This window comes from Eupeodes corollae, chromosome 2 (genome assembly GCF_945859685.1).
Source record: "Eupeodes corollae chromosome 2, idEupCoro1.1, whole genome shotgun sequence".
In the NCBI taxonomy this organism is placed as follows: Eukaryota; Metazoa; Arthropoda; class Insecta; order Diptera; family Syrphidae; genus Eupeodes; species Eupeodes corollae.
Genome location: NC_079148.1, coordinates 157,110,809 through 157,254,987, shown reverse-complemented (window position 1 = coordinate 157,254,987; position 144,179 = coordinate 157,110,809). Strand labels below are relative to the sequence as shown.

The following is a 144,179-nucleotide window of genomic DNA, read 5'->3' as shown; positions in this document are numbered from 1 at the left end:
AGTTTCCGGTTCTTTTAAGGTTTAAATAAACAATTGAGAGGAATTATTTCCTACAAACGTGTAAGAATTTCCAAAAATGTGTTTTATTGTTTTTCAAAAAAGTTCTATATACGTGACAAGATTTAACCATGCTATAGACTTAACGACCTTAATAATACATACCACATAATCCGGATCCTTTTTATTGATTTTATTTTTTGTTTTTTATCAAAAGGGTTAAGTCTTAATTGAGGTTGTTTTATCTTCATAGGTAGTCATATAAAAGGGAAACCGTTTGCTTTGTGAATGTAGGTGTGTTAAGAATTTATATTCTAATTTCCGTGCAAGGTCAGAATTATCCTTGAGGCATATAGAAATCGTTTTGTAACTTTTGAAGCAATTCCTGTTTTAAAACGTAGAGCAATAAAAAAATAAATATAGACAAGTTAAACAAATAAAGACTGATTTTAGATACATTTTGGTGGGATAATTAAAAAACACGTATCTAGCCAATCTCGATGAATTTTAAACTCTTGAAATATATGCAGAAATATGTAGAATATACCTTAAAAAACCAGTGGTAGATTTTTAATAGAAAAAAAGTAGAATAGATAGCTTCTTCTTACACCTAGATTTCAAAAACTACCTTAAATAAGGCATTTAATACCTTTATTATATTTGGCACTACTTATATTGAAGCTACAAGATGCTGTAGATCTATTTCTAGCTACCATTTTAGCAGTCAATTTGTACAAACATAAAATAAAGGACACCTTATACCACTTTATATTTGGTAATGATAAAGTAGTAAAAACCTATGAGATGTTTCTTAAAAAATGAGTGTGTTTGGTACCTACATTTTTTTGTAATACTAAATAGACTGATATAGTATAGATCTGGTTCCGAAATTTGTCGTAAGGGTTGTGGCTTGATGGATGTTATTTCGACTTCTCACTTGGTGGTTATGATGGCTACTTCTTGAAGATAAATTGGTGTTAGAAAATACTGTTGAATGTGCAATTTGGTGAATGTGGAGCATCATGTTAATTTATGCTTTATCCTTAACAATTAGAATTCGGAGCTGGTTATAAATCCAACGAGTATACCATTCAAATCCGAATAAATTTTGTAATACTTTATTTTGTGCAACTTGTAAACTTTGAATCAAGCTTTGAACTGCTGTACTCCATACATTGATTCCATACGAAAACGCCAGCTAGGGATGAAAGTTTTTTCGATAGTTTTGATATGTGGTTTTTCCAGTTCAGTGATGAATCCACCCAAAGTCCAGATATTCAAACTGACTAACTTGTTCCACAGTTGAGCCTTGGTTAAGTGGTGTATACGATTTGCTGAAGACGACATATTTTTTTTTTGGCGTTAACACAAAGTTTTTGGACATTCATCTAAGATTGAATCTTATCAAGATCATTATTCTTCTGTTCTTCGAGTTCAGTAGCAGATCGTGCATAATACATAAGATTGATGTCATCTGCAAATAATTCTGGACAACCATTTAGATTTGTAAAAACTTAGATGTATAGACAAAAAAGTGTTGGTCCAAGTACACTACCTTGTGGTACCCCCATCTCAACAGGTTGCTTATGGCATGTATATCCGTCCAAACTTACGTACTAATATCAAATTTAGAGGTAAAATTTGAACCAATCAAATGAAATACCTCTTATTCCTAGAGCAAAAAGCTTTCGTAGAAGGGTTTTATAGTTGACGGTGTAGAATGCTTTTGACAAGTCTATGAAAAGTGCGCTGAAAAGGTTGCGATTGCCTTTATTACTTTGAAGGTGTAATATCATGTCTACCAGTGCTGTTTTTGTGTCTGATTTTTATATTATTAATTGTTAATGATAATTCGTTTATTCGATAATCTTCGATAAGATTGCCAAAATTGAGATGGGATGATAATTGTTGTAGTCTTCAACATCACCATTCTTAAAGACAGGGATAACTCGGGCTGTTTTCATCATACTTGGAACGTAGTCAACTTTGAAGGATTTGTTGATAAGTGTTGTAATCGAAACACACAATACTTCTTTGCACTTCTAAATTATTTCGGTATAGAGATTATGAATAATGTCCTTGGTTTTTGGTGGCTTCAATCCAGAAATTACATTTTTGATTTTCCCAGGTGATGTCGGTTCGATAACAAAACTTTCTACTTGCCTTTGAATTGGAAAGATGATATTTTCAGATTTGCATTTTGAGATGATTGTTTTGTCTAGGCTATGGAGAAGAATTTGTGTAGTTCATTGATTTTATCAGGTTTTCCTTTCCCTGAGCAATTTTTCAGAAATGGACAATCCGTATTCTTCTTGCGTTTATTATACAATAAGATATTTATACTCTCCCAGGTTTTTCTGTTGTCAGTTAATGATTTTTGAAATTGATTACCGAAATAATCTTTCTTCATTTGTTGCTTTCGAATAGTCACTTGGCTTCTGAGATATTTGTGCTGTCGCCCACTATAAATATCATTTGGACCCTTTCACAATTTGCTAAACCATGAATGAAATCAAGGATAACAATTCGTTACTTATCCGTCATTCAACGCTGCATTCAGATCTTGGTTTCTTTGTTTTTATTTTTATGGATGTGCTTTTGATGTAAGTATTTATTTTGCTTATTAGGTTTGTGTGCATGTTTTCACATGGTACATTTGCATCTTATATAATTGGATTATCTTTAAGCTTCTGCTTTAGTTTATTAGAATCGGTAACATGATAGTATTTTTGATTTTGATTCGAAGTAAAAGGCTTTCTTTGAGACCTGGTCTAGTTTAATAATAATAATAACATTGTGACCTACTAGATCAAGCTTAGCATGATGCACAACGATGATATAAGTCGGGTTGTTTACAAAAAAGTTGTCGATATTAGAATCTATACGTTTTGGAATCGTCATTAAAATACTTATGCGAACGGAATAGGTTTAGATATTTTAGAGCAAAAGTGTCCTCAGTGAGAATATCAATATTGAAATCGCCTACAATCATTGAGTTCCGTTTAGAAATCTTTGGGATGTTTTTTTCGAGAAAGAAGAGAAATGTATCATTGTTTGATACCATCAGGTTTGGCTTCATGATATCGAACGAATATCCGCGTTATGACTATGTGAGAATAATTTCGTATAAGAGTGTTTTTTTGATACAAATATTATTACTCCTCCTCCCTTGGTCTATTTGCAGTTAATTTGGAAAATTCCTTCAAATTGAAATAAATTTCATTGTAATCTGACAACCAACATTCTGTAACGTGGAGACGCAACAGCCCATGAAGAACCAGGGCCTAGTGACTTACAACTCTTAACCATTCCTGTGTGCGAATAATGTTGTCAGGGTAGAGGGGACCTACAGTTTATATGCCGAATCCGAACGGCTAATTTGTGAAAGCAAAATGCTTTCACAAAATTACTCTCGGAGGATTTGTCAATTCTTAGTTAGTTAGGTGGCACAGGCATGGCAGTCCAACGCACTAACCATCACGCGACGGGTACTACGACGATTTTAGGCAAGTGTTTATTTCATCACCAGCGAACAGTATCACAACACCTCCCATCGGACGTTCATCAGCTTTAAAATCTCTAAGTGTATCATCCAGAGCTTCAGGCCCACCTTTTTTTACCATAGTCAATTCGTCCCACAAAATAAACGTCGTTTCTTAAAGCATTTTAGCTAGTGAGTTTGGACGCTCTTGTATAGGACTTTATTTGCTTGATTTCAGTTTTATATGTATAGATTAAAATTTAATAATCTGCATCACCATTTTATTGCATCAATATATTATTTTAAATCAATATTTTCTCCCGACTCATTAAGTTTTTAAAGGGTTTGTGGGAAGTATTTTCAATGTTCGATATTTTTTCGAGAAACAAAAAGTTGCACCCCTTGCCGGTTTCTATCCACTTTACTTCAATTTGAACGGTAACAATTATTCCTAGCTAACTTAATCTACCAAAAAGCCAATAAAACAAATGCCCAACAATAAAATAAAAAAAAAAAAAACAATTCTTAATCTAATTTATAATTCGAGAATTTTATTTAATCTTTTCAACATTGTTCAATGTTCACATTTTGCCTACAGCCCCAGCCCACAGCACAGCACCAATGATTATTTTATTTTAAATTAACTTAAACTCGCCAGCATCAACATAATCAAAATATAAATCATCTAACCTCCATTCGGCAATATTCTTTCACCGCAGATATAAAATGAAAAGCTATTTCAGAGGATTTTCCAGATAAAAAACCCGAATCGTTTAAAAGGATGTGGTCTACACAATACAAGCCACATCTCTGTATATTTTTTGATATGTATACAAATGTTTACCGAATGCAATTATTTTGTGTTTTGGCGGAAGGTTTTTTGAACATGTTTTTTCTACCATGAATAGTATCATAAAACTATTTTTAATGGACTCTGGAACTGCATATAAAATGCAATATTTTGTCAATAAAAAAGTTCAGCAAACACATACTCAAATATTAATATACTTTAATATTAAAAAATAGGATTTTTAAATCTGCCAGAAGAGTGCTTTCGAGACAAATGTCCAGTGCTCCTATTTTTTAGTCAGAATTTCTAGACAATCAATGTTCGGTTAAGGACTTTCTCACTTATCTTAACCTTCGCGCAGATATTCATAATTAATACTGAGATTTAACTTTATTGACAGTCTTTCATCCTCAGAGATACAATGCCCACTTGAAATCGCTTATCGTTCATCACAACATGATAAGCATGTACTGTGCGAACATCAGGTACCTACTTTAACTGCCTATGATGCCAACTTTTATCGATTTACAGACCCAACTTATTGTTTTCGAGGAATTGACAGTGGCAGTCTTTGATTTCGGCGTCGGTGGCGCTGCGACGCTCGGCGAGAGGGTTTCTAATGGTGATGTCTGTGTTGTGGGTGTCCCCAAAGCCTTGAGTCCCTATAGTAGAAGCACCTACTTATATAATATCTTTGAATTACTGGGCATAAAGTTTTATAGAATCATTTTGTTATATCTCTCGATTTTCGATACTATTTACTTTGCAATCAACACAAAAGTGTAGTGGATGAGAAAATTGTTTGAATTCTGATAGTCAACGACCTTTCAAGAAAAACTGTTGACTTCGATTGCGATAGTCAAGTGGGTAATAATTTTTTTCCTACCGCAAAATTACACAATAATATTATTGATAAGGCATCATCGTCTAAAATGTAGGTGAAAAAATATAACAGAAAATATTTCTATGTGTTACGTAGAAGTTATAACATTAAGGAATGTTTCTTTTAGTTTTTTTTTTTTTTTTTAGAAGAAGTGGCAAAAGAATCTGAACTTAGCCGAGAGGCTGGTAAAGTTTTTGCTCGTTAAGATGAAACCAAAAAACAAAATCCTGATGAGTGCTATGTGGACATTTTGTTTTTGGTTTTATAAATCGTCTAGAAAAGGAAATAAAGCCAAGAAGGTTCTGGTGTTGAGGCTGCATATAGACAGATATTAATATAAAGAATAGAACTTTAAATCTTTCGGGGGATAATTTTTACATGAAAAACTACATACATACATATAGTTACTAAAACATAATTTTTTTTGCAGTAACCTGAATTGCCAATTAAGATAAGAAACTGCGAAAAGAACACAATCAAATCAAAACTTAAGCAGTTTTACTTTCAAAGTCTTCGGGACGATAAAAAAATTAGTTTTACATTCTTGCTGGGATTTCATGTTGTTTTTTGAAGAAAGTATTTTTTTTATAGTCATGCATCTATTTTTGTTTCTTAAATATTTAAATCAAAAACCAACTATACAGATAGTACTAAGTTTAAAAAGTAAATTTATAGACTATTAACAGAATTTTTTATTTGACATAAGAAGTTATGGTAATCGGTAAAATTTTTCGAATTAAACATTCTGACATTTCTCGACGTTTTAAGATCACTAGAATGTAAATACAAGATTTTTGGAGAGATTTCTTTGCGTGCATGGGTACGTTCGTTCACATGTGCTTACGTTCTGGAAGCTTTTTTCATCGTCAATATCTCAAGAACCTGTGCATACATCGACTTCAAATACATTTTTTTTTAAAGATAATAATGCAGAAAGATGCAGAACGGACTCTCAATAAAATTGCCACTAACTCGAAATATCTCACGAACCAATTACAAGCGCGACTTAAATTAAATTGTATTTTATAAATTGTGACCTGATACTCAACTAATATAGTTTTGTTTTTGTTTTTTATATGTAAACAAAAATTTGACCAAAATATTTATCACCTCGAATATATTACAAACAAAATATTTTACCTTAAAAATAATTTAAAGCCATGAAAATAGTGTTTTTATATCTGGTAAAATTTTGAAAAAAAATCGAAATGACAGTTTTTTTTTTTACAAAAACTAAAAACCTAAAAAAACATTACTAAAAGTTGGTAAACATTATTTTCGACTTAAATATATTTTTAAAAATTAGAGAGATACAAATATTGTATTCAACATTCAGCAATTTTTATAAAAATTCCACAGTTAGTTGCTTTCATAAAAATTAAAGTCTAAACAAAAATTATTAATCAAAATTAGCAAAAATTGATGTTCGATTCTCGATATCTCTTGAATAAATAAAATTTCTAAGACAAAATATTTTTAAATTCTTAAGCAAGACAAGCCGAAAGACGGAATGGGATGTTATTAGTGAGTTAGTGTAGAAAGTTTGCTATAAAATAAAACAAGTTTCAAGGCAATGCCTTATTCGTCCCCAAGATATTGGATTTGTAAATCAATTTTAACTATTTTTTGTAATAGTGTTTTTAGGTTTTGTTAATTTTTGAGAAAGGCAATTCCATTCTTTTTTAAATTTAAGTAAATGTCAGAAAAGAGTTGAAGCCGAAATATTGTATTGGTCACAATACTGTTTTTAAAATATAATATTGTCAAACATCTATACGACAATATTCTGTATTTCAAAATACAATGTTTCAAATTACTGTTAATAGTATAAAAAAGAATATACGTATTAATAATGTAAAAAATGTAATATATAGTATTTTTATTGTTTTCAAATACAGAAGTATTTCACAAAAGCATTTGATAGGGTACAACATAATGTTCTTTTCAAAAAGCTTGAGCTTTTAGGCTTTCATTCAAACCACTCAACAGGTACTTAACCAAAAGAACGCAGTCCAAAGTTTTTTAAACTTATTTCTAATTATTCTAGTGTACCGCAGGGAAACCATCTGGGACCTCTTCTCTTTCTCCTATTTACTAACGATATTCCAATTAAAGTTTTATCTTTGTCAAGTTGGCAGCTCGAGCTCTATAGATCTTACGTTTGAAGAGAAAATTCGTAAATTATTGGTAAATTATTGTTCCGTTTTCGTTAGCGTGGTTGTCATCATGAAATCAGTCCATTTTCGAGGCTTGTTGTTGGTCTTGTAATGAAATTTTTTTAAAGGACAGGTTATCAGCCTTTCGACAACCATTAAATAATTCTGGAGGTTATATCCTTTTTATTTGTAAAATATTCGGGGTGACGTATATTTTATTCCAATTTTTTTTTTAAATTTTGAATTTAACTATCTGTTGATTTTTTAAGTTTCTACAAATTTTATTGAAGTTGATATCGTTATTAGCTCGTGAGATATTTGGGGTCAACAAGTTTTTTTTAATTGTTATAATACAAACAAAATACCTACTCTCTTGAATAATTATGGATTATAAAAATAACAATACCTTGGAATCAGAAGTTGATAGGTTATATTTTTTGTCTGCATTTTGGGAACAAACAAATTGGTAAAAATTGATAAGAAGAAAGATGTTTATAAGAAGATAGAATATCATTTAATCTTTGTTTTCGTTAAAATAGAAATTCTAAGTGACAAATCAAAAATTTACATTTAAGATGAGATTTAAAAAAAAAAATTCCCCGAAATATTTGAATAGATAATTTATCAGTTCTCCAAGACCACAGCTCGATCCACTTAATTTGTGTTTTTACATAATATGTGATTAGGTATCCTTTTTTTTTTGAAAAATTCCATGAGAAAATAATTAAAAAAATCAATCATCCCACTGTCAAAGCCGTAGAATAGAGAAAAGTAATTAGTGCCTTCTTGTGAATAATTACGAAAAAACCACAAGAGCGTTTGGTCCTTTAACCTTTGCTCCATTGGATGTATCTTTTTATATGGTTTTCTAGATCACATTAACAATCATGTTAAATTTCAATCAAACTGATTATAGTTCTTAAACGGCACCATAAAATTCCAACCTCCCTTCCTCCTACTCAAACTCTTAGTTCCTCATCGCATACTCGTAGTAATATTGATGATGGCATCTTTTGATTGACTTAATTAGTCTGAAAAATTACATTTTACCTCCATAAATTATGTAGTAAAAAAAAGCTTTATGACATTTAAGTTGCTATGATTACAGCATTATTATGTTAAGATGAATCACAAACTAACCTGTAGTACAGCTTATTTAAACCATTAAAATGTTGTTTTTTTCCCCCAGAACAAAAAGCACATACAACTCATACTCCTATGTCCTAAGTTGTATTTATACAGTCGGGTAAAAGATAATAAAAGTCCCGCTTCCGGACTTAATTAGCTTTGGTAAATATTTATTTTGAAATAAGTCCACACACGAGTAGTTGAAATGGACTTGAATAAACATATCATATATCTCATAAGATACTTTACGTGGAAACGCAACTTATACGAATGTCATAGTTTAGTTAGCTAGCTGATTTATTTCTCCTTGAAATAGATATTCCCACATAAATGGACTTCATAAAGAATATGGTTTGAGGTGTTGATGGTTTATTTCCTCCGAGACATAAATTCATTATGATATCCCTTGAAAAATAATTCAGATTCATTTCATAGTATACTTTGCCTTAGGTAAATAAAAGAATCCTTTTTCTTTTATAATCAAAAATCATTTTATTTTTTTCGATAGAAAGTGAATAAAAAAAACTCCCAAGGCAATCTTTATCTGATTATAATTTCCATATCATCCATCATGTTTAAATCAAATTTCAAATTCAAAAATATAAAGATGCAAAGATACCAACAAAAAAAAAAGTAAGTACACAAAAGATAAAAGTGGGGTTTATAATCCTTTAAGATGAAAAATATAAAAAGTTCATCTTTTGATATTTTTGAAAAGATATCCGCCTTGCCGTTGCGGATGGCTGTTTTGGGTCGGGATCAGGATATATTACAGCCAAACTTCCCAGTCCCACAAGAAGTACTTTCTATCAACACAGATAGACACCGTTCCTTGCGAAGAAATGATATATACATTCTTGAGTAATGCAAAGTATTTCTCATTCTCACCTAAACCGTTCAGATTTGGGAAAAAGTTGTATAGAGGCTTTGAAATCCTATAAAATGGAACTATTCAAGGTATCTCTCGCCAAATAAAAACCCCTACCGTCTCTTCGAGATCGAACGTCCAACTGACGTCCGTATGTTCGGGATACCTTTTGTTGACCTCCAATAAATTATGTTTGACAGATAACATAATCAAGGTGTACAGAAAGGACTTTAAAAAAAATAAGAGAGTGTTTTTTTTTAATGCAGCAATTCAAAAAATGGCCCCAAAGCATCTAACGAACCGAACATAATTGATTTAAAATAAATCTTTTATTACACATTTTAAGTATTAATTAAAACAATATTAAATTTTAAAAATACAAATCAAATTCAAATATTTTGTAAAATTAAACAAATATAGTTTTTGCATAACAAGAACTTATAACGGTGTTTCCAGAGCAAAGAAACATTTTCGAAACTTTTTAGAAAACTAAAACAAAAAACATACCAGGAACAGAGAAAAATATCGGGAATTTTCGGAATTGTTTCTAAAGTGTTTCAGAAACGTTTTCTGAACGTTATATATTGAAATATTTTTCAAGTGCTTTTGAAATGTTTTTCTGTTTTCCTAATCTGAAATGTTTTTTACAAATTTCTTAAACAAAAAGGAAATATTTTAAAAACATTATTAATATTTTCTGGATTGTTTGAATGGCGGGCGTGGGCACGCCTTAAAATGTTTGGAGCAACGACAATTGATAAAAATGATAGATAGAAAGAAAGATAATTCGATTTATTAACATTCGTTTAAATAAACGGTGATTTTTTAAGAGCTTGAGAACTTTAAAAAAAAACGCATAAAATTTGCAAAATCTCATCGATTCTTTATTTGAAACGTTATTGGTCCATGACATTTATTTTTTGAAGATAATTTAATTTAAATGTTGACCGCGGCTGGGTCTTAGGTGGTCCATTCGGAAAGTCCAATTTTGGGTAACTTTTTCGAGCATTTCGGCCGGAATAGCCCGAATTTCTTCGGAAATGTTGTCTTCCAAAGCTGGAATAGTTGCTGGCTTATTTGTGTAGACTTTAGACTTGACGTAGCCCCACAAAAAATAGTCTAAAGGCGTCAAATCGCATGATCTTGGTGGCCAACTTACCGGTGTGGCATGTAGCGCCATCTTGTTGAAACCACATGTCAACCAAGTTCAGTTCTTCCATTTTTGGCAACAAAAAGTTTGTTAGCATTGAACGATAGCGATCGCCATTCACCGTAACGTTGCGTCCAACAGCATCTTTGAAAAAATACGGTCCAATGATTCCACCAGCGTACAAACCACACCAAACAGTGCATTTTTCGGGATGCATGGGCAGTTCTTGAACGGCTTCTGGTTGCTCTTCACTCCAAATGCGGCAATTTTGCTTATTTACGTAGCCATTCAACCAGAAATGAGCCTCATCGCTGAACAAAATTTGTCGATAAACACATTTCGAACCGAACACTGATTTTGGTAATAAAATTCAATGATTTACAAGCGTTGCTCGTTAGTAAGTCTATTCATGATGAAATGTCAAAGCATACTGAGCATCTTTCTCTTTGACACCATGTCTGAAATCCCGCGTGATCTGTCAAATACTAATGCATGAAAATCCTAACCTCAAAAAAATCACCCTTTACCTACATATGTATATTGTTTACAAAAATAATTTAGTAAAATCTTTAAAGCTTGGCTATGCCGTCTGCCTACTGACTTCTGTTTGAAAATTAACAATTTTTATCTAATTAAAGTTTTTTTTTTAATTAGCATTTGAGATATAAATTAAATAAATTACTGTTTAAGAGGATTAGTTTTTGACTTGACTGCGGTAAGACATTGCAGTTCGAAAATAATTGATTTACGTTTCCTTCACAGTTGAGGAGGGCGACTCTTCTTTTGGTGACTTCACATTGCTGCCGAGCAAATTTCTGTGTATTTCACATAAATCGTGAAAAAAGATTTTCGAATGATGAAGAACTCAAGTCGGCAATAAATGGGTATTTTGCAGGGAAAGAGGAAACTTATTTTTTTGAGGGTTTAAAAAAGCTTATCTCAAGATGTAACAAATGCATTGATGTTAGGGGAGATTATATTGAAAAATAAAAACAATTTAAATTGAATTAGCATTTTCCTTCATATCGACACCGAGAATATTAAATATGCCCCTCGTAGCTTCATTAAACGAGTCGGCTCTCCGTTTTTCATCTTAATTTGAAATAATGAACCTACAAGTTTGAGGTACCTGTCTTGACCACATCTTCGGTCGGTTTTCAAAAATTGATCTTAACGATTGTGCCGGAGTAGTCTTGAACATGGTATTACTGATCATTGCATGACGGGTATTGTCTTCAACGTTTAAAAAAATCCAAAAGAAATTGCAAATTTATTCAAAAATTATTTTACTAATGTTGGTAAAACTTCCTCGTGATATTACAAACTCTTGTGAATGTTGTAATAGCTTCAGCTCTTCAAATGTGGTACATAGTGAAAATACAATGAATAAATCAACCTCAGTTGGCGTTGATGGCGTTTCTAATATATTGTTAAAAAAAACTGCTTTATATTTAGTGGACGTTTTGACGCATATTTTTAATAAAAGTGTTTTTTTTTTAGGTGTCTTCCCAAATGACTTAAAATCTGCTTGTGTTATACCCATTTTCAAAAAAGTTAGCAACAAGGATGTAACGAACTATAGACCTATTTTATTATTACCACCAATTTGAAAAAATTTGGAAAAAAAATATAAAAAGTAGAATTTTACGATATATCACAAGCAAGAATTACTTTAGCCCCTCACAGTTTGGATTTAGATCGGGAAAGTCAACAGAAGATGCTTTATTAAATTTCTGCTGTTCAATACAAAAAGAAGTTTAGAAAAAAATGAAATGTGCTGCGCTTTTTGTTGACATTACAAAAGCCTTAGATATGGTCAGTCACTCTATCCTTTTGAAAAAATTGCATGATGTTGGTTTCCGAGGATTCATCTACAATTGGTTTGAATCCTACCTGTGTAAAAGGTCTCAGATAGTCAAAGTAGGTAATGTTCTAAGTGATTTCATGGATATCAACTTGGGTGTCCCACAAGGGTTAGTTCTTGGGCCCATTCTTTTCTTGGTTTATATAAATTCCATCTTCAATCTGCCATTTTTAGGGAAAGTTAACGCATTTGCTGATGATATAGCAATTGGATACAATTCACTTAGTCCATTAAATTTGGTTTCAGATATAAACCATGATGTACATTTATTAAGGCTATGGTTTGTGGACCATAAACTTTAAGTCAGTAACAAATCCAAACTTATGATGTTCAGCAATGGACTAAATGACATACAATTATTGTTCCATGCTTAGTCTTGTTCTAGTTTCAAACTCTTCAATAGCAAATGTCTAGTATCTCATATTTAAACAAAATCCAACAATTAAAAGTTCTTCAAAAAAGTACAAACAAGTATTCTACCAGTAAGACATTTGTTTTATTTTAAGGTTTTGAAGATATTTTTTATGAGGAGGGGTTATTTGGAAAGCCCTATGAGCCCTATAAGCACTATCGTGTTTCGCAAATTATACAACAGTCTTCCAGCTGAATTACGAAGCATTAGAAACCGTCCACAGTTCTTAAAATCGGTTAAATTATGGCTTCTTAATTTCGATACTTATAACATTGAATCTTTGTTAAACTACGTCATTTGATATGATATTAATAAATAAATACAAATAAATAAGATTCCGAAGGTCATCATCGCAGTATTTACCATTTTCATCAACTATTCAAAATTCCGTTCTACAGTAGGCAGCATGGTCTTCTAGCTTCTTATACCACAGATTTTTCTTCTTAATTGTTTTTTAATGCCAGAAATTTTAGGAGTCTTTCATATGGAATATTAAAAAGTTTTTTGATATAATCAACATGTCATTTAAAAGTTTTAATGAAGAACGGTGATAGTCATGTCTCAATTGAGATTATAAATTTTGGGGTGTTTTTCGGTAAACGAAAGCATCTTTTAATGAAGTACCTCTGAAGTTTTTCAACCGTTTCAAACCATGTTGCGGATATTATAATTAAAGATTTAATCAGCTTTTCTTTAAGGTGTTGTGTTATCAGGATTGCCGGTTATGGTAAATCCTAGATATTTGTAGGCTCTAATAATCTCGATTGGTAGTCTGTCATAGTGCCATTTATCATTCCTGGCTGTTCTACCAGAACCATTCCGAAATATCATCACTTTGGATTTGCTTAAATTGAATTTCAGATTCCATAACCGGCAATACACATTTATCGGTTAGTTATCAACTGTAGGCTTTCGGGCGAGTAAGCAAACAGTATGACGTCATTTGCAAAAAGCAAGGCTTTGATGAGTTTCCTCGATATTTCAATTTCATCAGAAAGAAAATCAATCAGGTCCTCTATGAACAAGGCAAAAAGATTTGGACTTAAATTGCATCGAGGAATCAAAGCTTGACTCCCACCTTCGATTCGAAATTCTCCGACTTTTCGCCGCCATTCCATACCGCTGCTTTATTTTCGTCACAGATGGTTTCTAGTACCTGTCCAAGTTTGTTTGACATAAAATTGATAAAAATGTATGAATTGAAATAAGTTTTGTGGGAAAATTTTGTTTTAGAAAGAAATTGCTTTTTAAAAAAGTGTTAAACTTTGTTTATAAAAAAGCAATTCATATTTTGTTTTGAAAATAAAACTGCCTAAAATACTAGATTTTATTTTTAAAGGTCACCAATGGGGAGTTAAAAGTGTGGGTCGCATTTCAGCCTCTTTTTTCAACATGAACCACCTATCATGACTTATCTAATCAATGTTGCTCAAAAACATGTTTTTCCAAAAGTCTAAACTCCCTCACATAATATTCTAAGTCGAAACATTTAAAAACAGGAACAACATTTAATTTGTAAATGATGACGAATTGTTTCCTGTGCCTACTTATTTTATTCTATTTTCGGACGGTAGCTAGGTAACTTGAGAATAAAACGAGACAAATACGAATTTTTAGCATAAACAAAATTCAAATATATAATAAATCTCATTCCACCACCACACTCACCTCAAAGGACACAAGATTCCACATATAAAAGCAAATATATTTTTGAATATAAAAATAAATATCTTTGTTTAATTAAAACTTCTATTTCAGTTCAAGTAGGTATTTTTTTAGGTAGTTTGTCGACATAAAAACTTTTCGGTTTAACTCTCGAAACTTTGAAATATCTTCAGAGAGTCCCATCTCTTCGCAATATCCATCAGCTGCGGAATTTTGCGGTCGTTTTACTAAAATTATGATGGTCGAAGGACCTTTTTGTATATGGAATGGATGATCAGTCCTATCACAACTTCGGCATTTAAAAAAAGCACATTTGCGACTCAAAGTAAGTTCTAAGTGATTCTCCTCCCAGAGGCTCATAAACTCAAGAGAATGACAATTCAATATCTATAAACGAGAAATAAGGTATATTCAGATTCAGACAAAATAAAAAGAAACAAATAAAATTGCGTACGATTTTATCTCGACGACGTCCAAATAAATAAAAAAATATAAACCTTAAATAAAAAAAAGGATCCTTTGGGATGATACCAGGCTTTGGAAACTATGTAATGTAATTCATAATAAAAACATATTTAATGCTCAACCCGAACATGATAACCCACTTAAACGTATATTCGCTTTCGGTTACAGTAATTTTTATATTTTGGTTTTCAAAAACAAAGTACAAACAAATAACCATATCCTTGGCAAAGTTAGATCCTGAACTCGAACTGCAATAAGAAGAGAGTAATAATAATACAAATAAACGACTCAAGTTAACAAACTGAACAAAATCGTGATAGCAGAGCAGCTTCTTTTCACCTAAACCTAAACCTAAACATTAGCACCCAGAAAGTGGGAGTTTTCTGTATTGCCCACAAGACCAAAAGGTGTCTGTGAGTTTTTCAAATAAATGAAAATTCAGTTGAATTCTTTATTTCGTGCCAGTCGGACTGAAGTTGAAATAGTATCATTCAAAGAAAAACCAAACAAATATAATTTCCCACTTGAACTTGTGTGTTTTCATTCAATGACTACGAAGACGAACCTCTATGAACGTACTCCCTTTTTTGAGTTGTTTTAAAGTGCACCGGAAATAGTGCCATTTTAAAAATGCTATAAATTGTCACAAAGCGTTCCGCTGTCATTAAATATCAATTAAATAATATTGTTGTGAGTGACAATATTATGTAAATTTTAATAAATTAACCACCTCTACCACAATTTTATTAACACTACGTGTCGAATATCCCAACGGGTAAAAATAATAATAATAATAATCATATTAATATTTGAATATTTAATTTTGGCGCCATGTGCGAGGATGCGTGCTTTTGCTTATATCTGTTTGAAATGTGCTACTGAAAGTGCTTTATTCAGCAAATCAATTATTTTCACATTCGATTCGATTTGATAAATTCATAACGAATGTGGCACTTGAAATGATCTAGTTTAAATAAAATTTCAGGTAAGTGCATTTTAGTTTGTTTGATGTAAACGTTTTTGACCTTCGCGTTTTTGAAAAATATAGAAAATGTTGCTGCACTGGCCGCGGCCACCCGCTCACAATGATTTGAAGTGAGCAAAGTGATAGGCTACATATGTACAGTGTTTTTGTTTAAATAAGAAATAAGTAGTTTTAGAAAAGTTGTTTGTTTTAAAATTGAAAGTGATTAGAGAATAGAATCAATAAACATGAACTTACTGTTAACATTTTGTGGGGAAAATCTAAGAGTGTAAAAATTAATTTCAAGCTAATATTAAATTGGAAAATGTCTCTGCATCAAAAAACATGGAATCACTTAGAAAATTTAAATGTCAGATGTGTCAATGAGTGGGCGAGTCGTCGAGTTAAGTTACTAGGATGCTTTAAAAAAAATCTACATTGAATTTTAAGAATTGTTTAGTTTATCCATTTATTCATGGGGCTGATAAACTGACATTTCGGAGAAATATCAAAACATTTGAAATAGGGCAGACATTTTATTTGGAAATCATGTGTTTGCAAAGAAAGAACGAATAAGGTGATTTTCTATTTCGATGAGAACTTAAATAGTAAAATAGTAAGAAAGGTAGAATGTAAATCATTTCTAAAATTCTGCTTATTTTCGAAAAAAACTGTATTATTATTAAAAACAAGCTTTATTTTAATTTAGTGTGTAAAAATAGTGACAGTGCATCTTTAAAAAAAGTACTATTTTTAAGATTTCAAATCGCTGTCTTAAGATATTTTCAAAGTTTTTATAAAACAAGTTGCGTCGTGTTGTTGGAACTAATTTTTTTTTTTTTTGTAAAGAAACAATCATGGCTCAACAGAGTTTTCCATTCATCTTAACTGCAGCTTTTTTCTCGTATAGAAAGAAATAAGGGCCCATGAAGCCACTACCGGACAACAAATAGTCAATTTTAATGGATGTAATGGTGACATGTATATTAATGGCTTGAGAATTTTCTTCGCCTTTATAAAAGAATTTCGCTCACTGACGAATCCATTCAACTAAAAATGAACTTCATCACTTAAAGTAGACTAAGTCCACACTTTGAAAGAATAGTTCTGGCGGTGAATGATTTATGATAAACTGGAAAAGCTTTTTCAAACAGAAATATCAATACAATTTAATACTTTCAAGTTTCAAATCATAGAAAACAACTATCGAAAATTTGCATGGAGCTATAAAAAAGTATTCTACATTAATATAATCATCTTTTTTGAATAACAAGTCAAAGTTTTAACTTTAAACCTAAATTTCTTAAAAATAATGACACTATTTTTCGAATGTTTTGCATCATCAGTTTAAAATTAGGGTATCGATATCTAAGCTCACTTAAACGGAAGTTTAAGACTAGAATTTTGTTTAAAAAATTGTCAGACAATAGGCTTTTAAAAGAATGCAATCTCTTAGGAATGGAATCTGTTATGACTTTAATATTAAAATTGCATTCATTGAAGATTGGGACTTCAAAAATTTGAAATTATTTGAATTTGTAAAGGTGACTACAATCAATTAAATGCAATCATTTAAGATTTCATGCATTCTTTTGAAGACCTTGAATTCACTTGAAGTTTTTGCATACTCAAGTAGAATTTCATTACTTACTTACAGGTCCTCAGACCTGTTAAGCCCGTTGGGAACCCCATAGAGGCCTTTTCTATATGCCAACGCGCCAACGTGTACGATTTCCGGAGATGTGTTTCAGCTCCCTGTCCTGCGCCATGTGCTTCTCAGTCGTCTAGCTCTTCTTCCAACTTGTGTGAGCGGATTCCACTGCATTGTCCTTCGTTATCTTTTTGCAGCGTATGTCAAATCCATTGCCACTTACGCCTTCGTATTATAGAGTCTATAGGTTCCTTGCCTGTCTTTCTATGAAGGATCTCATTTGATATACGGTTTGTCCAGAAAATCCTTAGGATGTAATAAATTTCTGCAGCTTTCTTGTAATGGCTGAAGTAACCTTTAAAGATCTGCACCCATAAAGAAGCATAGATTGGATATTGGTGCGAAACAGTCGAAGAGGTATTTCTCCAAATTTTCGACAGCATACCTAACGCCTCTTTTGCTTTGCCGATGCGGCAGATGACGTCTTGTTCGGCCCCGCATTCGATTCAGACGATACTTTCAAGGTACTGAAAGCTCTTCACTATTTCCACCGGTTGGGAGGAAATATTTATTTGAGAGGATGGTCGGGTTATGATGAGGCTGATCATTTTTGTTTTGCCGGAATTAATTATCAGTCCCACAATTTCTGCTTCTCTCTCCACTCTTGCTGTCATTTGATGGAGATCCATGATCCTATGAGAGAGTAGGCACATATCGTCAGCGTAATCCAAGTGCTTTAAATAGGATGTCAAAGTCCATTGGATCCCTCCGCTACCTAACAAAGCTGCACGCAGTACATCGCTTATCATCAAAATCAAGTAAATGCAAAAATTTAAAGTGAATGCAAAGACTTCAAAAAGAACGCAAAGACTTTAAGTATGTTAAGAATGCATGAAATCTTAAATGATTCTAGTGAAATGATTTAAAGAAAAAAAGCATTGCAGTCTTAATAAGGTTAAATTATTGAATGTTGAGAAATCTGAAATCAAAATCTTTATAATGATTGCATTCTTTTACAGGTCCAAGGTTTAAATTTATTAATTTTTTAAATGTTACAAAATAAAGGTGATTTAAACCAATTTTTTAAATGCTAAGAAATCTCACTTGACTCTATAAGGAATGGATTAATTTGTCTATTTGCAACCCTTGTGAAGAATTTTTATTTTCTAACATTTATTGCCACCAGTGAATTACAAATTAAGCCCTTTCCGTCATTAACTTCGATTATTGCAGTATTTTTATTTTTTATTATATTTTAGGTGCTGTAATTACGTAATTCTGTAAATAAATTACTCTAGTATTTATTTGTTTTTCAATATTTGCTAAAGAATCATTTTTAATTATACGGACAAAGTTGTAAGCCCTTCAATTTTGCTTGCGCATTGAAAAACACACCCTACTTTAGTTTAGGTTTCAAAAAAGCAAAAATTGAAAATATATACATATAAATATGTATGTAGGTGTTCATATAAACGGACAAACGCATTATTTTTATCTATACATTTTTCTAACAAAATGTTTGAACAATAAAATCAAAATACAATTTGCTTTTCCAGGATTTATTATTCTGTCTGTTGATATCGTGGTTTATTGTGGGAAATTTATTATATTTCGTGGTCGTGTGTTTTGATTTTGTTACAAAATACAAAAAGATTATAAAAAAGTCCGCATTCAATGTGATTTGATTTATATACGTAAATATGCTCTGCTTCGATCATCAGTTTTTAGTTCATTCAATTTTTTGTTGTTGTTTGTGTAGGTACTTGAATGTTTTTTGTTCAATATTTTTATATTCGATTATTATTTATTAGAGCGATTGTCTTTTTTTTGATGAATTTATTTACCTATAATAAATGTACGAGTTTGAATGTGAATAACGTTGGTATTTTTTTTAGAACAAGTAAATAAAATAAATATGTATTCTAATAAATTGGAAAAATAAATAAAAGTGGAGGTATGCAAATGACCTTACTAAACCCGAATTTTTAAATCTAATCGATTCTGCTTTCTTTTTTCTTCCATAGGCTTTGTCAAAAAAAAATACATATTTAATTAGATAAATAGTAATATTTTATTGGGTGGATTTTGAAAATAATGAAACGTTTTAAACGTTCACTTGAAAATCAATAAATACTCTGACATTATATTGGTCCAAAAAACTACGTTCCTTTATAAGCTGTTATTGCAACAAAAAAACTGTTTTCTTAATTTTTACTATTCCACCTTCGAGCTTAAACATTCTGAAATTTTTTGAACTGATTTAGAACAAATTTAGAATAAATCTATCACAAGTGTGCTTTTTTGATTGATATTTTTGGTGGTATTGTAGGAAATTGAATTTCCTATATGAGTTCTGTCATTTTGGAAGTAAGGGCAGAAAAATGGAAGTATTTTTTTTTGTTCTTAATTTCCAATGAATTTTCAACATGGGGCTGGTGAAAGAAATTTGTCGAATTGAAAATATTGACATTTCTCGACGTTTAAGTGTCCATAGAATATAGAGTGGTCTATGTGGGCGGATGTACGAAGAAAGATCTGCAAACTCTGCTATTTGCCTCAAAGCTTCATCGCATTGGCCACTTCGTTATTCATAAGTATTTAGAATCAATTCCAAAGCACACAGACTAGACCATCCCCCAACTGCAATTCGACAGGAACTTCCAGTTGTCTATATCTTCCTGATCTTTCTGGGAGGAGAGGGCATTCCTGGAAGAAGAGTCAGTCCACTTATATATAGATGGATCAAAAACAAAAGAAGGGGTTGGTAGAAGTGTGTACTCTTAACACCTTCATAATCATTGTAGCATATTCCAGGCCGGACTTTTGGCGATAAATGAAGTCTTGTCCTGACTAAAAGAAAAAGTGATATCAACATCTAATATCCGTATTTTCTCAGATAGTCAAGACGCTATCAAGTCTCTGGACTATATCTCTACAAACTCTATAACAGTCCATAACTGTTGATTATGTCTAATAAAGATGGTACAACAGTTGTGTATTCATCTTTGCTGGGTCCTGGGTCATTAAGACATTCCAAGAAAATGCAAGGCAGATGAACTCACCAGGAATGGTACAATACAACCCATTCTATCAAATTTGACATATACTGGCATACCAATCGCTACATGTAGCTATGAAGAAGGCAAACAACAGGTGGAATAACATCACCACATGTTAGGTCGATAAAAATATCTAGTCTAGATTTAAGGCGATCAAGGTGCTTGCTTTCTCTAAGCAGATCGCAGATAAGCTCGATAATCGGTGTCGTTACCGGGCACTGTCTAATAGGAAAGCGCACCACACGGCGAGCCGTAATCTGATGGCTGCAACACAAACACGCTTCAGCTTCGGCTTCGCCTGCATTACCTTGCGCCTGCTTCGAGTTTGCTTTGAATGACTCTTCCAAAATGACATTTTTAAAATAGCACTTTTATCATTAGCAGCTGTTAATTTTTCTCAAAATAAAAAAAACATGAGTTTTGAAATCGAAAGAATAAAATTTATAGCGGAAGTATGTAGCTTACCCACCTATAATGACCAATGGGAATCCCTCCAAAAGCAAATATATTTTGTTTGTTGACTTTTTTACAGCAGACAAAGCAAATGTTCAGCAAATTTGAATCTGGAGTCGCATTACGTAACATTACGTTCTTATCCTTGTCAATTAAAGGTGAGATCGAAGCTTCATTGTGATAGCAAGCATTGAATTCATATGGCTGAACTCGTAAACGTCAGGCGAAGCCAAAGGGTGTTTGTGTTTCAGTCCTAAATGACTTTCGCAAAAGCTGTATAGATGAGGAAGAGGAGTAAACAGTTCTCCACATCTTCTGTACATGAACTGCTTTAGCTCAGAAATTCAAGAACTAGTTAGGAGAATTCTTCTATAATGATCTAAACGATCTTAACCATATTAACATAATCAGTCTCTCACGTTTCGTAAAGTCTCAAACTGGTTTCATTGAGCTAAGAAGATAACCTCAAGAGTCATATGGTATTGCAATGGCCAAATTTGTTTTCTTATAAAAATACCGTACCACTTGGCTGAAAACTCGGAAAAGTCAAAATTAATGAATATTGATCCTGACTCAGAAACTAATTGGAGAGAAATGTTTTTTTTCACATTCCTGAAAAATCTATTTTTAAGGTTAAAATTCACTTGAATTTTTATTTTGAAGAATTTTGTATTCAATTTCAATTTTAACTTTATATTAATACGTCTTAAAAATTGCTTTGTAGAAACGTCATAGATAAAAAAATTACGATCTTCTATTTTGTTAAGCAGAAACTCAAAAAAAAAAATCAAAATTAATCGCCGTAAATCCTTTTCAACTCAAATAATATTTAAAAATGGAATAAGTTCATTTGAATGGCTTAGAATATTTTAATCATTATTTTCCACTCTCAGATTTAAATCAAACCAAAACAACCCTTGTGAAACCTTTGTACATTTTTACATAAATATTTTCTGGTATTATTACCTTATAATTTATGGAAATAATTTGTTCATCTAACGACATGGTTTGATTTAATCTTTTTTATACTGCTGTTGCAATCTTCAAACATTTTCTTTGGAAAATTTAATATTGTATATTTTACATTTTCCTAGAACTAAGGTAAGGCACAAAAAAATCCACGTGAAAGATAATGAAGAACGCAATCAGAATTTAAGAAAAGACACGCCATCTTCTTTTTTTCTGACAAATTGAAAATGATACAAACGAAATGTAACCACAAGGTTCAAAAATTAAATATATTTCTTAGGAATTGCTAGAATTGCTCAATGCTCAACCAACCTGAAGAAATAATGTTTTTCATCTTTTTCTGGAACGAAAAATTTACATATCTAGATGCGATTTTTTGTTTGAAAAGGACGATGCCATTGTCAGCACAGTGATCTTAAGATGATGGTGGAATGATTGAGGTAAGAACAAAACCTTTTAAAATTTGAATATGAGAAGGGGTTTATTTTTGGAGGAGCTATTATAGTAAAGCTGCTTTTATGTATTGTTTTTGAGATTGAAAAGCTTTTTTATTAGAGATGAAAATTTAAATTTTATCTCTCAGGAAACACTTTAGCGGTAGTTGCTTGTAAGCTGTATAGAGATGTTATGAAGGTATCTATTATTTCTCCTATTAGCCCAATTTACTTACTGTGTCTTGAGTTTTTTGTTGGTCGCACGTGCAAATATTTGCGACCTAGTCGTGCGTATCACTATTTTTTTGTATTCTTCTTTATTGTGATAAGAAAAAATATTGCCTTGAACCTCGAAGTCCGAAGTCAAACACCTTACAGCAGCGTTTTGTCGTTTTGGATAAAAAGGTACATGAGAAGAAGAAGCTGATGGAATTCAGCTTTGATATACAAAAAATGACAATTCTGCTTCAAGAGATTCCAATTTTGTGAATAAATAAATTTGGTAGCCAGACAGATGACAACCACAATGGAAAAATTAGGCTAAATAGAATATTTCAAGTGCTTTGAAAATTTCCATCTACTTTTACTTTGTATAGGTTGGAGGTGTGACACTCAATTCTTAGAAGTTTCTTAATAAGTATCAAGGGTCAAATCGTGACTTTATTCTAAGCATAACACAACAACAAAACGGAGATAGGAATGCTAGTAGACAACAGGGAATAGTTTTTTTTGGGTATACCTCAGTATAAAAATAAGGTCACATTGCTTTTCCTATATCGTTAATGGTTTTTGGGACCTTTTTCAGCTCAGTTAAACTCTGTTAGAGTTGAAACAAAATGTAGGCGTATAGAGAAGGTAAATCCGTGACTTGAAAGACCAAAATTAATATGAAACAGAAAAAGTACTTTTTAGCGTTGGTTATATTTATATTTTTTCGGGTTGGTTTTGGTTTCGGTTTCTGTCCTTATGGGAATTCAAAGGTTATTTTACTAATTCAAGGGAAAATATTGGTTCTTTTTTATATCGAATTCATATTAAAAATGGGTTAATGGACAATGAGTGTATTTTCACTTAATTCAGTCACTCAAGGGATTGAAGACATGAAAAGACTCTAATCTGCAACTCTGACGCTGTCAATATAGTATTGTTAATGACGACTATTTTCTTGTGGGCCTAGACTTAAATATTGATGTGTTGTTTGAATAAATTAAGTAAGGCGTTCTTAATTGATTATTTGACGATTTTTCAGACACATGACGTTTGACATAGAAGCAAAGTTTTTTAAAATTTTGTATAACGATTTAAGAACAAAAGTTCTTGAATTTTCTTCTGATATTGTCCTTCATAATTTCATATTCATGGTATATTGAAGAATTGGACTTTAATGAGTTGGGATCGAAATGCTGTATGAGACATATTACTGTATTTGACATACAGTCAAATGTCTGTAATACAAGTTTCTATACGTTAAAAATTCTGTCGGATACATTTTTGTGTTTCTAAATATTTGTAAAAGAAAAATCGATTTGATAATGTAAAAAGTGCAGACATTTACTTTTATTAAAACAGTTTTTTTTTTGCAAAATTTAAAAGTACAAAATTCATATAACAAAATATTTTCAAAATCATAACAGTTGTTCATCAACTCAACTTTTTAAAACATTTTCTAATAAACCTAAATTTTATGTGTTGCTAAAAAATCGTTAACTTTATATGATTTTAGTTGCATGTGACTTTTATGGAATTCTGATATTACTCGTATTTTTTTGGTTTTTAAAATAAAATAATAAATTAAATCACGTGCTGGCTTTTTTTTCTACGTTAGTTCCGAAACCGGACAATCAAAAATACATTTTGTAAAGATACAGCGTTATAAATTTACAGTGGTTTCAAAAACAGAATTTCAAATATGTAAAATTATGACCAAAAAGTGTGTACAGAATTCTTTTAATACTTTTACTTGAGTTAGGGTCGAAATTTTGCATGAGTCGTAATACTGTAATTCGATATTTTGAATATAAAAACATTGCATGTACAAATATAATACTGTAAGATAAATTGAAAAATATTTTTATTGGTCAAAATTCTGCAGTCAAGAACTCTGAAATAAAACTTAAAAGAAAATCTCTTTTTTCATCCTATTTTGAGCATTTTGAACTTTCAAGTGCAGAACAAATGTTGACAATACTTTACAACATTTTTGATTTGCTATATCTTAATTGCTTTAATTTAAAGTTTACGTTTTTTTTGTTATTAACTTAGGAACTTGTTTGTTTTAAAGTTTCATGTGGTTGACACAGAATTTCGGAAATTCCGTGGAATGTTTTTTTAAAATATTTACATTAGATTTTTGACTTTTTCTAAAAAAGGTTAAAAAATCAAAGCTAGGCAAAAAACAATTTTCAATTTTTTTTAAAATACGAAATTAAAGACATGTAGAGGTTTAATCAAAAAGTATTTTACTTATTTTGAAATACAGTATTTTGAGATACAGTATTTTAAATACTGTATTATTATGCATAAATTGCATTAGAAATTAAAACACTATTATTATGACAATAAGTTTAAGTTGCCTGTTAGGTTTAAAAGGAAGTTTAAAAATATATAAGCTTAGTAAGTAGATTAAGTTACAAACATATGTTATGAAAATTCATTAATAATAAGATTGCGATATTTAATTGACGCTTTTAAGAAGTATTATAAGTTTGAGTAGGAGTAGCTATTTAGAACGTTGAGAAGTTGAGAATGAGAAAGCATGCCGCTGCCAAGAAATGTTCTTCTGTACGATTTGAATGCTGGGAAGGTTCACATGAAGTGCATGGTATTTTCCGATTCATCCATATTACATAATGTACATATTCCATCTGTATCTTTTAGGAAGGCTTTTGATATTAAGGAGCCCGCAGCGAGCTTTAACAATTATAGAAGTCATATCATGTTTTTCTTTCATTTTCAGTAAGATAATGTTATTTAAGCTGGGCCATTCAAGTAGATTTATATCAAAAGAAAAATCCAACGAACATCCACCAAAAAGATCCAACCATTTCTTAGCCCAGAAGATTTTCTTGCTTATAATGGCTTTCGAAAAAATTATTGGGTAATCTATTATTAGGAAGATTTAGGTTTTGAAAGAAAAATGTAGCTGGAGGGACGTTAGGAAACCCTTCGGTAAAAATGTTTTAATATGCTGAGCATAGTTAGGCGTATTATCAGGCAGTCTCGACCACATTGCATTGATTGAATTTTTAGATGTCATTCTAAGAGATGTTGTAATTAAACACTACGCCAAGATTTCGTATGCTGCTCTTCTTATACCGTTGCGAAATATTACTATTTGCGGCTTATGAACATTTATTTCTAGATTCCATTGAATGCTGTAAGTCTTAAAACCCTCAATTAGCTGTTGCAAATTGGAAGGATTAGCTGACAACAGTACAATATTGTCCGCATATAAGAGGGCGTCAATTTGAAGATCGTCTAAAACAGTACCTATTGGAAGTTCCGCATGAAGATCATTAAAAAACAGAACGAAAAGAAGAGAGCTTAGCACACATTCTTGACGAACACCTTTCTTCGTGGGGAAGAAGTCTGACAAACACGAACCATCCCAAACAGCTGCAGTAGTATCCTTATAAAGAGACTTTATAGTAGACAGTATCTTCGAAGATATTCCCAGAGTCGAAAGCTTATAAATAAGACAATTCTGTCAATGCTATCAAAAGCGGCGTTTAAATCGATGAATAAGCGTAGAGTTTCTTTTTTGGTGGAGTTGAAGTTGAGTTATGCATGAAGATTATAAACTTGGTCTACAGTAGAATAGTTGGTTCTACATGCAGCTTAAAATTCATTGATGATGTTGTTTTTTTTTTCTAACCAAGCTGATAGTCTGTTCAAGAGAACTGTAGTAAACAGCTTATCCAGAAAATGAAAGTCCTCTATAGTTTGACACAACATTTGTATCTCCCTTCTTAAACAGCGGGTATATAATGGATTTTCTTTCAAAAATCTCAGTAAATAACTTCTGTATTTCTTAGATTAGGGATGAACATACATTTTTATAAAATACATACGCTATTCCATCAAAACCATTAGTTTTCAGATCTTTTGATGAAGATATAGCAGAATATATCTCGTGCAGCTCAATGGGATAATCAAAACCAATCAATAAGGATGGAACAATTTAAATTTGAAATTGTTAAATAATTAATTTCATAATTTTTTCTCCAATCAATGATTTGTTAATGGACCTTTTTCCAAACGAAATCTTGAACCCGGGCAAAGTTCTCCACATGACTTGTTGTGTTATCTTGAATTTTTAATTTTTAATGTTGAACTTTCGTCCTCAGTCGGTTATAGGATTCCTGTCTAAAATTTGGTGCGTTTGTATAAATATGCTCAGACAAAAAATTCATTAAAAAAGGTATAGTAGAAATACTTACTCAGAATTTTCAAGTTCAACAGGGTTTGTTGTAAAAGTGATTGTGGCTGTATATCATAGGGCTGATTTTATTAGTGTACACCTTATGTTAAATTTTGTTTCTGATGACGTGCTAAGAATATTTCTTCAAAAAGTAATTTTTATTTATTGAATATTTAATGAAATTCTGCACGTTAATAGAACACCATAGATACTTTCTTTTAACAAAAAAAAGTTACACCAGTTTGTACAATCAAACATGTATGATAGTCAAGTCATAGCAAGAAATAATGTTATACGAGTACAATCCAATATGTTTATATTAATATAAGGTACATGGAATCTTTTTAATAATTGAAATTGTTTCTTATTTTTTCGTAAAGAGTGCGAACGAGAAAATTTAAATGTTAGTCTAGGTAAAGCTTTAAGATTTATTATACAACGAACTTTGAGTAGAACTTTGTTTTTAAATATAACATAACTAAAGAACATTCAAGATTTAATTCAAAACCAAACTAAACACAGGATTTAAAGCTATTTATCTTGGATCAACTTGATTATCATAACCTCTGTGCAACAAAGCAGATCTTCTGTAGTTCACATTTCTTTCATAATACACTTTAAGGGTAAATTATCACACCCTTCCATAATTTTTGTATTTAAATAAATCGATATAATTCTTCAAATTTAAAAAGCCTTCAGGTGGGTTATTGCTGTTTTATGTCTCTGAACTAACTATCCAAGGATCATCGTTCTTTAAGGAAGAATATATAAAAAAAAAAACAAAAAATGGTTGTGTGTTCTTTTTTTTACCTTTGGTGGTCACAAAGCTTAAACTCAACAAATGTTTAAGGTCGGTATGATAGACATTTTGTTAGTGCTTCTCAGTTTTTCACTTTATTTTGATCTACCCTTACCGCGTTTTTCTAATCATTAAATTCCTTACTTGACAAAATGCGTAACTCAACCGTAAAAAGGTCGAAGATAAGCCCTTTTGAAAAATAAACGGACAGACACGAAACGCCTAGGGATTTTTTGTTTTGCTATTTTTTAAGTGTTCTTTTAGGTGTGGGCGAAGGTTCGTAACATTTTTGCATTACTATCTGCTTAGGTACTTGCAGAAAGAAAGAAAATACTCTAAAATGGATGGTCTCAATAGGTATGAACCTAAAAAGTCGACCAACACTTAGAAATTATTTATTTTCAAAAATATCTAGAGAATTATTGCAACTTTAGCAATTTAATATATTTGTTTGACTTGGTTCATGACTAAGGTCAAGTAACTTCAATTTTATGCCAAATGCAAACAGTCGACTTTAAAATACACTTTTTTCAATGACCTGAGATATTCTGGCTGGCGCCTTTTTACCCTTCACGCCACAGGGACTAATGGATAAAGAAACTAAAAGTTCTCCTTTCAAGTTACCCTTGACCCTTATCAGTTTTTGATATGACACCAAACCAAAAAAAATTACACAAATATGTCCTGTCCTTGCTTTTGTGTAAGTTATTCTTTAAAGCTTATTTCTTGTTGTTTTTTTAATGCGAAATAAATACCTGTGTGAAAAACCAAACCTGCTTCATTTTGTTTGTCCTGCCTGTGGGGCATTAACGGGTTGAATGGAATTTCATGTTTTTTTTTTATTTGGAAATTAACTTTTATTGGAGCCGAAAAAGCCACTAGACAAGCGACAGGTCTGAGCAACGACAATGTAAGGATAATTTTAAGTAAAAGTGTATGTGTTATTTTCTTGTTTAGAGAACTTTCTTCGTGTAGTTTAATTATCGTAAAACCTTTTGTCAACTTCATTTTCATGTGATTTATTTATTGCCTAAGAGAATATGTGTCTTTTTAAAAGAAGTTAACAATAACTTATTCAGTGTATTGGTTGTTTTTTTTTTAATAGGATAAAGTATGTGTTTAATTTATAGAGACACGTTTTTCAATTCTTTAGATTTTGAAATTTTGAGTGAATATATCGAGCACTTTATAGTAAAGAACAAATCAAAATCTTACTGCTGGTCCTTGAAACCACTTATACCCTAAGTCTGTATTGGAAATTATTAATTATGCTTACGATAAGATATCACAATACCCTTCAAGGCTTTATATGTTGCTAGAAAATTTGAATAATAAAGTTTCCTTTTTTATTGAAATGTTTTTTACGAGAATTGTTTAAGCTCCGAAATGACAACAGTTTTGAAAAGAAATAATGCATTTGTGTCAGAAGTAAAATTTTTGATGACAGCGAATAAATAATTTAGCAAACATTTCAGGAAAAAATTGTTTTGTAACTTTCAACTCGAATTAAAAATGTTGACATTTCTCGACGTTTCAAGTTAACTAGTGTTGAAATAATTTTTTTTAGAGAGAATTCTGTGCGTCCACGAACCTTTTTCGTCGTCCTTAGCTCAAGAACCTGTAGAGATATTGACTTAAAGTAATGCATAAAGGACTCTCAAAAATCGCGTGAGTGGTTTTTTTACCATTTCAATTTAAAAAAGGTACAAATTTTCGTTAACCCTAAATATCTTACGAACCAATAACTCTAGCGACTTGAATAAAATATTTTATTGTAACTCAATACCAAATTAATATATTTTTGGGAAAATTAACGGTTTTTTTTATGAATAAAAAAACTGAAAAAAATGTGTGTCACCTCGAAAATTGTATAAACATAAAGTGATTTTATCTCCAAAACAATTTTGGGCAACGAAGAATAACTTTTTTAAACAACTGGTAAAATTTTGAGAAAAATCCAGTTGACATTTTTTTATAAAAAATAAAAACCTAAAAAACTTTACTCAAAGTTGGTAAAAATTGATAAAAAAAATTTGAGACTATGGCTTTCAATTCATTTTATCTAATAAGAAATATAGTTTTTAACATTCGCAAAAATCGAATTGACACAAATTAAAAACCCAAACAAAAAAATTAACAAAAAATGGTAAAACTTGATTTTCGACTTGAATATCTTTAATATATCAAGAAACAATCAAACGAAAGAAGCTATTGCCTTTAAAATCATTTTTTTTTAAGTATTGTTGTTAAAATTCAGTAAAATTTTGAAAAATTGAATTAACAGTTTTTTAACAAAAAAAAAATACTTTCGTATTAAATATCTTTTCAAAAATTAAAAATATTGTTAGTAATTTTGAAATTTTTAATAATAATTGACAACTTTTTTAACAAATCACGAAAACCTACAAACTTTGGCAAGACAAATTGACAGACGGGACAGGAAGTTATCAGTGTGGGTCGGCAAGACAAATTGACAGACGGGATAGGAAGTTATCAGTGTGGGTCGCATCTCAGCCTCTGTTTTATTATAATAATGTTTAAATTTCGACTTATTTCCGCCGCTAAGAGTAACATATTTTATTTTATGAGTCCAATGTTTCTCTGTCACATGGTGGCTTGAATATTGGTTTACAAAGCTTCAAGAGTTACTTATTTTTCAGCTTAAACCAATTACTTAACATAAATTTGCACAAGGTAATCAAGAGTTAGTTACAGAAACAATGGAGTTAATTATTAGGAGCACGTCTGGGAATAAAGTTGGAATTTCCATAAAAATTAAAGATCTGCCGTAAGTTTTGAACGATGCTGGCAGCGTGTAAACCTTATTAAACAAGAAATTTGTATGGATGCAAAAATGGCGAGAAGATTGCCTTTTTTCATTTGCGTCAATTATGTTGATTTTCAAACCGATTCAACTAAAAATAACATGTATTTCTAAAAACCATAAATTAGACGAAAGGTTCTTTTTATCTTCCCGAAAAGGAGCACATTTCCGTAATAGGGAAGGTTTGTTCTGGCGCTAAACGATGATGAATTGCAATATCTTAACAAACAAAAGTGTCAACATAGTTTGAGATTTTCAGCTGCCAAAACACAGATAACAATAATATGCATCTTAAAAAATACCCTATATTAAAAACTTAAAAACAAAGGAAGCTTCTTACCACAAATAAACGCTTACAGCACATTAAGACTCCTCGTAAAATTGAAACACCATAAAAATTCCTCTTACGCTCTACGAAGCAATAGCCTTTAAGACTTAACACGTCTTTATTTTTATTTCAAAAAGAACACTCAGCACTCTTAAAATCATAATAACATAATCATTATTAAGCTATAAATTTCTCAGCAAAAAAAAAAAAAAAAACACGAACAAGAGCATTCTAAGATCTATACAACCTTTTTATTTTATAGATACAAAAACATTTTTCCTATTTCGGTAACCATTTACAGTGATTGAAAATGAACATTCTTTAAATAGAAAAACATAAAACCACCATCAATCTGAAAACAATACGAAGACACATAACTTCTCCGGAAGAGAAAACATCCTCAGGGAATGTTTGAATTATTTAAAAAAAAAAAGAAAACAGAAAACCGAAGAATAAAATACGATGGAGATTTTATTTTTCTTAGTTTTTCTTTATTGTGATCAGAGAATTGATGGCTCTTAAATAAACTCCTGGGCAAAATAATTTTAACTTGATAAATTTTTTGCAAAACAAGGAAAACAAAATTCATTCTAGAGGACCCCATCACGGTTGTCTTAACGTCGTTCCTATGGCAAGTTTTTGTATTATATCTTTTTTTTTTTAACACCTCTCGAACTCTCACAGAGCATTAAATTTGCCCCCAGAAAGTTAAAAAAAAAACAGATTGGAATCTATTTCACCCTTGGAAATAAATACTCGTATATCGTTTTTGGTGTGTCTATTAAACTCTGCATTAAATCGAACACCTTTAAATTGGTATCGATTCAAAATTAGACATAAAAGGTTAGGTATCTTAATTTATTATACCAACAGATGTTTTTGGGGCGTATAGTACCATTAATTTAAAATTCAATGCAAAATCTAGCAAATTTCTTGTTTTCATTAGCAATTAATAATTTTTATTAATTGAATGGGATCCCCCAAGAGGAAAAAACAAAAATAAAACATTTATTTCGGTCTAATTTTAATCACAATCATAAATGAATTCGTGCAGCTGGAATAGGAATAAAGATTCTTCAGTATTTGAAAGCTTAAATGCTTTAATAAAACATATCAAAGTTGCAATGTGCAAAAAGAATTAGAATCGATTTATATATCTTTTTCACCAAACTTACGGATAAATAAATTCTTGGAAAACAAAACAAACAAAAAATTAGAAATTTTATGAACTGATTAACGAAGCGGATACAACTTACTTTAAGTACGGTAACTTGTAATTTTATTGGTAAGTTCTACTCACACACATCATTATCAATCTGATTGATTTTTGTTCATCAATCAAGATGAAAGACAAAGGGTGTTTCTTCGAGTGTAGAACTTTAAAATGGAATAAAACAATAAATTTGCTATTCGAAAGATAATTATTTAACATATGATTGCCTTGGCTGACTCAAACATAGTATAATTTAGAGATCCTATTTTTTTAACATTTGTGGCCGTATATCGATAGTCGGAGTACAAACATTACTATTCCAACCAGGTTCTCTACAACAGAGCCAACATAAACAGAATAGATAATTTCTTGCTGAAGCTTGGACACATTGCGAGAGCAATGCTGTCGCCTAACAGTCTAATTTTTGGGGCTTACTTCTTCAACAATGAGTACTACGAAAGTGCACGTTTAAGCGGCAATATTCCGCCCGAAGCTTTTCCTCAACAATCAAGGGTTGATACAGGATAAACAGGCGATTCCGCTAATCTACCACGTCAGCCGTAAGACTGTGGATACTCGTAGTTGACTCCCTTGGGAGACTCGCACTGGACGGAGCCGATCGCTTTCGGTTCAGTAGGACACTATTTCCGATAGGGACCAAAGAGACAGGGTGAGGTAGGAGAACCAGTTTTGGTGGCTTCAAATTAAGAATGTTATTTAAAGTTCTTAAGTTTAGGTATTACAATGGATTTCAGTTTTTTTTATTTAGTTTTAAGTTTTATAAAATAAAAAACAATGATAAAGATACCAAGTTATTTTTTTAATTTTCTTGGTTTTAAATTAAGTTATTGTTATTTAGTATTAAAATATTCTTAGGCCGAACTTAGAGCACCCGCATAGGGCCAGTAAAATATTTTTGTAAGTTTTTGAAATTTACGTCTCTTAAGAATTTTTGTCTAGCTTTAAGATAGTTTTAAGATTTTGATAAAAAAAACTGACTGCAATACGGCAAATGTTGTCCTTAAAGTTACGGGTTATCAGAGTAGACAAGCGATTTCACATATTTCCACTAAAAATAGTAAAACTGCGTTAAATAACACGATCTTGAAGGTCAATTGACGGGTTTGTTACGTGAAACTATGCGGCGACCAAAATTTGCTTTCAATAGTGACGTGAGATGTTTTACATGTTGCACATTGTTTTTAAAACTACAGCTTCAGAACATCATATTTGTTCAATTGATGGGCGAAAAAGTCAATTAGCATGACTCTATAGCCGTCACCATTAATGTTATGTCCAGCATCGTTTTGAAGAAGTATTGACTAATTATTCCACCAACCCATAAAGCACTTCAAACAGCCAATGTGGATGAAACAGTGTTACATACACTTAAGGATTTTTACCACTCCAATTACGGCAGTTTTGTTTATTGTAGTAAGCTTCATCGCTTAACAAAATATTGTGCCATACGTTTTTCATTTTCAAAACAATCCATGTTAAAATTACAAACAAAATTAAAAATAAATCACTTGATAACTCACAAAATGACAAAAAGTGATGCCAACCTAAAGGTCTACACCTCTAAGAAAAACGACCGTTACATTTCTTCGTAACTTTGTGTCAGAAGTGAAATTTTTGATGACAGCTAAGGAAATTGTTGGGTAATTTGTTAAGAACTTAAAAATTTTAACTTTGAATTTTTAGAATACAATTTTCATTAACATTCCAGAGGAAGTTATTGTAATTTGTCCGATTTGTCAAAGTGAATATTTTGACATTTCTCGACGTTTCAAGGACCCTAGAGTCAAAATAAAAGATTTTTGTCTTTGTGACGTTTTTTTTTGTCGTCCATAGCTCAAGAACCAGAAGAGATATAGGCTTTAAATAAATTTTGTTTTATAGATAATAATGCAGAAATACGCAGAAAGGGCTCTCAAGAAAATTGCGTGGGTTGTATTTTTACCATAGCAGTTTAAAATAAAATGCACCACTGCGTCTCACGAACTTGCTCCTGTATCCTAAGAATCTGTTTTAAAAAGTACCTATATAAGATTTAAAAATATACCTGTAAAATAAGTTTCTCTTCAAAAATATAAATGCCATTTTATAAATAAAAAAACTCTTGATTTTCAATTTTTTTTTGAAAAACGTTAGAGCATTTTTTTTAATTAATTGTGTATACATACTATTTTTCAATTTTGTTTTAAAAACATTTTTGGTATGTAGTTGTTTAGTGATTGTAAACATACGCAATACATTTGAATTTCGTAAGAAAATGTTGACTCGTTTTTCAGATATAGAATTAAAAAAAAATTCAATAATTTTTGTAAAAATCCAAACAATACAAAATTTAACTTTTGATAATCAAATATTGTTGAAGCAATATAAGAGCTTATTTAAAAAAATTATTTAAATCAGTTCATAAGTTGCTGCGAAAATCAAAAAACAAAAGGTTTGTTTAAACTTCCAAGTTTAAACTCAATCGACCCAATGGTTTAGGCTGTAGGAGCGTGGACAAACATACAAAACAGACTGGACGGAATTGCGGGACCCACTTTCTTCGACTTCTCTACCATCGTAATATCTATTTGATTAAAATCTCGAGTTTGAAATTTTGCACGAATGCAAAACTTGCCATATAGTTCCTATACATAAGTCGCAAGTTAAAAGGTGAACTTTTCGGTTAACCCTTAATATCTCTCGAACCAATGACGCTAGAGTCTTGAATTAAATTGTATATTGATAATTGTAACGTGGTACTCAACCAGTATATTTTTGGAAAAAAAATCCATTTAACGGTTTTCTTAAAAATGAAAAAGAACTGCAAAATTTGTGTCACCTCGAAAATTTTACGAATAAAAAAGATTTCATTTCCAAAGCAATTCTGTGCAACGAAGAAAAAAACGAAAATTTTGAGAAAAATCAAAATGACAGTTTTTTTTTATAAAAAATAAAAACCTACAAGAAACATTACTCAAAGTTGGTAAAAATTAAATTTGGACTCAAATATCTTTTCAAAAACTTGAAATTATGGCTTCAGACTTATTATATTTTATAAAAAATAATGTTTTCAATATTCGGACAAAATTTGAGAAAAATCGAAGTTACAGCTCTTTTACAAAAAATAAAATCCTAAACAAAAAAATGATTAAAAGTTTTTAAACATTGATTTTAATAAAAATATTTTCTTCAAACTTTTTTTTTTTTTCACAGAAAATATTTATTTCGATATTCAGTAGTTTTGATTTTTGAAATCGAACAATCAGTTTTTTCAATAAAAAAAACAAGAAATAGTACTCAAATTTGGTAAAAATTGATGTTCGGTTCTTGATATCTCTCAAATTAATTTCATTCATCCCATTAGTAAAAATGTAAGAAATGCTTCTAAAATTGGTAACAAATTGTTTTCGACTAAAAATCTATTTAACAAATCTAGATTTTCAAACTAAACTGTTTCTTGATATGAAAAATATTGTTGGTAATTTAAAAATTTTTAAGAATAATTTAACTTTTTTAACCCAACACGAAAACTTACAAACTTTTAAGACGGGATGGGGAGTTAGTAGTGTGAGTCGCATCCAAGCCTCTTTATTTTTTATTATTTTATGATATTTTTTTCTTAAACTTTGGCATATTTCCTGCTGTACGAGTAACCAGTTCAAAAAGTGATGACAGCTTAAAGTTCTATACCTCTCAAAAACCATCCATTAAATCTAACCAGCTACGATTTCAAAAATAACTTGCAACAGCAAATATTAAATTGATTGCATCTTGTAAGTAACCAAAAAACTTCTATAAATCAATTATTATTTATTTAACAAAATATGTCTTTGAACAAAATTATTGACTAAGTCCTTTGATGTCATTCAACTGTATACCGGAAGTATTGATGTTATCTACCAATAGTCCTGAATGTCCTATGATTGAATTTTGAGAGTTAATAAGCCCATGGGCTCCTCCGGTGATGGTGGCACCATTCTCAATCAACCCACTGTTGTCGCCAACAATAATACTCTGACCCCCAATTAGTGACCCTTGACTTTGAAGAATTGCTCGTTGATCATTTAAAAGTGTAGCCTCTCCTCCGACTATGGACTCCTGGCCCGTTGTCAAACCCTGTACGACTTGCTCTCCAAGAATTCCCGACGATGATTGAATTTGTGACGAGATGATTGGGGTTTGTTGTTGTAAGATTGTTTGAACAGGCAGAACTGTACGAAGAACTGGTGCCAGAATTGAACTAATCACAGGTTGTTGGTTGTGAATTTCAGTTCTGCTTTGGTGGGTGATAGCTGTGGGGATGTGATTCACAATCGACCCAATTGTAGCAAGGGATGTTTCGGATTGTAGAACTCCAGGTCTAGCTGCAGCAACAGCCATGAGGGTAAAAACTCCAATCTGAATGGGGCAAGAAATAAGTATATTCAATTCATTATAAATTCTATTAAATTGTCACAAATATTTTCTAGTTTAATTCACCAAGGTAAACATTTTGATTTATGTTCGTTCTTCTGTTGACTTGGTATTCAAAAGAAAGATAAATAGATACTGATGCCATTTCATAGTCTTGCCAACTGCTTTTATAGCAAAAAGTGAAAGACAGACGGTTCTCCAGAAGCTGTAGTAGACAGCCCTTTTCCTGGTCTTCTCACACACATTGGCTGCAAGTTGTTTTCTTCTTTTGCGAAACTAAAAGTGAAATTGAAACCAATCTATGAGATACGTACTCTCGTCTACAGCCACCACAAGAAGACGTAAGATATTTTTGTTTGGTTTACTTTTAATGACACAATTTTAACTGAATCAGCGAAATATAGACCGTGAGTCTCGTGCGTAATCGGGTCTGAGGGAAGTCTTAATTTAAATTATGAGTCTTTTTTTTTGTGCGTTGAAAAAAACTTTTTTAAAAATTTAATTTCCAACCAATTAATATAATTAAACAAAATACAAAAACAAAACAGACCTTTCAACATTGGTCTTTTTGGTACAAATTAATTGGGATTTTTTTAATTACATAAAATAACTTGCTACTCTAAACTACATCTTTTCGTATCATGGTTCAAGAATTTTTTAATGTAAACAAAAACAGTAAAAGGTGTTTTTGTTTTGACAAGCATACCCAAAATAATATTTAAAAAGGTCGAAGGGACTTTTCAAACTGATTGCCTTATATTTTATCGTGTTTGCCCTTTTTAAGTTGCCTGATGGTTATGGTTTTGGGGAACGGGTACGGGTATGGGTACAGGTTCAGGATGCCTTGTAAAATCTTAAAGATCCATTAAAATAAAGTATATCCAAGAGTTTTTTGCAAGTAAAACAAAAAAGAACAACAACAAAAAAACATCCAAATGTGGTTTACTCCTTTAAATTTTGAAATTCCACATGGAAGGATTACATCAAACGGAAATGAACAAAATTTTGGTTAAGGGCAGAGTTGGTAGGCATAGGTTCTTTATTGGTTACTTTTTTTTTTTTTTGATTGCTTATTTAAAAATAAGAACGTAATACTGTTAGAACTAATTTACATGTAGAAGCATAACCATTTGAGATTATATAAAAAGGTGAAAATTATGGGTTAAGTTAAATGGAAATTCACTAACCGATGAATAAATGATGTTGTTGGGATTTTTGTTTGGAAAAAAACTTCTAAGAGGGTTTATAAGAACAAGAATGAAAACAAATTGAACAAAGAAATTTAATAAAATGAATTTTCTATACAAAAATTAGCCTTTGCTTCTTTTTCATTGTTTTGCTGAGGTGGAAAATAAATCAAAAATCACTTTAGTTATTTCCATCAAATATTTCTTGACATACGGTTTTTTAATTTTTAAATCATATCTATTTTTGATTTCAGGTTGAAATTTGACATTTTGTGTATTCAATTACTATTTTATATTGAATTAACATACCTTTATGGATCTTAAGCTTAAAAAACTGGCATTAGATCTACAGTGTTATCTTCCCATTAAATTGGGTTAACTATTGAGAACTAGGATCTAGTGAATTACAACTTTCAACCATTCCTGCGTGCGAGTAATGTTGTCAGTGATGGAAGGAACCTACAGTTTTAAGCCGAATCCGAACGGCTAATTTGAGAAAGCACTTTTTATGACAAGAATTACTCATGTAGAATTTGTCAATTTACCGCAAGACGCAGTAACCGTGAAAAAAATTTATATGGCAAAGGCAGTGACCAAACCCAAGACCTCTTACATGACAGCCCAACACACTGTGTGTTGTAAATTTATTTGTATTAATTCAATCTTAAACCTATCTTAAAGATAGACAAAAATTCATAAACCTAGAATAAATAACCATAACTTACAACTAACTTAATGGTCCCATACGGATACTAAGTTTTACATAAATACTACTTAAAATTATGTCCTCAAATAAAACTTAAAACTAACTTAAACTGCTTATTCTACCTACAAACTACTTAAAAATACAACAACCACAGCAGCAAATATAACTTTTTAAAATTTGTTGGTTTTCATTTGTCATTTTTTATTTTCCTTTTTTGTATATGTTTTTTATTTTTTGTTTTAATTATTATTTTTTTTGTATTCTATTCTATTCAACTTAAAACTAAACCCTAAAACTATAAACAAGTGTGTAAGCCGGCCAAAGCTTAAAACCCCATCCCGACTACTCACTATCAAGTGCCGATTAAAGCAGTTCGGCTCGAACACCCGAAACTTCTCCATCTGAAAAGGGGCACCGTTGAACCACACAGGACAACCATAAACCCATAAACGATCATCGGCCATATGGGGGCCATGTAGCAAATTACCTTCACTCTGGGATCAAGCCGACTGCTATAAAACAAACGTTTCGTCAAAGCGAAGGCTCCTCTGGATCTGGTTAGAGCAGCATTTATATGTCTGTCTTATTTTCAGTTTAAAGTCGTTGCAATATTGCTGAATTTTGTCGAAATCACGCTACAAGAGAATTCTAATAACCTCAACCTTTCGGGCCGTTCTGTACGCAATTAGATCGTCGGCGTACGCAATTGCCTTTGTAAGACTACCTATCAGATCGTTGGTGTAAATGCTGAAGAGAATCGGCGAATTCACCGCTTCCTGTTGAAGGCCATTTTTAATTGGGAATGTTGTGGTATAAGTTACATTGCCACTTTTGACAACAAACTTTCTACCATTAAGCATATCAAAAAGTATATACAACAATGGCTTGCATATGCCAAGATCAGTTTTAGGTAAAGACCCTCTAACCATACGGTGTCAAAGGCCTTTTCCAGATCAACCAGAACAGCACCTGTGCATTGTTGTTTTGATTTATTCCATTGGATATCAGAAACGAGTTTAGAAGTAGCATGAATTGTGTCATGACTCGCCTTGAACCCGAACTGTTTATCTGGAATTATATTGTTGTCCGCAGCCCACTTAGTCAGTGCCCTATTGATTATCTTTTCGAAAACTTTGCTGATACTCGGAAGAAGACTTATCGACCGAAGATTTGACGGGTTGGAGTTGTCCTTTCCCTTTTTCGGAAGAGGATGAACCACAGCACAGTCTAACGCACTAAAAATTTGGAAATGAAAATTTCTATTAGCCGAATTATCATTCTAAGAACTTCAAAAGAGTTGAGTATTATGGAGATGTTCGAGACGTTAAATCAATTTAGTCAAATTTTTGGCAGGACTTTAATTTATTACAAACACTTTCCATTAGAATTGTTAAGGAATTTTACTTCTGTAAAATATCTGCTAAGTGTTTTGGGTTTCTCCGAAAATGCAAAACAATTTTTATCCATTTTAATCCAGCCATTTCCAATACTTTTGTTGGTGAAAAACTTGAGTATAACTCCTTATTTGGGTTGGTACCCCATAAAGTCATAATTGAGTCTTTTGGATATAATTGTATGGGGTGCTCTTAAAACGATAGGCAATCGATATTTTACTGAGACTTTTGCTATTTTTGAACATTCTCCAGTAAAACAGCCAATTGCATTCCCCGCCTCAAAATCTTCAACCGTAATACCTGTGTTTCTTAAGATTGCTCATTAGTTTAAAAAAGAGTGTAAGTTAAGACGTACTGTTGAGAAAGATATTCTGTCTTTAGCCGTACTACATGAATGCTCAATATCTCTTTTCTAATCTTCTACTGCTTTTCTTATTGCTCGCACTATGTTTAATTATTATAAGGGTATTCATAACTAACAAGTGTGATTAGTAGTTTTTTAAGTTCCTATTATTTGAAAATTTGACTAGACGTAACAGTCTGTATAGAACTAAGGCCAGTGATATGGCAGGAATTAAACCATAGTCTATCACATCATTTTTAGTTCGTAAAATATTCGAGTTATCAGTTTTTTTGTATGTGTACAAAAATTGCCAATTGAATTTTTGTTAAATTCATATAAAATTTGCATGACGTTAAAATGTGCAATTTCAAATTTGATTGAAGTCGGTAACGTTATAAGTTTTTGAGATATTCGGGATAGTCAAAAAGTTTCCCTTTTTAAATTGCTATTGTAAGAAAAAAAAACTGAATTTTTGTAAAAGTCGTTTCTGCAAATTTTGATGTTGTATTCCGAGTTCTTGAAAAATTTAAAAAACAGGTTTCCTAAACGTATGGAACCAGATGTCAACATTTTCAATTCAACAAATAAGATCGATTACTATATAAGTTCCAATGGGAAGTTAAATATTTTTCAATCTACAATTCCCAAACTACCTTATGTTTGTTAGATTATAATTTGTTTACCTGGTTTCATGAAGGTTGAAAATGACATATCCGGTATGAGTCCAAAATAAAAAAAAACACACACAAAATCATACCGAAAAACGTTCGAATTCCCATAACAATTCCCAAGTCCCATTAGCAATTCAAAAACAGGCTTATAATACAATAAGAGAAATGTTGTATACATGTCAACATTATGTCTTGTTACGTTGTCTGATGAATATCTTGTCAACAAGAAGTTATGTAGGATGTTTATGGTTTTCATTCGCAAAATACATCTTGCATTAAAATCTGTTTTGATTTCAACGCAAATGCCTGGAAGACAGAATTGCCTCAATTTCGTAATTTATATGTGGAATTAGAAATTTACATATTAATGGTGGATTTGTTTAATGTTCAGGAATCCTCTGCTGCTTAATGATGTCACAAGCAGGACCAACGATGTCTACCTGGTTTAGTTTCAATAATACATAAGAATATAATATATTTATTTTATATTTAGACTGAATGACGCACAAATGTTTTATGTCCGTATTTTTTTGTATTATTAAAATAAAAAACCTCCCGGAATTGAATATTTTTGCTTATTCGTGTCCTTTCTTCTGCTCAATAAATAAACTGAATGAAATTGTTTTTATTCATATTTTAGAAAGGATTCTTAAGGATTCAGTCTTCCGTGTGAAATGTGTGCGTGGATAAAATATACGCTAAATGGGAACATAAGATATAAATACGAGAGAAGAAAAAATAATCCCTTTTATCGCACAATGAAAAGACGAAACCCAAAAATCAACTTTCTAGCATTGTTAGAAATGCATAACTTCCTGTGAGGAAGAAGGATAATTTGTCTGCTATAAACTTTTGTATGGAAGAAAAAATCGTCGTTCTTAGATGAAAGTCGTTTTTCATTGTCAATAAATAATTGTTTTATGAATAAAAACTTGAGCAAGTAAAAAGGATTTTCAAATGTGAGATTACAAAGGTACACCCGAGTTAACTTTACTTTGAAGCATTAAATCCGGATTAACTGAAGAACAGATGGGTTTGATGTTTTATAGAGTACTTAAGATCATTCCACATTCATTTGATTACCCCCTAAAAAACACTTCTTTTAAAATTTAGTGATTTATTTCCAGAGTTAATAAATTCTTTAAAATAAAGTGTTTTAAGTAAATCAGAAAAATTTTAACATCTTCTTTAAAAATTCCAGCGCAATTAGAACAAAAATAATAGAAGCATTCCCAAAGGAGTACTTAATCCTTTTTAACGATACATCCAATACTTGGGATAATCAGACACTTCTATCGTCTATTCTACTTGTCGAGATTGGTGTATCCTTCAATCGTGTGCCTAACAATTCTACAAAGAATACAATAATTTATCTAAGGAAATAAATACATTTCTGCACTTAGAAAAAAGGATTGAAGAGAAAAAGGATTGTTAATTTATTTATAAATATTTTAAACTTTTTGAAAATTTGAAGAAAAAAAGATTTATTTTTAATATTGGTAAAGAATTTTATGTGAAGTCTTGATTGTTGGTAAATATAATCTCAAATTGAACTTGGTTGTTTTCATTTTCTATAAGTTGAAGAAAATTTGAAGCTACGTTCCCATAAACTCAATATGAAACATGGACAACATATCAAAGTACATTTTTCTTAAGTTCATTTCAGTGTACTTGATGTACTCATATGACTCCTCCTATCACGTAGAAAGATGATACTTTCAAAAAATTACCCACTTAAACTCGTGAAGGTACCCAAGACTTGAGTTATTGTAAAAAATCCAGCTCCTATTTCCATCCAACTGAAAAAATGTCATGTTTTACTGTAATCTACCTTAAATTTGAGACATTCATTCTTATTTTTGTGTTATAGATTTCTATAAGTAGCTTCACATTCGCACATCTTACCATCAGTGTACTGTTTATTTTGAACATGGCTGACGGATGTTATGAAGCCAAATTTAAATCAATAAGGACTTGAAGTATTTTTTGTTTTTGTCTCCATGTTGATTGAAATCGATCCGTAGGATTAAAGGCGATAAATTGCGTACTTCACATAGAAGTTAAGTTTTTCATCTAAAATATAAGTCACTGAATTACTGAGTTGTCAACGGGAAGCCAATAAAATATCATTTTTTGAAATGGCAATCAAAATGTTAACGACAAAATGAAAGAAGTAAAAATATCTCTCAATGGATATTTTATCTGAATTGTATAAAATCTTTTAAAGGAAAATAAAAAAATAAAATATTCAATGGGATTGGAACAACAATATTATTTTTTAACTATTGATTGGATTGGTATTATACTAAACTGCTATAATGGGCAATTCAATAATAGCAATCAATGGTGTGGATCATTTAAAGAAAACATTGTGTACTTTATAAAATATGTAGGTTGTCTCAAATTATGTTTTGTATTTACTTTAAATCTTAAACACATGTTTTCATTTATAACAATGTTGAGAAGCCAATTTATGTTACAATTTATTGAACAAAATAAGACAAATTGTGATGAAAGTAAGTTGTGGAAGAAGAGTGAACTATTTGTATTCTACAGAATCAAGATTTTATCATTTTCTATTACAAACATTTTGAAACAATAGTGTAATAACTCTAACCTTGTATTTTTAGGAGAAGAATATCATGACGTTTTTTAGCCTTCATACTTACCCAAAGTTAAAGTACTTTTTGTTTTGTTTTGGAAATCAGAAATTTAAAATATTTGGGAAATCGACATGATGATATTTTATTGTTTGTTTTGTTATTTGAAATGTCTTTTATGAGTATTTTGGAATTAAAAGATTCCATTTCCATTTCTTCTATACACGTGGTGAATTTGGAATAATAAAAATCATTGTAAACATATAATGAATGAATTTTGTTTACAATTTGTTACAAAATGAAACATTTTTACGATTGCGATCTATTAAAAAATACTGTATCAATGACATTAACTATAATAAAAAATCGATACATAAATTTTGTCTTGCTTTAATTTCAAATAAAATCGAAGAAACATATAAAAAATAACATAATTCTTGAGCCAGATTTTTATGATTATCGTTAGCTCATTTTAAAAAGCTAAATATAAACAATGTATTATGGGATCGTTTTTTATTGAGTAAATGACGTTAAAAAGTCTGCAGGCACAAATTATTTAGTTTACAATTAAATTTATTGCTGAATTAAGAAATAGCAAAACAATTACGAATTATGTGGAAGAGATACAAACTATTATTTACTGCCTCAGTTTCGTCAAAATTGAAAAATTTCGGTCTCGTCTCTGTTTTGGTCGTGATTTTTTCTCATCAGTTGTTTCATCAGTGGTCTCAAAATCGAAATTTTTAGAAGTCGAAATCGGAGCCATTCTTTAATGACAGTTAATGGAGTTTTCTAGTAGTAGTTTAATTAAAAAACAAATTAAAACATTTGCAGGTTTGTATAAGTGTAATTTTATTTCATTTCACGAATTGTCTCTTTTATTTAGAAAAACAATCTAAGACACGAAAAGACCGAAGAAACTCTCCGAAAATGTCTGTACACTCGTCTCGGTTCTACGAGAATTCGTATATCCCAGAATTTATTTTTAGTTTCAAAAATGGGCTTATATTCAGACATATTCTTTATAAAAGCGATTTTTTTAAAGTAATAGCAAAGTCTTTTTAAAAAAACATAGACATTTTTTAAATGTATGAAATCTTTATTTTAATCTATAGTACGGTCCATATAATTTAATGTTTAAAGATTATTTCATGCAAATGTTGACCTTGCTTGCGCCTCAAATGGTCCACCCGCTTAGTCCAATTTTTGGCTTACTCTTCCCAACATTTCGGTCGGTATCTCACGAATAAATACTTCAATGTTGTTGAAGCGGGTTCGTCTGTATAGACATGAGCTTTAACATAGACCCACGCAAAATTGTCCAAAAGCGTTAAATCGCACGATCTAGGCGGCCAATTGACCGGCCCCGAACGTTTAATAAAGAAATCGCCTTTTAATAAGTCCATTGTTGTTCGTGCTCTGTGGCATGTGGCACCGTGTTGAAACCACATGTCATGCAAGTCAAATTCTTGAATTTTGGGCAAAAAAAAAGATGGATATCATCTCTCGGTCGCGTTAACCATTCACATTTACGATTTGCATCATCTTTGAAGAAGTACGGTCCAATGATGCCACCAGCCCATAAACCACACCAAAATGTGACTTTTTGTGGATGTATTGGTAGCTCTTTCAATGCTTCTGGCTGATATTCACCCCAAAATCTACAATTCTGATTATTTGCGTACCCATTGAGCCAAAAATGAGCTTCGACGCTGAACACAATTTTTCGGTAAAAAAGTGGGTCTTCGGCCAACTTTCCAAGAACCCATTCATCAAAAATTGTACTTTGCAGTAGGTCGTTCAGCTTCAATTCTTGCACCAGCTGTATTTTGAAAGGCATCACACTTAAGTCCTTCCGCAAATTTTCCACGTTGTTGAGTAATAGAAGACCTATTGCTGCGAACGGCGACCAATCGATAATTGATGGTCATCATTAACACATCAGTTTTCACTCTACGTAAGCATGTTGGTTGCTTTATGTTCAACAATGTAAATTTGGTGCAAAATTTAGTCACGAATAACCGTTTCTGTGGGTCGATTAAACTGACCATAAAATGGAAGAAGTGCGCTATGAACTTTCTTAACAGAACACGCATTTTGAAAATAAAATTCAATAATTTGCAAGAGTTGTTTGTTCGTAAGACGATTCTCGGCTAAAATATAGACCAAACTCAAGATGTTTGACAGTGAAACAAAACACGAAACGTACATCAGCTGTTTAAACTAGTGTTTCCAAAAAATATAAAAGCTTAAAAATCACCATTTATAAGCAGATTAAGACAGTAAACAAATTTGCTGGGATTTTTAAGTTGCTCACAGTTCAATATTTTTTGCCAAATTATAATACAAAACATTTTCTTAATAATTATATTGCTGTTGCTCGAAAATAATGCCTAGTGGGCCACGTGACGGAAGGCAACTTAAGTTGTTAGCAAGAGTAAACTCTTAGATACTTTAAGTTGCTAGCAACTTAGTTGCTCAGAAGGCCCTAGGTCTTAATTTTGCACATACAAAAACGGTATTCTTAATCATTATTTAAGTCCAAAACAAGAAAAACACACAACGTGTGTCAAAAAAAGAGACTAATAGACCAATTATGGCTTGAGTTTTTAGAATTTGTTCGACAGTTCGGTTAAAGCTATAATTGAAATTTCTGTTAGTGAAACAAAATTTCCCATAATTTACTACTCCATTGGAATCAGACATTTGAGGTTAGATTTGACATTGAAAGTTAAATAAATATAAATGTAAATACGATTTTGTTCCGAATTGTTAATTCCAAAATAAGCTGTTCATTGAGAACAATCTTATCATTGAAAAATTAAAAATAAACTAAAAGAATAATTCTGGGTTAAATAATAAATTTGTTGGTAAAAAATTGCAACTCATACCCACGTTTTTTTGGCATTCTATAAACAGTATAGTAGAAAATTCCCAAGAAAACCCATCGGCAGTAGCTACATTTTTGTATTTAAGAATTGGTACAACTGAAAGAAGATCTGTCAGAATAATTATAATAAAAAACACAAATAGAAGAAAGTTTTGTGAAAATCAAAAGTTAAAATTAAAACTATTAATACGACAATTTTTAAGAAGAAATGGTAAAAAAACTTCTGTAAATTGAGATTCTATAAAAAAAGATTATTAAATAATTGCAGCTTTGACATAAAATAAAAACTTCAAGAAGGGGGTTTGTTCATGGACTACTACATTAACATGTGGTGTTGAAGCAAGCTTGAAGCTCACCTCAATTCTTATATATACAACTGAACCGAGTTGAAATGAGCTTAATTCGACTCGATTTCGGTCGGGGATCGGCGTCGAGTCAAAATTTGTGAAGAAAAGTCTGTGTGGCAGAGTTGGTTTTACAGATAATGCATTATGGTCCGTTTATTTGCATGTTTGGGTACAATAATGCACATGGAGTGGGTATCATATTCTTATATGGTGCTGAACTATTCAGTTCTTCATTGTTTAACTCGAACCAAACTATCTCACTTGCACTTCATAAGAAACATCAAAACAGCATTTGCATTTTAGAAAGTGCTGTCAAACTTAATCATTTTTAAATCTTTTTGTTCTGTGGAAACACCAAAAAAATGTATTTAATCTTAATTGAGATAAACCTTTGGTGGAAACATAGCAAAATTAATTATCGTTTCTATTGTTTTCTCTTGCAAAATAAGCCAAGTTAGTCCATTTCCATTAACAAAACTAAATAATATCAACAGTAACATATTAATTTTATTCCCCATTGGAAAACACATGATTAAAAATACACAACTACTCAACGAACACAGCCATCGATATACAAATGCAATATGAATCGTACCAAAATTTTGGGAACGAAATCATATAAGATCCATTCGAGACTCTTAAAAATGTAAAAACCCCATCCGTAGTAAGATTTTACGTTAACTTTTATTGGTAGTATTCATACTGCGGATATTGTTTTTGTGTAAAATCTGGTGCAGGGAATTGACTTCACAGGAGCTACCTTCACAGGGGAACTAACTCCACCACTAGTGGGATTTAATTTAACCTTTTTTTGGTGATGTTACTTCCCACTGAAGGTGGCAGATAATTTCACTTTTTTGTGGGAATGAATTTCACTTTCATGTAAAGTTAACATAAGTCAAACAAAACAATAATTGATAGCATGGCGTACTAACAGCTAGGTATCTAAGGGGGGGTATGCTGCCCCCCTGTAACCTCCCTGCTTGGGATCACTATAGGATTTGGGCTGGGTGCGAGTTTGGGTATATACAAAGACTTCACAAAAAAAAGTGAAATTAATTCCTACTAGTGGTGAAGTTAGTACCTATGTGATGGTAGTTCCCGTGAAGTTACTTCCCTGCACCGTAAAATCCTTTTATACTATTTATAGGTTTTTTTCAACAAATTACGGGTATTATCTCCATTTTAATATCAAATATGATAAACTTGACTTTCTTAAGCACTTTTAAATGTCGAAACAAAATGTTCAATAATAAAAATCAATGATAGCTTCAAGATGTCAACTAGAATTGGTTTTGATCATCTTAACCAATCATTGAAAATTTTTTGGCAGGTTGTTTATAAAAATCATTTAAAATTTCTGTCAAGAACAAAATTTCAAAATTGAATTTTACCGAAAAATTTTTACTGACAGCAATTTGTCATTGAAATTGTGTATAATTTGAACAAACATTTGTGGAACTATTCGTTTTACTTTTGCATATTATATGAGTTTTAGGTGTCTGAAAAAAAATTACATTTTTAGCGGAAAATAACTCTTAATTAAACTTCTTTAATTTAAGATTGATCAGTATATAATTCTCTTTCTTAATCAAAAGGAAACACTTTCAAAAATCCATTTCCGGATGATTTCAATGATTGCTCTTAACTGTTCCCTAAGAGAAGTGTTTCAGGTAGGTACCCTACGCATTTAATTTTTGAGAACTAAAACATGAAGTGGAATTTCATACAGAAGGAGCAAGTGGGATACAAAAATGACAGTTATACCCATTCAAAAAACTATGCCTAGTGCAGTTTTTTTTCAACTTATAATTTGAAAAATTAAATCAAAGTGATACTTTGCACTCTTATATGATTTTGTATAAACTGCTTTTTTGTTAATGCATCAATTTGTTTTTAACCAACCCGAACAAAAGAACACATTTTTTTTTAAGTTACACTCGATAAACCAAAAATGTATTCTGTAGTGAATTTGAAAATAAAGCTTACCTTATATAAAAGGTAAAGGATGATTTAATTTCTTTGGTCGATGGAAATTTTATTATATACAAAACTGAAGGAAAAAGGTTCCGTACACAGAAACAAATCTAAGTCATATGTGTAACTGATTATTAGGATTTCTTTTGTTCAAGCTCCATTAAATATCTTAACATTTTTTTCTCATATGTATATATTACCTCAAATATATTGAAAAGACTGACAGGAGTACAAATGTTGGTGATGTTGAAACTTGTCACTTTCTTAACAAAAACATGCCATTCTTCAGTTGGTCTTATTTTTGTTAAACATATACATGAGTATGCATGTACAGACTATTCATTCAAAGTTTCCTTTTGGGAATATAAATTGCAATAAACCGAAGTAGATTCAAACGAAAAAAAGAAGGAAAACATATAAAAGACCAAAAAGATTTAAGGACAACGTTCAATTTAATTCATGAGAGTCTTAAGTGAAAAAATAAAGATAAAAGTTACAAGAAAACATTAAAGTAATTATATTTATAATGGAATAATTAATATACCACGCATACAATTTGATATGCTGTCTGGCTTTCAAAATTCAAAATACTTCAATGTTCTGAAATATGAATGTTCAACTTTCATCAGAAGTCTCACCTATCTTTGTCTACTTTCACATGAATATACAAATAAATAAATAAAATTTATTTTATGGGAAGATAATTTAATTTTGTTGAAAAAAAAACATACACATATACAAGATACAAGATAAAAAAAATGGGTGTAACATAAAATTCGTGTTAATAGACCAATTATGTTTAAAATTTGTTGACCGAATATTCTATTTTTGATTAGGTCCTTCGCTTCTTTAATGTCTCTTAAAATATGAATTAAGGGGGAAGAAAGTGTCTTTAACTACTTCCTACATCTACAAAAATATTTTACAAAGAAAATAAAAATAACTGGAATCCATATGTTGCAAGGTCAAGGCAATTTAAAGGTTTGAGAAGTCGAATTCGAAGAATTTATTTTGAGTGAAGCAAATTGCGTGGGTAAGGATTGTGTTACTAATTGTTGCTTTATCGCACAAAAGTTATACGTATAAAAATGCTGACTTATTGGGTTATTCATTTTGACTTTTTTTCGAAAGGTTTTGTATTTGTCCCTCAAATTAGAAATTATTGCAATCTATATGATCTGTGGTATTGGCAGTTTTTACATATCTGGTTTCAAATTCCTTAAAATTTTTTCTGAGGATCAATCGTCATTTATATTTCATTAAAAGAGCAGAGTGAATAACATAACATCAAAATTCGCGGAACGCAATTTCAAAAATATACAGTAGGTGATTTATTTACTATAGCCATTTTTGAAAAACATGGACATTTTTGTAGAGTATGTCTCATCAACGAATAACGTTAACGACTTCAGTTAAATTGTATTTATAGACAAATTAGGGTTTCTAGTATCTTAGAAGTGTTGCCATATCGGGAATGTTTGGAGAAAAACTTTCTCAGATATAACACCTGAAAAATAGCAGCAACGATTACCTGGAAACTCCAGTCTTTCATTAACAGTATTCTACAAAACATGTTATGGCTTTTCTAGACCAATAATATATATAATGAAGAAATGTATAGGATGATGGGTCAGGAATCCATGGACGTTACTATACAAAGGCGAAAGTGGCAGTCGATTAGACATACTCTTTGAACAGGTAATGGCTACATTACAATACGGGAATTGTAATGGAATCCACTCGCAGAAGATTCGGGAAACCTTGAAGTACTCGGAGTAAAACTGTCGAAAAGATATAGTTGAGATTTAGGAAATTTGGGGGAAGCTCAAACACATCACCGGATGATGTAGAAGCAGTTGAGACTCTATTCCCCTGAGGACATAAGTAAGAAAGAAAAAACATTGAAAGTCTTTATTTATCGACAAAAAAAAGCAGCTTAACTAATTTAATAATTAACTGCATACTTTTTGGAAAGCTATGAGCGTGATTCTCATCGTAGCCCCTTTTTGGAAGTTCATGTCGTCATGAAAGTTTTATCATCTCAGCATCTGGAGCCATTAGGTGAACGTATTCATTGTGAAAAACTGGAAACACTATAATCGAATTTCGAAATTTTAATGATGCAGGAATTTAGGGCTCGTTGTTGCTAATTTAATAGTCTAATGCTGACTTGGTTCCAAAAACCCTTCCTCAGCTTGAGGTGAAGCTGGAAACACTATACCTGAAGGTTCAACATTTTTAAAAATTTCACGATAAGGATATTTATAGGGCTCAAGTTTGCGGAACTCCAGATTGGTTTTAGAAGCAATAACCCCTAAAATTAAGTCACAAATTTGAAGTTTTTCGATATTATCTAAACCAAACGAAATTTTAAAACACTAATGATGGGTTAATTTAGGCCTAACAAATGACTGAACTTGAAAGCAAAAATAACTCGCTTAATTTTACGAATTTAATTCGTAATTCTTTGGCAACGAAATTTATGAGTGTTTCAAATGTCTTTGCTGTAGTTTCACTGGTTCACACTTTTTAAAAGATTCAGTTGTCTTGAATTCGAATCTGGCCTTTGAAATTCTTTATCATATCAGGTTTCTGAAATAAGTTCTTTTAAAGTGATAAAAAAAACAAAAACTAGGTGTTTTTGTGATTATTTTGTAAAGCAAAAATCTTTGTCTTTTACAGCTTTTATCATTTAAGAATTGTATTTAGTTTCTGAAAAAAAGTTAAGAGTCTTTATTTGAATATATGTGAACTTTTGAGGTAACCTTGAATTTTATGCGTTCATAGTTTGAAAAAAAAAAAATGCGTTTTGGAAATAATTTTTAGAAATACGATTTTTACTTCTGCACAAATTTAAAAACGAGTAACAATAGATTCGTTACAAGAACACAAATTACTCTCATTTTGACATTTTCTGTTGGAAACCATTTGGAATAAATGGTTTAGCGTTTCTTTAAGAGAAAAACTACTTCATGTTTCTTAGAACGCCTCAAAACCCTTTCAAAATGTTTGTATTCGAATTTTTAAAAGTGGGGTTTAAATTAAGGTCATCAAAATCCATTGGGAAAGTTCAGTTTGATTGCCAGGAAGAAAACTTAAACAACATGTGAAATTTTAAAGCGGTCATGATATGTACTTTTATTTATTCATCAATATTCGATTAACTAAGTTCTTCTGAACACTTTATGAATCCAGGAAAATATATGTTTAGAATTTTCCTAAAAATAATATCAACTAAATTCAAAGTAAAAAATTAAAATTTTAATTAATTTATTGCAAACGAAAACCTCAAAAGCGAGTTATTTCATTGACCTATACTCAACATTCCTGAAAAGAAAATGTCTCCAATATATTTGACCAACGAAACGTTAACAAAAATCATGTTTACATAGATATATGAACATAAATTCCATTTAATCATTTTTAATTCTTTTTTGTATAATCTTTCTCTCTTCTCTATTTCTGGGTATAGAATTTTAACTTCAAAAGGTTTACTTTACTTTGAAGGGATGAAGTTATTGAAAACATAAAAAAAGGTACATAGTTGAAAAAAAGGGAAGGTGTGTATATCTACCTTTCTATTTGAAAGTATAGAAAAAAAACAAATTTGTCCTCCAACCTTTCCTAACCTATTGGTTGGTTCACCTTTAATTCTGTTTTCAAAAAAATACATTCCATAAATCCACCGATCCAATTTAAAGATAAAGCTTTTTTTTGTTGTTGTTGTTTTTTTCTGAACCCTAAAAAACACAACCAATTCAACCCAAAACGTTTGGCCAATAGAACATTGTGACATTCATCATAACAAAAATGATGATGACTTGTAAATTTGGCTCCAATCGGGACAACAATTACCTATAATAACATAGTACAGTGTAACAGTGTATAAAGGTCGTGGGAGGTGGTGATCCTAGAGATGGGAATAGTGGCTGGAGTTTTGTATATATGAGGTCAGTAAATTCACGCCGATTAAGCAAGCTTTTGCGTTTTTAATTAAAATAAATTGTGGGCGCCATGCCATCGCGTCAACGACACAGGAAAATAAACTATATACCACCATAACAATGTCGTTTAAACAATTCATGCAAATTGGAATTTTTAAATCGGCTATACTGTATATTGACTGTTTTCATTGTGGTGTTATGGATTTGATTAAAGCTTCAACAACCATTAAAAAGGTTTGTTGCTGGGACTAAATCAAAAATAATTCGGGGTATTTTTAGATGAGAATTGATTTTGTGTCTGTGTTTTTCGATTTGTCTCTATTTAATTACGTATTATTTATTTCCATATTTTGGATCTTAAATAAAAGAATGGATAAATAAAATTTGTTATCATGTTTCAAAATAAATATTTACAGTTACATTATATGTTTGAAATTTTATTGAAGGAAAATATTTATTTATAAAATTTCAATACTAAACTAAGCTAATAAGTTTTGTTTATATTTGGATTTTATTATAATTAAAACAAAAGATTAAAATGAATGGGACAGAATTACAACTTCTATCGAAATTAATACAACGTTTAAATTAAACTTAATGAAAGGATAAAAGTCAGTAGTTTTTGATTTCAATCTTATGAATAAGAAAATGAATCTATTAGGTTAATAAGTTAGAACCGAGAATGCAAAGACTTCAAATGAATGCAAAGAATACAATCAAATGAGTGCATTCGATTAATTACAATCAAATTTAAAGTCCCAATCTTTAGGTTCGTTGAATAAAAGCAATTTTAAAGTTAAATTCAAACTTAAAGAAAGATTGAATTTAAGTAGTTTTTGACTTCAATCGTATGAATTGCAAACTGGATCTATTAAGTTCATAAATAAGAACGTAGAATGCAAAATAATGCAAAGAATTCAAGTAAATGCAAAGAATACAATCAAATGAGTCAATCATTCGATTGATCACAATCAAATGATTGGTGATTGCAAAATTTAAAGTCGCAATCTTAAGGTTAAGATTGAATGAATGCAATTTTAAAGTTGAATTCAATAAATGAATTATGATAATTACATTCCCAAGTTGCTGCATATTTTAACAAACTTGGCTGATTGTTGAAATTCAAAGTGTTCGAATTAAAATTGATTATTATAGTAAAGATATTTTAAATATGTCGTTAAAATGGGTTAATGGATCCAATATTTTTCCCAATTTTGATGGGTGATACGTAGGATTGAACTCAAACTAAAATGATATTAATATTATGTTTATCTTTTTATTTCTGACAGCAATATTTAAATCCCAAAATAATTATTGGCCAACGATATAAATGTGAACTTGCCATTAATTCAAAATATATTTTTGTCTATATACAAAGGTATTAGCTCGTAAACTTTTGAAATCACAACTGAAATTTGTGTACAGTATAAAAATATAAAATTCTATAAATATTTCGATTCAAATAGAATCCTCAGGCAAGTCCTTTTGAAGTGCTTCCTTTTTTCATTTCCTATTCGTAGATGAAAATACCAATTTATTGTGATTAATGTTGTGGAACAAAATTAATTTTTAGCGTATTTCATTTTTGAATATCCAGTTAAAGATTATTTATTTCAGGAACAAAAACAATTCTTCCTTTCAAATCGTTTTAGTTTAATGAAGTGAATGTAATAAGATATTGGTCTAATTTGTTTCCATTTTCAATACTCAAAGGCAGTATTTCGAGGAAATTAGAAATTGACTCTACCATATTTTAGTTAAATGTGTGTTGGAAATAACACTAAAACGATTTGTTTATTGATTTGAAGAAAATGAAAAGTTAAATCTAATTGGTAGTGGTTGGTGGAATGTTTTCATAGTATAATTGGATCCTTAAATAAAAGACTTTAATATTCTTCTTCAAATAAAAGTTATGAACAAAGTTGTTTGAATTACATAAATTAAATATCACCAGCAGGTGGTTTTTCCCATGAAAATGGATAAATCTCATAGAAAATTTTGACTTTGTTTTAACATTTAAATTAAGGGCTTAAGTTTCCAGTCATTTTTTTTTCGGAAAAAACAATAAAAATAAATAAATTAAATTACAAACAAAATTAATTTTCAAATAAATATTCTTAGAGTGGGTAAATAGTTTATTTATAAAAGTAAAATGTTCAAAAATTGGCTGTCTAGAGTCGTCAGTTTGACTTTCAGACATTATGAAAAGATACAAACTTTTAAAAATGGCAAGACAGAAGTGATAATTTATGAGAATTATTGTATTTTAAAATCAGATAAATTCCTTCAAAACTGGGCCAATTGGAAGTCTCGAAAAGTATCATCTAAGGTAGAGTATTGGCATAGACCTTATTTTAAACTGTAACAAAATGTTCACAAATTTTTTAGTAAGTTTTAACTATTGCAATGGTTTGTTGGAATGTATTTTAAATATTTTTATCAATAACGTAGTTAAAACTTATCAAATATCAAAAGTTGGCAGCTTCAAAATTAACATCTGCTCAAATTAGGAATTGTTTAAAATGAAACTCCTTATTGAACAAGACTTTATTTTGATAAAGTTTATTCTGGGTTTCAGTCGATGTTTTGTAACGTTTAAAATATTCTGTATGAACAAACTACTGCAGGGCAAAATTCTATGTTTCAAAACTAAGGTTGGGGTAAATTTTGTACTGCAAAATGCTTTAAATATGCTAAAAAATCATTTTTATTTTGTAAAAAGTCAAGGTATGACGTACATTTTTCACTTACCATACTCAAAAAAAACATGTTCAGGTAAATAATCTTGAACGTGTAAATGATTCTATGGGACCAATCTTTTTTGTACTAGAACTGTGGCGAGAGTTCTTAAGGATCTCAACGTTTATAAATCCTCTGGCCCAGATGGTATCCCCGCTATTATTCTGAAGAGGTATTCTTCCAAGCTAGCGAAACCACTGCGTAAGCTTTTCGTATCGTATTTTTTTTTATCGTATTCTTCTGGGGTCGTACGGAGAAGTTGGAAAACTGCATTTGTTCAACCAATCCCAAAAAAAAACGAGTCTCTTTCTTCCACAAATTATCGAACAAAAGCACCAACGTCTCTTCTTCCCAAGGTCATGGAAAAGCTGATTAATTATCAGCTTAAGAAATATTTTGAGAAACTTTCGTCGCAATAGGTCCACTTTTGATCTCATGGTTCATTTCACCGAACAGTGGAACAAATCTTTACATCGTTTTGGAGAAAGTAAGATTATTGAACTTATTTTCAAAAGCTCTCATATCGAAAATGCGTGCTTTCGGTATCGACGAATCTCTACTTCGTTAGATTAGAAATTTTCTTCCGAACCATTCAATACAAGTTGTTTTGGACGAATTCAAGTCTGAAACCCATATAATAAATGCTGGTGTGCCCCAGGGCTCCCTTTTGTCACCGACACCTTTCCTCATTTTTATAAATGACCTCTTGTCTGCTAGTTCTAATCCAATACATTGTTTCGCTGACGATAGCACTCTTAGCATTTCATATTCGTTTTCAGATTCACATCCTTCTTCTTCGGATGTGGAACTGCAACGGCAAAATATGACATCCTCGACGTCCTCAGAATATGCATCAGCAACCACGTTTTGTGGAGCAATCACATACGCGATGTCGCCAAAAATGCCGCAAGATGTCTAGGTTTTTTGAGTAGATGCAAGAAATTTGTATCCCCGCCTGAGCTGGCTACAATCTACAAAACCTATATACGTCCAAAACTTGAATATATTTTTCATCTCTGGGCTAATGCTCCACTAACTTATTTAAGCCTCTTGAACAGTATTCAAAGAAGACCTTTTAAATAATGATTGGTGACTTAAACATCATCAACTCTTTTAAGTCACTTAAACATCGACGAAAAGTTTCTTGTCTCACCCTTTTTTACCGTTATTATAATGGACTATGCTCTAATTCGCAAATTATAAAACAAACAAAAAATGTATTCTTAGAACCGTAACGTGATAAAGGACTTGGGTTCTAAAGTCTTTTTCACGGCTACTGCCTCTTGCGAGGAATTGACAAATCCCCCAAAAGTAAACTTGTTATGAAAAGTGCTTCTCAAATTAGCCGTTTGGATTCGGTATTAAAACTGAGGTCCCCTCCATCCCTTGATACATTGAGAGTTGTAAGTCACTAGGGCCTAGTTCTCTACGGACTGTTTGGCACCCAATTTATTTTTAATATTCTTTGGATAAACATATTTTGCGTGAGGTTTCTTCCAAACTTAAAAGCTGTTACATTGTAGTGAAAATACAGAGTTTTTGTCTTCTTTTCTTTAGTAGCGTATTTTTGTAAATATGCTTAATAGAGCATCTATTTTTAAACCATGTGCCTTACCACAATTTTATTCGAAAAAAGATACCGTTTCGATTCAAAAGTAAAGTATGATTGATTTCTCAATGTTAAGAACACCAAAAAGGAGGTTTAAGCAGATTTCCTGCTATCCACTATCTTTCATCCCAAGGTGAAACTTTTTTATCACTAAAAATATACATCAGTAACATACAGAATCTTAATCAGAAAAAGTTCTGAAAAAGGGCATTTTGACCCGCCTCCGTTTAATCACAAAAATTAACTGAAGGCATGCACATGTATCAAAAATTGGTAGTCAAAAACCACTAAGAATAAAACTTAACAGCTTACCTATCAAAACATTGATTTGTAACATTTGCAGTTATGTTTTTATAGTTTTCATGTTAAGTTTTCTTATAAATCTCTTATCTAATAAACTGGGTTTGATAAAAATAATCAAAATCTTTGATTTATTCTTCCCTTCAGGCAGTATTTGTGGTTGGTTAAGCATCAATGTGTTAAATTTTATTGGACATTATAACCAAGTATTATTTTTATTATTAATATTTATAAACACAGTTTTCAAAACACTCAAAAAACAAAATACAAACAAAATCCATTGCCTTTGGAGAATAAACTTCCTTTGGCGCTTACACAACACACACAAGACACACAAAATTGAATACACTGTCGAAGACGACGACGACTACGACCATCGAGCGTTCGAAGCGGGAAACTTATTTTGTGAATTTTGCAAAAATAAACGTTAACTCCTCAAGCAGACAGTTGCTCAATATCCTGTGATAACGTTTTGATTGAGGAGCTATCTGCGTAAGTCAATAAGCCAAAGGCCTCAAACATAAATACACACTAGGTACACATTTTGTCCTTCCCTGTCTCTGACGCAATTTCGCTTCTTTATTTTGTTTTCCTCCAAAGAATATAAGAACACCGGTCAATGGAGTACCTAGTATCATTTGCCTCCAATAGTCGTCCTCGTGCCTGTCGTTGTATCGATGGGTATTTTAAGGATTCAATAGAAAAATAATAACCTTGCCACACACCCTTGTGAGCTCCTAATCACCTACTTTGAGTTGGAAGGCGGAGGCGGCGCGACGGCGGCGGCGATGGCGGCCGGCATTGCTGTGGGTCTGATATGAAAAAAAATATATGCCGCACTCCGCATCCGCACATTTAACAAGTGTATCTTCTAAGCTAAGCAAAGCAACCACTTGTTCGGCATCGGCATTGGCATCGGCAGCATGACATTGGAAGTCGAAGTATATTTTAGTTGGTATCTTGAGTTCACCGGGTAAGGAACATATTTTGTCGGCAAGTTGCTAAAAAGGTCTTCTCCAAGGATAATAATGTTTCGTGCGAGTCTCTCTCGATGTTTGCCAAGCCTTCTTCTTCGCACTCGTCGTTCTTTGTGAACTAAAAGTGGTTACATTGGAATTTAATATTGAATTTAAAAGAATGTTAGTTTTTCGCTACCAATAAGTTTTTTTCTTCTTGAGAATAAAATTGGATACAATTTAAATAACCCTTGGGTCTGTCGGTGGCGCGTCAATCGTGGGTGTGAACAAAATTTTATAAAAAAAGAGTGTTCATTTAGCTTACTTACGTTACGTATCGCTTGTGGGAATAAACCAAGCTGTGTTTGTTTTTTTGTTATTTTTTTCGAACATATTATAGACGGATCAAGTGTATGGAAGAATGTGCGAAATCTAATTAGCGCAGACGATAACTTTCGGATTAGGACTAAGCTTAAACGGATTATGGAAGGATAAGTGAGTTAACGTCATTTTATACTTTGGTAATTTAATGAGTTGAATCTTTGAGATAATATGGTGGATGCGGAATCGTTTTCGTTTTCGTCTTTGGTTTATTTTCCAATTAATTTGGTGGGATTTTATCAAAGAGTGCATGGATGATAAAGCATTATGTAAGAATATGAAGCTTTTCAAAAACTCTTTATAAAAGGACCTTTTCTATAGGTGTTTTGTCTAGACTACTGCAAGAAGATCAGGGAATATTTTAAGGTAAAATATTTAGTGTTTTTTTTATTGAGTTGTGAAAGAAGTTTTACCAATTTTTGACTGAATTTATTATTACATCAGTGTTTTTTTTGGTTATTCAGTTTTGAATAATTTTGCTGTGGAGAAGAGAAATCAGTAATCATTTTTAAATATTAAAATTACTAATATTTTTAAAAGAGTCGAATTGTCATTGAATGATTTGTTTTCTAGTGGTTTCGCTGTTGAATCCCAAAATTCATACTTTCCTGAGATTTCATGTCAACACCAAATCCATTTGCGCAAAATGTAATTTGCACTTTCGCGAACAAATTTCAAAAAGTATGCAATGAAAATTTAAGCTTAAACCGTTTTTTGTCGAAATATTTGGGACAGTTTTGGTCAAATTTCACTTTAAAAAATTTCTAAAAATTAAAAACACTTTTTTATTATAAATAAGATGAAATTAGTCTGAAGTCAATGTCTTTATTCGGTCTCAAGATATAAAAAGTTAAAATTAAATTTGTACATATTTTAAGGGGTATTATTTTTAAGTTTTTGATTTTTGGAAGAAAATCCGGCAATTCGAGTTTTTTTTTAACTACACCAGATGTCAAAAACGTTTTTATTCTTGTCACAAAATTATTCTGAAGGAAATATCATTTTTTGTTCTTAAAGTATTCGAGAAAAAAAATATTTTTTCCAAATGTTTAATTTGAAAAAAACACTTTCAGTTGAATGCAGTGTGAACTTATTTCCAATCTTGTAGGACTTCCTAATGTATAAAAAACATATTACAATTTAAAGGAAGTGAGTTATTATTTTTTGAGATGTTTTGGGTCAACCTAAGGCTAAATGCCTTCAAGTTGATTTTAGTGGTATTACTTATTTTTTACTTCTCATCGTTGAGGGTCCGATTTGTCCAATTGACAATTTTTACATCTCTCAACATTTCGAGGACACTAGGGACTTGAATTAAATTTTATATAATATATTTTAACTTGATTCCCAACAAGTATATTTTTGGAAAAAAATATCCAACTAATGTTTTTTTTATAAATCTAAAAAACTGGAAAAAATGTGTCACCTGTAAAATTTTATGAATAAAAAAATGTACGAATAATTTTGTGCAACGAAAAATAAGGTTTTTAACATTGAGTAAAATTTTGAGAAAATACGAATTGACTTATTTTTTTTTATAAAAAATGTCTTTTCAAAAATTAAAAATATTGGTTTGAAACATACTAATCTCACATGAAACACTGTTTTCGACATTTAAAAAAAATATTATTGTCAAAATTGAGTAACATTTGGAGACAAATCAAATGGACAATGTTCTTACAAAAATTAAAAACCTAAAAAGTATTAACAAGAGTAGGTCAAAATTGATTTTCGACTTAAATATCTTTTCAAAATTTTGAGATTTTGGCTTCATTCTAATTTTATCTTATGAGAAACATTGTTTTGAACATTCGATAAAATTTGTTTAAAAATTGAATAGAACGTTTTTTAACAAAAAATAAAAACCTAAAAAACCATTTCTAAAAGTTCGTAAAAATTGATTTTCGACTCAAAAGTCTTTTCAAAAATTAAAAATTTTAGTTTCAAACTCATATAAAATATTGTTTTCGATATTCAGTGAATTTTTGACAAAAAATACAACAGTCCGTTTTGTTTCATAAAAAAAATAAAGTTTTAAAAAAACAGTACGAAAATTTGGTAGAAATGATGTTCGGTTCTCGATATCTCGTGAACAATTGACTTTAAATTATTTTCATTCATTCAATTTGTATTTGTTTATATAAGAAATAAAAAATGCTACTAAAATTGGTAAAAATTGGTTAACGACTAAGAAATCTCGTAAACAAACTATTTTATCAAATGCAAAATATTGTTGGTAATTTTTAAATCTTTTAGAATAATTTAACTGATAACTTTGTTAACAAAACACGAAAACTTACAAACCTTTTAAGCAAGACAAATCGACAGACAGGATGAAAAGTTATCAGTCTCTTTTTTATTTCTTTTATTATAATATCCTTCACAAAACTTATTTTACGGTTTTTGAATAATCTCTTAAAATATTAAGCTATACAAATTTCTTAAATAGCTTAAATTTGAAAGCAAAAGATTACTTCTTGAAAAACTATGAAGAAGCAAGCTCTTAACTCAAAATCAAAACTACAGAAAGTTAGTTTTCAGTTAATAATTCGCTAAGAGAATAACCAAAAATGTAAAAAAGTTTGTCAAAAACCACACATTCAAAAGAAACACGAGATAACTTCTTGCTTTGATAAAAGATTCCCAAATTTCTTCCATTTTCCAGAGACGGTCAGTAGTTCTTTTTTTTTTTTGCTATCTATTCCAAAGTTTGTTCTTCAAATTAGCTGAAAATTGTCTTTGAAAAGTTCCTAAAACTCTCCAAATATTTGATTCTCTATCTCCCATCAGTACCGCCCCACTTTTGTTGGTCTTTGTTTATCTATTATTTGTGATAAAATTATAATTGCTTTGGTATTCCCTGTACCATTTACTTAATGCCAAATAACACCAAAGAATCATTTGTTTAGTTAAGCAAAGATAGGAAATAAATTAAAATAGAACTTTTGAAAACTTATCACTTAGCATAATTGAAAATATGAAATCCCAACAGCATTTAAGTTCAAAATCACGAACCGTGAAATTGTGGGCGGTAAGATATGAAAACATACAACTCAGGTTTTTGCTTTCTTCAATTCAAAACAACAACAAACAAAAAAACTAAAACAACAAGAATATGAATTATGTATTAATAATATCTGACTCAATAAAAAATGAATTTACATAAATGAAGAAGATATCGTTCATTTATACTTTGTGTGTCGATAATTTTAGTATAGTGCAAAGTGAATTCAAATATGTACATTTTTGAGTCAAATTTGAATTTCTAAGTGAAAATCTGCATATTTCTACACAACACTTTCTGATACTTGGAATTACACGATTTTTTATCTATGATTTAAACGTAAACATTGACTTTTGTTTACTGGTTTAACCTTTATCTTTCCAAAAGATCTAACAAAATGCACAAATAAAACAAAAATCATAAATAAAATATTTAATAAATGTTCTTCATAACCTTTCAAAAAATCTTAATGTATTTTAAATGGTTTTTCATGACATTTCTCAATTCTGTTGGTATTTGAATAAAAGTTATAAAATATTAAAGAACACAATTTTTGCTCTGTTTTTGAAATGGGCTCCTATGGTTTTGATATTCATACGGGTTGTTTTCCTCTTAAAAAAAAAAACATAACCCAAAAATAAAATCCCTAAAGAATTCCTTTCTAACAATACTACTGCGAATAACGCCAACGTGATAGATTTATTACAGGCACCGCTTTAATATTAGGGCCTATTCATAGATTGTTTTCTTGAATATGTATAACTGCGTCATGCGCAATCTACCTAGGATACATTTTAAATTCTCACAAAATTTATGGTTGGGATATCAAACTCCACCATTGAGACTATTTAAAGCGGAAAAATGATCTATTTATGGTCTATCAATTCTTAGAATTATAATCTTGAAAAAATATTTGTATCCCAAGTTTCTGTTGAAGTTCTTTGAGCAACCACCAACAACCACTTAATTACACTTTCTTTAATTCAATTGAAAATAAACACTTTCATTAAAAACAAATCCTTCAAAACAAGAACGTGTATTTAATTTGAATGTTTGTCACATTTTCGTGAGGGTCTCTGTGACGTATACGCACTTTTTTTGTCATCCACAATGCTCGTATTTAATTTTCTTTTTATAGCTTCCCATTAAGAAAAACATCAATTATTTTAAATTGTTCCCACTTCATTGTAAAAGAATGTTGTTTTGTTTGGTGCAGCTGTTGAGGGAATATTTTTTCTAGGGAAATGTTGGAAAACATTTTCTACACACTTTTTTGTGGCACGTCCAAATCGAGTGACATTACCCATGCCGAGACGTTGAGCTTAAAACGTTTCGAAACGATGCGATTGAGATGTGTTTCCACTAAAAACCACGCGATAAAACAAAACGTATTAAGTTAGTCTTTTTCACTTAGAGATCTTCTTAGAAGGAAATCGAGCGGAGGTGGAAATGGTATCGTATCCAAAGAAGTAAAATACAAGTATTTGATAATAAATCTCCTCCTGCCAGTCAGTCAAAAGTAATCTTGCCTCTTTTTCTTTAACAATAAAATCCATACAAGAAAATCAATTGAAGTTCTTGGTTTTAGTACTGGTTTTTCGTTTATGACTGTTTTTGAGAACCAAAAATATGCACTTAAATTCCACCAATAAGAATAAATCAATCCCTCAAGGATAAATTTAGAAAACTTACGACAGAACCTAAATAACAAATAAATTGATTCACGAAGGATTATGTCATATAAAATTTAACTCTTTTTTTGGAATAAGAAGGATTCGCATCTAATGAAAATAAAGATCGATAAACAAGAACGATTTAAGGACTATTATGGCTATAAATATAACATACAACTGTGGGTAGCAATTGAAATCGTAAAGATTTCCGTGGGTATGGTTTTTTTTTGTTACCAAAAACTTCCAACCTCTCAAATCAATTCTCTTGAGAGGACCCTTTCTCCTACAGAAATATACATACAAGTTTAATTCTATAGTTTGTTGTTTTTTTTCCTTTAATAAAAAAAGTGATTCATTTAGTTTTATTATTTTGTATGGTGCTTATAATCCTTCATCATCCCCCGCAGGAATTCCAAAAGATAGATGATTGTTTGGGTTATGAGGGAATCACAGAAGTTTTTCTTTTTTTTTGAGATTTCCCAAATGAATTATTGTCTTGTCACTTAGGAGGATTTGTGTCTGACTTAGAAGTGGAAATGAATTCCTAGAAAATTAGACTACGATTTATTTTTTAAGTTAGGTTGCTGGTGGGAATTAAATGAATATATTTAAGATTTTCTAGTTAGGAAGTTTATTGTTCTATATTTCCTGTTTTTTTAACATTTGAATTATTAAAATAACTTCAAGGGAACAATAAAATGCAGAAATTGATTGATTACAATACTCAGAATTGTATGTAGACCAAATGAACATGAAATTCTTCGTTGCTCATAAAATAAATAAAAATGTTGTTTAAAGTTTCAAATTTTTCTACTTGATTTCTTGAATTCTGTTGTATCAACAAATTTTTATTGTTGCGGTTAATTAGGAGTACGTTTGGTCCTAATCGATTTTAGGTAACACAATTTATTTTGTTTTTCTTTTGCTTTAAAAGAATTTTAATTATGTATTTTTTGTCACATTGTGTTGAATATACCACATACTGAATTCCTAGAATTGTGTTTCCAATTAAATGTTGAATCACTCAGGAATTATTTTATGTTCAATGAATTTTTGTAAGAACATTTCTTGGAAAAACTCAATTTTTATCAGATTACCACAAAATTTTGCCTTTGTCAGCTAAATACCTTCCCTTCCAATATAAAAAAAAGTTCTTAATCTCTCTTTCATCATCAGTTCTTAACCACAAAGTACTTTTTCTTAACACACGTTTGAGTATATTTTAAGGAAAGAGTAAAGGAATTTCATGTTAACCAACATCGTTTTAAAGAGTATTAAATATATAAACGTTTATAATTTTGTTTAAGTGTTTAAAAATCTAGACCATGACTCTGTTTGAAATATGAAATTTGTTTTTTTAGGGATTTTTTTGAACAATGTGGTAATATTTAATCATTTTTTTGCATTTTCCAATTTTTTGCAAAAAGGTTAATAGCATGATTTTCTATTTTTTCAAATTTCTTGGTTAGAGCTATATTTGAAATTATTTTTTCGTTCACTAGGCAAAACGTCTCTCTCAGAAAACAAATTGAAATCGAGATAATTTCCTTATTCCACTGATTTCGATTCTTGAATAAAAGTTATTCCGTTCTGGGAATTTTTCAAGAACAATTTTATTTCTAAAGTCTGAGACTTTAATCAAACACAAGGTGTTGTTTATGAATTATGAATTCTAACTTTTTAAGCCTCATTTGGAATATTTCTAAATGAATGATTAGATTTAAACTAAAAAATGGTACCAATTTCTCTAAGGCTCTTTTTTTACGTTTAAATTGAAATCGTCATATTGAAACGGGCTATCCATTTTGCAGTTTCAAAAGTATACGGTTGGAAGTTGGCATCTATCAAACTAACTAAAGCAATTTTTGTTTTCAGTTGAAAGTCTGATATTTACGAAAATGGATCGCTTAACTATAGCATAACTAAAACAAATTATTAAAAGCTACTACAAAAATGGCGATATTGCACTTGATATTTCAAAGGCATTTGATAAAGTTTACCATCAAGGTCTCTTATCAAAAATGCGTACTTTCGGTATCGATGAATCTCTTCTTTTTTAGGCTAGAAATTAACCTTTTGGACCGTTCTATTCAATTAGTATTGGACGGGATCAAATCTGATATTCACAATATAAACGCTGGTGTGGTTAACAAGGCTTCGGTTTGTCTGCGACGTTCTTTCTTATTTTTATAAATGATATTTTGTCGGAAACTTCTAATCCACTAAATTGTTTTGCTGATGACATTACCCTCAACTTTTCATATTCGTTTTTTGATTCTCATCCATGTTCTTTGGATGTAGACTACCAACAAACGGTAGCGTATGATAAGATCATTAAATTCTGATCTTGACAGCATTGTTTAGTTGGGAATCAATACCTGTGTAGAATTTAATGCTTTGAAAACTCAATGCTTTCTACTGTCACAAGAGGTACTTGGATCGAGGAGATTGAACAACTATCAAACCACTTGTTGTGGAGAGATCACATATTAGACATTTCCAAAAATGCTGCTTAGTGTTAAGGTTTTCTTTGACGATGGAAAAAGTTTTATACATCTTCTGATCTGGCTATAATTTAAAAAGCTTTAATTCCTCCAAAACTTGAGTATTACTCTCATATTTGGTCTGGTGCTTCAAAACGTAGTTGAGTCTTCTTTTTAGAATTCAAAAAAGAGCTCTAAAAATGATTGGAGATATTTGCTTCTTTTGAACACCGCCGCAAGGTCTCGTTCTTGTCATTGTTTTATCGCTATTTGTATAAACAATGCTCTTTTGAAATATCCAGTTGCATTCCTCCCCTTTAACAATTCAACCGTAATACCCGTACTACTAGGAATGTCCATCAATTTATCGTAAAGCCCATTTTTGGAAATACATACTGTTAATTACAGAGATTCTTTCTTTAACCGCACTAAACGAATGTGGAATGCTTAACCAGGCTCAATATTTCTCACTCATTACAATATGCAGACATTTTCCTTTCTAATCCTAGCCTCCTTTCCTATTTGCTCGCACTGTCCTTAATCATTATAAGGGTATTTATAGTCCCTTAAGGGAGAGCACAATGTAAAAAAATCCACAAATAGTGCTTTAAGAGGAGATTTTGGTTTACATAAACGTCCAACTACGCAAGTAATTATCAAAATTGTGAAAAAATTTGAAACTAATAATACAGCTGTTGTAGTTGACAGTGTTGGCGAAGATCCGAATGTGTGGAATTAGGACTTTCTTACGGCATATTAAAGCATTTGGATCTATATCTACATCCATTCAACTGAAGCCATCTGACCATTTACAACGCTTGAAAAACAGGCGGTAGACGACGATTTTTCGAACAAAAGCTTCATCGACGGGGCACATTTCTCACTGGGTGGGTATGTAAATTAGCACGATTGTAGTATTTGGGGTTCTGAGAATCCTTAAGTAATAGAAAGACCGTGTTTATGCAGCTAAACTCTTGACGGCTTAAAAACCAACATTCGTCAGGTTAAGGATGAGACACCACCCAATATGTGTCAAAAATTGGTCGAAAAACAATCTCAAAAGAATGATGTTGTTTTTCAAACACGATGTCAACGTTCAAACTTTGTAATAAAAAGGAAATACTATGACAAAAAGTATTTTATATGACTTTTGTATACATTTAATTTTTAAACCGAAAAATGGACAACCCTGTTATGCTGATTTTTAAATTATAAGCAAAACAAATTTAATAATTTTTTTCATAACCTTTCCGAAATTCATCCACTAAATTTATTATAATATATACCATACGGCCGTAATGCCTTGATTCTTTTATAGAACTCTCACCTTAAGTTTGAATAAGAATACAAAATTAATGGAAATTTATTTCATGATGCTGAAATTTTCATCTGTTGTAATTTTTTCCCTTAATGTATGAAAAAATAATAATAAAAAAAAACAATTACGCGTTTCTATAACGATTTGCATTTTATTTAAAATAGACACTGTCCGTGCGTAGTCGTTTGGAAAATAATTTTTGTTTTCGAAAGATAATTTAATACATACCTCTGTAAACTGTAAATGGAGAAAGTTCGTCTGAATCTAGATGAGAAAATAAAAATACATACATATATATTGTTTCAGAGAAGGTTTATATAGTATATAAGTAAATTAATGATCTTCTCAGTATTTCATGGATACATAGGATAAAGTACTAAAAATCAAAAACGCAAAATCACAGGATTTAGAAATCCAGACTATTGTTGCAATTAGACACAACGAGTTTGAGAACTTGATTAATAATAATAATAATTCAAGTAGGAGGCAAAGTAGGAGAAGGTATAAATGATGTTAGGAAGAAAAAATAATAAATGAAATAAAGACACAGAAATGATATTGAATTAAATGAATAAATCATGAACTTTCAATAGAATTCATGACCTTCTAATGCTATGTTACTTAACATTAATTATTTAATTATATTAAAGAATTTATGAGAAAGTCTTATTAATTACATATTCTATTAGTTAATAACTTTCTGCCGAAATCTCCTTCAAACGGATAAAATATGTTGATGAATTCCTTGAATCATCTTTAGTCATTCCAATTAAAGTACATTTACGAATTCTTAAATTACAAAAATTAACGGAGGTCAACAATTTCTTGAAATACGAATGTGTCTTCTTCCAAGAACTTCACTTAACCACCATCTAATTTAATATCATCATCTTTTATGTGCAAAAAGACTTGGTGTTGATATCTTCACGGAAAAATTTTCATATGAATATATGAGGAATCAATGGAAGTAAAAAGAAAGTATTTCAGGGGATAAGGTTTGTTATTTTATAAACAATGATGAAATAAAAATGGTATAATTTGTATGGATATGAAAAGCAAGCTCATTATTATTCCTGACAGTGCTTTTCAAAAGAAAACATATTTTATTAACATAATTATTCCGAATGATATCACCTAATTTAATCAGGAATAATTTTAGGCAAGCTCATTTCATCCTTAGAATGCTCGAACTGATATAAAACCATAAAAGAAAGACTTTAAAAAGGAGCGAATGTTTCATTTAATGTCATGATGGTACATAATAAGCAAAGTTAAATGCGTTATAGAGACATATTTTGAACTCAAACCCTTTCGTCTTTGTTTTTTTAATTCGTCATCCGTTGCTATAAAAAACACTTGTTCTAACTTGAGGGGCATTCTGTAATGAGTTTCTAATGCCTGTAAAGACAATTTTATATAATTACATTAGTAAGCTCATTAAATTGCTCACAAAATGAACTTCATAGAAACCCGTCTTAGTCGATTGTCTTATAGTATAACTTTTATTTTTGAGTACATATATATTTAGTTTGATGATATTTCAGTCATAGTATATCTATAAATGCCTCAAAAGCCGAATAATTATACTCTGTCTGGTATAATTTAAAGGATTGATTTATTTTCTAAAAGCAATTCAATAGATGTTCTTTAACTTTTCATTGTGATGAAAATTGAATTTGAGTAGAACACCTCCCATTTAATAGACTTTTAATGACTGAGTGGGATTAATTAACCAAATTTAATCAAAACTGGCGATGGCGACGGTAAATTTTCTTTCGAAAGGGTTAAAGGCACCAAAGGGGTTTATTTTACAAAATAAATTGATTTGGAATTATGAAAGTTCATGTTCAAAAAGGAACAACTAAAAACAAAAAAAAAAAAACTGTGAACATGCTGAACATGACCTTTTTGCTAACAAAGTAAAATGGTGTTAAGGATTCTTTTGAGAGAAAAGATTGATTTATTATGACTACAAAATATACACAATACCGAACTATCAAAGTTTTATTATGATATCGTCAAAGTTTTAGAAGAAAACCATTCTTACAGAAATGAAGTATTAAAGGGTGTAAGATTAATTGGATTTCTTGAAAATATCATTAAATATACATGTATTAATAATGGATTTGAAGGCTGGTGAAAACCATTGAAGCATAACGACATCTGTGTTATGACTTAACTTTATTTTGATCCATTCGAAATATTGCTTATTTAACAAAGAAAAAAGAACACTATTAATTTTTGTTGTTATAAAATGATGATTAAATTTATATTTAATTTCGAAATTTGTAGTTTAAAGTTTTGGTCATGAACAGAAAAAGTAGATTTCTTAGCTTGTCAGGAACTGCTTACAACTTACGTAAGAATTAATTCATAATTTACTCAAACTGCCTTTATAAATACTTTTTTGCAAAGACTGAATGTGATTTAAAAGTCAATGAGTGAAACTTTTGGTTATATGTTGATTTTAAAAGATGAAAAACTTCAATATGTTTGCAGAAGAATCTTTTCAAAAAAAAATTAACTCTTCAATCTCTGAAAAATGTTCACATTTGGGTTTTATTAATCTGATTGCTTTAGAAGTTAGACTAAAAATATTTCAAATTTTGACAACAATCTTTTGAATTCTATCGCTGAACAATCTCATGGAAATACGACTTTCTCAGAACAACCCATAAAACTTATGGGTCGAGGTACTTAATCTGTAATTATCGATCTATAGCTTAAACGTCCGTCATTTAATAACTGATTGAGTAAAATGTCTGCGATATTCTTTAGTCTTTAAATTGCTCTTCTGTTTCATTTTCTAGTAAAGATTATTGATTAAATCAATAGTAACAAACCTACTTGAGTTTACACACTAGATTTAAAGCGTTCAAGGTGCTTGCTATCTCTAAGCAGACCGCATATAAGATCGATAAATAGTTGTAATAACCGGAAACTGCCTAATAGGAAAGCACGCCTTTCGGCTAGGCGTATTCTCAAATGACTTTTGCAGAAGCTGTCTTAATAATCTCTGTACATGCCCAGCTCTGGCCCAAAAATGCAAGAATTACCTATTTTCTTTGCTGATCTAAATCATATCAGCATAATCAGCCTCTCACGTTTCGTAAGGAACTCAAACTGGACCCATTGAGCTTAAGAGGATGCCTCAAGATTCATGTGGTACCATAATGGGCTATTAAACTAGCCTAAGGGTGTCCGTTTCCATCATGGGCAACCATTTTAACCCAAGCTAACCTAACCACATAGTAGTGCGCCTTCCAAAGAAATACAAGATAACTGATTGCAATCGTTAAACTCATGTTTTAGTCAACTCTGGGGTTTCATAGGGAAACCATCTTGGTCCACTATTATTCGTTTAATTTATAAATGAATTTTTTTCTATTTTACTGAACTTAATAACATAAACATAAACTGATGACCTATAAATATTTCAAGCAATAATATCCTTAACTGACTGTGAACTACTTCAAGACCAACTAACAAAAATGGTGCAATGCTAATTGTTTATTATTGAACATTAATAAATATAAAACGATGAGTTTTTTTTTTGTTATTTTTATATTTCGTCAAACAAGTTACAAACTTTTAAGTCAATAGCTGAGTCAAATTCATTTAAATTTATAAAACCATTTGGGATTGAATTACGTATAGCGTAACTTGTACTATCGTAAGGAACATGTACAAAATCGCCATGTCTTGGGCGCAAGCTACGAGCTGGAGCGTAAATATTGAACATTGATAACAACATTGGACAATCAATATTAGAACCAAGGACATCATAAGCAAAAAAGACAGAATACAATTTTCTTCTCAAAACTAGAGTTTTTAAGTATATAAGAGTACATCAAGTCTCATAACATGGAACATCTGAATTTTTTAAATTTTACGCAAATTAAACTTTGTAAATTTTTTCTGAACCTTTTCAATACGATAAATGTTCGATTGAGTGTAGAGATTCCATATAACGCAACAATATTCTAACAGCGGTCTAACAAGAGATGAGTATAGTGTTTTAAGTGTATAAGGATCATTTAAAAGTTTTGAATTTCGAATTATGAAGCCCAACATTGAGTTAGCTTTGGAAATGACCTGATCTATATGAAGTGAAAAACTCATTTTGGAGTCAAAAATCACTCCTAGGTCTTTCTGACTTTCAAGTCACTGCAAAGAATCAAAACCAAGTTTGTATTCAAAACACAAGGGATTTAGGATTTTTAAATAAGTAACAACACTTTATTTACCGTTGTTAAAATAAATCCTATTTAATTTACACCTAAAAAGTACTTTATTTGAATCGTTCTGGACGTTTTCCGCATCTTTGAGACATCTTATACTGCTGAAGAGTTTAAGATCATCAGCATACAGAAGAAATTTTGTGTATAGAAGATATTGCGGTAAGTCGTTAATAAAAAGAATAAAAAGAAGCGGTCCTAGATGGCTACCTTGTGGAACGCCGGAACATTTAATTATTTCTTTAGAAAACACATTACCAATTTTAATATATTGTTTTTGCCCAACTAAGTAACTTTAAATCCATTTTAAGAAGCACCGAGTGAAATTAAAATAATTCAAGTTTTCCTATTAAAATATTATATTGAACACGATCAAATGCCTGAATGAAAAATCGGTATAGATAGTGTCAACTTGTAATCATAAGTTAGTTGCTGTCGATTTGCCACTCATAACTCCGAGTTGGAATGCAGAAATATAATTTCTAACTAAAGAATATAATTTGTTTTTCACTATTGCTTCAAATACTTTAGGGACTTTCTGTAGCTTAGCAATAGGTCTGTAGTTTTCGATAGAGCTTTTAGATCCTGCTTTATGGAGTAGAGTGATTATAGAAGACTTTAACGTGTCTAAAAATTTCCTTGGCTTAAAAATAGGTTACAAATGTAGCAAAGTGGACCAGAAAGGTTGTATCTACATTCCTTTAAGAGGATTTGTTGGAAATTATCAGGTGCTACTGATTAATTATTACCAAGGGAGGATAAAGACGCTAGCACATCATCAACAGATAAATTTAGAGCATCCATGACATTGAAAGAATGATAATGCGCCATTGCATCGTAATTTAAATTTTAATTTAAATTTATAAAGTTTAATTCAAAAAAGAGGCAAAATTATCGCAAATTGTATCTATATCCTCAGATGAGACCCCTTTGTCCCAATCATATTTTTTAATCTTAATAAGCTCTTATTAAACCAAAACGGTCTTTTAGGATTTTTAATTTTTTTTTTAAGGAACGAAGTTTGAAATAGTATAATCTAAAATATTCCGAAACATAGTATAAGCTAGTTCTAAATTAGTACAATGAAAAAGTTGTTGCCAATCAATAGATTCTAAGTACGTATTTACTGAGGCATAATCAGCCATTTTAAAATCATATTTTTGAACATAATTGAAAGAATAATTTCATTCATTTAAGACTTAATTTATCTGAGCTTCAAGATTATTGTCAATAAATATAAGATCGAAAATACGACCAATTGAGTTATTAATATTATTAATTTGGTACATATTTAAACTTGTTATGTTGCCAATCACACTGTACTCGAAGTTTTTATTAACAATACAATTAAACATTTTTTTATCCTCATTCGAGTACAACCATTTAATATTGGGTAGATTAAAATCATCATTAATTACATAATATATAAGAAGAAAGAAACAAAAAAGTATGCATGAATAATGTTTAGAGTAGGCTGAACAGGTAAATCTACACTTACAAAAATTTGCTCAATATCTCATGAAACATTACACGGGAACTTAAACTTATGGACCTAATACGTCGAATTTGGAAAAGCTTTTTCAGACCTTAAAATTATTTTAGCCCAAAGAAATAGAACATAAGGTTTTATTAAACATTTTCGTCGGGAATTCAAAGATCCTTATGTTGTTATTAATACACTTTGTGTATCATTTGTCAGATCTGTCCTTGAAAATGGATTAATTGGGGCTCTCATCACTTCATAATCGAGTCGGTTTATTGAATTCAAAAATGTTAAAATTTATCAACGTCTCAAGGTCTTTATAATTAAGAAATAGCGTTTTTAGAGAGATGTTCGTCCTTACGTTGAATTTAATAAGACCAAAAATATCGAATTCAAATAATTTTTTTTTACAGATGATAACAGGCAAATGTACAATAATTACTTCTCAATATTTTCACTGGGTTTCTTAATAGTAATTTAAAAAAAAGTATTTATTACCTCACGAACAAATAATTCTATTAACAAAATTGATTCAAATTTAAAGCTTTAACATACGTAGAAATACTGTAAACAAATTATTATTTAACTAAAAAATTTAAAGAATCAAAAATATTATATATAATTTTTTTTTAATATCTTGAGTTAAAAAAATTGCCAGTTTTATAACAAGAACATATTATAATTTTTGACTTCAATATTCAGAGCAATAAGATAAATTTTTTGGTGCACCTGGTGGTACAGGAAAAACTTTTGTAGTACATTGATTTTAGCGACTATACGGTTGGAACAGAAAATTGCATTGGCACTTGCATCTTCGGGAATTGCTGCTAGATTATTAGAAGGTGATATTAAAATTGCTATTGAATGAACAAAATCCCAACCAATAATTTGGAGAAATTCGGATATGGCAAAAGTTCTGCGATTAATGTCAATTATTTTATGGGATGAGTGCACAATGGCGAATAAAAATCAAGAGAAACATTCAAGCGAACAATGCAAGATTTACGCAGTAATCAAGAGCTGTTTTGGTGGTGCTCTGATATTGCTGTCAGAGGACTTTCCTCGATCACCTCCTACTGATGTAAAAAACGCCTGTTTGAAGTCATCAGTTCTTTAGAGATATGTACGAAAATTGACACTGAAAATTAATATGCGTATTCACCTACATAATGATGCAACTGCCCATAAGTTATCGACAGTACCAACGGATTGATCACTTTACCGAACAATTTTTGTACTATTGCGCAATCTATAGATGAGTTGATGAAATTTGTTTTTTTCGAATATTTCCATTTTAGCATCGACAAACATTCATATCAATGCCATTAATTTTCCAATTCAAGCGAAACTGTCAAGTGTAGTCACGACCTATAAATCAATTGACAATTTTATGAATCAAAATTAGGCAAGGAATTTTCCAAATGAATTTTTAAATTCATTGGAACCGGCTGGTATACCACCGCATTGCTTGAATCTGAATATTGGTTCTTTGATTATATTATTACGAAACATTTATCCATCAAAACGGTGTAATGGCACCAAATTGGCAGTGAAGTGTTTGCTGAAGCTACAATCTTAACTGGTAAATCAAAAGAAGAAGTGTGTTTGATATCGAGTGTCCCTATGATTCCAACTCATATGCCATTTGAATTCCAAAGATTACAATGTTCTGTACGTTTATCATTTATATACAAATTACATGCATGATGTCGTTTTCACTTAAACGAAAAGTTAATTGTCTCTATCTAAGTTTTCTCAATACTCGTGCCACATATGGATATACCATAATTTTCTGAGGGTTAACTATAAATAAGCATTTTTTAAATTTTCTCGCAGTATTTTACTCGAAACACCACCCAAACTTTCAAAATACTTCATATTCTTCGTAAATAATGAAGAATATTTAAAATTACCCAAAGGAAATTACATCATGAAGGTTTGACGTAAATGTTTATCACTTGTACGTGAGAACACGTTTTTTTATGTTTTCATTATCAACCACACCATTAAAAATTTTAAGTTCAAATATGAATAACATCCCAAAATATAAATATAATGAAGTCTTTCCGGAAGCCTACAAAATCCGGGAATTCTTCTCAGTTGTTTAAGCAAGTTACAAAATTATTCAGGAAACATTTTAAGTACATATATTTAGCTTAGAGGCATGAAGGTAGAGCTAAGGTGCTGATGAGAGTACCTACATTACATATCATAACAAATAACTTAAAATACAATAAACTTGTTAGTGGAACTCAAGCACATCCAATGCCTATTTAAAAACCATGTATTTAAAAAAGTTACATAATTTTGCCTCAAGAAAAGTCGTATTTTAAGGAACCATATCCATCTGAAAAAGCTTTTATGATTCACTTAAATCCTTCACAAAATAACAAAAGCTGTACAAATAATCCTAATCCTCACTATAACAACATATTTAAAGTCTAAATCGTTGAACGTTCACTGTGGCGTATACTTAATATTTTAATAGAATACATTAATTTAAAGTCGTCTTATCCATTTTCTATGGACATTATGTACTGTTATTTTTTTAAAAAAGAAATTCTATAATATAGAAAAACAATAAAATGTGTCTGGATATTTTTGAAAGAATTTTCAATTAAAATTCGAGCCACATGTTTTCATTCCTAAACCCTGATAAAAATTTAATTGAACAACGAATTCTAAATCAGGGAGCATGACTTTCAGCGAGCGTCAATAGGACAAAAAATGATAATTAATAAATAAATAATGCATCACATTGAGAAAATTTAATTTCTATTTTGTATTTGCTCCTATTTTCATTTTCAAACATTTAAATCTATTCGTAAATCTTGAATTAACTTCAATGAAATTCCTATGAAAAATTCAAAAATTAATTTATTCATTCTTTAAGAACTTAAGGAAATACAAAAAAAAAAAACAAGAAGAAAAATGAGGACTTTTTCGATTTTGAAATGTATTTGAAAAAATGAGAAGGACCATCGGCAGCGCGTTTTGCAAATAAAGCCCTCAGGAAACGATGAGATTATTATTTTTATTCGTTTCAATCTTGATGGTTCTTCTTTCATCACTGTAGATTGTAAAATTTACAACAAAAGCAACAATTGACAGCCATTCAATTAAACGTCCTATTTGAGTCCTTTAAAGTGAAGTCAAATTCTTTTCAAATTTATTATTTAGTGAAAAATATTATCACATCCATACAACAACTTAACTTAAACGACTGAGTTAAAAAAATCTTTTTGTACTGTATGTCGATGAGTTCTTTAAAACGTTATATCTATTATTAAAACGGATATGGCTTCGAGGTTAAGGAGCTGTAAAGGAGCCTTTAGCAATTATTAAATAACTTTGGAGCCAACACAGACAGAAAAATCCCTAACTCGTGAGGCAAATAAGTAAGTTCTAAACAAGTAAACAACATACACATACACAACACTGGCTATTATAAAGATTCAACATTCAAGATTCCTCTTTATAATTCCAAGGCAAATTTTTATCCCAAAAAAGTATAATAATTTTTTCTTTGTTCATAAGAATATGGACGTCCTCGTATCTATGATAAGAGACATCGGATTATATTTTATCAATATTTTATTATTTATTTGATTTGCCATATGAATGAACTTTTGTAAATGGAAAAGTTTGGTTTCGTTCTCGATGGGAATTTCGAATGGAAGAATAAGTTTTCGAAAAATGTTTATTGTAATTTATATTCTGAAGTGGGCAGCAGTTTATTACTATTGAATCATGTTCTATGAGAAAAGTTTTTTGTTTTGTGTTTTTAATAAAAAGAAAATTATAATTTAGTAAACAATAACAGTAATTAAAGAGTATTTGTTGTGGAAATAAAGTTGGAAACTATAACATAGGTAGCTATTATACAAATTCATGGGTTTGGAAAACTTTCTGACTTCGTTTCTCTTAAAATGCCTTAGAAGGATCTTATTTCAGATTTATATTTTTGGTTGCCTGCTGTAATGTTACTTTCGAACTTTTGAAATTGTTTAAGTTAACAAAACAAAACGTATGCATATTTTATGAATTCTGCTTCTACTTTTTTCAGCAGCATGGCATAAAATCTTTTGAGAAATGACCTTTTCCAGTGTATTCCCTGTTTTATAGTCAATTTTGATAGCAGATGATGGGAAATATTATTCATAAGAAACTCATATATTAGAGACTGACAGATGTAAGATTGATGGATGTTTTTGACGTTGAATCACATGTTTTTAAATAAGGTACAACCCAGAAGTGAAAAATTCATAAAGAGTACAAAATTTGTGTACATTTCTGGTTCAATAATGTTTTACAAGGAAAGTATTGTCAACCTTCCTGGAAAAAAAAGGAGGAACGAACACACTTGAAAGGGATACTTTTTCAAAGCCCTATTTCTTGTACTCGAAAAATTTCCATATACAATACATGTACTTAATGTATCTATGTACTATAAAAATAATATGTTAGGGTGGATCTTTTCAAAGAAAGCATTTGGAATTTTGGAAGTTTGAAACATCAATTTTTGTTTAACAAAAAACAAGAACAAATACAAAAAAACACGGCTAAGAATATAAAAATGCTTTTCTAAAACTCAGGTTACTTTCAAATACTTTGCTGAAGAAGCTTTAAAAAAAAACCTCGGATCTGGGATAGGTTTTTTTAAAGCTTTTAAGTGGAAACAAAATTTGCATTTTTGAATATTTCCAAGCAACTCCAAAAGATAATCACGATTATTTCTAGCTTTGAATTTCTTCTTAAGGGAACTTCTTACTCCCCTTAAGTTAATTTTGTTCACTTATTCGCACTCTGCTTAAAAGTGCCAATCGCTTCAAGGTTGGGTTTAACTACATATATTTAAAATTTGTTTTAAAAATACAAAGGAATACAAAGAAAATGCTAGCTCAAAAGTTGCAGGAAAAAATAGGAACATCCTAATGTTCATAGTGACATATGTGAAAAATGTATATTAAAAAATTTTACTCTTAAATTCTCTCGTGAAAAAAATCAACTTTATACATTCTTTTGAAAAGGTTGGAATTTCAATTGGTTGTCTTAAGAGTTGATTGAACACATGCGTCCCTTAAAAGAAAATACTTTTCCATTTTTGACATCATTTGTCACAAGCCTTCAAATATTTCAACAACAAAAAAAAATGTGCAGTAAAATGGATTTTATATAGAAAAGCAGGATTTGTGCCTTGTTAACAGATTCGAGATTTTCAGAGAATTGCAAAAGAAAATCTATTTATCGTCATAACACGCGTGTCGTCTTTACTTTGAATGAAAATGAAGCTTTAACCTAGGTGCTTGACAAAATTTTTGTATAATAAGTGTATCTACATTTTGAGTCTTGGGGACACCTGAGATCGTATAAATCCCCAATTTGAATCTCTATTCCACGAGACTTGTAATGAGGAACTTCTATTTTTGTGACTGACACTTGTGTTAAAAAAAAACAAAGATTTCGATGTTTTCAAAAAAAAAGTAAAGTGGTCTTAAGGAATAATAACCTATTATCCTAGAAATTTTCCTGTTTTATGTCCTAATTATAAATTTCCCAAGAAAATATATTCGTTACAATACAAACTAAATACATGTAATGTTCATCGTTGATTTAACCTCCGTCACCTTTATATCCAAATGTTTTGAGTGACATTTTGTCTAGGCTGAGTTTAATGGTGGCTAAGGCTTACAAAGTGTTCCTAAACATTTGCATATTTATCTTATTTACGCATAATTTTTTATTCAAGTCAAAGCTTCAGGGTGACAAGAATATAAAATCAAAGGATGAGGGAACAAAAAACAACGATTAACGCACACTTTTATGTTTGGGCGTCTTAAATAATTCCCTCTGCTTCATTTCTTTTTTCGATATTATTTGAACTTCCATTTCCGCGACAGTAAATACAAATTGAAGATTAAAGGTTTTTCCTATTAATGGACACTTTTCCCATTAGCTTAGGAAAGAGGGATGGGGGGGAGGTTGACTGATAAGATCATGTCGAATTGTTTTGAATAAATTATTCCAACAACGACAACGACGACGTTAAAAAGAAGACATAACTTTTTTTTTGTTAAGAGCTTTAAATAGAACCTCATTAAAATACACAACAAAATAAGACTTTTTCCAGAATGTCATTTGTGAAGATTCAAAAATGAATATAGGAAAACATCATCTTGTTGAAATGGACCGAAAATAATGCAAAACGGATTCGTATTCAAAAATTGTCATGGGTTATATTTTTATTTGCCCAAATTAATTTCTGTTTATTTTGGTTCTGTCAAATGTATACATACGTTGAGAAAAGTATTTCACTTAAAATATATTTACATATTTTTTCCATTCCAATAAACATTTTCCAACTAAGGTTTATTGCTATAAGAAGAAAGTGGTTCTTCTATTCAAATATTTGTGGTTTCCTTATTTATATTAGCTTTGTCCTTATACCATATCTTCCTACAACAATATGGGTATGTTTGGGTTTGGGATTCTTTTGTTATTTACTCTTATTAATTAATTCAGTTATTTAACCGAAACTACAAGAAAACCTTCTGTTGTCGTCGCTGCCGCCATCCACCACCACGACGACGACAACCGGCCTCCTCGTCCGTTGCGGCATTGCCATTCAATTTTCAGATATTATTATTATTGTAATCTACTTGTTGTGAAGAAGAAGAATACACAAGTATTTTGTTGGTTATTCGTATACAAATTGAGTCAATAAGCCGAAAAAATACAGTTGCTACGATATAAGCCTCTTCGATATCGATATTTGTTTAAGAAAACCGCAAATATGACAAATAAAGAAAACGTGGCGCATTGAAAAGCTTCAAAATATACGAACTTTTCTTTTATACATAACATAAATTTAATCATGGATTTACACAACCAAAAACACACGCGCGTACTTAGTGTCGTACATTGCGTATAGAATGGGGTTTTATACTCTTTCCTTTTTATTACTTATTTTTGAGAGATGTTGAATATGTATACCAGCGTAGCTTCGACAATTTGATAAAACCTAACCTCAACCACAGTGTCACGAGCTGACTTAACCAGTTACACTGAAAAAATTTTTTAATGTGAAGGTTTTATAGAAATAATAATTTAATTATAAAATTTGATTGTTATTTTTTAATTGGTTGCTCTTATCACTGTTTTTTTTTTTTTTTTAAGAAGAACCATTAGAAGCTCACTTTTGATAAAAAAACATATTTTACAATCGGTTTAGCTTAGCTTTTTAAATCCCATTCCTTAACAACGTTCCGTATTAAATCCTTTCGCAATAACGATTGATAAAGAAAAAAAAACAACGTTAATAGTGGGATTTTAAAAAATGGGATTATAACAGATTGGCGTTCTAACAAAGTTTCTTACTAAATCTCTTTCTTAAAAAGTGAATTAAAATGAAAAAAAAAACAAGAGAAATCGTGGGATTTTTAAAAATGGAATTATAATTGATTGGGATTTTAACAAAGTTTCTTACTAAACGCCTTCTCAAAAAGTGGATTAAAAACAAAATAAAAACAACGGGAGTAGTCGGATTTAAAAAAATGGGATTATAAAAGATTGGTATTTTAACAAAGTTTCAAAAACTGGTTTAAAAATAAAAAAACAGGAATTGTGGGATTTTAAAAAATGGGATTTTAACGTATTGGGATTCTAACAAAGTTTCTTTCTAAACCCTTTCTCAAAAAGTCGATTTAAAACCAAATAAAAAACAGCGGTAATGGTGGGATTTTTTAAAAAGTGGGATTATAATATATATAATTTTCAAAAAGTGGATTAAAAACAAAATAAAAACAACGGAAGTAGTCGGATTTAAAATAATAGGATTATAAAAGATTGGGATTTTAACAAAGTTTCTTACTAAGTCCTTTCTCAAAAAGTAGATAGATATCTACTATATATAATTATCAAGAAAAACTTTACAAAATCATTATTTTTAATTGACTTATAAGGCATGGCCAAAGGGGCCGTCAGCCAGATGATAGCCTTGCTTACTGTTTTTATTTGAATTTTGTAAATTAATTGATGTTTTAAATAAAATTGAAAAGCTTTCACTTATTATTTTTCTTCTATAGTTTACTGCTATTTTAATAAATTGTGCTCGCTGTTGCCAATTTTTCCCATTTAAAATCGCTAAAAGATCAACTTCTTCTAAAATATTTTGTTGCCGTATTTGTCGTCGGATTTCTGCCACTTTTTGCGATGAAATTTACAATATTTTAACTTTCGTTGGTTGGTTTCGTTTCACATATAGCAAATCAGAGCTATGTCATTGCGGTGTGGCATAAAGTTTAAAGATAACAACTCTCCTCTTGCTCAAAACAGGAAAGATATTTGTTCACAGCTATAATTGTCATTAAAATAGTTGGCTTGTCCTAAATCATATTGGAGTTTTGAATATATTTCTCTGTGAAGTGAGGTTCTCGCCTTCTCTATGTTGTTTTCCCTTGATTTGTAATGGAGCCTTTCCAGTAAATTACAGAGAAAAGGTATCCACTCTGTAACATTTTCCAAAAGGTATTTCGCACGAATCTGCTAAATTTTTCCATTCTTCAAACCATGAATTTTGGGACCTTAGGACTGATACTGCAAACTAGCAATTTTATCGGTGTAGCTGTTCATCAGTTTAACAATGTAATTGAAATGAAATCTAAGTAATTTTAGGAATAGTGGTGATAACCCAGTTTTGTGTCCGGTAGACACAACTGTCGTTTTAAAAAGAATCGGACGTGTTTTTCAGTGGTCTCCGAAGGGTGCTAGACCCATATTTCTGCAGCATACAACATGATGGACTGAGACGTTGCGGTAAACACTCGATATTTGGTGCTGAATAAGAGATCCGAATTTTCGTAAATATTTTGCCATACTGTACCAACGCGTTTTTGGAAGCCGATAGCTTTTTCTCATGACATTTTCGATTAAATCTTCACCATAGTACCATTTTTAATTTTCAGCCAAAGGTCCAGTTCCTCTCCGAAAGACCATCGTTTTGGATTTCTCGAGATTTAAAGTAAGGTTCCACTTAAAGTAGTAATCCCTTAACTTTTTGATCATTACCTGCAGGAAATCCTGTGATTCCGATAGCAGAACTAGGTCGTGTGCGTACATAAGTATTTTAATAGGGAACCCATCGATTGTTATGCCACATGGCAATTCATTATTCAAATCTTGAATGTAAAGGCAAAATAGTGAGGGGCTGAGATTACAACCTTGTTTCAATCCAGCGAACGCAAGAAACCACTCTGACAAATTTTTCGCATCCTATACTTTATAGCTTGTTTCTTTGTAGATGTTTTCAATCAACCTTTCAAAATTAAGGGATATACCGTCTCTAAACAGCTTGTAAATAAGGGCTTTTTTGTCGATAGAATCGAAAGCTGCTCGGAAATTGACGAAAAAGGTGTATCATTTTTTGCGCCTACGAATATATAATTCAGCAATGTTCGTCAAGCTAAAGATGTGGTCCACTGTAGAATATCCTTTCCTGAGCCCAATTTGTACTTCACTGAAAAGGGGCTTACTTTCGACCCATTTTTTGAGGCGTCATCTTAAGATTTACATAAATATTTTAAGCGAAGAGTTAAGAAAAGATATACCAAAGATATACTATAGTTCGCTGGGTCCATCTTATCTCCTTTTTTGTGTAGGGGAAAAATAATAGATTTTCTAAAAGCATCCGGTGCGTTCCTGTGGTGAAGATATCATTATATACTTTTGTAAGATGCATAAGAAAATCTTTTGTTGCATATTTAAAGAATTCATTTGGGATTCGATCAACTCCGGGAGCTTTATGTTCCTTAACATTCGCTACAATTACTTCAACCTCTCATATTGTTATTTCGCTATCTAGTATTAGGTTCTCAAAAAGGTGTTTAAAAAGAAAACAAAAACAACTCTAATTGTGGGATTTAAAAAATGAGATTATAATAGATTGGGTCTTTAACAAAGTTTCTTACTAAACCTCTTTCTCACAAAGTGGATTAATATGAGAAAACAATAGGATGGTGGGATTTTAAAGAATGGGATTTTACAAATTTTCTTACTTAACCTCTTTCTGAAAAAGTGGATTAAAATGAAAAAAAAAAACATCAGGAAAAACAGTTTGTTTTATATGTTTTAGCAGATGGGATTTTGGAATAAAATAACAACAGACAACAGACAGATTTCATAAGATTTAAAATACTCTACTAAATAGAAAGGTGATATCGTTGCCAATCTGAAAGTAACTCTATTATTCATTATCACTAATTTCGGGAGTTTTTGGAAACTTGTCAAGTTTTTACTTGGACCTTATTTGATATTTCGATAATTTTCAAAAACACGTGCTTTTAATTTATTTATGTTATCCCAAAGTATGACATTTTTAACAGTTATATTTAGTATATTATATTTCTGAAGATCAGGACATTCTTACAAAAACTTTTAACTAAACTATTTCTCAGTGTAAAGAAAAGGAGAAAATCCTTCTTAGAAGACAGCACAAAAAGACACAAACATTCTGTGTATGCCATCGGTAAGCTTCTTAAATATTACTTTAACTTACTTACCTACCACTATACCTGACAGTGAAATTTTCGTAAGCCTCAACCTCAAGAAATTGAATTAAGTTAAGCGTGCAGAGAGGTGAATGATGGTAAAATAATAATAAACCATTTATTGACTTGAATGAAAGTTTTTTTTTTCTTTCTTTCAACATCTTATACAACAAAAACGGCTCTTTGTCGTTACCTATTTTAAGATAATATTGATAAAGACATGAAATAAGAATCAAAAGATACTTACAAAAGAAAGTTTGTTTAAATTATAAGATTTAGGCTTACATGTCACAAACAAAAGATAGATACAGTATCTATGTATGTAGCCACAAATAACAGAGGTATGCCAAAAGCTGTATAATTGATTAATTAGAAGTTTTTGTGTTGTTTTAGGTATATTATGTTGTGTCATATTGTGAGGCATCACAGAAGATTGATTGTTTATGTTAAGAAAAGTTTTTTTTATAAGTCCAAAAAATTTATCCTAAAATTAGTTAAAATAAATAAACTTGTTAAGTTTTCAAGATACGAAGTCAAGCACGTGATTTAGTAATTGATTTTTAAGATATTAATAATATACATGGAAATAATCGATAGTATATTATGGTTGATAGTATTTAACAGAACTTGAGTGCTTAGGTAATTAAAGTAATTTAAATTAAAAATAAGAAAAGCAATTACTGAAAGCTTAGATAATAGTTTGAGAGTAGATAACAATGATGTTCTCCTTCCAAGAGCGATACATTTTATAAAGCTGTTCCATTTAAGTTCCTCAAGATAAGTATCACAAATAAATGGGTCGTCGTCGTTCGCTGTGAAATAACATGGATACTTTCTATCAAACAATAAAAGGCATTTAAGAAGGATACGGTTCTGTTCAAAAAGAGGACATTCGTTGGAAAATGAAAAAGATGATTACAAAAAATTGATAAACATCGATGAAAGCAGTCATTTTTAGCCTTGAGCACATTCACAGACAGTGATAAAATTCACTTTGCCTACACTCTTTTAAGTCTTTAAAGACGGATAAAGGAAGATTCATTTTGACATTTTATTAATTTTAGTGATAGAAAAATAAAATCCTTGCCTCAAGATATAATGAAGAAATGTTAAAGAAAAGGGACAACAATTAAGACCATCTTTTTCCCAAATGTTTCTTCCACGTTTTAGATCTGCTTACCGATGATTTTTTCAGTCATTATTAAAATCGATCCAATTTGTCAAAATGAAAATTTTAACATTTGTCTTCGAAAAAAAGTCTTCATTGCGAATACTTTTTCAATACGAAGCATCAAATAGTTTTTTTTTTTTTTTTAAATTATATCGACAGTCATTGTTCTGCTCCAATATCTAGAAAACAAATAGGTAACTAAAAGTTCCAACTTATTTAATTTCTTACTCCGTATTGTTATTTAAATTCTGATGTGAAATTCTTAGAAGACTTTTAGAAACTGTTAAAACTGTTGCTCTAATTTTATTTTTTAAACAATTGCGTTATGAAAACTTGTTTTTTTTTCGAAGAAAATATCATATTACCAAAACACTTCTTGTACATTATGTAATGTGTCTAATATTTTATTGGACAAGAAATTCAGCTCTTGATAAGTATACATTATAATGAGGTCTTAAAATAGGCATTTTATTCATTGCAACAACTTTCAAGTACAAGTTTTTATGGGCACCAATGGAAATATTAAAATATCAAAAATATCTAGACCTATGTTGTGTATTTACTATTGTCCTAAATGAAACTGTGAAAAGTTTATGCAATTCCTTCAATTAATATAGAAATTGTTATCTTTTAACATTAAACAATCAATGGTAAAGGTTTATAATAACCCATTTTTTCGATGAAGATGAAATTCATTATTTCCATGACTTCTTCATTGTTACCAGTTTTTATATTCACCCAGTAAAAATCTCTCTTTAAAAATAACAAACAATAAAATCCTATATACATCTGTTTTAAGTTCTCTTCATAGCAATTCTCGTTCCAAATAAACATTAATGCTCCGAAACGAAATATTCCACTTCTCAGTGGTTACTGGTTTCCCAGTTCCATACATTTGGTTTCCATTGATGATCACCCATTTCAACGTATAACAATTATTATAATCCTCAGTGAATTGCCTAAAATCTGTCCAAAAAAACAACAAACAAAAATAATTCCAAAAACGGAAACTCTGTTCCCATTGCCAGGACTAAAACTCAAACTCAAACCGCTGTTAAAATTTTATTACTCCATCATTTCTAACTCGACCACAATAATGAACAAAACAGTAACAGTTTCTCGGCGATTTATTTTTACAGGCCAATCTAGAGCGAGAGCTAAGTAAAATTTAATGCCATAACGGACGACGACGTAGACGACGGAACGCTGTGAATCCCGTTTGACAACGATGGATGAGTTTCCGACAGTTAATGCCCCTGCAACGGATGAAATTCTCGGTGAAGAAGAATATGGTTAGTATGACATCAAACCTAAATATTCATTAAACTTATGCTTACAACAAACATACGACTCCCGTATTACAACTTAAATCCTGCATCTAAAAATGTTACGTTTTGTTATTCGCAGAAAAATTGTATTCAGCCCCTGCAGAGATAGTGGCGCTGCTGTCGGTGTTCTATGGCGGAATAAGCATAATAGCCATTGTGGGAAATACTCTGGTCATTTGGGTGGTGGCGACCACCCGCCAAATGCGCACCGTCACCAACATGTACATTGCTAATTTGGCATTCGCCGACGTTATCATTGGAATGTTTTGCATACCGTTTCAGGTGAGCATCAAAATAGTAATAGTAATATATTTTAACCGAAAGCTGCACTATCATCATGAACATCATCATCATCATTCCTTCCATGTTGTTATCCATCCGCTATTATACCTAAATCGGGCTCTAGAACACAATGTACATTTTTAGTGCAGTATGCATTCGATACGACTAAGGAAGCGCTTCTGAGCCAAGTGCCGATGCCATCATCATCACCGCTGCTGCACCGCCAATTCCGCTGAAGCCATTTCGGAAATTGGCGGTACGTGCCGGCATTATTCCAACTATCGATTTGTAGTTTTGTTTTTAACGTTACATGTCGAAGTTGTTGTTGTTGTTATTTTGGCTATTTAATTTCCGGTCTTTAATATTTGAATCGTTCCTTCCACCATCCACCATTTCAATCCTTTTGATTTCGTAAATTTCCCAAAAAAACAACAACAAAAAAACATCTATTTCGTATGGTGTTATGCAAACCGGTCGCTGAATATTGTTTCGCTTTTAAATTTTCAGTTCCAAGCCGCACTTCTGCAACGCTGGACCCTACCGGACTTTATGTGTGCATTTTGTCCTTTTGTGCAGGCGGTTAGTGTAAACGTATCCGTTTTCACACTGACCGCAATCGCTATTGATCGACATCGGGCAATTATTAATCCGTTGAGGTAAGTTTGGGGCAATGGGCAGTGTTGCCATAAGTATTTTTTATTTAATTTCAAACATTTAATATTTAACCTAGGTTAAAATCATAAAATGGATAATTTAACTATTAAAAGTTGTTTAAATGCTTTTAACTTGTAAATTGGTGATATTTCAAATACATAGGCGAGTTTTTCAGGTTTTTTTAATTGTCATTATTTAGACGTATTCAAATGCAATGTTTTTACTAAAAGAGAAATAATATGTTAACAGTTGGCAAGGAATTCAAACCCTTGACCGAAAAATTGGTAGAAGATGAATTATCCAGCAATACTCCTTTAGAACACCTTAACGCCTTAAATCACATAAAAATCAAATTCGTAAATACGGATTTTTAGAATATTGTGGCTTATTAAATTAAAACTGTGGCAACCCTAGTTGAAAACAATCGATTCGTTAGCTGGCACAAAGTTTCACGAACTCTGGGTTTTTGGGGTTTTATTAATTACACATTAGGCCGACGCGGCATTATATGCGATACATCGGTAAACGCAGCAATTCAATTCATGTTGGTACTGAAACCACAAAATATGTACGTGTACCTATTTAATTCAATAACGGAAATGACTATGCTCTTTAGCCTTGTGCCAGCTAGATCCGAATAATAATAATATAGCAAAGCATCACGTTCTCCTACTACATATATTTGAGTCAATATTAACTATTCCAGGAGGCAGCGGCGGCGGTATGGTAAATTGAATAGAGGAGTTAGGCCTTACAGTTGGCTATTGACTTTGGATTTAAAATATAATTGAGTACGACTTAATCTTTTTGCCAGGGATCATACTCCTATTACAGTGTTAAAAAGATAACACGAAAAATGAATAGAAAATGAATGGAACGAAATGAATAAGAAGAAGTAACCTTTGAATTAATCCCAATAATGGGACTTTGGTTTTTCCCAAAGGGGATGCTTTAATACGCAATTCTGAAGACCGACCAACCAACCGACCTGCCGACATCTCACAGGGGCGATTCAATGGATAGCCTTTATAGGTACCTACATAATCCTTGAATCTACCCGAAATCATGAAGAACAAAGTTACCCAATACACTACTTAACAAAACAAAGACAAAAAGCCATTAAATTTAGAATAAGTTTTTTTCCGAATAAAACCTTGTCATCATCTCGTATCGTTGTCATCGTATTCGAGTGAAATGGTGAAATGAGATTATCGAAGCGTTTTCAGAGGAAGTTATACAACTCGAGGGTCCGAGATATTAGATTTAAAACTTCAGAGTGACTTTTTTTTTCGGAAAGAACAAAACTTTTCAAGAGGCGTTAGGTTCATCAAATAGTAATAAAGTAATTTCGTTAAGTGAGGGATGGTGGTTGTTTGGATAATCCGGAATTCTGGTTGGTTGGTTTGAATTGGAATCTTAACAAACAAAAAAAGAAAAAGTAAGATGAAATACCTTTAAGACTTAAGGTACTGTTCAGTTTAGTTCAGTTCAGTATACTAAACCTGTAATTAGGTAAGTTTTTCTGATAAATGGAATTTTTAATGTAAATTGATATCTTTTAAGCTTTGAAAATATTTTCGTTTAACTTAATTGAGTAAAAAGATCAACAAGAATAGGGTGTTCCTTTGTAGCTTCTTGAGACGTTTTGCTGTTTTGTTTTTTGTTTGACGGTGTTTTGAATGGATTTCGGGATTTCTTCTGAAATCAAACAGTCACTCAGTACCCTCTGCGTGATATTTGGTGCGTTGGACTGTCATGCCAGAGGTCTTGGGTTCGATCCCCTGTAACTGCCTTTTTCAAGGAATTGACACATTCTCCAAGAGTAATTCTTGTCATGAAAAGTGCTTTCCGATTCAGCTTTAAACTGTAGGTCCCCTCTATTCCTGACAACATTACTTGCACACAGGAATGGTTCAGAGTTGTAAGTCACTAGGTCCTAGTTCCCAACGGACTTTATTAGTTTTAACCAGTAAAATTTGACTGAATTTTGGAATTCTTTGTCAACTGGAACATAAATATTGGGGCTGCATTTTAAAATGTCTCCCTTAATCTCGCTCTGAATATGACTATCTATAAAAAGCCGAAGAACTTTTATAATGTTCATTGATAAGAGCCTGAATTTTTTAAACCATTTGAATAAAGATCAAAAACTAAATAAGAAACAATTTGTCTAAAATCCATTTTACCCTTTTTTAAATTTTTACAGCTTTAATTTAAGTTGAAAATCAAATCAAATCAAGAAATCCATCGATTTACCATTTTTTTTTAAATTAATAGTTGGCAACAAGTCATTGGCATCATTTGAGAATGTCCTTGACAGATTATTAATTCTGTTCACACCAATAAAACCTTTCAAAAGTCGAATTTTCCGTGTTAAGTGTCAATTACTTTTCGGTTTCATATTTTCAGCCAAGAACTCATTCTCATAATGTTTTCATTTTTTTTCATTTACAGAGCCCGTCCAACAAAATTCATATCAAAAATTATTATAGCAACAATTTGGGCAACTGCGGTAGCCTTTGCTGTTCCCTGTGCAATTGCTTTTCGTGTTGAAACACTACACGAACGGATTAGAGGTAAGCACTTGAAAGGAAGCAATTCAAAAGCTATATTAAGATTTTTAATTACAACCTTTTTGTGTGTAATGACGATATTAGAAAACAACGTTATTCTGAATGTGTCACGTGACTTCTGCTCCAATATCAACTTAACTGACGACCAATTACAAACGTATCGTTACTCCCTGGTGTTTGTACAGTATTTGGTTCCGTTTTGCGTCATCAGTTTCGTGTACATTCAAATGGCCGTAAAGCTTTGGGGAACTCATGCGCCAGGCAATGCTCAAGACTCCAGAGACATAACTCTACTTCGAAATAAGAAAAAGGTTAGTACCAACATACGTACCAAGACTATGAGTATAATAAATACAATCTTTTGCTAATAATTAACGTAGAAATATAATAAAACTGAAACCGACATTAAATATTGCTTGTTTATATTTTCACTCTCTCTCTCTTCCGGGGGGAAAAAGGTCATCAAAATGCTAATTATCGTGGTGGTGGTGTTTGGTATGTGCTGGCTTCCTTTGCAGTCCTACAATATCCTGTACGTAACAATTCCGGAAATAAACGAGTATCATTTCATCAACATAATCTGGTTCTGCTGTGACTGGCTTGCAATGAGTAACAGCTGTTATAACCCTTTTATTTACGGTATCTACAACGTGAGTAAATTAAGTGTCAATATTTATGTACAGTACATACATATGTCAATTTATCTTTTTTAATTAATTTTGTATTAAGGTATTAAGGGAAAATAAATCTCTTTAAAAAGTTTTTGTATATAAAAATTATCCCGAAGAACAATTTTGAGTACGGTTACCGCTTTGCTAATTGGTAATTGGCTAAAGAAAATATCGTTTAACTTAGGAAAAAAGGTAACGAAATTAAATTGATAGTCCAGAAAAATTAGGAAAAAAAACCTATTAAGATGAATTCGTTTAATACCTGAAAATTATAAGGGTAACATTGGTGAAGTGGTAGTACCCGTAGCATGATGGTTAGTGCGTTGGACTGTCATGCAAGGGGTCTTGGGTTCAATCCCTGCCTGTGCCACCTTAATTTAAAAAAAATAATTTCGCGGGTACTGCCTCTTGCGAGGAATTGACAAATCCTTCAAGAGTAATTCTTGTCATGAAAAAGTGCTTTCTCAAAACTAGCCGTTCGGATTCGGCCCAAAATTGTAGGTCCCTTCCATTCCTGACAACAGTACTCGCACACAGGAATGGTTGAGAGTTGTAAGTCACTAGGCCCTGGTTCACAACGGACTGTTGCGCCACCCCATTTGATTTGATTTGAACATTGGTGAAGGATTATTTGATTACTTTTAAAAAGAAAAAAAGTATCAAAGTATTTAGAAATCGCCAAGTTTTAGATCTCTATTCTCTTCCAAACTTGATGTCGTTCAATAATTTTTAAGAACATAGCTTTACTTTCTCGGGAAATTATGACTTTGATCTCATTTTAAATGTTTTTGAGACTAATCCATGATTTTTAACATTATTAAAATAAACTAAGAGTTTTCAAATATCCAAGAAAACGTCAAAACCTTATAATCTTTATCTGTACTAAAGACTTTAGACGTATATAACAAGGGTTAGGATTTTGTTGACCTAAGGAAATTAAAATAAGGCAAAACAAAATACTTAAAAAGGCAAAGAAAAGGCATTTATTAAAAAAAATTAAAGTTCAGAGTTTTTTAAAGTGCTCAGGTAGCACTCTTCTTCGATTGTCTCCAAGAAAGGCTGTGAAGAATCTAAATGATCCCTCAACTTTAACTGAAACGAGTGGATCCTATCTTAAACTTTCAAGATTATTCACTTCAATGTTTCTTGGAAGTTTGAAATCCACGTCGACGTTTATAACAGAATTTATGTGCTCAATCGCTTTTAGCCCTTTGTTTAAATTGAAAGCGGCAGTTAATGGCTGAAACACTGACACGCTTCAGCTTCGGCTTCGTCTGACGTTTACGAGTTCAACCATAGGAATTCAATGCATGCTATCACAATGAAGCTTCAACCTCACGTTTCATTTGACAATCGTAAGGAAATAACGTAATGTGACTCCAAACGGAAGCTCTACTTCAAAATTGCTGAACATTTGCTAAGTATGACAGCTCAACTGCTTTTAAAAAAAATGTTAACAAACGAAATATTTGCTCTTTGGAGGGATGAAATAATAGAAATGTCATTCAAAGCAACCTCGAAGCAGGCCCACCGTAACGCAGACGAAGTCGAAGCTGAAGCGTGTTTCTGATTCAAGACCTCCTGTGTAGTGGGCCCTTTTGCTTTTTTTTTTAATTTTCAGGCAGAAATACTTTGTATATGTTTGACAGGAAGGAGTCAATTTTTGACTTTTGTGACTGCGCATGTTTTCACAAACTCTGTTTACACCGTGAGTAACGCAAGTTACGTGAATCAGTTTCGAGTACAACCCTTGCAGAGTTTTTCCACTATTCTTCATTTATACAGCGTGCAGCGCCTGTTTGCGAACAACAAAACCTTTTCTCTTTTAAGCTCATCGGAAACAACAATCGAATGATCAAAAAGCTGGATTTTTAACTAAATATTCTCAACGGTATGCGAAAATGATTCCAATTTTTTAATTCGAAACCAATTATTAGATACTTTTAACAAAATTTAATAATAAAGCAAAACAAAGACCGAAAAAGACAGCAATGGCGAAGAAAGGCAAACAAAAGGCAATTATGGTATAAAATGGCAAAATAAAATACATACATACAGGGTCCGGCAAAAAGATCTCCCATATTTTAAAAGCCAATGACAAATAAATAAACAATTTAACAGACAAATTTTATTGAATTTTTTAAATTAAATACTATGCCATTTTAAATTAAATAAAACAGTTACTTAGTTTTAAACAGCTTTTCCCGGAAGTTTTCCATTGCCTGCAACTTCCTGAGTGATTGCCTCCTTAAGTGCTTCCAAAGATATCGGGCGATGAGTATAGACTTGGGCCTTTAAATGTCCCCTTAGAAAAAAAATCACAAGGTGATAAATCGGGGAACCTTGGTGGCCAGGTAATGTCTCTTCGTAAAGAAAGAAGATGCCCTGGAAATATCTCTCTCAAAATGGTTAGTGAATGCCGTGAAGTGTGTGTTGAAACCAGACTTCTTTGTGATTCCTAAAAAACTGATAAGTTTGGTTGGAGGAAGGTCTCAATCATTTGACAGTAGCGATCCGCATTAACTGTAACTTTTTCCCATTTTCTTCGAAAAAATACGGACCTAACACACCAAATTCAGCAACAGTACACCAAACTGCCTCGTAGGGGCTGTCAAGTAGTCGTTGATTAATTTCTTGAGGGTTTTCTATTGCCCTGTATCGGAAATTTTGTTTATTTACAGTACCCGATAAATGGGAATGGGCCTCGTTAGACGAAATTAAAACAGCACCAACGGGAATGTTTTGAAGAATGTCTTCACAAAAAGCCCTGCGAGTTTCGAAATCTCTCTCAGTTAATTCTTGTGCGGTCATCATTTTGTAGGAAGGAATATGAAGATGTGTGAGCACAATTCGTCTTACACTCCTATCAGACAATCCAAGGGCAGCTGCATGTTTAAGTGCTGAACGCCTTGGAGATTGCTGGCTAGACGCACTTACACCTGCCACATTATCCGGCATTGTTGCGGTTAAAGGTCAGCCAGACTATTTTTTCTTTAGCGCAGAACCCTATGCTCTAAAGTTTGATAACCAAACTTTAATTGTTTTTCTATCCGGAACAAAATCGTGTCGTCCAAGTTGAAATCGAATGCGAAATGCTCCCATATATTCCTCTACGACAAATGCGCGAAGCTCACCGTGCCACGCCATATGATTACTAAGAGCGGCAAACAGACCTCTACCTATCTGCACTAGGAATACCATTTTATCTATAAATAGCTTTAAATATAAACGTCTAAAAATACGAGAGGTTTTTTGGACCTTGTATATTTGCAATCACCAGGGCTTGAAACATAAGTCATTTTGTCTAAAAGTTGTCTTTAATTTGTAAAAAATAACTTGTGAACTATTCAATATTTTTGCACATTTATAAGTTCTCTGTACTCATAATCCACTGATGGAAAATAGTTAAAAAATACTATTTTGAATTCGAACTTCTAATTTTTTCTTTCACGAAGTTGTTATTTCTTTTAAAATCACACCTATTTTTTATTTGAACATCTCAAGAAACCTCACAGTTCTGCTCATTTCAACAATGAAAAAGCAATAAACATTGTCTGACAGTCTATAATCAATCTTGTGTAAACAAAAATGTCGTCTCAATTGCATTTTGTCTGGAAAAATTAAAATAATCATAAAATTTTAATTTCACCGAAAAATTACTTTTTTCTTGGTTTACCAACTCGTATTGTTATTTACTCGTAGCTTATAATTTTAATTTGTTCCACGAAGTAAAGAATTCGGTTAATTATCCACAAGAAAAATAAACCAGAATGTTTAAATAAAATTATATTGCTCCTGGTTTACCTTTTATCAACAATAGGAAAATGTTGTGAGATAAAATTTCTTCCAACAAAAGTTTCCAATTTTTTGTATCTTCAGTCTTAAGTCATTATAATTTTATGTTCCAAAAAATAATAAAACAAATTTTCGTTTTTCGATAATAACATATTTAATGTCAATCGATGCTGAACTTATTTTTTGTGTATAGGAATTTTCAAGATTCTTCTCTTAGTGAAAGTTAAATGGAAAATACATAATGTCTCGATGTTAATCTTTGAAAAATACATCCCTCATTTAATATTTATTTTTTCAACAATTCTATCACATAACTTAATTGAAAATTGAAAAGCCATAATTCACTTTCCAAATGATTTTGATCTGACAAGGCCAACAAATTCGATGACACAATGGTATCTGAAACATTTGTCAGGAAATTCTTCTCCAAAAACGACACAAGCGAAAGCTAAATATTTATAAGAAAAGATTCAGTATGGTGCAACGAAATTATTATGACAAGTGGAAAATTGGTATTTTTCGATAAGACTTTTAAACATGAGTTCAAAAAAAAGAAAGAGAATCTAATATTGGTCGGATTGGATTAAACATCTACCTATACTCATACATAAGTTGTTGTATGTTGTGTCTTTTGATTTAACTAACCAACTTATACAAAAATAGGTAAAAGTACATTTATGAGTTCTTAAGAAGGCACTTTAGCTTTATATTTGTTATAATTGTGAGAAAAATGATTATGGGTTGCCAGGTTATGATTTATATCTGAATGCAAATGAGAATTATGCAGCCGGAGGTGTTGATTGTTTTGTAAATCAAGCTTTTGTTGTTATTGAAGTTTTGAAATTATATTTTCAAAGTGCGGATGTTTTGAAAATTACCGTCAAAATTAATAAACAAATCTTTAATATATTATGTATTTATAGACTTCATATATTTAACAGTACAGTTTTTATGGAAGAATTTTCAACTTTCTTGGATAATGAAAAATCAAATAATTTGTTAATTGTGGGTGATTTCAATATCGATACTTGAGAAAGTAGTGAGTTCGTGGTAACTTAACTTGATTTGTAAGGTTCTCATGGACTTGTTTCGTTTGTTAAAGAGATAACTACGCCGAGATCTGGAACTTGTCTTGATCATATTTATTACCGATTCGCTCCTTCAATCAGTTCCTGTGAAAAATGTGTTTTTGACCTCAGAATAACTGATCATTCCAAGACTGGCATTCTTATTGATATAGGGAAGGAAAGTATTTGCTCTGATTCTAGTCCCGAAGGTTGGTTAAAAATATCGATTTTAGTAGGCTTAAAACTAATTTGTCTTTTGAGTTTTGGGAAGAAGTTTTTGCCGAAAGTGATCCTTCCAAATCGTATGACATATTTAATGATATCCTTTGTAGATACATTTCTGATGCTTCTTTTGATACCATTCCGAAAAAGTCTAATAAGCCTTTAAAGTATAGTTTGCTTAAAAAAGTGAAGTATAAAACCAAATTTAAAAAAAGGGTTTAAAACGCAACAGCAGTCAGAATTTAGAAACTAAATATTAAAAAATTTGTGTTGAATTAAAGGAGGAAATTCCTATTTCTCCTGATAACTATTTTAAAAAAAATTCAATCTAATTGAAGGAAATATTAGAAATTAATGGAAAATATTGAATAGTTTACTTAATAAATCTCAGTGCAAAAAACAACCATCTGTTGTCAATGTTAATGGTCGTGTGGCCTCAGATAAAATTGCAATTACTAATGCATTCAATGAATAATTTTCAACAATTTTACTTAATCTTCAAGCTAGTTTTAGTCACCCATCTTTTACACTTTATAGTCCATTCAGAAATGAACCTTCTCAAAGCCAAAGTTTTGTGTTTGAGCCTATATCTAGTTTAGAGATTCTAAAGTTAATTGGCACTTAAAAAACTTCAAACTCTTTTGGTTATGATGGTATTTCAAATGTTTGTTTGAAAAATGTACCAAAAAATAAATTGATGTTTTGGAACATATCTTTAACAAAAGTATTTATCTTGCCACTTTTCAAGAAAGGGGCAACTGATGATCTGGGTAACTATAGGCCTATACCACTGTTGCCCTCGATAAGTAAGTTTTTTTTTTAATGTTAAGTCTGGTTTTCAAATCAATAAATCAACCGAAGATGCGTTGTTACATTTCTGTTTCCAAATATTTGTAAGTCTGATACAAAAAATAATACATCTGGATTGTTTGTTGACATATCAAAAGCCTTTGACATGGATAATCACGAAATTTTGATTAGCAAACTTGAAAGTGCTGGGTTTCGAGGATTCATTAGTGATTGGTTAAGATCTTATTAAAATTTAAGCACCTAAAGAGTGAAATTTGATGGTATTAGGAGTGATACAAAGACATTCGATTTGGGAGTTCCACAAGGTTCAGGTTTTAGGACCAATGCTTTTTTTGGTATTCATTAATTCTTTATTCAGTTTGCCTTTTAATTGTTCTCTGACAGCCTTGGCAGATAATGTTGGTTTTTCGTATGGTACAGATAGTTGTCTGAATCGTATATCGGATATAAATTGGGATCTCAGCTTGTTAAGAATCTGGTTTGCAAAGCACAAATTGATAATAAGTTTTAAAACCAAGATAATGTTTTTCAGTTTGTCTGGCCAAAAGATTGTCGATGCTGATCTCTTTTTCCATGCTACTGAGTGTCCAAAATTAAAGCTTTTTAACTGCACCTGTAATCCTATGGTTACTTCCATAACATTTACGGATTCCATGAGCTGTAGTGATAAATGCTTTGAATTAGAAAAAGTTAATAAATTCAAGTATTTGGGATTAATAATTGATTCTAGAATGAGTTTTTATAACCACACAGAGAATCTTAGACAATAATTTCGGTGCTCTCTTAGAAACTTCTTCTTTCTGCGTTAAGTTTGCTCTTCCAAACTGCTACTTAAAATTCATTATGGCATTTTTCATTCCAAACTTGAATATGGAATTTCTTGTTGGGGAGGTTCATATTATAACAAAATACATATGTTCTGAAGAAAATATGTGGTAAGCCTCGCCTGTAACCTAGTTTTCTACTATTTAAAGATTTAAAAATTCTTTCAGTGAGATATATGTATTGTTATAAAGTTCAAAACATTTTCTTTAAGAGATCAAGTTATCTTAATTTTAGAATAATTGATATTTATATTTTACGTGGACATTTTTTAAACCAAGTTTCTATACCGGTGTATCGAACAACCGCATTTAGAAATGTTTGTAATGTTTCCTCATGTCGGATATTTAATAGAATCCCCCATTCTATTAGGATGCAAACTTTTCATTTGTTATTTATGAAACAAGTTAATTATTGGCTCCTTAGTCTTGATAATGAAAGTATTGAATTTTTTGTAAATGGTTCTAACTGATGTTTTCTTGAAATGTTTAACTTCAATTTAATTTAATTTCTGTATGCATTACATAAATTTATGATATTGTTACATTCTTTTTTAAATTTTCTTTTAAGGGTCACCCCATCCATTTTAATTAATAAATGTAAAATTTTTCTTAGAGTGGCAATAACTCTATTTTTTATGAAAATATTTTTGAAACTTATTTCTTTTCTTTCTTATTGTATTTATTTATATTTTAAGAAATAAAATGTTTAATCTGAAAAAAAAAATCTATCTGTTGAAAATGTTAATACATGCTGGATTTAAGAATTTAACACATACGTTTTTTTTATACCAATGTGACGTAAAAAAATAAGAAATACTGGGAAAATAATATATCAGAAGAAAAGGTTTGTGTATTTGAATGAACATATCTAATACACAAACCAGTTCACTCGAAAAGTTAGTCTACCTGTATTTAATATATTTTTGATGAGTTGTTTCTTACGGGAAGAGCGTTTTAAGGATTAACAAAACTATGGGATGGACATTTCAAAATGATTTTTTAGACAATGTGAACATAGTACATCTCTGTATATCAGGGATTCCCCATACTGGAAACAACAACTCATATTAACTCAAGACTAAAAGGGTAATCGAAGATAAATGCTTCGTCCCCGTAGATGATGAAGTTGTGAATTATTGGTTTGAAATTGAGTGTTTTATTTTGGAGGAACCGGGATGTAAAACAAAGATTGTGATGATAAGAACAAATTATGTGTCTATGCTCTGATTTATATAAACAGGTATGTAGGTACATTAAGATGATCGAAAGAGGTAGATAGGCATCAACCCAATTTAATGATCTATGATACATTTTATGGAATTGGATGTGTGAAAACCCTTAAGAGTGGCCATGTTTTATTTTCACAGCTTGTAGTGTGAAAATGTCAAAAAGACTGAATGTTTGCCTGATAACGATTAGTATTTGAGCAATAATTAAAAACAGTTTTACAAATCTTTTGAAAAGGAAGAAAAACTGAGACTAACTTTATAAAGATTGAGATACATAATAAGACTGAGACTAACTACATAAAGCTTGATATATATAATTAATTTTGAACTTTAAACAAAATTTGGTTGCGGGAGGTCCTACACGGGTACGCTAGTTACACTTTATCTTCCATAAGTAATTTAAACCTTTTTTACCCGTTTAGGCAAGAAGTATAGTGTTATAAAAACATAAGTTAAATTCTCGATTTTGGCCATAATATAAAAATAACCATACAACATCAAAACCATATCAAATCTCACCAAGATGACTTTAATAACATCAATGAACGACATTATCTTTCATAAAATATAACGATACAAATATTTATTGAAATATAGACTCGGAATTTATTTTTATATAGCTATGGACACAAAATAAAAACCAACAGAAACTCAGAACAATCAAATCCTTATTTAATAAAAATTGATCATAAAACTCAATTTAGTATATACATACTTACATAGATTCAACCATCTGTTCATTGTTCATGTATGACTTTGTATGTATGTCTAGGTATATTAAACTGTCCGGAAAATTTCATTTTAATAAAATATTATGTTTTTGTTGTTGTATATTATTTGTTTCGTATCCGTATCTTGTTATCTTGTATTGTTTGTCTGCCACCTTATTGGTCTTATATTATTCAATTCTTCTTTTGATATCCTTGACTAATTCCTCTTAATGGTATGGGGTTGAATAAATCCAAGCAAAACTCACTCCTTTTTTGTATGAAGCTATTTTGTGAAAATATAGGGTTTCATATTTGAGGCTAAGGGAAATTTATTAGACATAAAGGAAGCACCACAGAAACGTAGATTTTATTATATCTAGCTACATTTAAAAGATAAAGGTCAAGTTGAGAATCCTTGGAACGGTATGATGGGGTTGACAAAAAGGTATTAATCTTAGGGTTAAGCATTTCAATGAAATAATGAATATAATGAAAGGACACACATGATACAAATATACTTGTAGACAAATATTTTATAGACTCTAAAAAGGGTTTTACAATTTGAAAACATACATTAGTTTAAAAAACATTAAGCTGTTAAGATCACTATAGGTACCTTCGTAAAATTAACATGAATTGCCTTTAAAGTAGTTTGTATAATTTTAGAACCCTATTTCATCAATAAAAGTAGCACTTACCTTATTTGGGGTTACTGAATAAAATCCTTGTTAAAATAAATGTCTGTTTTTAAATCATATGAAGATATAATATGCTAATATAGTTGAGGGTTTTAAACATCCTGAATATTAAATATGAATTTAATTCGGTTTTAGAATTTTTGAAATATCGTAGTTTAATAATTATTTAAAAAAAAAGAAAAAAACATATTTTAAATAAAAAAGGATATTAAAAATAAACCTCGAAAGACTTATTTTCAAAAAAATATGTTATTGGTAGCCTTAAACTTTAAATAGTTTTTGTTTTTTTTTTTGCAGGAAAAATTCAAACGTGAATTCAACAAACGCTTTTCAATGTGTATTTGCAAATTCCAAACAACCCTCGATAGCCAGGACCGTAATGTGTCCGTTCAAACGAGAGCCAGTTCAATTCGCTCGACTTATGGCAATTCATCGACACGGTTTCGAAATAATGTCTTAAACCCTCATACGAGCCACTTTAATCATTCGAATTTCCATCAACATCCTCCTCATCATGGAACATCCCTGTTCAGAAGTGGGAGCATGAAAAGTGCCAATAAGGCCACAAAACTCGGCTATAACGTGATAACGTTTAACGACACGAGAAAACTGCACCGCAGCGGAAGTCTAAACAGTTTTAAGATTCCTAGTGGCGGTGGCGGTAGCGGTGGCTGTGGTGGTGACAACGGCGGCGGTGTCCAACAACCACCAACAGTTTATCACTGGCGGAGGAATGATTTTAAACCTTTGCATCCGAACGTAATCGAGGACACCGACGATGAAGCTATTTTATGTCCTTCAATTGAGACAACAATAACGATGACAACTCCAAGCGATCAGATAAATGCCACAACCAAAACACTTAAAACCACTGCTAATAGTGTTCATGTTCGCGACAACCGCGACGACGACGATGACGACAACGAGGGTGACTCCAGCGGCGGCACCGGAACTGGGTCGTGCATTTGTGCAGACGAATTGGGCAGCCAAACTGAATGTGACGGTACGTGCATCCTTAATGAGGTGTCACGAGTCCAATGCGGTAATGAGAAATATGGCAAAACGGTTTATTTCAACGATTCTAGCAGAAATAACAACCATCAACAGGATTTAAGGAATTCCTGCGTAGAAATGAAAGATTATTCGCTCCTCAATAAAGCAAACAAAATATCTAAAACTGTGATTTTTTAATAAATTAATATATAAAAATAAATGTAAATTATATTTGTGATCTTAAAATGTAAATAAAAAAAAGAAAATGAAAACGAATTTCATTATAATTTTTTTTGTACAGTATCAGATCTTTTCAAAAATAAAAAAAAACATGAATGTATGTATATTTTTGTGTTATTTTATAATATGTAATTTAAAAATAAGTACAAGTGAAATGGAAACAAAAAACAGTTCAAAGTCCTTATACACAAAAAAATAAGGATGTAAAACATAAAGAATCGAACAAACTATAAGGTTACATTTACAATAAAAATAATTCTTGTAAATTTAATAATATAATTGTAAAAATCTTAGAAATATATTTACTACTTATTAATAACAATGGAGTATTTTTTGGGTATGTTTGATTTTAAAACACATCAAAGGGCGCATAAAGCAGGTAAGCTTGTTTTTTTCTTCGAAGTTAAAACTGGGCTACAAAAACTTAAACACAAAGTTGTAAATATTTCTGTGTAGGCCTTATATCAATTTATTTTCCCGAAAACTTATAACTCTTACATTTCGTCGATTTCTTAAGGCTCTTGCATTATTAGATATATTCTTTCAATTATCAAAAGATACACAAAATTTCGAAGCATTCTTTATTGGTTCGTATTATAGGCTACATACAATCTTCCTAAATAAATGTTATTTTCAACACTTAAAGAAATGTTCAAATCGGACCAATAGTTCCTGAGATTAACATGATCAAACAAGCAAGCAAGCAAGCAAGCAAACAAACAAACAAAATCTTCAGCTTTATAAAGTTATCGAAGATTTGTTGAACAAAATTTTAAGTACTCAATATAATAACCTTGAGTTACCAAATACCACAGAATATTGTGAACAATTCTAAAATTGGCCACAGAATAAAATAACAAGTGAAAGTTGAATAAATTACTTTTATTGAGAACAAGTTTAAATTTTTGAGTTCTTGGAAAATTTGTAAGTATCATGAAATCATCTAAATAGTCTTAGCTAAAACATCTTATTTTTCAATTTACAATCAAATTTTCACTGTAAAAAAGTGTTATTAACCTATGCTCGTAACATTTTCCCAAATATATCTTCAAAATCATTTTTGAAAGGTTCATCCCACGTTAAGATTTTATTAAAGCAAATCTTGCCAATCAAAGATATTAGCCTTACAATAATCTTTTGTACGCATAAAAATAACAAAATAATTTTGTTTACCAAGGTGCAACCTAGGAACCTTTAATCATCGTTCAAGGATACAGAGTTTTGTGTTATGAAAATTGTTAAAGACAGGTGAACGTTCTTTGCAACCTCTTTATAACTGTTTTTTTGGAAATCTTTATTTTTACCCTTAAGGTTAAATTATTCCTTTGAAGGTTCATAACATATCTACTTCAGATATTGTTGTCAAATTTGAAGTAAACACCACCTACTTACTTTTGATTGAGGCAATACAAAAGGGAATGTACATACATAGGTAAGGTATAGGTTCAAAAGTTGATCTTAATTTAATAAATAATACTAAGACCAGTGTTTATATTTTTTTGTTAGTAAGCCCCATAAGTAACATTTTAAAGAAATTTGTTATCATTTTCTGCTTGCTATGTAAAATTTACCCTACAACACGTTTGGGTTAAGTTAATAGGAAATTAATCGACGTATAAACCAAGGATAACATGGTTTGGTAAATATCCTTACAAGTGAAACAAATAATAGATAAAATGTATCCCTTTGATAACTGAATTAAAATGGGATGAAATTGAGTAATTTGCTCAATCGATTTAAGAAGACGACATCGAGAAAAGTATGGGTACATTTCAGTAAATTATGTTTAGTATTCGTAGAACGTTAGGCAAGAAAATGCAGCAACAACATAACCTTTCTTCTATTGAAATGAAATAAACATGAAGATAACACACGAAGAATTCGAAATATAATTGAGTAACAGAGAAAGAAGATAAAATTTACTATGGATATTTTTGTCTGAAAAATTTAAGCTTCCAGTATTTTGAAATTCAATTAAGAAACGAACGTAACAATCGTTAATTCAGTAATATTACGAAAAAACATTTAAAAAAAAAAATAAGATTGTAGAAAGTGTCAATACTCTCTAATAAAAAATTAAACTACTTATTGGAAGATTTCATTTTAAGTATTTAAAAAAATCATAGGTTTACCGAAGCTTTTTCATTACTGAATACAATTAAATTAAATTGATGGGCGCAACAGTCCGTTGAGAACTAGGGCCTAGACTTACAACTCTCAACCATTTCTGTGTGGGAGTACTGCTGTCAGGGATGGAGGGGACCTACAGTTTTTAAAGCCTAATACGAACGGCAAATTTGAGCAAGTACTCGCAAGAGGCAGTACCTGTGAAAAAACTTAAGATGGCAAAGGCAGGGATCGAACCCAAGACCTCTGGCATGACAGTCCAACGCATCATGCCACGGGAACAACTTACTGCGTAGGAAATTTATATTTTAAGGCGTTATTATTGTATGGTTCCCTTAAGTCCTTTTAAATAAATAACAATGATTCCTCAAAGTTTAAAAATTGTGGAAATGCTAGTATTAAGTTTCAAGAACGATACAAAAAAGGAAACTTTACACAAACACTTTTCAGCTTTTGTAAGATTTCGATAAAAGACATTGTAAGTATATTAAAATAAAAAAGGAGCACCCGTGGCGTGGTGTTAGAACTAACATGCTAGAAGTCTTATGCTAACTAAAGTTTCACAGGTACGGCCTCTTCCTAGGAATTGAAAAATTCTCCAAGAGTGCTTTTTCAAAAAGCCATTTCGATTCGAAATAAAATCTGTAGGTCCCTTCTATTAATGACATTACTCGTATGGCTGATAGTTGTAAGGCACTTGACCTTGGTTGTGTAAGCTATTTTGTTTATTTTAAAATAAAAAGCTTATATACAAAAATTTTATTCAAGATATTTTTCTTGGGAAGTTAACAAAGGGTCTTTGCAATTCCATTCAAGAAAAAATTTAAATTAATAATGCCATGAAAAAATTTCAAACAATAAAAATTGAACCACCCTATTTACAAACCGAATTACATGCACAAAAATAAGCTTTTTACTATAATGAAGCTTAAGCAATTGGTTTGTTTTATAGTAAACTTAAGACAAGTCAATTTTGAATGTATTTCATCTTGAAAACAATTTAATAATTATGCATCAGAAGTCTCAAAGTTCAGTAAGAAAGCACCAAACAGTATTTTCTAAGATTTGGGAAATTATCTTCAAGACATCTTAAATTTATCTAAGACTCAAACCCAAAAGAAAAAGCACGACTAAGCTTTTTTTTTGTTGAAAGTTTATAAAAGGGAATTATATATTTTATCTATAATTTTATTAAAAAAATTATATTTGTTAAGCTCAGAACGTCATACAGCTGGCTCTGGGCTGTGCGTGTTAAACTTGTTCGTAGTGCCCTAATTTTCATATAACATCCCCTTGAATTAATAATCACAAGAAACATGAATGAACATTCGAAGTGCACGTTTTTTGTGTGGGAAAAGAATTGAAAATTCAAATCTGTTGTTTTATTGATCCAAGATAATTTAGGTTCGATGTTTTTTTTTTTTAATTTAAAACTTAAAAATGTTTGTATCCTTTCATTTGAAGGTTTGGTAAAATTTGATTTAGTTCGTTGAAGACACTGACAAGTGAAAGTTGACATAGAGTTGATATCTCCTGAGTATTTTTGTGTTGTAAATCATATGCAACATGCAGGAGGATACATTTTTGGACTGTAATCAAGGTTTTGTTTTTAGAATCAAAGTCAAATTATAAGAATCACTTATGATGTTGTCTTTCTTTAGAACGACCCATAGACTTGGATAGTTCCTTAACGCCGATTTGTGACTTCTTTTGCGATTCAACAATTCTTATTACTGGTGGAACGGGATTTATTGGAAAAGTTCTTATACAAAAACTTCTAAGAGCTTTTCGTGTAAGGAGAATATACATGTTGATAAGAAGTAAGAACGACATGAATGCCAATCAACGTTTGGAAACATTTTTTCAAGAAACTGTGAGTCTGTTTATTTAAAATTTAAAATATTGTTTTATATCCAAAAAAAAGTGTTTCAAATCTTGAAAACTTCATTTTCGAAAAAACTAAGAATTTATTGCATCAAAGAAATTAGGTTTGATATTTTGTTTGTACATGTGTCATGACATATGCTGACTTGAAAATTTCTCCCACGTTACATTTTAAAGAAAAGTGAAAGTTTCTTTTGAATTGCTTGATGTAAAAATAAGTTTCTTCTCTGTGACACAAGGTGGAGTCCCATTCAAAGGATATTGTAATGTTGTGAGGGGCGGTTTAATTTAATGACAATGATTTTCAAATAAACTTGTTGTTGTTCCTAATAAACAAAGAACCTAGTTATAAAAGTGATTTAATGGCATTTATTGGTACAATGTTATGTCTTTGTAATGAGTGAAAGAGTTCTTTGACTTATCGGAAATTGAAATCTTGATTATTTAAAGTACTATGTGATTGCAATTGTGATTTTCATGGCAACAATATAAGTTTGTTGAATAGTGAGTTTCTTTATAACACGCCAACAGAAAAATTTGCAATTCAATTTTTATCAATTAATCATCAAACATAGAATTTAAGGTTCAGATGAATAAACATCAATACAACTTGATTCTGCCGTTTGTAGTCGAATCAAGTGTATTAAATTTTTCCTGACTTTTACAGCCAACTTTATTTAAAATCTAATGAAAACCTAAGATTATCTCTTAAATGTATTGAAAATCACTTTTTTTTCAGATCTTCGACAAAATTCGAGAAGATTGCCCAGAAATATTGGAAAAAGTTCAACCTATAAACGCAGATTTTAGTGCCTTTGATCTAGCTTTATCTCCTTCGGATAGAGAATTGCTTTGCAATGAAGTTGAGGTAAGTTTTATAAATGTGTTGCAATATCACAGACATGACTTTTAAGGATTCATTTATGCCATGATACGGAATACAGAGTTCATACCTCGGCTTACAAAGAAAATTACACGCCTTATCTAAACATTTCTCAGCGGCTTACACAAATTTGAAGAATTAAGCCTAAAAATGCTTCGAAAACTTAATGCTGTCTTGTACCGTTTAAGCGATATATACCCCCCTTGCCATTATCCATAGATGGCACTTGGATCGAGGAGACTGAACATCTCGATATTCTCGGTATATGTATCACCAACAACCTTTAGGGGAACGATCACATACGCGATGTCGCCAAAAATGCCGCAAGATGTTTGGGTTGTCTATGGCGATGCAAGAAGTTTTTCTCCCCCTCTGATCTGACTGTTATCTTCAAGACTTATATGCGTCCAAAGCTTTAGTATAATACCCATATCTGGGCTGTAGCTCCTGCAACTTGCTTAAGCCTCTTGAACAGTATTGAACGTAGAGCATTTAAATTGATAGATGATAATATCATCATTGCTTCGCTTTAACATAGTCGTAAGGTCTTCTGTCTGACCGTTTTTTACCGTTATTTTAACGTCTTATACTCTAGTGAAATAGCTAGGTGCATTCCTCCCCTTAAACAGTTAAACCGTAATAGTCGCGCTTCTAGGAATGCTCATCAATATACCCTCGAGCCCAACTTCGGTCGTATTGTCAAGTATAGAGATTCGTTCTTTAGCCGTACTACGCGAATGTGTAATGCCTTGCCACACTCTGTCTTTCCCAGCTATTGCAATATTCAAGAATTCAAAACTAATGTGCCCGAACACCTCCTTTCAACCCCTTTACCCTTTCCTAGTGCTCACACTGTGTCTACATAATAAGGGTAGTATTATCCCCTTCAGTCTGCGTTTATTACAAAAAAAAGCTTTTGAATATTAAGAAAATCTCTATTCTCAAATAAAGAGTGTTTTTTAAACATGTAGTTTTTAAGAAGAAGAAATAAAACGCATAAAACGCAATGCAATTGTATTTTCAATGATTTTGGGCAAGTGTCCGCTTTGCCATGAGCCAAATGTTCTAATCATTCACTTTCAAGGCGTCAATCTTTTAAATAATATTTGCGTTGAAAAGCGCCTTCACAAAACCCCACAAAAGATAATCCACCGGTGTTAAATCACACGATACTTGAGTTGACGCCATAGGCCTGAGATGCGAAATCATCCGCTTACCAAAAGATTAATTCAATAAATTGATGCATCAAGTCACGCGAACTAAACCATTATTAAACCATTATTAAAATAATAAATTGATAACCGCACGTCTAAACAAAAACGCTTTAGAAGTATAGATGTGTTTTTGGGTCATTCAAGTCAATTTTCAATTGCAATTAAGTCAAACTAAATTAATCACTTTGGTATCACAACAATTTTTGAAAATTACTCCAGTTGCTTCTGCATTTGGTACACAGGTTTACAAAGGTTATCCGAATGGGGCACAAGTTAGTTTTTAGTCTCGAAACCATTGATATTTTCAAGTACTTACGAGTATATAAATAAAAAAAAATATGGAATGACAGGCAGGAGAACAAAATATCAATTCGTGTTTTTTGTAATCTAAAAATTTAGAAAAACAATGATAAGTTTTAGGGATATCTGAAACTAGAGCTATCTTCTAAAAAAAACAGCGCATACAACCATCATTGATATTTAAGTACAATGGAATTTAATTAATTTTTTTCCTCAAAAATATTTGTCATGACAAATGATTCGATATCGATATCAAATCCAAAAAATATTACGGAATTCATGAAAACTTCACATTTCGTGTGCACTTAAGCAAACAACACAAATATCAATATCACCATTCTGCCAAAAACAGAAAAATATATTATTTGTTTAATTTAGTTAGATACTAGATAATCCTTTTCCGAAATCCCCATTTCCGTCACTTTGGCAATATCACTTTAAAAATATATTGCTTCATATTGTTTTACAACATCCTCTATCAATGCGTCCGTGTTGTGTCGTCGTCGCGTCGGTCGGTAGTCAGTCAGTCGTCCGTTCCCCAATTGCAATTCAACTGTTTTGCAGTATGAAAAAAAACCAAAAAACTATGACTATATGCACTTCCTCCAACTATTCACCTGTTGTTTGTACAATTTTTCATTATCCTTGTACATCCTTTCTAGTATATCGGAGTGGAGGGTACTCGTCGCATTTATATAGATAGGTGTTACGTTTCAACGCGTTCGCGTACTCAATTCAATTCCCCAATAAGCTGAACAAACATTAAAAACATCTCCTTTTTTTCGCATCAGATAAACATTTTATTACTCTAGTCCTGAAAATACGTATATTGATATTGATATTGATATGTATCGTGCTGATGCTGCAGGCACAGGGCATAGCATACAGTACACAATTCAATGACAAGGATAACAGCCCGCCCACCCAAAACCAGGCGCATCCACCTATCTGATGTTGGTTCAGGGTTTGAGTTTGGGTTTAAGGACACAATTCTGCTCGTATGTCGTATGTTGCACCAAACCGGGTATATATTTGCACAAATGTTCCGTTGGGGTTGGGGAGGATTTTTTCCTATTTTTTGCTGTTGTTCTCGAATTTACTCCTTTTTGTTTGTGTTTGTTTCTATCACTATCAATTTTTTAGATTGTATTCAACGTAGTTGCATCGGTGAAATTTAATGAAAAACTCAGCGATGCAATTGATATAAATGTCTTGGGGACGAAAAAAATCCTTGATCTGGTGATGGAAATGCGACATTTAAAGGTAAAGTATGAACAAAAATAAAAAAAGAATTAATTTATCCTGATACACAACAGATATTTTTTATTTTTGTTTAATGTTTGTATCTTTTCATATATATTTGTGTGAATTGCAGTCGTTCGTACACATTTCTACATTGTATTGTAATTGCAACCTGAAATTTATTAAAGAGCAGGTGTATGACAACGAAATTGGTTATGAGAAAATTATGCAGGTGAATAAACCGCTAGATTAAATTGGATTTCGTTCTTGTATTTTTTTAATGTTTCGTTTTTAATAAATTAATATTAATTGTTTTGGTTTTTTTTTGTGTATAAATTTGATTATGATTATTGCTGTTGAAATGTGGAAATAAATTAATTTTGAAGTTTTATAAATATATGTTTTTTTGGTCGTTTTTCAGATTTATCGCGTAGTTGACGATAAGACTCTGGAGAAAATCCGACATTGCTTGATTGGAGATATGCCGAATACGTATACGATGACAAAAAAATGTGCTGAAAATCTGGTAAACCATCAGGCGTTTTATCTTCCGGCTGGGATATTTAGACCGCCAATAGGTTTGTGGATTTTTTAACCTTTTATTTTGTATAGGAGGAGGTTTGGATTTGATTTTTGAAGTGTGAAGACATGCAAGTTTTACTTTAATTCGTTTTATTCTAGAAATGGTTTTAATTTGGTTTATCGTTAAAAGATCGAAAGAAATCACACACTCCACTAACCTTCAGTGAGAAGGTCTTTATAATATTGTCTCCTTGGGAAAAACTTCTATGCTCTTCCTTGACTACTGTTGCAAATTTGAACTTTTAAAATATTTAGAAAAAAATTGTACCACTACGAAGCAAATTTTTTAAACGAAAAACTGAAAAAGGACTCGAAGGTGACTGTTAAAATACTTTGTAAAAGAGTTAAAAAAGAAAATGAAAAGAAGAATCCAACTGGATTGCACCACGTTTTATTTCGGAATGACAAGTATGTCAATTCATTCTGATGAATTCACAAAATGAATATATAATAAAATGACAGATCATGTATGCAGATTGGCAAGGTGGCCACTTATTATTTTTAGCGCTTAGTACTTTTCAACATTCCGCCCACCTCGTCCAGTTATTGCGACGAAACATCTGGCCGCCCACCGTGTTCATCCGCAGAGTCGTTGTCGACAGGAAGCACGACCAGCTTTGAAATAGCTCGTTTTATTATTGATGACTGTGTACGGATGGTTGCAACCCGCACTAGATCGTCCTCTCCAGTATGAACTTCCAAAACACGGCCCAGTAGCCATTGGGTCGGCGGTGCCCGTTCATCTTTCACTAGGACCAGATCACCCACTTTTCCAGAAATCCTGCTGCATTTGTTGGAGTTGTTTCCAACGTGAGAGTCTACCTGTCTTGATGTCAATTAAGTCCGGTTCCGGAGTGGCAGTGATGGGACCGCCCACCAAAAAGTGCCCAGGGGTCAAGGCAGCAAAATCTCCAGGATCATCTGAAAGGGCTGAAATCGGCCTTCAGTTCAGCACAGCTTCAATTTGCTTGATGACTGTGTAAAACTCCTCGAAGGTTAACGTTGCATCCCCGATTGTACGCTTTAGATGGTGTTTCATGCTCTTGACTCCAGCCTCCCATATGCCTCCAAAGTTTGGGGAGCCTGGTGGAATAAAGTGCCAAGATACACCATGGCAAGACACGGATCGTGCACCTGCTTCCAACTGTTTTTGATAAGCCGTAAAGTCTTGTTTCAGAAATGCATTTGCACTTGCAAACGTCGTTGCACAGTCGCTATAGATGCTAGAGCTGTACCCTCGTTGAGAAAAGAATCGTCGTAAGGCTGCAAGGAATGTCTCAGTTGTCATGTCACTAACGAGTTCTAGATGAATAGCTCTAGTGCTGAGACAGACAAAAAGAGCGACCCATCCCTTGTAACTTCGATGACCTCGGCCTTTTGTTGTACGAATCGCATAGGGTCCGGCATAGTCTAGTCCGGAATGCTTAAACGGAGCAGCGGCTGTGCACCGAGGTGTGGGAAGAATTCCCAAAATTTGTGTTGTAGGTTGTGGCTTATGACGACAGCATATCAAGCATCGACGAATGAACTTCTGTACTGAGGAACGACAGTCGATAATCCAATAGCGCCTTCGAAGAAAGTTAATTGTCGTTTGCTTGCCACCATGCATAGTGGCGTTATGTGCTTGATCAATAAGCAAAGACGTAAGTTTACTTTCCTTAGGCAAAATGATAGGAAACCGTTCAGACACAGTCAATAGGGCATTTTTTAATCTGCCATTCAATCGTACGATGCCAGTATCGTCAATCATTGGATTGAGTTTCATTAGCTTGCTCTTTGAGCTGACAGGTTTCCCCTGTAAGAGACAAGAAATTTCATTAGTAAAATGTATTCTTTGAACATACCTTATCCAAAACTGTAAGGCAGCTTGTCGCTCAGAAGCTGTGCACCAGGATGAGGTAGCATGTGGTTGTTTTAGTTTGATGGCAATATAACGATAGCACCAGCATGTTACACCAATTAATGTGTTGATGTCAGAATATTTGTAGAGAAGACCCAGTGCCATCTTATCCTCTGTTAACTTCGACGGGCTATGAGTAGCAAAAAGTGTTGTCACCTCCTGTACATCACTGACGACAAATTTTTGTTCAGGCCATTCTCCTTCATCTTTTTGTAGCCATGTTGGACCAGACCACCATAAGTCAAGACTATGTAGCTGAGAAGGGTAGACGCCTCGAGAAGCTATGTCAGCTGGATTACTTTTAGTTGGCACATACCTCCAGCAGTCGATAGTTGTCAGCTCTTGGATTTTGGTGATTCGGTTCGCCACATACTGTTTATGTTTTCCTGGGTTTGATCGAATCCAGCTCAGAGTTGTCTTCGAGTCTGACCAGCAATAGATGGTGATGGATGGCAACTGTAAGGTGTCGAGAACTTTGGACGCAACTTTTGAAGCAAGAAGTGCACCATTGAGTTCCAAGCACGGAACGGTAATTTTCTTCAAAGGTGCCACTTTAGTTTTTGCCATAAGAAGTGACACTCTATATTCACCATCAGATGTTTTCACTCGCAGGTAAGAGACAGCAGCATAAGCAGAAGTAGAAGCATCGGAAAAAACATGTAGTTGGTAACTTGAGGCATTTACAGACGAGAATATCCACCTTGAAACCTTGATGTTCTCTATCAATGGAAGCTCTTCTCGAAATTGGATCCAGTTCTTTTGATGAGGTTCTGGAAGTGGATCATCCCAAGATATACCAGAAAGCCAAAGTTGTTGTGACATAATTTTCCCTGTAATCACGACTGGAGCCAGTAGACAAGTTGGATCATAGATTTTGGCCACATCGGAGAGCTGTTGGCGTTTGGTGATTGGTGTTGAGAGTTTCGTGACGTTCACTTTGTAACCAATGCAATCAGTTTGACAAAACCAATAGATCCCAAGCGCCTTGGTTTCACGATCCAAATTAAGATCGCAACACTGTTCAGTCAACTTATCGTATACGCTTATTCCTTGTAGAAACTCGGTAGAATTTGAGTTCCATTTTCGGAGCAGGAAACCTCCCCGTTGTAGTAAGTTCTGCAGTTCCAGCTGTAATTGTTGAGCTGCCTCAACAGAGTCGGCACCGTGGAGACAGTCATCCATATAAAATGACTCACGAAGTACCTTAGCAGCTTGAGGAAAATTAGCCTCTTCATCGTTGGCCAGAGTATGGAGAACTTTGATGGTGACATACGGAGAGCAGTTTAAACCATAAGTGACAGTAAGCAATCTGTAGACAGCTGGTCGTCCTTCTTCATCTTTCCATATGATTCTCTGCATATCCGTATCGTCTCTTTGCACCAGTATTTGTCTATAGCATTTCTCAATATCTGCCATAAATCCAATTCGATGAGTACGCCATTTCAGGATAATCGCCGACAATTCACTCTGCAGTTTGGGACCTACATGAAGACAATCATTTAGTGTTTTACCTGATTTATACTTCCTGGATGCGTTGAAGACAATTCTCAATTTCGTTGTCGAACTCGACTCCTTGTATACGCCATGGTGGGGAATGTAGCAAGTCGGTTGAGATGAGACTTCATGAACACGTTCCATATGCCCGAGTTCTAGATATTCGGACATGAATTCATCATACATCGTCTTCATTTTTGGGTCCTTCTCTAGGCGATTGAGTTGATGGTGAAAGAGTTTGTAGGCATCTTCTTTCGAATCCGCCAAGGTTGTTTGGTCGATGGAATTCTTAAACGGGTACTTGATGACATAGCGTCCAGAACAGGTCCGTTGTACCGTTTGCCTAAAGAATTCTTCGCAGTAGAGTTCATCTTGTGTCATCTTAGAAGAAGATTCCACGTCTTCGTTCTCATTAAATTTCCACATAGACTGAACCAAATCTGCTAGCTCAGACTGTGAAAATGCACAAAAGTTTGTTGAGAGCGTTCTAGTTGTAGACTCGGGTAAGCGCCCGAAGATTATCCATCCTAGATGGGTGTGTTGTGCAACAGGTGCACCAGCAGACGATTGCAAAATTTCACCATATAGGAGAGAGCCATAAACATCGGCTCCCAGAATTACGTCTATAGATCCCGGTTCGCAAAAGTCTGGATCGGCCAGCTCCAAATCCATAAATTCACCAAACTGTTTAGTATCAAGACGAAGAGTGGGCATAAGAGGACCCAAACGTGGCAAAATTAATGCTCTGCAGTTAATATTAAAGTCTGGGTCTCTGAGAGAGCTCACAGAGATGTCAACCAGACCTGTTGACTTTCCAACACTTGTGCCTCCTACCCCAGTCACCGGCATAAATAGCCGGGTTCGTCGAAGGTGAAGTTGTTGCACCGCATACTCACTAATAAACGTAGCCTGCGATCCGATGTCCAAAAGCGCTCGGAGTTTAAGTTTGTGCCCAGTGGCAGATTGCACTCCAACTTGAGCTGTAGCCAGCAGAACCGGTTCTAGTTGTACCAATGATTCGCCATCGGAATTTTCACACCTTGAATTTGCAGGGTGATCTGGATTACAAGTGGAGTTCGTTCGCAGATGATTTGTGTTGATGTTGACGTGGGGTTCTTGAAACTGAATGCTATTGTGCAGCATCGTGTGATGTTTTTGGTGACATACTAAACAGGTGTAGTCTGACCGACATTGTTGTTGTGCATGATCAGCCTTAAGGCAATTTTTGCACAATTTTGCTTTCGTCACGAATGTCATTCTCTGTGCTGGTGTTTCTTTTCTGAAATCAGAACAAAACATTAGAACATGCTTACCAGAACACTTAGGGCACCGATTGACATTTGCTTGATGACTTCGAACTGGCTGTGCCTTAATTGCCTTTTGTTGGTTGGGCTCATTTTGTTTTGGTCTAGAGCATGCCGCCATAGCATCCAGGCCTTGTAGTTTGTTTTCCAAAAACTTTTCAAGCTGCAGGTAGGTGGGGATGGAGTTCGGACTGTCAAGTGACGTTTCCCAATCTTTGATTGTGACAGGGTCGAGTTTTTGATGCTGTAGAGCACGAACAGCTTCAGTAATTCCATCAAGTATTTGACGTAAGACGACATGTGATTCGTTCGCCATGGTTGGCAAATTAACAATGTCGTAAAGGTACTGCTTAATCAATTTTCGCTTGTTGTCATAGCGGCCTTTTAAGATGTCCCATGCACCCCGAATGTTTTTGAGGACACTTGTAGCACTACCACGGAGACTACAGTTAAGGTAGTGTAAGCGTTGTATATCAGACAGCATTTTGTCATTGATGACACAGCTGGTGAACATATCCTTAAAGTTCAGCCACTCTTCAAACGATCCATCGAAAGTGGGTAGTTGCAGTGGTGGTAGCGTCGACTTAACTGTGCTGATGCCTCCGTTCACGACAAGACGAGTCGGAGTTGAATGAGACATCGGCTCATGTGTAGTTGTAGACAGCTCGTCTATTATCTCATTGAGATCTCCAAGGGCCTCGCAGTACGCAGATTCAATTTCGGCAAAACGCTCATCCGAGAGAAGCCTTTGCAGATCTTTCTCGTTGATTTCTGTTGAATCCATTGATGAGATAATGTCGTGAGCCTCATTGAATTTGGTCCAGTACTCTTCTAGCAATTTCCTTCTGCCCACGAGGTATCCTTTAGTCTGTTTCGCCTTCCCTGCCTTCTGTGTGTTAGCTGAGAAGTTAAAAATTAGTTTTGCAAGAGATTCTTCTTTGGCCAGCGCCATTAGTATCAAAATTAAACTCTTTACAAATTAATTTATTAACGCGGAGGATTAAAGTTCCCCGCAAGGGATGCCAAATGTTAAAATACTTTGTAAAAGAGTTAAAAAAGAAAATGAAAAGAAGAATCCAACTGGATTGCACCACGTTTTATTTCGGAATGACAAGTATGTCAATTCATTCTGATGAATTCACAAAATGAATATATAATAAAATGACAGATCATGTATGCAGATTGGCAAGGTGGCCACTTATTATTTTTAGCGCTTAGTACTTTTCAACAGTGACCGACGTTAAACGCTTAGGAATTTGCATTCTTGGAAAAATGATTATTTTTTAGCAAATCGTCTTTTAAAGAACTTCGAAAAGTATTTGAAGGTAAACGGATATGTGCCGTGATATTCTGGATCTTAAAAAAATTTGGTGTGTTTTTTTATGTAAAATAATATTTTTTATAAACAAACTAGCTTGTTTACCCGGCTTCACCGGGATATATTCAACTATTTTATATAAACAAAATGAGAAATAAGCTAATATTATCTTGGTTAAAAAAAGTTCGCGTAAATGAGATAAAAAATAAATAAATAAATTTGGTTGCGCAACAGTCCCTTTGAGAACTAGGGCCTAGTGACTGACAACTCTCAACCATTCCTGTTTGAGAGTACTGTTGTCGGGGGATGGAAGAGACCTACAGTTTTAAGCCGAATCTGAACGGCAAATTGAAGAAAGCGCTTTTCATGACAAGAATTACTCTTGGAGAATTTGTAACTTCCTCGCAAGAGGCAGTACCCGTGAAAAAAAAACTTTAGGTGGCATAGGCAGGGCTCAAACCCAAGACCTCTTGCATGATAGTCCATCGCACTGACCATTATGCCACCGGTACTATCGCATAAATGGCAGGCTCTTTAAAAAGTAGGATACTCAACGCAGAGTTCAAAAAACGCCATTAGGGTAGTATTTTTTACATTTTCGATTCTCTCATGAGCATTTTGTGTATTTTAATAAACACGCTGACCATTTTCAAATTGAACAGCTAGTTGAAAAACTCACGGAAATTGTTCGTGGATAGAAAAACCAAAAATGCGCCCAACAGCTTTGGATGAACTATTATATCTGAAATTTTGGAAATTTTGAATTTCATCTCGTGATTCTACTGAAAATTTTGCTTGATCGGAACCTTTATTGATATAACTGCAAATGTATTTGATAGCTTTTACTGAACTACAGAGTTCTATGTTTATGTGGCACTCGAATATACGGTTCAATCCAACGGTTTTTAATAAGAATAACGTGTCCAACTTTCATCTTCAGTGGGCAAGTTTTTCCGCCATCGGCCGGTGATCGACGCCGATATTTCGGATAGCTGTCATTTCCTGATTGAGAGTCCTTCAAAAAATCTTTTGGAAATGCCTTGGTACATTTTCCATCTTTCATACAGGGTTCTTAAGGATTTAAAAGACCGCAGGTCCCATGTATCATATTTTTCAAACAATATCGTATAAAATAGGATCTCCTTGTTGGTCAGGTAACTCAGCAAAAATAAAAGTATCAATATCGTTGGGCCCTACTTTATCTTGGAGCCAAACTAAAAGATAAACATGATTCTAGCCTTTTTTTGCCACTTGATTGTATACACATAGTTTTTTACTTTTAAATTAAAAACTCGTGAAATAATATCATGTCGATTTGTCGCTTGTTGATTTAAAAATAAAGATGATTTAATTTCTGGCCATTGTGGATTGCAAGTCATTGTGATAGACAGATCAGGGCGTCCAAAATTTCTTACATAAACCATAGCATCTTGTCTACGTTGCTGCATAATGTATGTATATCGAGGACCACTGGTGAATGAAGATGGTAAAATAACTCTTTTTCCCATTTCTGTAGGAGCATAGTCAGCTTGAGTGGCATCGTGAAGAATATTGTAATTTTCGGCTCGTAATTTAGTTTGACTTGCTTTTAAAAACTGAAGCCGCTCAGATTCAATTTAAGCGTATATATCGTCAATAAACTGACTGAATAATTTTCCGCGACGAAGTAAAATATTATTTGAATTTTTTCTGACTTGAAGTAAAAATACATAGCTGACACTTTTTTTTTAGGAACTCTTGTTTTTGGATGAACTTGTAGTACATTAACTGAGCAACCGTCTTCATCATGACTAAATATCAAAATGTACTGCAATGCATTTTAAGACCTGTGTATTTCACTTACACTTTTTATCTCGTGCTCGCAAAACGATATCCCTTTTTGTAAATTCTTGTCCAACAATTAATAGGGCTACATCATCAACTTGAGGTGAATTATAACGACCTCTTTTTTTGCCTGTGGTGCACGGTCAGCTCTAATTATGACTTGAAAATTTTCTATGTTTGATGGCATTGCTTCAAAAGCACTCTTGAAGCTGAGCACGTAAGGATTGTGACAATGTAACAAATATTGCAAGTCGTTAAATTATTTTCTTTAAGTACTTTGCTCACTGAAGGTTTGTTTGGTAAAAGAGATCGAGTAAATTAATAGAGTTGACCATTTACTTTAAATGTAGGCATAAAATCTCCATGTCTGATTTAATTGGCACTGAATGACGTCATTTGGAAAGAAGAATTGAAAACACAAATCACATCAAGAAAATGTTTAGAATCTCGATGAGAATGATTCAAAATACTTTTTAATGGTTCCAGTGGATCAGCAATTTCTGTCAATAAAATTTTCCTCCTGAACAACAGAGACCTGATGGTTCTTAAGGCCATTTGAATGTACGGAAGAAATTGCACTCGGTATTCATATTTCCTATCGAATATTTGGGATTTATTTGTGTACATAGATAACAAATTGTTGAAATTATCTGACTTTATTTATGCCCTAAGCCTGCTCCGTGATATCCACTTTCATTTAAAAAAAAAAACATGACAATTTGATAAGAAGTTTCGAACCCAAACCGTAACAAACATTTCCTCTTTTGCTTGATTTCAATTTTTGTATGTTTATGGATTTAGATTTTTAAAAGGGTTTTTCTAAAAAAAGAGTAATTGTCTTAGGCGTATAAATTTAGGAGTGCACCATCATCCGGTATTGAATTAAAAAACTTTGCAAGACTGAACGTTGATGTCCATTCTTTACTCTACATGACCCAGTTATCTAAGTCGTCAGATTTATATTCTTTCGTCTAGATCAAAGTCAGTGTTTAGCATCGTGGTATCTCCTCCTTTACTTTCCATCTTTGTAAACGAAACTACAAATCAGTCAAAGAATTTTTCTCTCGAAGCATGCTTAAGCGTTCACATACTTTCTTGACAAGGTTCAAGTCTCAGTACCATTACTTTACTACTCAATTGCATTCTAAGTCTAAAGATACAGCGATTTTTAAAAGGTATTCTCGTATCATTTCATAGGAAGTGTGGTTTGAATTTGTACTGATGCTTTGGTAAACAAAGTCCTCAACTTTCTCAAAGTAATGGCTGTTCATGGTTTTGATGAAGACGTCGTTTTTCAATGCATTTGTTGATGACAGCATATAATAGTTCTTGACCTCGTTATCTTCTAATTAGACATACTATTGGAAAATTGGGCTTCTTGTGTTTATGGTGAAATTAAGCATTATTTCTTATAGAATGATGTTGAAGAAGTTGAATGATAGTACATCGTCTTGTCTAAGACATTTTTGGACATCAAAAGCATCAATGATATTTTTTTTTACCTTGACAGAGCAGCGAGAATTTTATATTGTTATTCCAGTGGAATTATTTGAAAGTCTCTTGCAGCTAAAGTCCTCTAAATAATAACTAGTACTTTTGTTCGTTGCTTCTGATTCAGAGGTCGTAAGTATGAAAATCTATACAATGAACAAAGAAGATACGATTTTTCTTGTGCATAAATACACTAAATATAAAAACATTGACCTAAATGTTTTTATTGTGGGGTTTTCCTATTAATTCAAATTTATACATTACAGTTATTTTTTTGGAATAGTCTGTCACTAAGCCCATAGACGAGGTAAATTCTTAAGGCAAGATTCGTTTTTATAGTTTTTCAATTTATTTTTAATGGAATAAAAATAAAAAAGTGCGTATACGCCGCAGTGTACCATAAATGATTTACATTTTTTAAGACAACTCATCGACGTTCCTCCAGGAAAAATATATTCTGAAATTATTTACTCAGTTTGTGTTGCTCAGTCTTTTTGTTATTGCTCTTGTTGTTGTAAAAAATTCAATTGAAAAATTAACTAAATGGTTTAAAACTTAAGGTTTAGTAGGGTCCTATTATTATCTTTATTCTCATCTTTGATTTTTGTTTATAAATTTACATAAATCTTACCAAAAACTTATTGTATTATGACTTATCTGATAACTCTTATAAGCACGTATATAAAATGTTGATGTCAAAATCCTTCTATTCACAAAGGAATACACTTTAAAGTTGCTTCTAGATAAAAAGTTAAAAACAAGTAGAAATTAGTTTTCGATTTTCCCTTAAAACGAAATAAAAAAAATAAAAAATTGCAACCTTACTCCTCCTATTTACGCCCTCTCCAAGGAATCAACATAATTGAGATAAATTGCTATAAACATTTGGGGGGAAATTTTCTGAGCTATGTTAGCAAAAACTTTAAATAAAATGTTCACTTGCAAAAGACAGCAAAAGCAATATCAGCAGCAGTATCAAAGGAAGGCAACACGTAAGAGGCAAAGGAGCACAACACTATACTACGAGTACAATTATTATTATTGGACCGCGTTGTGAAAACGAAAAGCCACAAATATGCAGCGTCAGTATGCTTATCTTGCAGAAAGTTTATATCTGAGGAGGACATTGTTGTAAAACTTCTTTATGAGAGTCCACTCTATACTATTCTATACTGACGATGTTGCTCTGCACTCTGTGTGGAACTCCCCTCTGAGTTAGTTGGGGCAGGCAAAGCGATGCGAAGCGATGCTGTAAAAGCGCAATAATGCAAATTAAACCGGAAAACTTTTCAAATATCAGAATACAAATTTTACAGCTCTCGCTCCGGGCCATCACTGTATTCACACAAAATTCACAACACCTCCTCCTCCTTTCCCCCCACTATATAATGGTGGATTTTTTGAGAATTCTTTGGTAGAGAGTAGAACACTATCTTTGGAAAACCAGGAAAACCACTGTATATATTGTAAACATTTTTTGGTTCTTGTATTCTCATCCATAATAGTTATGTCAACTTACAAGGAGCCCCTCCCGGGTTGGACGGATAATTTGTACGGACCATCCGGAGTGTGTACCTGGTCGGCTAAGGGACTCGTCCGGTGTATCCATGGCAGGGCTGACTGCAAGGCGAACCTCGTCCCGGCGGATTATTGTGTCAATGCTATGATAGCTTGTGCTTGGGACGTGGCCAGAAGGTGAGTCAAAGTCCTTTCCGTCTTTACAATGTAAATGTAATTTATTCTCATTAGCCGCTAATTTATCTATACTCTGTACTGTCCATGATTCTAACGTGACTTTAATTTTTCCATTTTTTTTCACTTTTTTTTTAAATTTTTATTTTCCTCGATTTGAAAAGGTTTCAAATGCGAAAATGCGAACCAACCGAGATACCGGTCTACAATTATATTTTCAGTGGCAACAATCTGACCTGGGGTCAGTACATGCACTTGGCCCGCAGGGGATTCCACGAACCGTTTGACAAGGCTTTATGGTAAGTCCACCAGGATCAATAAATTTTCCTTTGCCGTTGCCGTTGTCGTCGTTTTCTTTTTGGTTTGTTTTTGTGTGCTTTTGTGTTTGTCCGGCACTGCATCGTCTCTGCTTTCCCTTTTTCACACCAATCATCCATAGATGCATGCACGTGTGCGTTTTTAGCCGGAACATTAGACCGAACATGGAATAAAGACACACGAGCTCGAGCAATGGAAATAGTGGCTGTGGCGGTGGCTCGTCGTGGTAGTGGTTGGAACTGCAACTGGACAGCAGAGTAGCGCAGAGAATGCCGATGACTGTGCGGTGGATGGCGTTTGTCTCTCAGAAGGGACCGATACTCTATAGTTCCACATAAATCGCCAAGAAATGAACAACAGAACAGAGGATGGATGGCCAAAAGGAAAGAACACACTTTTTGTTGTGGAAGACAAAAAGAAAGCTCCAAAAAATGGAAAATTTATACCTTGCCTGTTGTTCCTTTATATACAAGGATAAGCATAGGTACGACATAGGGGCCAGTTCTAACAAATTGAAGAGTGAAGAAAGGAGAAGCCAATTTTTTGTTTTCAGTTTGCTAACCTTTGCAACCATTGTGCTCGTTAACAGTGAAGGACTTTTAAATTGTAACAGTCAGCAAAAATTTCTATTTTCTGACAATTTCGTATGAATACAAACTTTAAAGAGTCTGATGGATGAATTTCTTCTTAACTCTGTGAGTTTTTGAAAAAACTTGGAATCATAATCCCTGATGATACTTTTAAAAGTTATTTTTCATTTTGATTTCTTAGACCCTGTTTTATATTCTTTCAATATGTACTAAGAAACCCGATGTATTAGCTTATTCTTTCTCCAAATGAACAATAATTTGTAACCTGTTTTCGTCAAGAACCGTTTAAGCACTGCATCAAATACTGAAAATATTTGAACTGAATATTGAAAATGGGACTAAAGATTTCGAAAAACAGATCTAATTGTATTATAAATAGAAAACGAGTACATAAATTTCCTTAAATTCATGTACTCGCTTAAAAAGCTTTAATCCCTAAAATCTGACGTTCCTAAGTCAGATTTTGAACGACACACCAAAAATGTTTCATAAAACATGATTTGATTGCCAGTTACAAATCTTTGTTGACCAAATTTTGTACAAAATCTATAAATCTGTGTTTGGTATTAAGGACCCTTAAAATGTACGAGGAAGTGGTCTGCCAATACCAGAAGTCTACAACTTTTGAGAATACCTTCCACATCCTAATTCCAAGTTCTCTTTGGCTCTATTTCTTCAACATAGACTGTATTGAATATGCTGAACTCTGTCTTATCAGCCTCATGCCCCCGAAGCATATTGAAGGGGTTTTCTCTGAAAACTGAAATACGTTATGTGGTCTGGACTTAGGTGTGGTTTCGTATTCGTTTCGTATAGCATATTCGAAGAACCGTATTTCAGTGCTTGCCATTAAGCATCCTTTCAGTTCACATAAATGCATCTTTGTTTGTGTTTGGGTTTGTGTTTGTGTATATTCATTTCACACTTTGTCATCCATTTGTACTTTCCAGGTGTTTCTCGTACATTATAATTCCATCGAAGCCAGTGCATCGTATTCTTACATTTTTGCTCCACAACGTCCCGGGCTATATTTTAGATTTAATTGCCATGGCAACTGGACAGAAGAAGATGTAAGCTGTTTTCTATATATATACAATAGCCTAGCCTAGCCTAGCTGGAAAGTGATTTACGTTTATAAGGACTTTTTTTTTGTTGTTCTTCTTCATTTTTTGTCTATACAATTTTCGTAGCTATACAAAATCATACCGAAAGATCGCCAAAGTAATTGACATGATGTCCTGGTTTGGCTTAAAAGAATGGCGGTTCGCAAATGGAAACATAGTCGAATTGGATCGCATACTCAAAGATGCCGAACGAACTATTTTACCCTTCAATTTGGGTTCTATTGATTGGCCTGAATATTTTCATAGCTATCTGAGCGGTGTACGGAGATACTTTTTCAAGGATACCGAAGATAAATTGAAGCAGCGCAAAAAGATTTATGGAAGGTTTGTTTTGGAAAAAAGAAAGAAAATATATTTTTTTTCTGATGTATAGTTTAGAACACGCTAAATACTTTTTAATTACCTTTTGAATTTATTTCACAATCGCATTCGCAGGATAGCGCTGGTGCATTTTCTAATGAAGACCACCTTTGGATTGACACTAATTATGAGCATTGTAAAATGTTTTATAGGAATCTTGAATTTTATTCCAAGGTTGAGTTTATAAGGGAAAAATGGATATTGTTAAAATGAATGATAAAAATGATTCTTACGAAGTTTTTATAAATTTGAAAAAGAAAAAGTTTTATCTGAAATTATCAAATGACTTGGTTTAAATAAATGGTTTACAAACGTATATTTTGTTGGTATTTTAAAATTGTTCTATTTCATTTAAGGTAATATTGGGTAAAAAATTGTATTACTTTTTTAATTGTAGATAGAATTAATGTATTCCAAAATTGTGCATGATTAAAAATTAGTATCATTTCAAAATGCTCAAGGATTGATTTCAGCCTATTTACAGAATGTTGACCAACAAGAAATGATACACTGAGTTCTGACTCTAAGGTATTATTATTTTAAATACAATAGTTTTACCGATCCAGGATCGGCACTCGACACTTTGACTTCAGTTCAAAGATTGTTTGGAATTTAAAAGTGTTTTGATATAATCAAATTCAAAACTCAGACCTTGTTGACTTTGTATCCTATTTGAAAACGGGCTCATTCAACTTTTTCCTCAATTTAAAAAATTAAATTGCAATACGCGTTACTACTTATATGTAAGTAAATACAGTCAAGGTTAGACATTTAAGAAATTGAAATCATCTCACGCCTAATGACATCCTCTATAAGCCCTCCAAGTGGCGTATTAACGGCTGCATTCAAATTAAACATGCTTTAAATATTATCAGCTTGCTTATGTTTGGCTGAGCGCATCATTCAAGGATTGAGAAGAACTTTTCTAAGTGTGAAAATTTGAATTCTCGTAAAAAAAAGAGCAAAGTTAAGGGATGCGAACAAATTGACGCACTCTATTAAAAAAAGAAGGAAAATATATGTTAACTGCATGCTCCATATTCGGCCTAGTAACCTATTCACATCAGGAAAAACTAAACAGCTTCAGAAGGGCTTCCGAGTGCGAGTCCCGAGCATATGTTGTGTTCTATATATGTGTGCCATCTTGAGAATGCTCTCCATCTTGCCATTAACTTTCTTCTACAAAAGAATACCAGATGAGAATTTCACTTTACACTTAGGGGAAGCCAGAAGAGGACGTACCATCAGAATCATCAGGAGTGGGACTCAAGGAGCCCACAAGATGTCTTTTGCAGGGAATTTCAAGAGAAAAGTTTTCCTCGTCGTTGTCGTCTTCGTCTTCGTCGTCGTCGTCATCGGTTTTGCTCTTACACACTGAATGCAAATTTAATTTTCTGCACTTTAAATTAGATTTTCTGAAAATTAAACGCAATTTTCTCTATCAAAACTCCAGCCTGAGTTGGGACGGGGCTGGAACTGGAATCGCACTTCCAACAGGAACATGTGTGTGAGCTGTGAGCTTCGTGCAAATGTATATAGGGTGCTAGACTAGACACGAACAGGAACATGTTGTATACATGACTTAGTTTGCCATAGGTCTTACAAGGGTAGTTAGAAGGGAGGACCCGTTCCTCTTACGATTCTCCCTTAAGATACGTGTCACTTGGTTAGGGAGCAGCACCTCAGTCAGCCACAAGCCGGCGCCGAAGCCCATGCCAAAGCTGAATCTGAACCCTCTCCTCATCATCTTCTCGGGAGCAATATTTGAGCAAGCATAAAATCATAGTTTATGAGTTTTTACGGATTTATGGAACGTTAAGTACTTTTGAAATAGTTTTCATTTAATTATGTAGCTTATGTGTGTTCTTACTGCAGGGAAGCAGGAAAGTTGTGCTCTGGAACTAGGATGATGAAGTGGAAGAGGTTGGGTAGAGGGAGCGGAGTCGGCAATATACGATTGCACGTTGTTATGATTTCTTGGAGTTGAGTCGCATTTAATGCCAACGTCCGCTTGTCATCACACACTCGTCATCGTCATCATCATCGTTGATGATGACGTTATATCGGAGTCTCAGCATCAGCACCCTAGAAAAATAGAACCATAAATGTGCCCAGTGCTTGCAGTTTTCGTGGCAAAAATGTGGGCCAGCCAATAGTAACTATACAACCCATCAGGATCCCGAACCCCAGCCAGAACCAAGAATAGTATATAGGAAAGAGTTGAGGCACAGAAATGGGACTCTCCGAAAGTTTGCATTGTAGATAAGGAGTGAGGTAATGATGGTGATGGCGTGCGGGTGCGGATTATAAGAAATGTTGATTTAAGGTCTTGGAAGGAAAATTAAATTAAGATTTATGTGCAAGGGAACTTCTTTAGGCGAATTTTGTGAAGCACAAATATTAATTTGAGAAGTTCACTCTTTATATGAATAAGGTTGTTGTATAACGAGTATATCAGAATCGGATGCCATTTGGGGATTCAAGATGGGCTGGGTACTTATAAGGGATATTCTATGATTTATTGGCAAATACAGAACAAGAACATTTAATTTAAGGACATAATTACTGATCGCTTATTAAGATGAATAGTGTATATACATAAAGTCTTAATTCAAGTGTCAAAATTACGGAAATTCACACGGTTAAATAAATTATAGTTACCAATAATGTCCTTAGATTGAGAAAAAGAACTAAGGCATGGAGTTCATCAAAAGACTCATTGTAATTTGGAGTTACTGCTTTAATAAGGAAATTTGAAGAATTGTATGATTGAAAGAATGATTTTTTCTATAATTTAAGATGAATTTTACCCATCAGCACTCTCGTTTTAATATTTTGTAAATTTTGAATCGTTACAGTAATAAATTTTAAAATTCAAAGTTGTGAAAGAATTGATAAAAGCAAAGGACTTTCATGTGAGGGGTCTGGATTTAATCCCTGCTTGTGCTTTCGAACGAGATTTTTCAAGAGTACTCTTTACTTGCTCACTTACTCACTGTAAGGATCTTAAGACAAAATGTACTCCCATCAATCATTTCCTAGGTCTGTACTCATGCATGCTCGTTTATGTAAAACATCAAAAAATCGACAAGAAATTAATGAGGCACGTCATCGATCTTACGATGCCACATTATATTTATAACATGTTTCTTAATCTTATGTATTTACCTTCTAAGAAACTAACTGTTTAGTTCTTCGTTCAATTGCAAAAAAACCATCGGTCAACAAAAGAACTATTACCTTGAGTTTTATTATATCACTTACTCACTTATTTTTTTTCTACTTACTCACTTGCTTAATGAATCACCTACTCACTTACTCACTTACTCACTTACTCACTTACTCACTTACTCACTTACTCACTTTCTCACTTACTCACTTACTCACTTACTCACCTACTGACTTACTCACTTACTCACTAAATCACTTACTTACTTAATCACTTACTCAGGTCATCAATTACTTACTTACTGACTTACTCACTTATTCACCTACTTACTTAGTCATTTTCTCACTAACTCACTTATTCACTTACTTACTTAGTCATTTTCTCCCTCACTCACTTAATCACTTACTTACTTACTCACTTACTAACTTACTCACTTAATCATTACTTATTCACTTAATCAATTACTAACTTACTCACTTACTCACTAACTAACTTACTTACTTAATCACTTACTCAGGTAATCACTTACTGACTTACTGACTTACTCACTTACTCACTTACTCACTTACTCACTTACTCACTTACTCACTTACTCACTTACTCACTTACTCACTTACTCACTTATTCACTTACTCACTTACTCACTTACTCACTTACTCACTTACTCACTTACTCACTTACTCACTTACTCACTTACACACTTGCTCACTTGCTCACTTTCTCACTTACACACTTACTCAGTTACTAACTTACTCACTTATTCACTTACTCACTTACTCACTTACTAACTTTCTGACTTACTCACTTACTGACTTACGCAATTACTCACTTGCTCAGTAACTCACTTACTCACTTAATCACTTACTCACTTAATCACTTACTTACTTAATCACTTACTCAGGTAAAAAATTACTTACTTACTGACTTGCTCACTTATTCACCTACTTACTTTGTCATTTTCTCACTAACTCACTTACTCACTTATTCACTTACTTACTTAGTCATTTTCTCCCTCACTCACTTAATAACTTACTGACTGACTGACTTACTGACTTACTGACTTACGGACTTACTGACTTACTGACTTATTGACTTACTCACTTACTCACTTACTCATTTACCTACTTACTCACTTACTCACTTACTCACTTACTCACTTACTCACTTACTCACTTACTTACTTACTTACTTAATCACTTACTCAGGTAATCAATTATTTACTTACTGACTTACTCACTTATTCAACTACTTACTTTGTCATTTTCTCACTAACTCACTTACTCACTTACTCACTTACTCACTTACTCACTTACTCACTCACTTACTCACTTACTCACTTACTCACTTACTCACTTACTCACTCACTTACTTACTCACTTACTCACTTACTCGTTTACACACTTACTTACTTACTCACTTACTCACTCACTTACTTACTCACTTACTCACTTACTCGTTTACACACTTACTTACTTACTCACTTACTCACTTACTCACTTACTCACTTACTCACTTACTCACTTACTCACTTACTCACTTACTCACTTACTCACTTACTCACTTACTCACTTACTCACTTACTCACTTACTCACTCACTTACTCAATTACTCACTTACTTACTTACTCACTTACTCACTCACTACTTACTCACTTACTCGTTTACACACTTACTTACTTACTCACTTACTCACTCACTTACTTACTCACTTACTCACTTACTCGTTTACACACTTACTTACTTACTCACTTACTCACTTACTCACTTACTCACTTACTCACTTACTCACTTACTCACTTACTCACTTACTCACTTACTCACTTGCTCACTTACTCACTTACTCACTTACTTACTTAGTCATTTTCTCCCTCACTCACTTAATCACTTACTTACTTACTCACTTACTAACTTACTCACTTAATCACTTAATCACTTACTCAGGTAATCACTTACTCACATACTGACTTACTGACTTACTCACTTATTCACCTACTTACTTAGTCATTTTTTCACTAACTCACTTACTCACTTATTGACTTAATTACTTAGTGATTTTCTCCCTCACTCACTTAATCACTTTCTCACTTACTGAATTACTCATTTTCTCCCTCACTCACTTACTCACCTAATCACTTACTGACTTACTCACTTACTCAGGTAATCACTTACTGACTTACTGACTTACTCATTTATTCACCTACTTACTTAGTCATTGTCTCACTAACTCACTTACTCACTTATTCACTTACTTACTTAGTCATTTTCTCCCTCATTCACTTATTCACTTACTCACTTACTCACTTACTCACTTACTCACTTAATAACTTACTCACTTACTCACTTACTCACTTACTCACTTACTCACTTACTCACTTACTCACATACTCACTTACTCACTTCCTCACTTCCTCACTTCCTCACTTACTCACTTACTCACTTACTCACTTACTCACTTACTTACTTACTCACTTACTCACTTACTGAATCACTCACTCAATAAAATTTTGAACAAATGTCATTTTACAGTATTTTTATCTTGAGTTTACTTAACGTTATTTGTACGATATGGTTTGGAAATAAAATAAAGGTGTATTTTGCAAATATCTATCTATTTGCTTGTATATCTTGAAAATATGTATAGGTACTCGCAGTTACCAAACTTAATCAGAAAAAATACAAACTTTTTAATAGTTTTACAGAGGACTTCATAAAATAAATTAAATAAACCTGATGTTTGCGTATAATAATAAAACCCATCTACCTCACGCTCACTTATAGAACAAATAAAACAACATTAAAAATAATGTCGGGTAAATATTAACTGAGTTAACAATAATTTCCGTTTCACTTTTCCTAATTGTGTGTGTTCAGTGAAAAACAGTACAACAATATACATATCTACATTATTTACTCGTATGTACATAATCTACGAGTGAATACTTTTATTTTACATTATACACAAACTGAAGACCGATTCTGTCGAAATTATACTAAATACAAAAATATACACAACCTCATGCTTAAATCGGCGTACTGTACAGTATTGTAGATGGTATGATTATTGAGTATCTATGTATTTAAATTCAATTCTATGTATGTGCATATGTTGTACAACATAATGCAGTGTGTAATAAAATTTATTTAATTTTGGAATTCAATTCAACAGTTAAAACTGTTTCCACATTCAATTTGTAACGGAGATGGTGTTGAAGAACAAAATCAACAACTCGGCGTCAATCATATGAGTATAACATTCGTTCGTCGAAAATTAAACATTTACACGCATCAACGAACGGAATTCAATCAATGCCTTGCCTAGGCCCAATATTTACTTAGAGCAATTTGTGTATCAACGGCATCCCTATCTATGTATGTTCTACGGTACGGTACTATGACGGTATAGATACGTATGTATCTTTGTTGTGCTTGTTTATAGGCTATAGGCACATGTGTCGATATTATAGATACTCTAACACATACAAAAGGTGTTGAATAACAAATAAAGAGAGGACAGAGAAAAAGTCCTTTTATCGTAATGTTAACAACGCAACGGTTAATGTTTGTGATTTTTAATTGAAATTTTCACAATTTTTCTTCCATTTTCTTCTTTCAACTGTGCTGTTTCGACAAACAAAAAATGGGTGGGCTTGAGAGTTTAAATCAAGAGTTGAGCATATAGTAAAAAAATATTACACATTTTTAGGAGTTATATATTGTATAAACATTTAAATTGATTAATTATTACAAAATACATGTTTTTATGGAAAATGTTATCAGTTCATATTTTTGCTTGCATTTTCAGTTGAATGAAGTGTAGAAGTATTCAATTAAATAGTTTTGTGTTGATGAATTTGATACTTAAGCCATCGATTTAATTTTAACTCCTGAAATATTAATTTAAACGGATGTACGTGGCTATTATAATGAGTATAAAATGCTTAAAATAACTAACGTTTTTAATTTGATAGGGATTACTACTTTATCCATTTAAATAGCTCCTTGAAATACTAAATTACATGTGCTTATTTATAAAAGCTTACTTGCTTTCTTTTGAATATAAACAAGTGGCATCGTGGACTGTTTTGTAAATCTTTTAAAAAAAATCAATTTTACTTTTTATAACACCAAAGGTTTGGCCAACGCTGGCGTTGATAAATGCTCCAATACTTCTAACAAAAACTGTGACATTTTAACCAATTTCCACAGAACTATAAAAAAACTATACACAAAACCACTTTTTCGATGTATAAACATCCGGTCATTAGTTTTTAAGCAAACAGACAGAAAGTGGTGTATAGAATCCATTTGGTATGTCTCACGAGACTGAGCTCTAGCTGATGAGATTGAGCATTTGCAATGAGACAAATATCAATTTAGTACAATTAATGTTCACAATATCTCCTGCAAGAGAAACGAATTGTTGAAGCTAGGAAGCACATAAACTAGGATACGAAGGTTTAGTATGTTAGAAAATGATGGAAAATGTCTGGAATTTCAGGAAGTACTGAGATTTTCTGAAACTTTTGTTTTGATTTATATAACACTGGCGGACCCGACACACTTTGTCCTGTCATAAAGATTTGTAAAGTGGCAGCTTTTGTTCCTACGTACTTTATAGTCGTGGCTTAATATTCTCCTGAACAGAACCGTCACTCTGTTGATAGTGCGCTGTGAATAAAAAATAACTAAATGAAACAAATATAACGATTAAAAAGTAAGTAATCGCTTTATTGTTAATCATGTGAATCATAATTATTAACAGAAATCAGTTTTATTACCATAATAGTGCTTTGTGATATGCGATGTTTTTTGTTTGATTACTTCGCACATAGACAAATAAATCTGATGGTTTTCCAACACGGGAACAGGCTACATACAATTGACCATGTGAGAAACATGGGTTTTCTAGATTAATACCACAAACACTTAATGATTGTCCTTGGGACTTGTTTATGGTCATATCAAAACCAAGCCGCATTGGAAACTGTAGTCGTTTAAACTCAAATGGCATGTCACTTGAAATCATTGTGGATGCGCGGTATGAGAACGTCTTCTCCTTTATACTTTCCTTTGAATACAGTTGTTTCTATCACGTTGTTTAGTGATTTTTTTAATCTCTAATCGTGTTCCGTTGCGAAGACGCGGATGATTGATATTTCGCAACACTATAAATATTGATCCAACCTTTAATTGAAGATTTTGAGGTGGCAATCCTGGCAAATCCAGCGAGTTTAAAACTTTTGGTGGATGACTACATCATCTTGGTTAGTAGCCGAATCAACTGATTTATGTATCATCGATTCGGCTGTAATTTGTTCTTGATTTTTGAAATTCAATTCATTTACATCAATGATTTTTGTAGCCAATAAAGTTCGTTCTCTCAACCAATCATGGTTTCTGTAATTTTGAGAAACATCTGGAAACACCTTCTGAATAAGTTCGTCTTTTGATTGTGTTAACTAACAAAAACTTTGAGTAAAGATAATGCAGCCAGTCAACATGTCTATATGAAATTTGCTATTACAAATGTCAATGAGCTGTTTAAAGAATATGTTTCCAAGTTGGTCACTTTGCAACTCAACAAGCATATTCTTCCTTAAATAAATCAGTTTGACATGTTTTCACTAATTGGAGGACTTTAGACATGTATTGATTTTATCAGCTGGCGTTGATCGTGGAATCACTGGCAATGTTTGACGAAAATCTCCTTCTAATAAAATCATTGCACCACCAAATATGATGTTATTGCTTCGTAGATCTTTTGAGGTTCTGTCTAAAGCCTCCAAATATTTTTTTATGTGCCATCGTACATTCATTCCAAACAATCAATTTAAAATGCTGCATAACCTTTGTCATTGCAGAGTTCTTCGAAATGTTGCAGGTTGCAGTTTCATTGCTTTGCATATTTAATGACAATTTTAGTGCTGAATTTTGTGAGCTAATTGTTGCTAATATTATTGAAATCCAAAAGTTTTCCTGTACATCTAGATGCATCTAAGAAATAAACCACTCCAGTTTCATCATTTGTTACTTTCATAAGAGTATCAAATACATACTTCTTTTGTTCATGCAATAGTGGAAGATTTGTCAATCACGATACACGGATTTGTTTCAGCTGTTTTGACAAAAGCAAACTCAGTAGATAAGGTAACAGAAGATCTTTTGTTTTATTTTTTAATGTAAATATTAATTTAAAATTTTCTTAGAATATTTTTTTAAGACGATTGCAGTAAATTATACAAGATATCTTAAAAGACTTATTTTATTTCTAATTTTTTGATCCCTTTCAATATTTACCTTACATTTAAAAATAATAAAATTTCGAAACTTTATATGGAAAATATACCTCTAAAAAATAGCCTTTAACAAAAAGTTGAATCTAAGGGCTAAAAATAAAGCAATAAACTACATAAGTATCACATAACAAGCTCATAAAAGGCATAAAAATGCATACATATGCATATTGCCAGCAGAGATGAAAAGTAAAAACAGCGCAAAAACATGTCTGCACTTTCTATGATTTTTCCAGGAGTTTCGCTTATGTGTTGTGCATGAAAGTTTTTTGGAATTTGTGGTTAGAGGATGCCAGAAACTATATGACCAGACATGTTTTGGTCTTAAATTTCAATTATATAGTTCTTTAATGGAGTTTTAATTAGAAAATGAATGTACAGTGTTCTCATAACACAAAACATTTCTTTTTGTTTGTTGATGATGGGAAAGTGTATTTTCTATTTATAAAGCTTTAAGTGAACTTGGATAAAAATTTAAAATAAAAAATATTGCGGAAAGAATTTGTTTATTATTTTGAATGTTAAAGTAAGTACATAGAATTTATGCTTGAAAAGCACGAAACCTCTCATTTTAAAGAATGAAGGAGAACTTAAATGTAGTACCAGTAGCGTGATGGTAAGTGTGTTATGCCAGAGGTCTTGGGTTCAAATCCTCTCTGTGCCATTTAAAGTTTTTTTTTTTCACGGGTACTTCCTCTTGCGTGGAATTGACAAATTCTCCAAGAGTAATTCTTGTCATGAAAAGTGCTTTCTCAAATTAGCCGCTCACAAAAAACTGTAGGTCCCCTCTATCCCTGACAACATTAATCGCACACAGGAATGGTTGAGAGTTGTAAGTCACTAGACTCTAGTTATAAACAGACTGTTGTGTCACCTTATCTATTTAGTTTGGAAGAACTTAAATTGCTGTCAAAAGAAGGCAATGTGAAAGGGTTAAAAAATGCCCCTTAAAACTGCACTGAAATTAAGCGTATTTTTTCTATTTTTAAGTAATTTTGCGTTAAGCTTTCAAGTCCAGAAACTCATTTCATTAATAATGCTAACAACGTACACAACTCCCATAATTAAGAATAAGAATCCTCTTACTTAAGCAACAAATTCACTTATGTACTACATGGCGTATGAGTTCTTTTTTTATTATTTGTTTTTTTTTTTTTATTTATATGGGAAGATTTTAAAGGCGTGATACAAATTTTATAAAATAATTAGTAACCGTGTGTATATCGATTTTATAACCACGAAATATGGAACTTGTTAAGGAAAGTTCGAAAGTTCGAAAATGATAAAATTATGAATTTTCGAAACAGTTAATAAATATTGATGACAGCAAGGTTTTGATTCTGGTCGAGTTATCTTCCCTTAATTTTCTTGTCTTTAGATTCTCAAAGCTATTTGTATGAGAAATTTCTATGTTATGAATTTGTATAAGTATAAATTACTGTGTTTTTTTAATACAATCAGAATAACACTTAGAATCTAACAACTTCTCCTCATCGAAGAATATTTACATAAATTCAATCAAGCGATAAATATTCTTTGTCCTTGTCCATATTGTTAATGTGAATCAAATCAAAGATCTAAATGGGAAAAAGCAAAGAAATAGAATTTCCTAAGGACAATATAAAGCATACTAAATTCGATCATTGGCAATTTCTAAAGAATCATATAGAATTACCCATAAATCCTTACAATGTCCTGTCCTTCTTCTTATGCACATTGTTCTTTATCCTAAACGGTACCTCATTCTAATCGAACAACTACTCGTTGCGCTTTAGTTTGCATGTCAAGTTTTATATTATTTGATGTTATGTAAAATGCTATTCAATAATGGAAGGAGGGGGGTAATTGATTGCTTGGATGATATGAATGAATTGATATGAAATACCCAGAGGATATTTCATGAAGTGTGTTCTGAGTGAGTAGAGATTTTATTACAATGTCACTTAGAATATTTGCATGAATTTAGGACAGTTTATGAAAAGATGCATATTTCTGAAGGCAATAAGAAAGGTTTCCATATAAAATGTTCTTAAAATATTTTCAGGGTTTCCGGCTATAGAATTATAAAACCAATGATTTATAAATCCAATGAAATGGGTGACTTCCAAATGTCCTCACATAAGAATTGATGATTGATAATATTATTTTAATTTTTTTTGTTCACATATTAAAGCTTGTATGGGTAAAGGGTATATTAATGAGGAGTTAGACAATATTTATGAAGGTATTTCTTACCTTATTATCGATTTCTAAAAGGATAGCAACGCTTTGATATTTTTTTCTTTAACATAAATTTCATCTCTTAATATTAATTAAACATAAAAGAGATACGTTTCGTTTATATCTTACAACTTTCGATGATCTCATTTAATTTTCAATTATCTGCCTCTTCAAACGTCTAGTCTTTGCATAGTTTCTGTAATTGAATTTCTTCCGCCATTTTATGAAGTTTATAATTTTCTTTAGATTCTTTACAGGTATATTATTAAATAAACAACCCCCACTATAAATTAATTTTCCAATAGAGTAAAATCCCAGCAGAGCATTATATTCAATTCACCTTTCCTGTTGGCTTTTCTTTAAGGATAACATTGCTGGGTGTGGCATGGAGCGAAGGCAGTGGTCCCATTAATTGTTGATCCTTTCCTCCTACTCAAATGTCGACAATTTAAAATAGTATAGAACGTCAGCTTACCACACTTCAAATTTGCTTGTAATTAAGTCCGGTTCTTTGGCCATGTTCTTTATCCAGAACAGAGAACTTCTTTCTTTAACGTTCCATCGCTCATGAGGAAATTTTCAAAATTAATTGAATATCGATGAACAAGATAATTGAATATTGGTTTCAATCTCCGACTTGGTTTGGTGGTTATAAGTGGACAAGAAAGCACAGCGAGGAGCAGTGGAAATATTTCCTCCAATAATATGCAATCTCATGGACTATGCGGAGAATTGAGATTGGTATTGAAATGGGGATATCCATAGTGTATAGTTCATGTCAGGTGAGGTCGTTTGTTGAAGGAGAGAAGGGAGTAGTATACCATGAAGCACGAAAATGAATAATTGGATGTCAACTGCAATTATTGGCGAGATGTTAATTTAACACTTGGTAAGCATCACAGAAATCTCGTTGGGATGAATTTCATGATATTTTATTTTATCATTTTGTTGGCCCAGAAGTGAGGAACATGATTTTTTGTTTTTTGTCTTCAGGGTGGAATAGTATGCTTCCAGTATTTGTTTAGTTTCGAATGGAATCTATGATAAATATTATTACTGAAGGAGCGAAATGTCTTTAGTAATATAAATTAAGATTTACATGAGGTATAATGTTGGAAACACCAAAAACATTGAGGTCCAAGGCTGTAGGAATTAATCTTTAGTTTCTACGAGTTACAAGCACTTAAAAAAACCTCTGCAAAATTGTGACACTATTACTTTTGAACCTTAAAGTGCGATTTTCCAAGCTGTAAACACCATACATTTTGTGAAGCAATCTCTTTGCAATGAAACGTTTACCTACAAAGCCTTCAACTCAATCGACTTCTATTATAAATTTACCTGTCAACCGCATTGGCTCCTTGGCTGAGTTGTCGTCTTTATGCAAATGCTAATGATGAAGTTAATTTGTTTCAGCATCTGTTGCTCCAACTCTTTAATTAATGTGTCCCTACTAGAACGGTAAGAATTCGAAATAACCTCTGCCCTTGGTTTACTTCTAGCGTGTTAACCAGCACTAAAAATAGAAACAAACTACATAGTAGATGGAAGCGTAGACCAACACCTGTTAACTGGAGAGCATTTACTGTAGCCCGTAATCAAGCCACAAATATAATCCGATCATCCAAAATCAACTATTGTGCTTCCAAACTCAATACCTCTTTATCACCTAAAAAGCTATGCAGCAAACTAAGGAAGATTGGTGTCTGCAAAGATATAGTCTGACTCTGTTGGTGATGATGGAGTACCTATTCGTTTCGTTAAACTTATACTTCCACTAATTAAAACCCATTTAACTCATATTATAAACTGGTGCATTGTCACTTCTACTTCCCTCGCTCTTGGAAAATTGCAAGAGTTCTTCCAATGGTTAAGAAGCGTGACTCTAATTCTCCAACTGATTTTAGATCGATAAGCATCCTACCTTGCCTCTCTAAGGTCTTTGAGAAGATAATTGAGCAACAGATCTCAAGTCATATTTCACTCAACAACTTGCTGTTTGAAAAACAATCGGGTTTCAGAGCAAATCATAGCTGCTCTACTGCAATGGTTAATCTTCTTGAAGATGTTAGGGTGCTTTATGATAAGGGTCAAATAAATCTCCTCTGCTTACTCGACTTTACAAACGCCTTTGACAAAGTGAATCACAGTTTTCTAAAGTGGAAACTCGTAAACTTCTTCGGCTTCAGTGAACGGGCATGCTCGCTGATTGGTGACTGTCTATCTGACAGATCACAAAGGTTTTTTTCTGGTGGGAAATGCTCAGCTCTCACACCTGTTACGCAAGGAGTCCCATAGGGTTCGATTCTTGGTCCAATACTCTTTTGTATATCCATCAATGATCTGCCTGCGTGTTGTTCGCACTCTTCGGTTCACATTTATGATGATGATGTTCAACTCCACCTTGCCAGGCCTTTTCATTAGCTTAATGAACTGTCTCTCTCCCAAAAAGTTCGATCTCTCTACTCTACCTAATATTTGGCTAAGTGAACGTTTGATTAAATTAGTGAATTATTGCACCAGCTTTGGCCGTCATTTGTCAGGCTATAGACACACTAATTATGTCATTGGTCGCATTTATGGATGCTTACGTAAACTTTGGCCTTCAGCATACTTTACCCCTTTTGAAACTCGACGTAAACTTATAATTGCTTCCCCTCACATCATATGCTGAAATAGTGTACAGTGATCTTGATTCACTATCTAAACAAAAACTGCAAGTTGCTTTCAATGATGCTGTCCGTTACGTCTATGAGTAATGTAGACATGACCATGTTTCGGAATTTTCTAAAAATGTACTGTTTGTTTGTACATAAAGTAATACATATTAAGGGTCCGTCTTATCTGTTTACCAAACTCTCATTTAACCGTTCTGCTAGAAGTATCAACATTACCCCTGAACTCTGCAATTATCTGAACTCGTCCCGTTTATTTTTCATAAGTGCTGTTAAACTCGGGAACTCGCTCCCATCTCCAATTAAATTAATTGTTAACTATACAAGATTCAAAACTGGAATATTACTTCACTTTTCGTCTCTCCCAATTCAACCATAATCCTCTCCTTTCCCTTCAATCACAAAGAATTGCTTTTAATATTAATAAAATCTCATTCTCTTATACTGTATTTAATTTAATGTAAATTTGTGAACATATTATATCTAGGTACTAAAAAAGATGTAATCTTACTGTACGTGCCATTATTGTCAAATAAATGAAATAAAATGAAATGAATGTCCAGGAGACTTTAGAACACCTTACGTATCTTATTTATATAAACTTCTTCAAGCCTTTTTATCTACATGCAACTAAAACAAAATAATGTTTTCCTTACATTAAATTTTTTGATTTTGATAGAACACAAATAAAAAAATATAATAAAAACCTAGACAAACCCTACATATGATTATAATTTCATCAGAAAAGCTTCTTCAAATATTATGACTATCCTCAAAATTATTTTAGTTTCAAAACTTTTAAAACAACTCTTAACTGGTGAGAGAAGAGAAGAGAAGGACTTTATAAAGAAGACACACACAAACAAATAGAAGAAAAACACGAAGTTCCTTGCACGAACATAAGGACATCGAACTCCATCCATCCAACCTTCACCTTAGTCACTTAAAAGCTAAAGGCTTCGAACTGAACAAAACTTTTACCAGAACTGTAACAATCGTTTTTCTTTCAGCTTGCTGTTGTTCTATAAGCATACGACTTACGGTAATGGTGATGTTTGCCATAGCTTAAATTGTAGTGGAAACCATTATCCTTTCTAAACACCTGCACAATCACAGCCTATTTAAGCAATATGTTGTCAAAACCTTTTTTAAACTTCTATAGTGCAGTGAGAAAACTTATCCATCCCATGCGTTCGTGATTTCTTTCAGACTCTTTTAGGCTGTGGCTCTTTTGGGCTGTACATCCGTTTCCGTCAACACTGTACTTTTCCAGCCAGCCTTTTATTATTATGTTCATAGTTTTCTTGTTGTTCTCTCATTTTTGTTGCTTTATTTTCCAAATTGCTGTCACATTTTTGTTGACTGCCCTCGTTATTATTATAATATACGAAATTTTCGAAAAATAAATCAACAAGATGCACTTTTGCCACTGACAGAATCAACACATTAAGAACCCATAAAGTTTGCGTTGCGCAACGAATTGTTATTCTTCATCCTTCCCCTGTGTCTCCTGTGCTTCCATTTTCTAGGTTTATTTTTTTTTGTTGAGTCCTGAACCTAGTGTGCGACATACGAAGTTTCTAGTTCAAATTCCTTTCTACTTACTGTTATATTTGAGTTATTCTTACCAAGTATGCAGTCACTGTTAAAAGTTTGTGTTAGAAAATTAATTTTTTGAAAGGTTTTCACTCAATCAAGAATAAACTTTTTTTCAATAAGTTAGTTATTAAAGATAATTCTGCCAATTTAAAATTAATATTTTACCGAATTTTAAATAACAAAATGGCTACTTCAAATTTAAGTAGCTTCCAAAATATATGAATTTAAAAAATTAGCAGGTCGGTTTTTCATCTTCAGATTGGTAACTTTGGATGCTTTTTTCACGAACTGTTACACGGTCTAAGATATATGCCGTTTTGTAAAATGGTACATTTTTAGGAAACTTCTAATTGATTAGTAAAATGCCAAACTTCTAACGATAGGTTTTTAAAAATTTTGCACAAACATTGAGTTTGAAACAATCAATGAAAAAGGTTAATTTTTTCAGTACTAGTTAAGTCAACTGATATTTTTGATAATTTTTATCAACCCAATGTAATTAAAGAATTGTTTCCAAGATTCGGTTTCATTCTCGGAAGACTGGAAACCCAAAAAAATTAATATAAATCAGTTTTAAACCCCACTGTTGAATTACATGTATGTATAGTCATTTGCAAGGGAAAAACTTTCTTACAGTGTTGAAAACATTATTATGAAAACTTTGAGATTCTTCACAGTTTTTCTTGTTTTTCTTTTTTTATTTTCATGTGTCGCATTTTTATCATTTTCTCCTTAACGTTCCGACGGAAATTACATTCACAAAATAAACCAACTGTCTGAGTAGGTAAGTATCCTTTCGGTTGGTTTTTTCTCTCCTTATTTTTTTGTTTTGCTGCCCAGAGGATGAATCCTTAAAGTTTTCGCATTTATTTTACTCTTCATGTCTACGGAGGAAAAATTATTAATTTAAAATTGTACCCATCAGCTACTTAAAAAATTTAAAAGAACAAAACTTTGGAGTTAAATCAAATGTTACAGCTGATGTCGGCAAGTGTGAAAAATGCCGCATTCAAAATGAAGGTGAGGAGAATATGAAACAATAAGTATACAAATTAATTTTTAATGATTAATCTTTTGCGAAAAACAAAACAAAAAAAAAAACATTATTTTTTACTTTATGGAATCATGTCTCTTGACTTTGTTTAAGAAAAATCAACAAAATGAAACTAAACCGTCCAAAATAGAAACAAAAAGTGTCAAGATAGAATGAAAATATTTGGCTCAGGGCACTCTAAACAAAATCCTCCAAAGGATGAAATGTGTCCCCAGTCAAAGTCCTAGCTTGGTAACGATAATTTGAAATTGAATGATACGCAGAACAACCAGAATCATAAAACAACAACAACAAAAAAAATACGGTACCGGTCTGACACCTTAATCTGGAAAATATGACAGAAAACGAGTTGAGCTTCCATTTTGCCAGAGCAGCCCAAGGTGACGCTTCAAAACAGTTAACAACAACAACAAGGAGAGGAGAGCAACTTGTCTGCGTGCAGTGGGCGTGCAAAAAGTGGGCGAATGGCATAGAACATAAATGATGTTTGATGTCCTTTTTCGGTTTTCGTTTCCTTATTGTTTTTTTTTGTAGTTGTTGTCGTTTGGCTTAAAGGCAAACACTTTTGAGTTTTGCCTTTTTCTATGTTTTTTGTTTAGACGTTCTGTTGGTTTTATTTTGCTGTGGATGTGGATGTCTTGAAAAGTGAAAGAAATTCTGCAATTTCAATTGTATCCTTAAAAATGTTTTATATTTCTTTTTTTTTTGAAGTTTTAAATGTCATTCTTTAGAGGTGGGAAATGAAAAGACTGTCAAGCTTTTCATGGTTCTGTTTGATGTTAGAAAAAAGAGAGACCATGACCTGGTATGATACCTTGTGGTTTATTAAAAACAATAGAAACGAACAAATTTGAAGCATTAATGTTTTTCAAAACTATTGTTTATGATTTGACGTTTCTCACTTTTCACATATGAAAGTGTACAATTTTTAAAGAAGGTCGCATCATGGAACGGGTTTTAAGCAAATTTGAAAAGGAAATAGATTTGTTTTCCTGATAAGATAATATCTTGAAATCTTGTGGTAAAAACTTAAAAAGAGAACTTACAGCTCAAAATTTTTATGAAAATATATATTATTTCATTTTTAACTTCCCATAGACAGATTTCTTAAAGTGAAAATTTTGACATTTCTCTACGTTTTAAGGTCCCTACACTCGAAATGAAAGATTTTTAGAAAGATGTCTGTGCGTTCATAAAAAACTGAAAAAAAATGTGTCACCTCTGAAATTGTACGACTAAAATATGATTTCATCTCCAAAACAATTTTGAGCAACGAAGAATAATGTTTTTGAAATCTGGTAAAATTTTGAGAAAAATCGAATTGACAGTTTTAACAAAAAATAAAAAGCTAAAAAAATGTATAAAAGTTGGTAAAAATTGATTTCCGACTCCAATATCTTTCAAAAAATTGAAATATTGGCTTCAAACTTATTTTATTTCACAGAAAATATTTTTTTCGATATTCAGTAATTTTTATATAAAAATCCAACAGTCCGTTTTTTTTCTACAAAAAAAAAATACGCAAATTTGGTAAAAATTAATACGACAGACGAGATGGGAAGTTATCAATGTGGGTCGCAACCCAGCCTCTTTTTTTATTTTAAATGTCAAGTGTTTTTTTTTTTGGCACTATTTTATGTAGACGTCCAAAAAATAATAAATAGATGAGTTCAGATTTTTCTATTTTCACAGTTTCCATTTGTTTGTTTTCGCATATTCAAATTTACCGTAGATTGATAGATTGAATTTTTAAATTGTCAAACACGTTTTTCTTAAACTCACCATGAAAATACTAGAAATTTTGAATGCATTCCGAACCCTTACACCGAAGACATGGGGTCATATTCATAGATCCTTTATAAGTTCTGATTTTGTTATTCATAGACCCATAGACCCATTAAACCCATTTTAAAACGATAATCTGGAGTCTAAAAATAAACACGATGTAACCTATGTTTAAGCTGTTCTTAAATCTATAAAACGTCAAAAATAAACAAATTTTTTGAGTAAATTAAGTGACGAAAAATTTGATTAGAAAATTAAAAAATTGAAGTGTCAAAAGACTTAAGCATTTATCAATATTTTGATATTTTGATCTATGTTGGAAAGCTAACAACTAACAAAAAACGAAAGCTTTACTTGACCCGATTGGACCCCTTTGAAATAGATGAAGACGATTTGCATAAAATGTATCGATTCGAGAAAAAAATAACTGTCAAGTTTATGATTGAACTTCCAAATTATTATAGATCAAGATTTAATAAAATGTTTGCTAATATCTTCATAAAATGTATCAAATAACTGCAAACAAAATAGTTTAAAGGGCTTCAAAGATTTTGGCTCTCTAGCTAACGTACTTTATTATTCGTATGCGTTATTCGAATTTCATGTAGTTCAAACTCAATCGAAAAGTACTGTAAATTAAAGGTTTTCCTTTTCTGTTTTTCGGTTCTCAATCTTCAAACACATTGATTTTTCAAAGCCTTTACGACATGATTGTGACAAATAGTTTTCAAAGTAAATTGAAACATGTTTCAGAAATATCAGTTTAGTTAATTGAATTGTCAAACAAAAAGAACTTTGTGCCTCTTTTTATCAATTAAGTTCAAAGTAAATTGTTGCCCTTTCCATTCTATAAGGTTGGGATGTCTATATGTCTGCCGTCTGGCACTTCAAGTTTTTCCACATCTTCATCTGGGTATGTTCATATACAGTTGTTCTTGTAAAACATTCATGTAACTATTTCTTTTAGAGACTTTAGATATTCTCTTAATTGCGCCATGTTGCGATATACTCAAATGCATCAACGCCACCTCCTCCACGCCACTCGACTATACTACAGTCTTCATTGATTACTTACCCCCTTATCCAGCATCCTCCTTTCGTCGACCGACTCGCCATCAGCTAGTAGGGTTTTTTTGTGCCTGATGCCACCAACATCACCATCATCATCATCATCATTGAGCGAAGTTCAAAAGTTTAGCTTGGAAAACATTTCTAATGGACTTTCCAAAAGCAGTACTCGTATAGTGGCATCAGCATCAGCAGTAGTAAAAGTATAATATAGCAACAGCAAGGACATAAAGAGAGGCACGTCCTTGGAAAATAGACGTGGCTTTTGCGTGCAGTGTGGCTCGGCAACATCTTCTTAAGTGGCCATTAACAGTGTATCGGGATCGGAGCTCGGGACTCGGGAGGACTTTGGGGAGAGACAAATAGTTTAACTTTCTCCTATTCATCCGTATTTGCATACAAATTACGTGAAAGAATGGACAAAGTTTATCGTGTTAATGCCACTACTATGCAAATATAATGCCGTTGTTTGCTTTGCGTTGCTAGCTTACTACTTCTAGTACTATATCCTATTTCTGTTTTGATGGTAGGTGTGAGATGTGTCCTTTTATGCTGTTTCTGCTTCTACTCCTACTTCAACTCCAACTTCATACCCATCTAGAGATGTTCTCTTTAATTGTTAAAAGTTGTTCCTTCAAGGGTGATAAGACGACGGGTTTAAGAGATGGGGGGAGAGAGGAGTTGGAAAGAACTTACTGCCAAAAATGTTACCTTAGCATGTTGTGTGTTTCGCGGCTTTTATTTTCTAAAAACATTATTATTTTCATATAGATAAAGTACCTATAGAGCTCTATGTGTAGGTATAAGGAGACTTATTATAGGCAAACGGGGACAAAGAGGGAAGAGGAGGCTATGTGGTAAATGGACAATAACATCCTTGTGCTGCAAAGCGTAAAATAACAGCAGATAAGGTAAACAAAGGCAACTTATTTTATATGCTTTCAGAATAGACAACATGATGTCTTATCTTATTTTAGTGTAGATAGGTAGTACATACTTCGTACATACGTAGGTACCAAATTTTATATTAGGCTATCAGCCTTATGGAAGCCCTATTCACATTTTTCAAAAAAAAAAAAAAAAAAACAAACACCATTTTGTTTCAACTAAGTGGAATCATTGTCTCACTTTGTTTCAGCCAATATTAATGTTTTTAAGTTTTGTGCCTTTTTGAAATAAAGTAATGGCTTTTTTAGGAAATAATTCAAAACTTTAAGCCTATGTTATTGGTCATTGTTTGCAATTACAAAACGTAGATATTGTGTTGCTTGTTTTATTCTTATGAAATGTTTAAAAAAATAAGGGTAATGAACGATTGAGTCAGATATCCTTTTAATTTTTGTACTTTTTGTAAAATAAACATTTTCACCTTCTCTTTGAGTTAGTAGGACTTTTCAGTAGTGTAAATATTTTGAAATAGAGATAAGGAGTTTTTGAAATCCGATACTATTCAAAGCATAAAAATACCAATCTATCAATTGATAGTTGATAAATTATTCGAATTTGTTCTTTTTAAACTTTTTTTTATTAAGAATTTAGTTTTTGAAAGAGTCTCAAAATGTTTCAATTATGAAAACCCTTTTAACTATCTATTCAATTGTTGAACTTTAATATTTATCAATTACTATTTGATAATTTACACTAAGAGTAAAGGTTCTTGTCACAAGGTTAAAAAAAAAATGTAAGACTATACTGAAACCAGAATTAAAAAAATGGTGTTTATATTAAGCCTAAATCAAGACATGAAGGATTATCAATTTTTTTTTAATAATTTACAGGCACTCAAGGGGTTATAAGTACCCTTTATATGTTTATATTTAAACACTGAACTAGCGTTAGGAAAATAGGAAAGGATTTAAGAGGAGATACCGGTGCTAATTAGTTTTAAAGTTTTGAAAAAAAAATTGTTCTGAGAAAAACAAAGTTGGCCAAAATATCCCACATTCTCGATGTGTGATTTGAGAAAGAATCTCTTTACTTGATAGTACGTCTGAAATTGAGATAAACTGATGAGCATTCCTAAAAGTGTGAGTATTACGGCTGAATTGTTTAAGGTGGGGAATGCAACTGGCTAGTGTGACAGAACATTGTTTGTTAAAATATCGCTAAAACACCGAAACATTGCCGTGGTGATCTAGCGATGTAAATGTTTCGATTATAGTTTTATCGGCTATCATTTTTAAAGACTTTTTTGAATTCTATCCAAGAGATTTAAGTGTGTTTTAGGGGC

General features: G+C 32.0%; 2 protein-coding genes across 4 annotated transcripts; both read left to right on the top strand.

The window, feature by feature from the left end:
* Positions 1 to 57,861: 57,861 nt before the first annotated feature.
* On the top strand, positions 57,862 to 100,760 carry LOC129948219 (neuropeptide Y receptor type 2). Of its 2 annotated transcripts, none has more exons than XM_056059127.1 (8): positions 57,862 to 58,544; positions 85,484 to 85,636; positions 85,752 to 85,954; positions 86,462 to 86,610; positions 89,063 to 89,184; positions 89,266 to 89,492; positions 89,640 to 89,831; positions 99,505 to 100,760. In XM_056059127.1, the coding sequence occupies exons 2-8, from the start codon at positions 85,573 to 85,575 to the stop codon at positions 100,396 to 100,398; spliced, it is 1,851 nt and encodes a 616-aa protein (XP_055915102.1). In that variant the 5' UTR covers positions 57,862 to 58,544; positions 85,484 to 85,572; the 3' UTR covers positions 100,399 to 100,760. The 2 variants fall into 2 exon arrangements, with proteins under 2 accessions (XP_055915102.1, XP_055915103.1); XM_056059128.1 differs by lacking the exon at positions 57,862 to 58,544 and adding an exon at positions 58,572 to 58,796.
* A 3,094-nt stretch (positions 100,761 to 103,854) lies between these two features.
* On the top strand, positions 103,855 to 122,403 carry LOC129946119 (fatty acyl-CoA reductase wat). 2 transcript variants are annotated; one of them, XM_056056160.1, is made up of 12 exons: positions 103,953 to 103,971; positions 104,032 to 104,167; positions 104,229 to 104,440; positions 105,191 to 105,319; positions 107,992 to 108,111; positions 108,224 to 108,322; positions 108,512 to 108,668; positions 119,509 to 119,698; positions 119,860 to 119,994; positions 121,554 to 121,673; positions 121,794 to 122,051; positions 122,163 to 122,403. In XM_056056160.1, exons 2-12 carry the CDS (start codon positions 104,134 to 104,136, stop codon positions 122,272 to 122,274), a joined length of 1,566 nt encoding a protein of 521 aa, XP_055912135.1. In that variant the 5' UTR covers positions 103,953 to 103,971; positions 104,032 to 104,133; the 3' UTR covers positions 122,275 to 122,403. The 2 variants fall into 2 exon arrangements, with proteins under 2 accessions (XP_055912136.1, XP_055912135.1); XM_056056161.1 differs by lacking the exon at positions 121,554 to 121,673 and having other exon boundaries at positions 103,855 to 103,971.
* Positions 122,404 to 144,179: the final 21,776 nt, after the last annotated feature.

What these genes read in the sequence shown, in the direction of transcription:
- LOC129948219 (XM_056059127.1), top strand. Translation starts at nt 85,573, where the DNA reads ATGGATGAGTTTCCGACAGTTAATGCCCCTGCAACGGATGAAATTCTC. An exon ending in ACTACACGAACGGATTAGAG is followed by an intron (nt 89,185 to 89,265) that starts GTAAGCACTTGA and finishes TGACGATATTAG; the next exon opens with AAAACAACGTTATTCTGAAT. An exon ending in TTATTTACGGTATCTACAAC is followed by an intron (nt 89,832 to 99,504) that starts GTGAGTAAATTA and finishes TTTTTTTTGCAG; the next exon opens with GAAAAATTCAAACGTGAATT.
- LOC129946119 (XM_056056160.1), top strand. Translation starts at nt 104,134, where the DNA reads ATGCAGGAGGATACATTTTTGGACTGTAATCAAG. An exon ending in AAACATTTTTTCAAGAAACT is followed by an intron (nt 104,441 to 105,190) that starts GTGAGTCTGTTT and finishes CTTTTTTTTCAG; the next exon opens with ATCTTCGACAAAATTCGAGA. An exon ending in GTTATGAGAAAATTATGCAG is followed by an intron (nt 108,323 to 108,511) that starts GTGAATAAACCG and finishes GTCGTTTTTCAG; the next exon opens with ATTTATCGCGTAGTTGACGA.